The 144,179-nt window shown below is 35.5% G+C and overlaps 1 pseudogene; it reads right to left on the bottom strand.

The window, feature by feature from the left end:
• Positions 1-23,565: 23,565 nt before the first annotated feature.
• On the bottom strand, positions 23,566-119,304 carry LOC116456762 (cathepsin B-like; annotated as a pseudogene).
• Between the last annotated feature and the right edge of the window lie 24,875 nt (positions 119,305-144,179).

Below are 144,179 nucleotides of genomic sequence, written 5' to 3'. Positions count from 1 at the left end.
GATCCCTTTACCATTATGTAATGGCCTTCTTTGTCTCTTTTGATCTTTGTTGGTTTAAAGTCTATTTTTTCAGAGACTAGGATTGCAACCCCTGCCTTTTTTTGTTTTCCATTTGCTTGATAGATCTTCCTCCATCCCTTTATTTTGAGTCTATGTGTGTCTCTGCACATGAGATGGGTTTCCTGAATACAGCACACTGATGGGTCCTGACTCCTTATCCAGTTTGCCAGTCTGTGTCTTTTAATTGGAGCATTTAGCCCATTTACATTTAACATTAATATTGTTAGGTGTGAATCTGATCCTGGAGAGACAGTCTTAAATCGCGAACACCACCACTGGCAGTGGCCGTGAGGCATGGACAGGAAATCTTTGGAGTGAAGTGACTGCAGAATTTTACATTGAACTCATTGTTGCTTTGTCACGATGGAGAATAAAGCCATGCTGGGCTCAGCCAGTGCTCATGTACTCATGGAGGGAGCATTTGGACCAGCCCTAGCCAGAGAGGAATCACTCATCCCAGCAATTAGGACTTGAGTTTCTCAGCATGCCTCCTTACCGTGAACTTAAGTGTTCTGAGGTTCTAGGTAAACTTGATAGGCAGGCTAGGACACAAAGAATACAATTCCTAGACAATTCCTAGGCAATTCCTAGTGTTAGACTGGCCATACAGCCAGTGAACTAGGGTGGCACATGATCTAGGCAGACACCACCTCGTGCAGCTAAGGGACTGCTTGTGCCATCCCTACCCCAGCACCAGGCCGTGTAGCTCATAAAAATGAAAGTGACTCTTTTCTCCTGCTTAAGGAGAGGAGAGGGAAGGGTAAAGAGGACTTTGTTTTGCAGCTTGGATAACAGTTCCACCACAGTAGGATAGGGCATCACCCAGCAGAGTTGTGAGGCCGCCATTGCAGGCCCTAGCTCCCAGACATTTCTAGGTACACCTTGGGCTGAAAGAGAGCCCACTGCCTTAAAGCAAAGGACACAGTCCTGGCAGGATTCATCACCTGGTGTCTGAAGAGCCCTTTGGCCCTGAATAACCATCAACAATACCTAGGGAGTACACCTTGGGCCTAGAGCTCTGAGATGTGCTGGCTTCAGGAGCGACCCAGCATAATCCCAGCTATGGTGGCTGTGGTGAGAGATTCCTTCTGTGTGAGAAAAATAGAGAAAAATAAAGGGGGTTGTTTTTCACCCTAGATACCAGCTAAGCCACAGTGATGTAGAGCAACAAGTAGGTCCTTGGAGTCCTTGAGTCCAGGCCTAGGCTCATGACAGCATGCCTGAACCTGCCATGGGCTAAATGGGAGCCTACTGCCCTGAAGGATGAGTCCCAGGTCTGGCAGCATTCACCACAAGTTGACAGAGGAGCCTCTGTGCTTTAGGTGAATATCAGAGGTTGCCGGGCAGAACCTACCACCACTGCTGTGGATTAGTGGTGGTGGCGGCCACAGGGAGAGGCTCCTCTGCCTTTAAAAAGAGGAGGAAAGAGTGGGAAGGGCTTTGTATTGTGACTTGAGTGCCAGCTTACCTGTAATAGAATATAGAACATATGGTAAACTGCTAATGTTTTTCACTCTAATCCCCAGCTCCCAGATATTTCTGGACATGCACCGGGCCTGGGAGAACTTGTCGCCCTTAAGGCAAGGCCCAGCATTGTGCTGACCTCAGATCTGAACCAATAGGATGAGTGTGCATGTGTGTGTGTGTGTGTGTGTGTGTGTGTGTGTGTGTTCATTATACATATATATGAAAGAGACTACAATGTTATAAGGTAGTGACTTACATAATTATGGAGGCTGAGGAGACCCATAATCTGCCGTCTAAGAGTGGAAGACCTAGGAAAGTCATTTGTATGGGTTAACACCTGAGAGCCAGAGAACTGATGATGTAAATTTCAGTCTGAGTATTAAGTCCTGAAAACTGGGAGTGACTAGGGCAAAAGATGAATCTTCCAGTTTCCATTGTCAGGAGGAGATCAAATTTGACCTTCCTTTGCCTTTTTGTTTTATTCAGGTTCTCAACAGACTGAATGATTCCTACCCACATTGGTGAGAGCAGGTCTTTTCTACTCAGTCTGTGAATTGGAATTCCAATGTCTGCCAGAAACACCCCTGCAGATACATCCTGAAATAATGTTGTGCCAGCTATTTGGGCATCCTGTAGTTCAGTCAAGTTGACACATAAAATTAGCCACCACAGGGAGTCACAAAGGTATCCAGGGAACACAAGGATTTTTCTACTGTGCAGAAAGATATACCTTTAATCGTCACTGAGTATTTCTCCAGTTCCTTGTGGTTTCCTCTCCAAGTTGAATATAATTGACAACACTGGTACCAAAGCTGAACACTGTGTTAGGAGGCTCATGAAAACCATTCAACTCTGAGGGATTTTGTTAATCACATTTAAAAGCTATATATGTTTGTTTATGAAGTCTTCCAGCTTTCTTTTAAACGTCTCAAGCTTTCCTGTTCCAAAAATATTAAATGCCCTCATGGCTATATTGTACAAATGCACCAACCACTTTCTGATTGGATTTTGTTTTCAAGAATATGGCTTACAAAAGCATACATTAATTTTTTAAGATGAATGAAAGAAAACAAATGTTTTAAAAAGATAAAAAGGGGTAAACATTTGCACCTTTTGACAGAGGAAAAAAGTGTCTGGGAGAAAAAATTCACAAAGCCATTAAAAATCTTAGAGAGTGAGCTGGTTCACTCTCAAAGAGGCAATTTCTATGAATGCAATCTCAATCTATTCTGACACCTGGAAAATTTATTGGGTGTGAGAAATGTGAATTTTATCTTTTTATATTCATCTTTCTTGGGTATGACTCAAAACATAGTACAAGGGATCAAGTGAGTCCATGCAGTTATTTACGTACAGATGGCACTAGGCCCAATGAAGCTCCATTTCTACCAAACTGAAAATGACAACCTAAGGTTAGAATAAAGAAGAAAGTGAATGACATAGGGTTACTGCATGTTGAACTTCATACAATTAGGCAGAGTACCATTTTCTGAAATTAGTATTTCTCATACATACTACTTTGTCTAGGTTTCAGACAAAAAAAAGAATATATTTTTACAGCATATAGAAATGAAAGCAAATAGAATATTATTGTTGCTGTCAGTACAACAAAAAATTGAATGCTTTTCATGAGCCTCTTAACACAGTGTTTAGATTCGGTACCAGTGTTGTCAGTTATATTCAACTTGGAGAGGAAACCACGAGGAACTGGATTCTAGAGTCGTGTTCTAGAATTCCTCTGAGGGCCTGAGAAATACTCAGTGAAGTTTAGAGGTATATCCTTCTGTACATAAGGAAAATCTTTGTGTTCCCTGGATACCTCTGTGACTCCCTGTGGTGGCTAATTTTATGTGTCAACTTGACTGAACTACAGGATGCCCGAATAGCTGGCACAACATTATTTCAGGATGTATCTGCAGGAGTGTTTCTGGCAGACATTGGAATTCCAATTGGCAGACTGAGTAGAAAAGACCTGCTCTCACCAATGTGGGTAGGAATCATTCAATCTGTTGAGAACCTGAGTAAAACAAAAGGCAAAGGAAGGTCAAATTTGATCTCCTGACAACGGAAACTGGAAGATTTATCTATTGCCCTAGTCACTCTCGGTTTTCAGGACTTAATACTCAGACTGAAATTTATACTATCAGTTCTCTGGCTCTTGGGTCTTAACTCATACCAATGACTTTCCTAGGTCTTCTACTCTTAGATGGCATATTATGGGTCTCCTCAGCCTCCGTAATTATGTAAGCCACTACCTTATAACATTGTAGTCTCTCTCATATATATGAACACACACACACACACACACACACACACACACACACACATCCTATTGGTTCTATTCCTCTGGCAAACCCTGACTCTGCTTTTTAAAAAACATGGAAAATAGAAAAATCTTATCTACAAATTATACTGTGATCTGTGCTTTAATTGGCTCTCACAATATAATCACAGATAAGATTCCTTGGTATTTGTAATTTTGATCTCAATCTATTAGAGGCTGCTTCATAACATTGTTTGAATGCTCTTTGATGTGTGTGTGTGTTTCTTTCAATTTAAGACTGTAGCAGAATGCTAAGTAACATTTGAAAATTATTTTCCTATAATTTTCTCATATGTATTTTAGCAAAACTTGAATTTCAGAATATTCCAACTTAATTCTAAATAATTTTGAGAATATATTAATTGCTATTCACTTGCCTAAGCTATTTTTCAAATAGAGATCTCTTTTAAAACAATGAGAGCTGCTGAAATATTGACAGTAAATCTAAATTTTAAAATTAATTTACATTTTGAAACAAATTTTTAAAACTTAAATACTATTTTTAGTATTTGACATTGTAAGAATCATTTTATATATATATATATATATATATATATATGTTTTATTCAATATGACCATTGAGGAAATTAATGACTCTTTAAAGAAATTTAGGGATATGATGAAACTCTTTCCAAAGATAAGAAAACAGATACCTTTTCAAATCTATGTTATGATTAATTTCATAAATTGCATGTGATAGTGATCAGCATTGTCTGACAATTTTATTTATATGAGAGAGTGAGTGTTTTCCTTTTTTAAAATGTTTCATAGGCTGGGCAAACTCCTGGACACAAGCAACTTTTTCACCTGAGCCTCCCAAGTGGCTGTGGCTACAGGCATGTGCCACCATTCTCAGCTTAGACAGTGAATATTTTGTTCAAGGGCTGAACCAATAACTAAGCAAGAACTTTGAAAGATATTTCAAAGCTCTCTTCTTTTCCATATATGAGTTACTGTTTTTCATGATTATAATTATGTATAAAGCCTTTAAATTAAATAAAAAGTGGTTAGTAGACATTTGTAAAAAGTATATGAGGATAAATCAACTCTCAAGGGGTAAAGCAGACAACCGAGAATTAGTCTCATACTGTGACGGGACCGTCTTTGATTTTTGAAATTTTCTTAAAGCATGTAATACATGTGTACTACTTTTTTCATTTATTATCTTATTATTACTTGTTATTTTTTCTCAAAGTACTTGATAATATTTGTATTGTACTTTTTTAGCAAGAACAGTAAAGTAAAACACATATGTGTAAAAGCTTATAGGTAACTACATTTTCCTAGAAAGAACCCCGACCAAAAGCTTACTGGACCTTAATTCATCAAATAACAAAGGTCTCTTCTCAGCATGTTTTAGACTAGAACAATAAATTATCTTACCTCCAGCAATTCTAGAATTTATTATTACTGACTTGACCCTTCTAAAACATACAATTTCACCACACACTGGAAATGTGTGGTGTTCAAACAAAACCGTTATCCATCTTGGATCACCAGAAAAGCAGAAAGGAAGAAAGACTTATAAGGAGTGAAAACTTTAATAATAAAAATCTAATATGCGGCTTTGTTTGTCTAAAATTATAATTATACATATCCTACGTAATAGTAATAGTAAACTTGAAAGTATTAGTAGGAAATTGGTATGAGTATATACAAAAAAAAGGGAATGAATAAATGCGAGACAAAGAAAAAAGAGGAAGAGGAAAAGAAGAATTTTTAAGCCTAAGTATGTAAAAAACATATCCCTAGTAGAGTCCATAGAACTGCTGAGCTTAATATTCTCTGATCTGGTCTCAATGGCTTCAACTTAGATTTGACTTTGCATTTTACTGGCTATCTTGGAAAACGGTCTATGGCAGCCCAGCCAAGCAGCAACATGGAAACTAAGATCTCTATTACTTAGAGATCAAATGCAAATTGTATTTTATGCAATATCTTTTATTTGCATCACAAATCTTATGAGCCAATGAATTCCTTTCTGCAGGGTGTCCTGTGTCTTTACGAGTAAGAGGCAGGAGATGAAAAGAAGGGTTGCACAAGTATTGGATTGTTTACCTGATTTTTTTATTTAAACATTACACACACTTGTCAAAATTTGACCCCTTCAGATCAGCAAGAGATAGCTTCTGATAAGACTAAGACATTATTTTATTTAATCTCTATTCAAAATGAGGACATCACAATTATAGCTCCATATTGTGTAGTCCTGATAAAGTTCAGAGAAAAATCAGCACCTTCTGAGGCATAGGTGATACCTAACAGTGGTTTAGACTAAGAGCTTTGGCATCTCTCCAGTGGGCATAAGTAGGCACTAGATGTTTAATGCAAAACATAGGAAGAAATGGACATACCAAAAGTTAAAGGCCATAATTTATAAGGAGAATTTCCAGACTTTCTAGCAAGCCAACTATTCATGAATAGATTTATAAAATGGGTACTGATTCTTTTGGCCTAATGTGATCTAATCTTAGCTTTTTAAGGACAGTCATTTCTTTATTGAAATTCTTTTAATGTAAATTTTATTGCATTAGAAATTTTGTTAAAGTAGCTATCATCTTTGATATAAAAATTACGTATCCTAAGTTGGTTATCTCTGTTTCCTTAAACCATAACTTCATCAAATTTTATATTCTTTCTTTTTATGTGACATCTACATAGATTTCTAGGGAAATTTTTTATACTGCTTTGCAATTATGATTAAATGATTTGCTATACATTGTACTTTATTTTTTGTTTGATGATAATTATGCGATTATCTTCAGATAACCTAAATTTAATCATTTTCTTACTTAAAAGTAAATAACGCTACCTAGACTAATTACCATTTGAAAATAATTCATTGATTTATATAAAAATATATTAATCTCAAATTTTATGTATCATCTTTAATCACTTGGATCTTTCTATACTTAAAAAAATTTAAATTTCTTGATGCCTGAAGATTGTTAAGTGGTCAGTAAAACCATTGTAATATTATCTTGTTTTTCCATTTCCCTTTATAGCCACTAGATTAACTTCTCATTTTTTGTAACAGGTACATGTACTCATAATAATTTTTCCATATTTTTTCCCTTCATAATTAGAATGGAGTCCAGCTCTTTAATTTCAGAGATTGTCATAAAGAAGAAAATGGAAGCAGGTAAAGTCATCAGCTTTCCTTAAAATTTAGGAAAATATAAGACAATTGACAAGAAATTCAATGTTCTGTGAGAGAAATGGGATATTTAAGACAGGTGAGGAATAGAGATGTGAAGGTGAGGGAAAATTTCAGGGAATGGAAAATTGGGAGAATATCTCATAGCAGAGGAAAACTCCACAGTACTTTCTAGCATGGTATTATCTTTAAAAGACTTGCTAAGGGTGAAAATTTGATAAATATTGAAAAACTTTCAATTCAAGATAGCTCATTGGATATATGCACTGCCGTCTTCTCCCTTAGTCATGGAAATTATTAAAAAGATATAGGGTAAGCTGTATTACTAACCAAATATTTACAACAGGAATTCTTGATGGAGTAGAAGATAGGTCTAATCACTAAACAATCCAAAATGAGAAAACTTTAGGCTAAATGTGCTTCAAAATGTGATCAGTGTGGGAACCCCATGCCCACAGGTGGTGGATAATAAAAGCATAAGTGGGTTCTAGATCAAACAAAAAGTTGTTTACTTAGGAAAACAGCACTTAAAGCAACCAGTCAGGTTAAACCTTGTGCCCCTGCTCATCACTCTTGGGATAAGTGACCACAACAGAATTGCCATTCAACAGTGTAGTGAAGTCTCTGGGATTATGGAACCTGTTATTAACCCACATGGCCAGAACACTTTGGAAGGGTAGAATGACTCTGGGCCCGAGAAAATATCTGTATAGAGACTTCAATCAATGAGATGGTTTGACATTTCCTCAATAGTGAGACTAACAATATTTGTATTCAATACAATGTTTTTTCCCTTGAATTACAAATTATAAACATTTTACCATTATCACACATGATTGTATTTTAATCCTTGATTTATATTCATTCTTATGTATTCTTCCTTCTATTCTTGTGCTATAGTTTTCCAAGTATTTCTTCCAGTTTTACCCATATGTTAACATTGATTTTGATGCCCTTCAAGTTAGAAAAACTTTAAATTTTGAAAATATTTCAAACATTTTTTATCATTTTAAGTGTTTTCCATCTGAATTGCACAGACATTTCATGTAATAAGTCTAAAATAAATATCAATTTAAAAATCTCATATTAACTTTCTAAATGATCACTATGAGACCTATGAGACAGGAGAATAGAGAGTAATTTGGGAAAAAAGCTACAAATGTTTAATAGAGAAGTAGCTAAATCATAGCATACTTATGCAGTACAATGTAATGCTTTGATATAAAACAAAAATTTAAATACATGAGTAGTTAAGTGGATAGAGGAATGGACAAATTATAGGTACAGAGAGATGTGTGTGTTTATGTGTGTTTATGTTTATGACATTATCATAAATCCAAGAAATATGAATGATGATTATCTTTCCTTCTTGTTTAGAAAGAGAGTATATTATTTATATAACTAAAACAATTAATGTAAAAAGTTAAGGGAAAAAGGAGTCTGATCATTTGAGGTTGACCCTGCTCTAAAGTGGTGAATGAAATCTCCAAAACCATTTGATCCTTACATTAGGTCTTTCTTTTCCTTTGGCCTAAAGGACACCATTTTCTATGATTTCTACTTTTCATCTTTCCATTTTGAAAATGTTTTTCATTCTTTTGCAGCACTTTTGTATACACCATTTATATGTTAGATTTTATTCTTGATTTTCTTCTCATGAAAAGAAGAGGGGTGTCTTAAGATTATACCTTCACCTTCAAGCACCATTTATAAACTAAAGTTTTTTCAAATTGATATTTCTTGCTGTAATTGGAGTACTCCATAGCTGCCTCAATCACTTCATGAGAATGCTATTTATTGATGTCAAATATTCTGGAACAGGCCCAGCACGGTGGCTCATGCCTACACTCCCAGCACTTCGGAAGGCTGAAGTAGGCAGATCACTTGAGGTCAGGCATTCGACCAGCCTGGCCAACACGGTGAAACCCCTTTTCTACTAAAAATACAAAAAAATTAGCCAGGCTTGGTGGTGGTGCGTACCTGTAGTCCCAACTATTCAGGAGACTGAGGCAGGAGAATCACTCCAACCCCAGAGGTGGAGGTTGCAGTGAGCCAAGATCATGTCACTGCACTCCAGCCTGGGTGACAGAGCGAGACTCTGCCTAAAAATAAAAGATAGATAGATGATAGATAGATGGATGGATAGATAGATAGATAGATGATAGATATAGATATAATTATATATAATTTTATATCTAAATGTATATATAGGAGTATACTTGAGAGAAATACATGGATGAGATGATATTTACCAACAGCCTAAACATTTTCAATGCCCCAGAACTTGTGTAGTATGAACTTCCTTTGTCTTGGGTTGAGGCAGCTGAGAGGATTTTTCAGAGCTTATTGCAAAACTGTTTCAAGGAAAAAGGCTCACTGCCTCCAGGAGATAAAATAAAGCTATATCATTTATGTAGGAGGAAATTACAGGAAGAGACACAATTCCACTTTACCTTACTTCAGAATCTAATAGACAAATTTCTCTTTATAAACTAGGAAGCAAAGAAATACTACTTCTATACAAAGATAGATTCCTTGCAGGTATTTTGAAACTGTTACATGGCTCCTTTTTCATTATAAATAGACATCTTACTTTCTTATAAGAAAGCCATACACCTTGGATGAACTCGATTAAAATAAATAGAAAATGGTATACTTTGCAAACCCTATGAAAATAAAAAGATGTTAAATGGAACTTTATGAAGTTCCATATAGAGATTTCCCTAAGGATTTCAAATTTTTAAAACAGCATTTCAAAAGTCATGTTTATCTGGAATATCAAAAAAATCCATCATCCCCTAAACACTATATACCTAAAATGTCATATTCTAGACATAATTCTAATGCAAAAATTGTACAAAAGTACCATCTCTTGAATGATTGAAATTCATTCTTTGCATATGCAGTTAATAGTTTGTTTCATCCCTAAATAATTTTATCATTGTTTAGTTGAGGTTCTCTGTGTCAAGCTAACTCTGGAGCGATGTTTCCCATGGTCAATTAAGAAGAAAAAGTTGGTAGAAGAGTATTTTAGTGACCCCAAATCTATTCCTAATGGTGGCGAGACATTTCTGAACATGAAGTTATCATTACAAAAATGGGGAAACATACTTTAAGATGCTATCCTTTAACCACAAAGTTCTATGCACTTTGAAGAACAATGTCCAGATAAGGACAGACAGAAATTTTGGTGTAATCAGGATGCAGAGATGCAAAAGCACTATAAATGTTACATGCAATTTGTTATAGAGACTCTAGCTTATGTAATTGTGAGAGCTGGCTAAAACTCTCTTAAGGCAAATTTCTTCATGCCTGTTACTGGAGCTTTAAGTCCTCAAGGTAGATAGTTGGGAAGGGAAGATGTATGTAAAGTGAGAAAGATCAAAAACAAAGTGGAGTCCATAATCGTGGGCTCATACACACAAAAATGAACTGGAACCTATGAATATTAATCTTCTATTGCTGCGCTAACACACTACCACAAATGTATTGCCTTAAAAACCCAAATGTATTATCATACAGTTCTGGAGTCAGCAGTCTGAAATAGGTCTTGATGAAACAATATTGAGTTGTTTACAGGGATTTGCTCCTTTTGGAGGCTCTAGGGGAAAATCTGTTTCCTTGCTTTTTCCGGCACCTAGAGGCTGCCTACATTCCTGGGCTCCTGGTTCCTTCCTCCACTTTAAAAGCCAGCAGCATAGTATCTTCATGATGATACTTGCTTTTACTGCTTTCATTGCCACATTACTTTGTTGGAGTCTGACTGTCCTGTCTCTCTCTCTTCTAAGTTCTCATGTGATTACATTGAGCCCATCCTGATAACCCAAGATAAATTTTCCATTTTAAGATCTTTAGCTTAATCATATCTGCAAAGTTTCTTTAATATTTAAGGTAATATTTGCACAGGTTTGAGGATTAGGACGTGGATACCTTAGTGGGGGGCAATATTTTACCCACCCACAACATGCCTGTTCTTACTACCTCCAACCTTGATGATGTAGTGCCTTTCATGAAAAGCAGTTGCCCATTTTAGGGAGCTAATTCCACATTTGGCCTGGAAGTTGAAAAAGCTAAAGGAAGGGAAGGTGGCAAAGTTGTGGACCCAGCTTCTGCCCACATAAGCGAGGTGATTCAGCACACAAATAACATATGTGAGCTACAAATCTTCTGTTCACCTTGCCCCAATCTTTAGAGCACAAAAAACAATTATGCCACTGCTTCACAAATCACATGCAAAAATGTCTCTTGTAGCACAGCCTAACAAGGGAATTCTGGAAAGGTAATTTATCCTAGTGAAGTTGACACATTAGAAAGTCATAGTTTCTAATGAGTATGCTGCGTTAAACTAAGTTGATGATTATTGCAGCAGTCCAAGTTTTGCTCCTTGGGGGACTGACTACCTTTATAACATAATATCAATCCTAGTCTCTAGTCAGCTTAGTTAGCAAGTCTTTTTAGTTTGCTATAGCCGAACAAACTGTTATTTGTTTCAGGTATTCAATATCATATCTAAGTCCTCCTTATATCCCAATATTAAATTCATAACGTCTTACTAACAGTTGGGCTTCTTTGGTCATATATTAGAAGAAATTCAAGTTCCTTCAAAAATGTGGCTTACACTGCTTAAATGAATAATTGTGATCTAGATACTTGTTAACTCTTATGAGCAGGCAACCTGCCTTATATTTTTAAACATACTCAAGTTATTAAACAATATCCCACTATCTCAAAATAAAATTTATTATTCAACTAATCTTGTTTCATATTATTACGTTAGAAATAATCAACTGCCTTGTTATATATGTTCAAGAATGTAGATTATTTTATATGGATATTTCTCTGAAAGAACCTGACATAGCATTCGTTCTAAGGCTTTCATTTGTTCAGATAGAAGCTTTAGGCTAGAAGAGAAAGTATGTTCAGCTGTGGGACAGCTGAAGGCAGTATCAATAATCAGATAAACCCATTTATCTTGTTGAGTGGGTAGGATATTTGGGTGAGAAAAGCTGAAAGGTTAGAAATAAAAACTGGTAGTAAACAATGAGCCTCAGGTGACTTTTTCAACCTAAATCTAGCTTGACTTGTTCCATTACACCCACAATTATAATGCCTCAGCCAAAATGAATTCATGACTGAATTATAGTTTTCAACTAACTCCCCCTCCTTTGTTATCAGACAAAGTTAGAACTTGCATCGGTTCCAACTTTAAAAAATGCCTTTTTGAAACCTTTCTTCAGCCACATTCCCAAAGATTTAATTGTTCCATATTTTTTCCTAGGACTTTATCCATAAAAATATAATGATTGTATGCCATATTGAAGTAACATTACAATATCCATGTCAATGCACACTTAAATAATGATATAATATTTCATAATGTTTAAGAATATGGACTCTGGAACCAAACCAACCAAGGATGTAATCCTAGCTTTGTTATCTAGCAGCTGAGTTACTTGGACAGTTTAACAAACCTCTCTTAATTTTCTCATCTACACAACATTGTTGTAAGAATATAATGATAAAATGCTTTTCACAGTGCCTAGTATAATGCTTCTTCAATCAACATCAATTATTAATAACAACATTATTAATTTATATGTATTTCATAATTTTTTGCAAAATGTTTTCATGTCATACACCAAATTTTCTTGTTAATATAAAAATATGACATATTATGCTAGTATTAGGGTCATAGATTTATATTATCATTGAATTATTACCATGCAGACCAGGCATGGTGGCACATGCCTGCAATCCTGCCACTTTGGGAGGCTGAGGTAGGAGGATCACTTGAGCTTAGGAGTTCGAGACCAGCCTGGGCATCAGGGTGAAACTCCATCTCTACCAAAAATACAAGTTTTCTGGGCATGGTGGCATTCACCTGTAGTCCCATTTACTCAGGAGGATGAGATGGGAGGGTCATTTGAGCTTGGGAGGTAGAGGTTTCAGTGAGCCAAGATTGCACCACTACACTCCAGCCTGGGCAATGGAGCCAGACCCTGTCTAAAAACAACAACGAAAATTACCAATGTGGCCATATATTACCTATTTAATTAGCTTGTTGACATATGAACCTGAAAATGATATCCTCTGAAACAAATTCCTGATCCTCTGACTGTCATTTATGTAATGTGAGAAAGCACAGGGGAGAGAATGAGGAGACTTCACATAGAGATTTTTCTCAATGGTGCAGAGATCTCCTTCCAATCTTATGAACATTGGTTGGGTGCTCTAATTGCATTTTTTCATTTGTGTTTCTTGGAATAATGAAATAGTTACTGACAGTCACCTGATTTTTCCTGGAATTTTCATTCTAAGTCTTTTATCTTATGTAAACGATTAGCCAGTTTCATAAGCAAGAGGTAGAAACATATCTCACATTTATTGTATTTTATTTTCTCAACATACATTCACATTACCTTCTTCATTATTTTTATCTTTTTTCACCATAGTCAGTTCCAGTATTTACACATGTAGTTAATGTACACAGTAGTTTAATACACTCATGTCACATTGCCAATATTTGCAAGCTGAATGTTCATGATCATACTCATTCGTTGGTTCCCTGAATTTATTTCTTCACCTCTCCTGAAAGACTGAACTGTTGAAGAGCAAGAATCAAGCTGCATTTATTTTTGTAGTCCTACCTCCAGAGACTGTACTCCTCGATTCCATAAATAAACTTTATTTATCTAGCATATTTAAAATATATTAGCCCAATACTGTGCTTTTTTCTGTATCCGTTGAGTGTCTAGCCAACTTTGTAATCACAGATCTTTAGACTAAGGGTCCAATGTAGGCTGACCCAACTAAAGTCTCCCCTAGAAATGTGAGATTGGCATGCAGAGAGAATTAGGTAACTATTTGAGGTTAGCCATAGAATGCTATATAAATTACAGTGCCATGTAAAAAAATACTCTGAAACGTATTGGCTTACAAAAACAACCATAGTATTTGCTCAAAACTTTGTAGTTCGGCTGAGCAGAGCTCAGCTGGATTGGCACATTTCTGATATATTTGGTATAGACTGAATTTGCTCATTGGGCTAAGATTTAATTTGAAAATCCAAGATGGCATCACCCATATGCAATTAGTCCCCCTCTCCCTAGTTGCAATGGCTGGGAAATTAGGGCCTTTCTTTGCATGGTCTTTCATTCTCTAGGACCTCTTGGCTTGTAATGTTTATACCTCCAAACTCTTTCTCTCCATCTATCTACAGTAACAGGATAGTTAGGATATCTTTACTTGGTGACTCAGGGTTCAAAGAGTAAAAGCAAAAAATGCAAAACCCCTTAAGGTCCAAGCATGGAATGTGCAAAATAACAGTTCCACTACATTGTATCCATTTGAATAAGCCGTAACTCCTGCCTGACTCAGTGAAGGAGGACATTGCACACAGATAGGGATTCATGGTGATGTGATTAATTGGTAGGGAGTGATTAACTGTTTGGGAGTAATTGGTGGTCGTGAGTAGCAATTTATCCTGAGTTCTAGTCATCAGATCCTCCCGTGCACATTCTCTCTATCTTACATAAAATGCTATGCAGACTCAATAGCAGATTTCCCATTCTGATGAGAACACTGCCTCTCTAATATTGAAATTCTGACTCTAGGGCTAAATCTGCTATCTTGGTCTATGTATTGTAAAAGTCTATTGCCAGAGACTGGTAGTAGAAGGGAGAAGGTATCCAGAACAAAGCTGAATAGAAACCGTGTGTGTGTGTGTCTATATATCTGTATGTGTGCTGGGGTCAGGAACGATTTGCTGGTGAGACAGAGAGAGACAGAGAAAGATAATCTGCCTAGGTTTCAGATGTCTTTCTAGTCTCTGGTCTTTTGTGAAGTCCAACAGTGATTGCTCACTTGGTTTTCTTGTACTGAACCTAAGACATAACGATAGATGCTATGAGCCTAAATATCTGCAATAAATTTTTGTCTCTGGAAGTAAACACTGTATAAGATATTTGAGTTAATAATGAGGTTTTTGTTAAGATGAAATCTACAAAATTTAACACAAATCCATTATCTTGATCATTATTGTCAATAATAATTCAATTCCATGCCTGTACATTCTACTCTAAAATGTTTCCTGTGTGAACTTAAGTTTTGTTATTCACTTACTTGCTTTAAATTTCCTCTAAATATTACATTGATTGTTTATAATCTGCCACTGCTTTTCTCTCTTGCCTCATGTCTCACCAGTTCCCACCAAGGACTACATGTTTCTGCCCTGCAGCATCACTGAATTTTCTTGCAAAGTGCTATTTCTCCATTATCTTCCAAGTTTTTATTCTTAACTATACTGAGAATACCTTTCTCCACTTCTTCTTTCCCATGACCACTCTTATCTCCCACCCTTTCCAAATATAGTTCCTATTCAATTTTCAAGCCAAAACTCTTCTCCTAAGAGAACCTAGGAGATGGCTAGTATTTATCATCGCACTTTTGTAAATGCTTGTTTACTATCTGTATCTCCAACTGGACTATAAACTCAAGAACAAAATGAGGTTTTTATTTGAGTTATCTTACACACTGCACCTAACAATAAAACTTAATGGAATTAGCTGATATATATCTTATCTGTCTTTTATTTGATAATCTTGATTTACAAGTTAGTTTAAGATTCATCTATGATCTGTTAACAATGTATTTCATTTTGCTTTCAGTCTCACTGATACAGATACTTTATTTGCAAACAGTTGTAGAGAAAATAATCTTCCATCCTTCTTTCACATTTAAATTCAAGAGACCAATACTATGACTTTATACAAGAAAATCAGAGATTATACAAGAAAATCAGAGATTAAAACACATTAAGTAAAATGTCTTTGGATATAGTTGATTCATTCCCCATCTTGCAGTTTTGTGGTCTTTCTTAGTCAACCTATTTACAAGTATTTGCCCCTAATGTTATTTTAAACTGTTTAATTAAATGTTTTCACATTAAAGTACTTCTATAATTTAATTATTAATTATATTTAAATATTATTTTACTGTTAATTTGATCTCTGCTACATTTTCAACCTGATATTCTAACTTAGTTGGTCATTATCAGTTACTATCATTATTAAAATTAATAATAAATGTTATTTTTACATACACATGCAAAGCACACTTTTGCTTTGTGGTTTATTTTACTTATACTTCTTAAGTATGCTTCTTATCCTTTTGCAATTTTAGTCTCACAATCAATTCTTCCTTTCTTTATGCCTAAATTTTTACTTAGGGTAGAGCAGTAGGAAAAAGTAAATAATCTAATTTCTAGACTGAAGTAAATCACTTACTACTTTTCCTCAATACTAGCATTTCGAAAATATTAAGTTACATCTGACATCCACATAAACTGTATGATTCATTAGGATTTTTAAAATTTGAAGGAGATTTAGAATATAGAAATCCAGTTTATCATCAGTACACTAGAAAATTGATAGAGAAATTCTTTTAATGATAAGCTCTTAGTGTGCAAAACCCTTCATGTACAAAAACAAACCTATAACCAATGGAAAACAGATGTCAAAAATAGTGCTCAGTAGTATCTTTGGATTGATAAAAAGAGAAAGATTTATAAGCAGCCTTGCAGAAATGAACTAGTTCATAAGTAGCAGAACTTTGCTTTCTCTCATTATATAGCCTGTAATTTAAACTGCCCATATTACGAGACAAAAAGATTTTCTGGTCTTTCTTTGCAAATGTGAATATAGGGAATAATGGACTATACTTTTGAGCTGGAATTAAACAAATCAGCGTACCAACTGGGTATCTTATTAAACTCACATGGCATCTTAGTTATCTATGGAAGGATGACAAATGACTCTAAACTCAAACACTTTAGACAACAAAGACATAGTACCTCACGTGTGTTATCACAAGTAAACTTACCTAGATACTCTCTTTAATCCTGTAGATTTTTATTTGTATTTCTATTTATTTGTTTATTTATTTACTTATTTTAAGTTATTGGCCCCTGCTTCTCTCTTGGCCTTGAACACTGCATCCCAATTTAATAGCAGCTACCTTGGGGCCATCTTAAACCAAGAGTTTAGCTAAGATAGCAAGCTCCTTAATCCTATTTGGAATAGGAGGCTCGCAGCCTTTATTACGTGGAACACCAGTAACATCCTGCTAAATCTGCAGCTTCATAACAATACTTTTAATTGCTTCAATTTGGGGTATGAAATTAGTGGATATATTAAAGTGCTTCATATGGTGATGCACTGTCAACTCTGATTACAGGACATGGGCAGACAGCTTCTAACTTAGCCAGAATCCATACTTTTCCATATTTGCTTAAATATAGGCTGGCCTAAGACCAAGAATATGTTTCTATAGAACTCAGCTAAAGGTCATAAGAAGAAACCAGTACACATAGATTTTTTTAAAGTTTTTCTACCATTTCTCTTTTAATATAATTGGCAAGAAGTCTGCTCCTACTTCTCAAACTTCATAGCTCTTGACACACCTGGACCAAGGGCTAAAAAATCTATTCTTATTTTCTGCAAGTAAAGTACTTAGCTAAACACCAGTGATTATATTATTAAGAATATAAATATTGAGGGAAATCATATAGTGACTCTTGCAACAGAGAAGATTTTTAGCTGAATGAGACATGCGAATTAAAATCTTAATTAAAACTCGTAACAATTTGTGAATGCTTATCCCCACAAAACTATATGTAAATATAGAAGTAAATAGATAATTTTATAGGCATGATAAAGGTATATAGATACAGATATGTAAATATAGATAGACATAAGCAGTAAGGGGAACAAATTTAATTTGGCAGTGATACCAAAATTTAAATAAAAGCAAATATTTTCTCTCTCTCTTTTTCATATATAGACACTTTCTTAATTTAAATGTCAATTCTTGAGGTCACCTTAAAATGCCTTAGAAGATATTTGAGAAGAGTAAATTGCCTAAAATAATTCTGTATCAGATATTTTTGCTTATATAAATTTTACATTTCCTCTATTTTTCCAATATTTCTTCTATACTGTTAGTGAAATGTCTTGGCTAATATGCCTGTCATTCAAAAAGAAACTCATTTTTGGATTGCTATGATTGCTTATGGGTGGATGCCATGGCTGCAGTACCAGGAACAAGGTAACTAATTAGAGAAATGAGATCCTGTGGACTGCCTGAATCTCAACAGAGATTCTTTGCTGCATATAATTTAATTTAAAGAGACAAGAAAGTAATTTATGCATTTCTGTTTTCTAAGATACAATGGATACGTTCAATCATTCTTAAGCTTCAGTTTTCTTAACCAACTTGTGTCAGAAATCATACGATCTTGTCAAGAACATGTATAAACTGGAAAAGATCACAACATATCTCAAAATAGAAATGCACATAACAATTGGGAATAAAAATTACTTATTATTAATGTGAATTAATGTGTATGTAAATTCCTTCCTTATTAATAATTTCTTTAATTTAATTAATAATTTCTCTAATTTAATTAATAATTTCCTTATTGTTAATAAAGAAATGCACATACCAATTGGGAATAAAGTTTATTTCTGTACCATAGAATTAAAAGACTATCCTGGAGAGCCAGATGTGAAATTCATGAACAAAACAGCCTATGCATATAAAAATCTAATAAAGCATTAAAAGAATAAGGTTCATTTTATACTAAATTTTAAGCCAAAATCAGCTATTAGTTTAAGATATTTTTGTTGTTTCCTTAAGGAAGCAACAATCTAAACATTTTCTACATTGTGGTTGCAAAGATTTTGTGATAAAACTTGAGTTTTAACTTAAATTTTGACTTTTTAATTCATATAGTACATACATGATATTTATTTATAACCAAATGTAGTAATAGTTACAAAGGAGTGCTAAAAGTTAAAATTTCTATAAAATACCCATATATTAAATCTAAATGTAAAACAGAAGATATTTCACAACTCTCCACTTGTCCTATAGGTTTTTTTTTTAATATAATTGAATTTTAAGAAACTGTACTGATTGGCCAAATCTGTGAATTATTTATATATTTTTGACTAAAAAAACTGTGCAAACCCAAAGTGCAAAGTAGGAGAAATTAAAAGTGGTGATTCACCTCTTCTGATAAAGTTTGTGTTTCCAAGTTTGGATCCCTCTATCTTTAGCCATAGGCTTGTGTAACAGCAGTATAAGTTAGCAGAGAAAGAGGAAGCTCTGATTCATGTAATTATTGATTATGGCTTTGGTTTCACAGGAATAGGTGATGACATAACACAATCTCTAGTCAGAGAAGGCAATTTGATAAATATTAAATGGAATAGGCACTGCATGTGTTAACATTTCAAATTCTCTCCCATCCTCTAGCATCAGCTACACCTCAACATAGAAAACTAAAAATTTATATTCCTGTCTCTTTCTTGACATTTCTTGACAAATCATGATCTACCAAAAGAAAAAACTGACTGTAGCAAATCCCATGTTTATAGGCATTTCAAACTCAAGTTGCTCAAGACTATCTCATCACCTTTCCTTATACCTAAAATAAACAAATGTGCTTATTTACTTATGTAATATTTAATTCTCTATCACTATCCCAACTCAACACCTTTTTTTTTAACATAGTATACCAAGCTTTTCTCCTAAAAAAAGAATTTGAGAATTGGTAATGTTTAATAAGAGAATTCCCTTTAAAAAACCATAGAGTTAAAATACAGTTTATATATTTGTTTGGATGCCTATTTGACATTCTACCAATGAAATGCACAAGGACAGAGCCTGTGTATGCATGTATCTGTGTGTGTTTTCTGTTTCTCTAAAGTCTGGTAAGTTGGTGATATAGTTAATCTATCATGAGTTCCACATCTCAGGCTAGTCAGTTTTCATTTCTTCTATCCTCAAGACAAAACTCTGTCAGTATCAAAACAGATGACAATTTCCATAGATTTCTACCTTCATTATATGTCTTGAAAAATTTTTGTCCCAGTTTTCGAGTCCGCATATCCGTGTCCCAAACTGATAGAGACTCTTTCTGTCCTGGACTGTCTCCAAGATCTCTTAAATTAGTTTCCTCCCATTTAATTTTAGCTCTTCTAATTTTTCCCACATAGTAGAGTCATGAATGACTCTACTATAATTTGAACTCCCAGGTTCAAATATTTTATTGGTTACCCATTAAATATAAAAGGAAATATTTATCAATATGCCAAAAAATATAATCCTTTCTCTTTTCCCATCAACTTTAAAATCTACTAGTAATAGAAGTATTAAACAGTGCTACTACTATAACTATTACCACCATCTACTATTCTGACTAGGACTACTGCAAACACACACACACACACACACACACACACACACACACACACACACACACTTCAATCAAAACAGGTTACCCAAGGTTCCCTGCAGTTTTTTTCATAGGTTCTATATTTTAAACTCCTACTCATCCGCCTCCAGACAAATATCTATGTGGCATCAATATCATATCAGATTATCATTTTAACAAAAGTGTTATGATTATTTTCCCAAGTTTTTTTTTAACGTACCCCAACTCTACCACTGATTACTACTATAAATTCACAGTAGCTTTATATTGCCTCGTATCATTGTTTAAATATTTATATGCTTGCTCATTGGATTGAGTCCTTCTTCAGAGTCATCTTTTTTAAAAAAAGAATATGTTACCTAAGAAATACTGTACATAGCCAAGTTTGGAATGGTTTAACTGATTTAAGCTATTTATGCACGTGATTTTTGAAACATAGTTATTTAATTGACACATAGCTTTTTACTTATTCATGGGGTACATGTTATATTTTGTTACATTAGAGTATGTAATCATCAAGTCAGGGTATTTGGGATATTCATTACCTTGAGTATTTCTCATTTGTATGTGTTGGAAACAGTTCAAATCATTTCTTCTTGCTACTTTGAAATATACAATATATTACAGCTAATTTTAGTCCCCCTACTATGCCAGCAAATATTAGAACTTATACCTTCTATCCAACTGTATGTTTGTACCCATTAACTCACCTCTCTTCATCTACCTCTCCCTCTCCCATGCTCTGACTAGCCTCTAGTATCTATAATTCCATTCTCTACATCCATGAAATCAATGTTTTTAGCTCTCATGTAAGAGTGAGAACATGTGATATTTGTATTTGTGTGACTAACTTATTTTACTTAGCATAATGACCTCTAGTTCCATCCATGTTGCTGCAAATAACATGATTTCATTCATTTTTATGGCTGAATTTTGTTTGTTAGGTATATATATAACACATTTTTATTCATTCATCTATTAATGGACACTTACATTGATTCCATATCTTGGCTATTGGGAATAGAGCTGCAATAAGCATGGAAGTGCAGAGTGTCTCTTTGATATATTGATTTCTTTTTCTGTTGATAATTTCCCAGCCTTGGGGTTGCTGGATCACGTGGTAGTTATATTTTTAGGTTTTTCTTTTTCTCTGTGAAAAATTTCTATACTGCTTTCCATAGTGCTAGTACAAGTTTACATTTTCTCCAACAGTGTCTAAGAGTCCCCTTTCTCTGCATCCTTGCCAGCATCTGTTATTTTTTATCTTTTTAATAATATCTATTCTAACTGACATAAGATGATATCTAATTGTAGTTCTGACTTGCATTTCCCTGATAATTAGTGAAGTTGAGGATTTTTCATATACCTATTAAACATTTGTATGTCTTCTTTTGAGAAGTGTCTACTCATGTCCTTTGTCCACTTTGTAATGGAATTATTTGGTATTTTACTATTGAGTTGTGTGAGTTTCTTATATATTCTGCATATTAGCCCCTTGTTGAATGTCTAGTTTGCAAATATTTTCTCCCATTGAACACTTTATCTCTTCACTCTGCTGATTGTTCTCTTTTTTTTTTGCTGTGCATAAAGCTTTAAATTTAATATAATCTCATTTATCTATTTTTGTTTTTGTTATCTGTACTTTTGAGGTCTTAGTCATAAAATATTTGCCTAGACCCATGCCCTGAAGCACTTTTCCTAGGTTTCCTTCTAGTAGTTTTATAGTTTCAGGTCTTACATTTAAGTCTTTAATCAAACGTGGGTTGAATGTTATATATGGTGAGATATAGGGGTCTAGTTTCATTCTTCTGCATATGGGTTTTCAATTTTCCCTGCACCATTTATTGAAAAGAGCATTTTTCCCCAGTGCGTGTCTTTGGTACATTTGTCAAAAATTAGCTGGGTGTAAGTATGTGGCTTTACTTTTGGGTTCTCAATACTGTTCCACTAGTGTATATGTCTTCTTTTATACTAGTATCATGCTGTTTTGGTTACTATAGCTTTGTAATTCATTTTGAAGTCAGGTAGTGTGAAGCCTCCAACATTCTTCTTTTTTTCTCAGAATTACTTTGTCTATTTGGGCTCCTTTATGGTTTCAAACAAATTTTGGGATTTTTTTTTAATATTTCTGTGAAAAATAGCATTGGTAAGTTGATAGGGATTGCACTGAATCTGCAGATTGCATTGAGCAGTATGGTCACTTTAATAATATTAATTATTCTGATCCATGAACATGGGATGTATTTCCATTTGTTTGTGTCATCTTCAACATCTTTCAGTAGGGTTGTGTGGTTTTTCTTACAGATATCTTCACCTCCTTGGTAAATTTACTCCTGGGTATTTTTTTTTTTTTTTTAGCTACTGAAAATGAGATTGCATTCTTTATTTTTTTCTGAAGGAGAAAGATTTTATTGGCACAGACATATATTATTAACTTGACAGAGTAAAGCAGTAATTAAAAAAAAAAAGTAAAAGCTGGTTTCTTGGAAACTAGTTTCATTGTGGTCAGTAGGTCAGCAGGTCAGAAGCAGATTATAACCACTCAATTTTGCTTTAAGCCAAGACATTAGGAGGCAATCTAAAAAACTAGTATAGTTTCTTCAACTGTTAAACTTGTTCATTAACATGATTGGCTGAGGTGCACAAAAATAAAACTCCTATTAAAAAAGAATCATGCCAGGGGCAAGACTAGAGATAGTTTCTGACATTGCAAAGCTCGATAGTTGCAGGGGCCCTAGGAGAATGTGACTTTCTCCAAAGGGCTACCATACCATCATATCTCCTCTGAACTTGTCGCAAATGTGTAAAGCTACTTGCTTAGAGGTACTGCTCACAGGGGGGAGTTTGTCATCTCGTTACAAACTCCACTTTCCATCACTGGGTCTCTGTCTTGCTCTCTGAAGATGCGTAGGTAGGGGAGGTGGAGGGGGAGTGGGGAAATGCAGCCAGAGCCGGGGCAGCAGGCACTACAAACAGCACTAGTCTTTGGGGAAAAAAACACATGGTGCTTGCAGCAGTGGCTTATGTGGTCTAACTGTCTGCACTATGGCTGTCAGTCCACTGAATGGGCTGGGAGGTATCCGGGATTTGGTGTCTGTTATTGGAAGATAGCTCTGATGGGTCATGAATAGATTAGGCCCAATCCAGTTCAGGCCACGTCTAAAACTTATATTTTATGTGAACTCAAAAAATAAAACACACTTCTACCTCCATCTCATCCCCATCCCTGACTATATTCAGGGAAAAACTCCCCCAGGAATGGCCAGCCAGGCCTGCAGCAGATTAGATCTTTTCCCAGTACCGCTCAGTGTGTGGAATTTCAGCCACCACTTCAGATTCGATTCCATAGTGATCTTGTCCTCTGAGGATTTTAAATAAGTTATTGTCACAGATAATGGCCTTCAGCTCCATCCATGTCCCTGCAAAGAACATTATCTTGTCCACTTTTATAGCTGTATGGTATTCCATGGTGTATATGTACCACATTTTGTTTATCCAGTCTATCATTGATAGACATATAAGTGGAAGTTAAATGATGAGAACACGTGGACACATAGAGGGGAAAAACACACACTGGGGCCTGTTGCAGGGAGGAGAGTGGGAGGAGGGAGGAAATCAGGAAAAATAACTAATGAGTATCAGGCTTAATATCTGAGTGATGCAATAATCGGCACAACAAACTCCCATGACCCAAGTGTACCTATGTAACAAACCTGCACATGTACCCCTGAACTTAAAATAAAAGTTAAAAACTAAGGAAGCCATTATTACCCCAGTCCCTATTCCAGGATTTGCAACCAGCCAGTAGGACATGCTGTTCTCCACTTTGCAGCCCAGGATGCAGATGGCATGGCCTCCATCATCTCTCCAGTGACACCTTGGTATTCTTTGAACTTGTACAGCAGGAAGTCCAAATACACAGAGAAGGCTTCCTCCACTGGGTCATTTTTGTAGATCTTGGCCATAATGTCCTTTGTGCTATCGGAGATACCGTAAGAACTCTTTGTCGGTCTGGCCAGGCTTGCAGGTCATGCTGCACTTGGGGGAGCCTCCCTTCCACACGTATGGAGCCATGGATGTGGTGCTCACAGGGAAGGAGGGATGGGAAAAGTCTGCAGCCTATATGAGAGTCATAGAAGCCACCAGAAACCAGGCCTTTTCTTGTCCAAAAGTTCCAACCTTCATTGGGATAACCACCATTGCAGCCGTCCCCACACAAACAGGTGAGCTTGTCCTCCGCGGACACCTCCACATGATTCCTTCCCTGAGCTCCTCCCACATTGGGGTGGATGCAGATCCAGTCAGAGATGGCTTCCAAAGCCCCCAAAGTCCAGCAAAAGCCATAGGAGACCTGGTCCCTGATCTCTCTGAGGTCAGTCTGGCCACTGTTCCTATGGATCAAAGCTTTCAGGCAGATTTATGTCCTAGCAAACTTAACTCTCTGGGGTAGCTTGGATCTGCCCAGGAAGGTACCACACGGCCTCCTCAGGTAGCTCATTCCATTTTGTGGAAGTTGTGCCTGGCCTGTTGCGTGGTGTTTGGTTTGTTGGTATAGTTGACTAGTTCTTTGGACAGGAGGTGCAAATAAGGTCTGCTTCCTGCACTAGCCAGCACCAGCAGGCAGCAGCAGGAGGCCAAGAGCTGCCTCAAGTCTGAAGATGGATCTTGGATCCACCTTTCTGAGTTCATGGATTCATCAAGATGAATGCACCTCAGCTACATTTTCCTCTGACAGGAGGTACTGCGGGATCAGTTTTTCCAGGATACCAAACGGTGCTAGGTCTTCCTTTGAACCCAACAGTGTTTGTTTTTTAGTGGGTGTGGGGGTCTCTGTTAGGTCAGGTAGAGGAATGTGAGGCTTGGGCTATAGACGTTGTCCCAGCACAAGCCTGTTAACTTCCTCAGTCAGTGCAGAAGCCCAGGTGCAGGGCGTGTTCTCCTTCTCCACATGCCCCATCTAATCGCCCATTTTTTATTTATTTCTCAGCCAGTTTATTATGGGTACATAGAAATGCTACTAATTTTTGTATGTTGGTTTTGTATCCTGTAATTTTAATAAATTTATTAATCAGATCTAATAGTTTTATGGTGGAGTCTTTAGGTTTTTCTAGATGGAAGATCATGTCATCAGCAAAGAGGGACAATTTGACTTCATCTTTTCCAATTTGGATGCCATATATATATATATATATATATATATATATGTATGTGTGTATATATATATATATATAGTATGTGTATATGTGTGTGTGTGTGTGTGTGTGTGTTTGCATATTTTTTCCTCCTGCATGGTTGCTGTGCTCTGGCTAGGCCTTCCAGTACTATGTTGAATAGGAGTGATGAAAGCGGGCATTCTTATTTCATCTCTTAGAGAAAAGGCTTTCAACTTTTCCCCATTCAGTTTGATGTCAGCTGTGGTTTTGTCATACATGGTCTTTATTGGATTGAGGTATGTATCTTTAATACCTAGTTTGTTGAGGGTTTTTATCATAAAATGATGTTGAATTTTATCAAGTGCTTTCTCTGCATCTATTGAGATTATTCTAGGTCTTTTGTTCTTCATTCTGTTGATGTGACATATCATATTTATTGATTGACGTAAGTTGAATCATCTTTGCCTCCCTGGGATAAATCCCACATTATGATGGTACAGTATTTTTTTCATGTGCTATTGTATTCTGTTTGCTAGTATTTCACTCTGTAAAGCAAACATTGCCCCAATACTAAAACCAGACAAGGATACAATAAAAATAACGAAAAAAAAAAAAAACCTACAGGCAAGAAAATATCCTGACAAACTTAGGTGCAAAAATGTTCAACAAAATACTAGCAAACAGAATACAAAAGCACATGAAAAAAATACTATACCATCATTTTGTTTTTGCTGTATTTTATAGGTTTTGTATGTTGTGTTTTGATTTTCATTTGTTTCAAGACTTTTTTTTCTTATTCTTCTTAATTTCTTCCTTGACCAAATTGCCATTCAGGAGCATGTTGTCTAATTTCCATGCATTTGTACAACTTCCCAAGTTCTTTTTATTGATTTATAGTTTTATTCCATTGTAGTTTGAGAAGGCACTTGATATGATTTTAATTTTTAAAAATATTTTAAGAACTATTTTCTGTCCTAACATGTTATCTATCTTGGAGAGTGTTCCATGTGCTGATTATGAGAATGTGTATTCTGTAGCTATTGAATAAAGTGTTCTGTAAAAGTCTTTTAGGTCCGTTTGGTTTAGTGTGTAGTTTAATTCTCACATTTCTTTATTAATTTTCTCTCTAGATGGTCTGTCTAATGCTGAAAATGGAGTGCTGAAGTCCCCAACTATTATCGTATTGGAGTCTATGTCTCTCTTTGGATCTAATAATATTTCCTTTATTTATCTGGGTGCTCCTTTGCTGCGTGCATAGATTTTCAGAATGCTCATATCTCTTGCTGAGCTGATCCTTTTATCATCACGTAATATCATCCTTTTCTCATTTTACTGTTTTTGATGTCAAGTCTGTTTTATTTGATATAACTACTCCGGCTCACTTTGAGTTTCCATTAATATGGAATTTTTAAAATATCCCTTTATTTTCAGTCAATGTATATCTTTAAAAGTGATATGAGTTTCTTATAGGCAGCATATAATCCTGTCATTGATATGGTATGGCTCTGTGTCCCCACCCAAATTTCATCTTGAATTTTAATCCCCACATGTCAAGGGAGGAGCCTGGAGGGAGGTGATTGAATGAGGGAGGCAGTTTTCTGCATACTCTTATCATGATAGTGAGTGAGTTCTCACAAGAGCTGATGGTTTTATAAGTGTTGGGCAGTTCCTCCTTCACATGCTCTCTCTCTCTCCTGCTGCCTTATGAAGAAGGTGCCTGCTTCCCCTTCCACCATGATTGTAAGTTCCCTGAGGCTTTTCCAGCCATGCAGAATTCTTTCCTTTATAAATTACCCAGTCTCTGGGAAGTTCTATACAGCAGTGTGAAAACGGAAAAATACAATCATTTTTTTATCCATTCAGCCAGTCTATTTCTGTTAATCAGAAGTTTCATTCATTTATATTCAAGATTGTTATTAATATGTGATTGGCATTGGGTGCCAGGATAGTGTATTTCTCTCATTGTATTAATTAATTTCTGGTTGTTTTGTATATGTTTTTTCTTCTCTTTCTCTCTTATTGTTTATCATTGTTGTTTAGTGGTTTTCTGTAGTGGCAGTATTTCAGTCTTTTCTCTTATTTGTTTGTCTGTTTTCTCTACCAGTTGATTTTACATTTGTGTGTGTTTTCATGATGATAGGTGTCAATCTTTTGCTTCCAGGTATAGGACTCCCTTAAGCACTTATTGTAGTGCTGGTGTAATGGTGATGAATTCTTGGCACTTTTGCTTTTCCAGGAAAGACTTTATTTCTCCTTCATTTATAAAGGATAACTTTGCTAGGTATAATGTCCTTGGCTGACAGTTTTGTTTTGTTTCTTACATCTCTTATATCATCTCATTCTCTCCCAGTCTGTAAAATCTCTGCTGAGAAATCTGCTGTTAGTCTGATGGAGGATTTCTTCTTCATAAGTGACTAGATGCTTTCTCCTGCTGTTTGTAGAAATTTCTCTTTGTCTTTCATATTTGACAGTTTGACTATAATGTGCAATGGAGAAGACTTTTGTGAATTTTATCTATTTGGCTATCATTTAGCCTCCTATATCTGAATATCTAATTATCTTGCTAGACTTGGGAAGTTTTTATCTCTTATTTCATTAAATTGGTTTTCTAACAGTTTTGTTTACTCTTCACCTTCTGGGACTCTGAATATTTGAATATTTTGCCGCTTTATGGTGTCCTACATGTAAATACTCTTCGCTCATTCTCTTTTATTCTTTTGTCTTTACTTTCACCTGAGTGGGTTGTTTCAAAAGAACTGTTTTCACATTCTCTATGATTCTTTTTTTCTGCTTAGTCTATTGTTGATGCTTTTGAATGCATTTTGTATTTTGTTTAATGAATTCTCCAGTTCTATATTTTTAAAAGATATCTATCTCTTTGGTAAATCTCTTGTTCATATCCTGATTTTTTAATAGTTTATTTGTATTGCTTTTAAGCATTCTAATATATCTCACTCTGCTTCTTTAACACCAATATTTCTGATTCTTTTTCCAGGATTTTATAAATTTCTTTTTGATTGGGATCTGTTGGTGGAGAATTATTGTGTTCCTCTAGAAATTATATACCTCCTGTTTTTTCATGTTTCCTGTATACTCACATTGATATCTCTGCATCTGGTTTATCAGTCTTTTGTTCCAATATTTTTTTCTGAATTTGCTTTTGTATGGGAGGACTTTTTCCTGAAGATGAGTCTATGGTGTTGGTTGGGTAGAGAATGTTGGCTTTGATTCTGGGTGTACTTTGTAGTGCAGTCTCTGTATGATTTCTTTGGCTGTAAACAGCATCATATGATGTCTGTGAGTTACTTGGTGGCTTAAGGTTGGTTGGTTGTTAGTAGAGGCTGTGGTGAAGTTGCTGGGAACTAGGATGCCAGGTGGGCCAGTTTTGGGACCCCAGTGGTGGCAGCCATGTGCATGCCTGTCTTTGGGTGTCAGGGTGGTGTATGCTGGCACTTGTGTTAGCAGGTCCAGATAGGCCAATTCTAGGGCAACGAAGTGGCTTGCTCAATTGCCAGGAATAACAGTGGTGGGCCAAGCACCCGAAAGGGTTCTTGGGTCCCTGGGAAGCAGGTGTGGTGTGGGCAATGGCAGTAGCAGTGTTGGGACAACCCTCTGGGACCCAAATTGTCCACGCTGGTGTTGATGATGGTTGTGACAGGCAGGGAAGGCCAGCCCTTAGACCTACTGGTGGTCCATGCAGGTGAGTACCAGATGTGGTGGTAGCAACTGTTTGGGTAAACCCAACTCCAGTCACTGGAAGGAGTATCCAGGTGCTAAGAGTGTATTAGGCTGTGGGTCTCTAGGCCCCCAGCTGTCTTGCTCATGCATTGTGAGGGAGGAGCTAGACAGCTAGATTGAGTGGATCTCTCCTCACCCCTCCCTCCCCACTTCCTAGTGGTGTATGCAGGAGCTGGCTGTAGTAGGCAGGGGCAGAGAAATATCCAGGCCCTTTGGCAGAATGAGCAGTAGCAACACTGAAGCTCTGCCACTGGGGAATGCAGGGTTGCTTTAAGCTATAGGCAGTGGTTTGGTGTGGGGAGAGGGCACATTCTTTGCTTATACTTGAGCTCTCAGTAGCCCACAGTGGTGGCAGCAGCTGTAGGTGTAGAATTTGTCCTAGGGCATATGAAAATCTTTGGCTGCTTCTCTGTTAGGAGAGGCAGGGTCGCTGCCAGTGGTTCCCACCTCACCCCTTGCTGTTGCAGCTGTGGACAGGGAATGTCAGTGAGGCTCCAGAAATGTGGAAGTACTGGGACTGTTGGGCCCCAAGGTAGGATGCAGTCTTGACTCACTACAACCTCTGCCTCCCGGGTTCAAGCAATTCTCCTGCCTCAGCCTCCCGAGTAGCTGGGATTACAGGCACACGCCATTATGCGCAGCTAACTTTTTGTATTTTTTTTAGTAGAGACGGGGTTTCACCATGCTAGCCAGGTCTCGAACTTCTGACCTCGTGATCTGCCTGCCTCGGCCTCCCAAAGTCCTGGGATTACAGGCGTGAGCCACCATGCCCAGCTCATGCTGTAGCTTCTTAAGGCTCAGGGGTTTGTCAGGGGTTTGTTGGACCTGTTGTGAGCACTCTCTGGGGCAGTGTCATTTATGGTCTCCAGGCAACTCCCTATGTTAATCTCAGGTCTCTTGAGGGTCCAGGGCCTCTCTCATTGCTGGAATTGCAGGAGTCCACAGTGAGAATTTGGACCACTGGGGCCTCTCCCTTACCATTTTTCTGCATTCTCTAAAGCAGAGAACCTCTGAACCTGGAACACCTAAACTCTCCAGGATCTCAGCCAATCCCGGCCTTGCAGGATGCCTTGCTTCCCTCTCCTTCTCTGCTTTTGGTATTTCCTGTCACTTCTATGTTAAATTCTAATGTTCTGTGATAAATGATCTATTCAAAGTAAAATTATCTACTCATTATTTTGGTTCTTTATAGAAGAAGCGAGTATTAGATACAGCTAGTCAGTCACCTTGAGGCTCTCCCACCTATAAAACATAGTTAATAAAGGTAAATCAAACAAAAAGAGGAAAAATCTAAACAACACAAAAGCAGACACTAAAGTAAAGGGGAAAATACTAAATCGTCATCGTCATCATGAAATGAAGCAAAACAATCACAAAACTACTTAGAACAGAAATAAGATGGTCAAAATTTATCAGTTATCAAAATAAATGATAATATACATATATGTTAAAGGTAAAAAGGATCATCAGAGTTAATGAATAAACCATATATATACTATTTCAAGACAGATATAAAAACCTAGAAGCACAGAAAGGTTGAACATGTTTTTTAAAAAAGGAAAAAAAAAAACATGCCACCTTTCTCAGTCTTTGCAGACGTGTCCCATGCTAGGGAACTTCTTTACTAAGTAATAGGACATGTTCTGAAACTTTGGAGCAGCTCATGAAAAAAACTTAAGGTCTTCTCAGTTCTTTTCTGAACAATTTGTCTTGTCTGGACATACATGCGGCTTTTCTAATACCTTGTACATATGGTTGCTTTTAATTATCTTGGAACTCCCAAAGAGCCTCATCTGTGCCACTCCTTGTGGCTTTAGATGGTCTAATGTGTATCTCCACCAATGATACCTTTTCCTGCGTATCTGTGGATCTGGTTTTCCCTGTAGCTTTTATGAACAAATCCCATTGCATTCAACCACTTTCTGCTACCTGACCTCTGAGAGAGGCAAAACATAGACCAGTCCTTTAAGCATCCCCAAGACAGACGAGAACTTTGCCAATAATGTCCCCCGTGCTGCCTCCAGTTCAAAGATGGGAACTGGGAACTGGGCTTCTGTGTCTTCCAGACAAAGACCACGCTGTATAGAGAAAGGGGTAGGGCAAAAGTGAGCGAAAATACCATAAATTTCCCTTCTATTTTGAATGTGGCTTTCTCTTCATTGGCCATTCCCTTGGTTACTGTGTATTTCTGACTGTTTTCCAGAGCTCCCACTGGGTGGCTTTACTATGGATCTTTCTTTTTTTTTATACTTTAAGTTCTAGAGTACATGTGCACAACATACAGGTTTGTTACATATGTATATATGTGCCATGTTGGTGTGCTGCACCCATTAACTGTTCATTTACATTAGGTATATCTCCTAATGCTATCCCTCCCCCCACCCCATGACAGGCCCCCGTGTGTGATGTTCCCCACTCTGTGTCCAAGTGTTCTCATTGTTCAGTTCTCACCTATGAGTGAGAACATGCGGTGTTTGGTTTTCTGTCCTTGCGATAGTTTGCTCAGAATGATGGTTTCCAGATTCATCAGTGTCCCTACAAAGGACATGAACCCATCCTTTTTTATGGCTGCATAGTATTCCATGGTGTATATGTGCCACATTTTCTTAATCCAGTCTATCATGCTATGGATCTTGAACTGTCTTCCAGAGTTCCCATAAGGGAGCTCCAACAAGCCAGCTGGCTCATATATTAGCCAGCTTTTGCTTGCTGTTTGATTTCTCTGTTGAGGGGAAAGGGCTTGGAGCTTTCTAGTTTGCCATTTTTAATCTGATCCTTCTAACATATAAGTTTTATAAGTTAAGGGAATTGGATTGTTTTATCACCACTGTACACTCAGTCCCTAGAGTAATGTCTGTAAATAGTGGACATGATATAACTATTAATTGAGCACATTCTCAACTTTCTGCCTTATATCTAATCATAACATCAACTTATTTTATTTACTTTTAATAAACAATTTAAAAAATAACTATCTAATCTATTCTGTCATTAGTTAGTCCTATGAATCAGAAGTTATATATATTTTGATATTGATGGTGTTAAGAGAAATATTTATAAGAAGAGAGTACCACAGCAATAAGCATGGATTGTGCCTTAAAGAATTATGTATAGCATAAAAATTGGTTATATTTTGTTCTGTAAGAGGTGGAAAGCTATCAAATGTTTTTAACCAAAATAATGACATGCTCACACTGCTGGTAGTTTCTGATTGGCATTACCAGGAAAGTATTAAAAATATCAATTTACTCAGAATTTCTGCAGGTATAATATATATGTTACCCATATATCCAGGGAATCTAATAATAAATTTACTTTAGAAAAAAATGTTTCTGCAAGAAGAATTTTAGTTGTACAAAACAAGAGGATTTGAGCTTAATTACAATATACTTCCAAAGATTCAGAAAAAAGAAATAAACTTGATACTCATCTGCTAACTCCAGCTTTCTTGTTATTAATATTTGCGTGGAATATTTTGCCTAATCTTTCAACTTACTGTGTCTTGTATTTAAATTATTTGCATTCCTTCAAATATTTCTGGGCTTTGTTCTGGAATGTAGTTGAGTTACTTAAAAGCAATTTTAACCTTTCAGGGCATATTTTTAAAATAATTTCAAATTTCATTATAGTTTCAGTGGGTACACGTGCAGTTTTGTTACATGGGTATATTGTGTGATGCTGAGGTTTGGGGCATGGATCTAGTCACATAGGTAGTGAGCACAGTGTCCAATAGACAGTTTTTCAGCCCATGCCCTCCTTTTTTCCTCCCCGCTCTAGTAGTCCATAGTATCTACTGTTCCCATATTTATGTTCATGTGTACTCAATGTTTAGTTCTCACTTATAAGTGAGAACATGGAGTATTTGGTTTTCTGTTGCTGCATTAATCCATTTAAAATTATGGCCTCCAGCTGCATCCATGTTGCTATGAAGGACATGAATTTGCAAAGGATATGATCAGACACTTCTCAAAAGAAGACATACAAGCAGCCAACAAATACATGAAAACAATGCTCATTATCAGTAATCATCAGAGAAATGCAAATCAAAACCACAGTAAGATACCATCTTGTACCAGTCAAGACACATTTTTAACCTTTTTTAGGGGAGTTCAGGATAGCTCTCATCTAGAGCTCACATGGCCCCATTAGAGAATCATTAATATTTTGTAGACTCGAGTTGAAACCTTGTGTATTAAGAGCTCTTTTCATTCTGGCTGGTGGGAATGTGAATGATCTTTGATCCTGTATAATTTACAGGGATTATTCTACTTGATATATAAATTCCAGGGATTGTTCTATGTCAAATCTACTCAGCTGTAGATTTGAGGGAAACACTGCATGTCTCCACAGTTCTCTCTTTGCCTCCCACTGTTTGGTCTCTGGCCTGTGAATTCTAGCCCTCTTGATTTCCCTGAGCTCTGAAGTTTCTCAACTAAGAAATACAGCCAGCCTCTATTTAAGTTTCCTTGTATTTTTTTCCTAGAAATTGCCTTTGGTCGGTAAGATGGAGTGATCATATGGTTCCACTTGTGCGTAATTTTTCTCTCAGTTCTCAATGCCATGCCTTGTGTGTGATCCAAAATATGAGAATATTTACTTCATGTATTTTATGTATTTTTTTTAATTCTTTAAGGTGGAAGAGTAAACTCAGTCTCTGACACTTTATCATGGTAAGAGGTGATAAGTTCAGGAAAACTTATAATTGGTAAATGGTATATGGGAAAGATAGAGACTGATTTGAAAATGTTTAAGAAGAAAAATCTATAAAAATCAATTGTTTAATCTGATATAGGTTGTGAGAGCGGGAAAACAACCTAGAACAACCAACTTGTTACACTTTTCATGGTCAATATTTCTTGTCCCTTTCTTTAACTCTATTTCCTATTGCCCAGTAGTCTATTTATTCTCTAGCTTTTATTTGACATGGATGTATAAATGCACTCCACTAATTATTTATTTTACATGTAAGTCTGCCCTCCAACATACACCTCTAGGCCACAATTATATCTAATCAACTTTTGAATATATTTTGATATATTAATATTATAGGCTATTTTCACTGTATATTGTAATAGGAAAAATATCCACTGAGACAGTATATTGACCATATTAATGAACCAGGACATTTTATGTGATAGAAAAATCTCCTACTGTTCTCTATCATTTTCAATATATATATTTGAGAATAAATTTATACTGTTGAGGTGAATTCTGAATATACAAAACAGTCACTTATTGATTTGGGTATGAAACTGTTATTTGGAATCAAATGTTGAGACTTACTGATATTGAAATAAGGAGGACCTTATCTTGTTCTACAAATATAAGTTAAAATTTAAAAGATGCCTTCTATCTATTTAAATAATTGCATTTTTGGATGCCACTATAGGGATACAAAGGAAGCAGAAATAGAAATACATAGAGGAAAAATAATTTTTAATAGATTTATAAAACATTTTTCTCAGTATAAAAATCTTCCTGAAACTGGAATAACACTTTCCCAAATTCTATTCTCCAGGGATGAAATAAATTCCAAGTGGGACTAAGATATGAAAATACAATTGTGAATGATTATTTATTATGAATCAACAAATGTTGATTTGTATTTGTAACAAGAGTTGTTTGTTTTCAAATTTAATTAATCTTAGAAAATTAGTGTCTGATTTTATACTGTACTCTAAATTCATATTTAAATCTTATTCTTCATAAAGAATGATTAGGTAGGGAACAAATATGAGCTTTGCCTCCCAACTTGAAATTCTTGATCTTTTCACGCATGTATTAAAAAAAATGTTAAGTTTTTGTATCAGGTTAACAAATAGATGGAATGGCATCTTATTCAGTGATAATATGTGAGTGTTTTATTGCTAAGGAAATGGAATGCTACCCTGGTTGCCTTCCAAAACCCCAAATTTGGGAGCATTTACTGTGTCCAGTACTGACAAGGTAGAAAATAAGAACACTTGGACTTAGAAACAAGGAAAAAGTAAAAATAAAAATAAAAATAAACTCTCATACTGGTATAGTACTCTAATGAGCTGCAGAACTCCATGTTGACTTCAGATGCCACCAGAATTAGAAACTAGATATTGCTTACCTCTGTTTAAAGAAAAAAAATAGCTGAAGACTGACTGCAACTAAATATGCTTGACTTTCAACCTTTTCTGTAATAAATAGAAAAAGTATCAATTATGCATAACTAGGTAATACAATAATGATTTTGAGATAGGGCTTGCTCAGGTTAGCATTTTCTGAATTGATTATATTATTTACATTTTTGGATAAATTTTCATTGCCATATAAATTATCAAAGTAAACAGCATACAAAAGGTTTCTAAACTTGAAGATAATAAACTGTTAGAACTCGAAGAACTAGCACACTGCTCATTCGCAATTTTTATGTGAAAAACATGTATGTGAAAACATAAATTGAATATAGATTACTTACATGTGAATAGAGAGAATTGTTACAGATTGCATGTATGTGTTCTTCCACATTTAATATGTTGAAATCCTAACCCTCAGTGGAATGGAATTAGGATGGAGATCTTTTGGAAGGTAACTAGGTCATAAGGGTGGAGACTTTACAATGAGATTAGTGCCCTTATAAAAAGCTATTACAGCAAGTAAAGGAGTACTTGTCTCTGATTTCTTCTCTCCATCCTGTGAAGATACAATGAGTATCTGCGGAGAAAGAACAGAGCCCTCACCTGACACTAAATCTGCCAACACTTTGATCTTGAACTTCCCAGCTCCCAATGCTGTGAGAAATAAATCTTTGTGAAGTCACACATGGCAGCCCAAACAGCTGAGTACAATAATTATAGATTTTGAGATAAACGTGTATGTCTATATATGTCTGTCTGTATGTATACAAATGTGTTTATGTATTGATATCACACATTTATTCACACTATGACTTGGATACCCAGCAACAATATAGCTTTTTTATTTTGTCTGTAACTATTTTAGACGCCCTTACCTTCCATATATAGAATGAATAATCTCACAATCTCATCAACTAACATTAGGCTGGCAATAATAACATAAATAGTCACTTTAAGTAATGTTCAGCCACTCTAAGTAAAAATGCTTGATCTTTAATAGTTCTCCTCATGTCCTGCACCTATCTAAGATAGTTCTTTTGCATCTAGTGTTTGGGTGAGGCTCTGTAACTTGGTGGTATTTGAGAAGACTGCTTCGATCCTCTGTGGCGTTTTCTTGTTCCGCTAATCTTTAAGGTAACATTCCTTATTCAGCAGCTCACTATATGTTTTTCTAGCATTTGGTGATGTAGTTAGGAGGTGATATGATCATGTGTTGTTTAGATTTGTCAGAGCCCATGGTTTCTAGTTCACCCACTCTCATTTACGAGGTATTCGGCTTCAAGGACTCTATTATATCTGCTGGTGATTCACATTGGTGCAGAAGGTAGCTCAGGAAAACTGAGTATCTCTGTGACCACGCTGAACTTTCCAGCTTATTTGGAATGACCTCGTACTGGTCCATCCAGAGAAACGTTCATCCCAGTTATAACACATTCCACAGCTGCATATTTTTATAAAGATAAATTCTACTGAGCGAGCGCGGTGGCTCACGCCTGTAACACCAACACTTTGGAAGGCCGAGGCAGGCGGATCACGAAGTCAGGAGATTATGACCATTCTGGCTAACACGGTGAAATCCCGTCTCTACTAAAAATACAAAAAAAATTAGCCAGGCGTGGTGGCGGGCGCCTGTAGTCCCAGCTACTCCGGAGGCTGAAGCAGGAGCATAGCGTGAACCCGAGAGGCAGAGCTTGCAGTGAGCCGAGATCGCTCCACTGCACTCCAGCCTGGGCGACAGAGTGACACTCTGTCTCAAAAAAGTAATAATAATAATAAATAAAAATATTATGTTTTTGCATAAATTTTTACTGCCATCAATTATCACTTTACTCTGATTTAATAATTTGATATCTTTAATGATTAAATTTAGAATTTGACAGTTGTACTATTTTAAAGTTTCATAATACTCCCCTCTTTCTAATTATTAAATATACAATGGAATATACATTAAACTTTCCAGATAATGTAATGTGTGAAACTTTTAGCACTGTTCCTATAATGTAATGCCTCATAACATAAAGCAACAGTAGTCATAGTCTACACTATGGAGAAAATTCTATTATTACAGTTGTACTCATTTTCTAGTGTTTCATAACAAATTACTGCAACTTAGAACCATAACATAATACCCATCTATTATCTCACAGTACTGTAGGTCCAGGCATGGCATGGTTCATTTCTTTCATCAGAGTTTCAAAAGGCTAGAATCAATGTGGCAGAGGGCCTATGTTCTCATCTGCAGCTCAGGGTCTACTTCCAAGTTCACATAGTTTGGTAGGTTCCAGTTCTTTGCAATTGTAAGATTGAAGTTTCTGCAGTTGTAAGACAGTTTTCAACTGTCGATCAGAGGATGTTCTGATCTTCTTGAAGTTGCCTATGTCCTTTATCATATGACCTTCTTCATCATCAAAGCCAGTCTAGGAAAATACCCTTCATGTTGGTCATCTTTCATGCTTCAAATCTCTTTGCTAAGCAGAGCTCAGTCAATTTTAAGGACACACCTGATTAGGTCAGGTCCACTCAAGAGAATCTTCTTTCCTTAAGTCAACTGTGTTAAAATAACCTAATCAAAGGGCTGACTATGCCATTATATATAGTTCATAACCACACTCAAGATACAATGGTAACTGAGGGTCATTATAGAATTTTACTCTGATAGTCAATCATCATGACCTTTAATATGTTTAAACAAAAGTTAAAAGAATTTCGGAAATATATTTTCCTCTCTTAAGAATGGCTGTTTTTCCAATCTATAATCTTGTTGCCTGATCTTATTTTTAATATCAGAAGCTGAATATTAGTAACTTTATTTTTTTTTCTGATATGGTGTTTGTACTTGCTTTTGTCTTTAACTTCTTCTCTCCCAAAATATCTACATGAGTTACTCCCTCACTTGATTCTGGTATCTCATCAATTTCCATCTTATCAGAAATATTCTTTTTCATCTCCTAATATTAACAGCATCATGAACTCAATTCTATATTTCTAACTTTCAAAAAATGTATACTGTTTACATGTTATATAATTTATTTCATATGTATTTGTTTATGTCCTGTATTTCCTATTGAGAGAAAATGACTTGTTTGTTTAATTGCTTAGTATCTCAAGTGCGGAAAAGTTTCTGGCACATAATAAGGTACAATAAACATCTATTCTTCCTGTTGCTTTATGATGTCATGTATTAGAATTAAAACACTTTCTATTTTTTTCTTCACATGGTTGAAGATTGTGCTTACTTTTTCAAAAAGCAATGTTGAGATTTTTACAACACTAAAACCAATGTTTAAGAAACAGAAAAATGTATGTCTTTCTTTAGCAACCAACAAGAAATTTTAGACAATTGATAAAATGAGAAATAAGACTATTTACCAAAAAGATGATAGTTATCTTCTTAAAACAGCTTTGCTAATTAGTTTGTAGAATATAACGCAATCATTTCATTGATTTCTCCACCTTCATAATTATATTAACTATTTTGCATTTATGAAATGGAACGAATTATGTGTGTGTTTTTTAATGAAACAATTACTTAAATAATTAAACAATTCATTATTTAATAATGTTAATTCTTTGAACTCTATTGACAATACACAAAAGAAATTAAAGGCAGGTATGGCATTTTCATTTAGAAAATATAGTGCAACTTTGAATAAAACTCCTTTCTTAGGAAAATTGAGAACACCATAATTATGTTGCAAAATAATTAAATGAAGCAAAGAGATTTAGGTACTAGGTAATTCCTTTAGAAACCAGGTTTGTTTATAAAAACAATCTATTACACATTTATAACCCAATCCCCTCCCCAAAGTGCTCTTTGTATATTGGCAGATAATGGTTTTCTTCCTGAACATTTTACCATGCCTTTTATAATCATTTAAATATTAATGTAATAAAGCATTTTAAAAATATAAAGAAGATTTAAACAATGAGTAATGGATTACCAATCCTCTTTAGAAATTTAGCACACATTTAGTCTTGGTAACTTATCATGGTTTTCCTAAAAGTGAAATGGGTGGGAAGTCCATTATCAGTACCAAAATATGTATTAGTGTATTAATTAGGATTAAGAGAGGTAGAAAGAGAGGAGAAGAGTAAAAGAGAGAGGTGAAGAGAGAAAGAGGTTTTTAGGAATTGGCTTAGATGATTATGGTGACTTGGTAAGTTCAAAATCTGCAGATCAAGTAAGGAAGCTGGAGACTCAGAGAAAAGTTCCAGTTTGCAGCCAAAGGAAGTCTACTGGGAGAAATCCTTCTTGTTCAGGGAAGGTCATTCTTTGTACTATTAGGAACTTCAACTGATTAGCTGAGGCTCACTCACAGAAGAGAGAACCAAAACAGCTTTACTAAAAGTCCATCAATATAAATATCAACCTCATCCCCAAAACATCTTCACAGAATTATCCAGAATAATGTTGGGCCAAATATCTGTATTGTGGCCCAACCAAGTTGACATGTAAAATTAACTGTCACAGGGATCATCAAATATTAATAAAGGAATTGTTGTCAAAGTAGTTAAGCACGTACAGGCAGTTAGTGGAGAAGCTGTGTTTAGAACCCAAGCCAGCTGGTCTTTCTTCCCCCAGGAGAGCTGAATTTCACTACACCTTCCTCTTCCTAAACATGGCATAGATATTACATTTAAAAAATAATGGGGAAATCTATGATTTCTTATTTAGTGAGTTCTAAACTATGTATCTAAAATGACATAAAATGTGAATATACATAAACAAAGGAAAAGTGGCACAAGAACACCTATAATATTCAACAGGTGGCAGAAGAGCTCATGGAAGTTAGATTTTACATGTAGCTGAACTCGCTGAGTATGGAATTTCCAAGGTAAATGCATCTTCTAGCTTAATTTAGTATGAGGGGTTGATGTGGAGGTCAAGTAGAACTCTTGGATATTATCGTGCCAATTTCTTCATCCCATTATTTTAATTACTAAAATCAGGAACTGTAATTCTCAGATAATCCCACAGAATGAATACATGATTGATTCACACCGAATGTTGTAACATGTTCAGTTAGATATGTATACAAGACAGAAGAATGTAAAAATAACAGCACTGGAGGCCAGGCGTGGTGGCTCACACCTGTAATCCCAGCACTTTGGGAGCCTGAGGTGGGTAGATTGACTGAGGTCAGGAGTTCGAGACCAGCCTGGCTAACATGGTGAAACCCTGTCTCTCCTAAAAATACAAAAATTAGCCAGATGTGGTGGCACATGCCTGTAGTCTGAGCTACTCACGACGCTGAGGCAGGAGAATCGCTGGAACCCGGGAGGTGGAGGTTGCAGTGAGATGAGATCACACCACTGCACTCTAGCCTGGGCAACAGACCAAGACTCCATCTTTGAAAAAATAAAAAATAAAAAATAATAATAATAATAATAGCACTGGAGCCATTAGTATGTTGATGTTACTTAAAATGCTGAGTGCACAATATTATCTAAAATAGACTATACAATGACAAGAAAATTAAGAAGAGAAATAATATATATGTAAAACCAATATTTAAGGAACTGGTGGAAACCACTGATCAGGAAAGGAATCTGTAGAAAAAGGATGTATTCTTCATTGTAGAATATTTTAAAAGGTAATTAGAAAGACAAAAATAAGAAGTGGGAGAAAGCTTGGGGTAATTTTGGTCAGAAAGAAAATTAGTTTTAAAAAGAAGTAAAAGTTAGGTGAGTATTAAATCTTCTCTATTTTTGCTATAATTAATTAAATGTATTAAGACAGTTAATTCAGGAGAGGAACAAAAATTGTATGAGAAAGATATAGCAAAGTTTTTATATTTGTTTCATAACAAGAATGAAGTAAATCAGTAATATATTTTTAGTAGAATTAAGAATGAGCTGACAACCAAAACTCCCAGCTGCCTCATTCGGAAGATCTCCACTTTACTTTATAGATGTTGTAATGAGAACATGCTACATGCAAATGAATAAAACATTAATTCCTGAGAAAGCAGCACCTTATGGAATCTTCTGGTGCTCAGTCTGCAGTAATCATTAAATGAGATCATGAGGATTTGGACTGAGGTGGTAATGGAAAGAGCCTGCAAGCTTGCAAATCCTCAGGTTCTACTGATTCATTATATATTATCTCTGGCTTGTTCATAGTCAGTGTTAAGAAAGTAAATATTTATAAATCTGAATTTCCTCAACTACACCTTCCAATTCCATTGTTCCATGGAAGAAAACCTACAAACTGGGGATGAAAAAGTTACCTACTGAAAGCTTTTACGCATTAGCTTTGGTTGCAATCATTTAGCATTTTACAGCCTGGATATGATTCCTTAGATTATGCTGCCAACAAGCAGCTCACATCTCTAAGTAAAAAGGGAGCCAAAACAGGAAGGAAAAAGAGAAAATATCCACAAAAAGCAACTAAAGAAATCACCTGAGGAGAAATAGGACAGTAGAATCATGGGGAAATATTTGAGAGAGGTTTAAAAAGAGAGTGAACAACAGAGCCAACTGCAACAGAGAAAAACATCAAAATTTGCTTTGGATGTAGGGATATGGCCATTACCATTGAATACTTTCAGTTCCAAGAAGAGAATTGAGGGACAGGGACTATCAGGCCATCGAAACCACATTGTGACCCAAAACTAGGAGTAAGAAGTACATGTGCATAAACAAACCAACAAAAAAGCACAGTAAATTAGAACCACTCTCAGCCAGGCACAGTGCTTCACACCTATAATCCCAGCACTTACTGAGACGTAAGCAGGTGGATCACTTGAGGTTAGGAGCTTGGGGCCAGCCTTGCTTGTCAACATGGTGAAACCCTGTCTCTACTAAAAATGCAAATTAGCCAGGCGTGATGATGCGCCCCTGTAATCCTGGCTACTGGGGAGGCTGAGGTGGGAGGATCACTTGAACTCGGGAGGCAGAGGCCTCAGTGAGTCAAGATCGTGCCACCACACTTCAGCCTAGGTGACAGAGTGAGATCACGTCTAAGAAACACAAGTGAGGACAAAAACAAAAGGGCAATAGAAATTCACAAGAGGTACTGGTTTGGAATTAGGTCCTTGTTTAACACTGTTATTTGGTATCTTGACATTTGTTTTGAAAGCACGTACCCAGAGAGTCTATAGGCTCACACCTAATCAATGCTACAATTCAAAGTGATTCAAATGCATAATTAAAAAGGATAATTCCGTATAGAATAGTTTCTATTTTCCAACATCATACATTTATTTGTTAATTTTTGCTACTTATGGAAGTAACATGAGTTAACTTAGAAAAATAGGAAACATAGAAAACCATAAAGGAAAAACCACTGTCAGAAGTCCAAATGAGAATAACATTTATTACCATTATATTTCCCTTAGTTTTTATTATAATTACTTTGGCTATAGGTGTAAAATTATATGAATGTTGGCATATAATTTGCTAAAACTTTAGACTATAGTCTACATACAGTGATGCATAATGCTATTTTACTTGCAATCATACTGTGGGCTCTTTTACCGCAATAGTAAATTTTTAATGGCTACACAATTATAGTCTATTGCATTGCTCTCCTAAAATAGTACTTTAAAATTGTCTTGGTTTTGGTCATTTGGGTTTTTAAGATTTTATTTTTACCTAACTTTGTAATAAACATCAATGTTTACACATACATCACAGTTCCAATTTCTGGTTATCATTTTATATTAAAATCCTAGAACTAAATTATGAAGTCAAGATTAGTAAAAATTTAAGCTTTTGATAGATTTCTATTTCTCAAACCAGTTGTAGTTATTTTTACCTTTGCTATTATATAAGTAAGTTCATTTTTTTCTATATCCAGAAACAATACATATTATTGTGATTTAACTGTAAATCTTGGGGATACCAGGTTCAAAATAGTAATTTTTTTTTCTATTTACAGATCTTAATTACGATTTGAATGTTTATATTTATTTATTTGTGATTTCATATAATAATTTTTTTACGTAACTTTTGGTTCTGTGAAAGCAAAAACCTTCCTCATTTTTTCACCATTGGATCACCACTCAATTAAATTTTTATATTTGACTATATTAATATATTAACACATTGTCTTTAAACTATGCATTAACTGATCCCTTCTCTGTCAGCAGTCAATTTTATTGTGGCTTCTTATGTATAAATGTTTACATTTTTGTAGTTTGTCTCTTTCTTTGCTATATTCGTGTTTTTCTTAAAAGCCTTTCAGATAAGTATTGGTTTCTGTTTTATTACTTTTCTTTAGATTTTAAATTAAACTTCATCAAAATCATATTTTGTTATATGGTCTGAAGAAAGGTTTTTGCTTTATTTTTTCTCAACTATTTTACCATAAATTTATTCTCTTTAGTGATTTTTCTGTAAAAACATTATTTTTGCAAGAAAATGTTCATTACTATTATTACAGTGAGTTAAATGAGTACTCTTCAGTGGTTTCTATATTTCTTAATTTTATTACTAAGAGCCATTAAATTATTCCTTTATGAGCTCAGCCATGAGAATAACGCTTGTTGTAGTGATGGGAACATAGAGCGTGTCTGAGTCATTGTTAGTGAGAGCTTTGCTCTGCTTGAAGTAACTTTTCATCTAGATATGAAGCAAAGATGCAATTGAAAATTATCTTTTGGTTGTGAAAATGCATAAATGTTTTAAAAGTTATACTATTGAGTGTTTCAGAAATACACTCAAAAATTGCATCTTCTTTTCTTTTGTAATAGATTAAGGGAATAAAATAAGGAAATGTCAGAAAATGACTAAGGACTTGTTTCTTATTGCTTCAGAACAAATAGAGGAAACACTGCCATGATAAACAGAACAAAAACAATTTGAAACTGTTTACTGTCAATAAAATTTAAAAATTCCCAAATCAGAAAGAGTCTGAAAAAGAGTTTGAACTCCATGATATTAGCAGTTAAAACTAATGACAACAATAAATTACTAGTCATCCATTATTTATCAGGCACTTAACTCTCACCAAAATCCTAGGATATTATTATCCTTCTCTGCCATAGGGAACTAAACCTCAGAGAGTTGAAGTACCTTGTCCAGGGGATAGGGATAATGGCAGAAACAGCTCTTTTCAAATCCAAGTGTTTTAAGAATCTCAACTGATGACCTTAATCATCCCTTACGCTGAGTCACTCGTGTTAAAACTCATTAGGGATAAAGAACATTTAATCAAGAGACAGCTCTCAATTAATTTTAGCTAACACTTTTATAAATAGTATCAGATGTTATCCAGAAATTGATTTCTTGCAAGTTTGCTCATTTTAAAACATTCCAAAGATTTTTAGAGCTCCATATTCCTATAACAAAATGGTATTTGGTTAAGTTAGAATCTCTACACACTCACACACAAGCACACATACACTGAAAGGCAGCAATTAATCCCCATTATTTGTGTAATTGTATACTTTAAAACACAAAGCAAATAATTTAATAGAGTCAAGGGAGTAATAGTAATAATTATGCTGGGACAGCAATCCTGAACCAAGACTGTCTAGCGCAAAATGGGATATGTGATCACTCTACCACACTCACAACTATCTCTTAAAAAGAAGACAGATAATCCTACAATTTTCAGTTTATATGTACCTGAGGAATAGATATGCTAGGCCAGAAGCTAGAAATCAGGCTTTCTGAACCTACAATAAAGCAGAAGGTGGAGGCCATGCAGGAAGCAGGTTTTCTGCAGGTGGAGGCAGATTTTTAATCAAATGATGATAATACCATGAAAAAAAGTTCAATGTATGTGGGATAAAGTAAAGAGGAAAATTGTTATCTAAATAAATATTTATATCCATAAAAATAAAAGATGAAGGAAAGTGAATTAAATATCTAGCTGAAAAAGTTGGAAAAATAAAGCAAGTACAAAAGAAAACCAATAAATAATTAGAATAAATTTATGCATTACAAAACAGAACTATGTAAAAACAGATAAATAAATAAGCAATGCTTGAAGAAAAAAATTGGCAAACCACTTCCAGTAAGCATCTTCTAAAATGCGCCCCCATGGTCTTCAGCTCCTGACACTCATACCCTTTTATAAATTCCTGTCTCTTCAGTGTGGGCTAGATTTAGTGACTCACTTCTAATGAACGTAGCAGAGGTGATAAGATACCACTTTGGGAGTTAAGTTTGAGCATTATGATGGCTTATATTTTGGGAATACTCTCTCATGCTCTCTTGGATCCCTTGTTCTGAAGGAAGCCAGCTGTCACTTTGTAAGCTGTCCTATGGAGAAGTCCACATGACAACAAACAGGGAAATCTCCAGCCACCATCCAGGGAAAAACTGAATCCTGCCAACAGCCATATGATGAGCTTAGAATTGTAGTTTCTGTAGTCAAGCCTTTTGCTAAGATCATAAACCTTTGCAGTACCCTCATTGCAACCTCATGGGACACCTTTCTGTTGGAAGCTCCCATGCTTGTGATTTCTGATCAGAAAAATTTTAAAGTGATAAATGTTTGCTGTTTTAAGCCACCAAGTTTTGTCTTATAGTTAACATACAATACATAATTAATACACTACTGAGGTAATAGAAACTTTTTAAAGAGTGAAAATAAATTTTAAAAATATACATAGTATGAAATGTCAAGGGGATTATAACTAAAGGAGATAAATTTTTAAAAAGAACATTATAATAAGACTGGTGGGGGGAGAATGAAATACAATTCTGAATGAATATTTGATTCCCAAGTTTAAAAGAAAACTTACTATTAAAGACAGATACTAGGCTTCATCACCAGAACTCAATGATCAAGCCTGGTGTTACCGATGGTGGGACAAGCTCACACATACTTCTTAATATGTTGCAACCAAAAGTAAAGCACCAGTGAAGAAGTAGTTTGCCACATGTGCTTTACATGTGTCTCAGAAAACCTTTAAAGCAAATTCCATATGATATAGAGAGAAGAATGGCACAAACTTCTCTTCTGCCCGCCCCAGCCACCGATAAAACCACTTTGTATCCACAGAGTAAATGTATAGTTGCAATGTCCTTTGGTATATTTCTGCTAGTTGAGTTGAAATTCACAAACTGGAGACTGAAAATTTTTGCATTAATTTTTTTCATGACACCTTAAAGAAGATAAAATTAACAATTTTTCTACCGACGTACCTTCTCAGTTTCCATTTACCTTCTTTGGCAACACTGCAATCTACGTACTAGTACAACATTTTGCCTTAGGTCATTTCTTTACAGGGTGATATTTGACTTCGTTTCAAAATTTGGTGAATTTAGGGCTAGATTTGGGGCAATGTTATCTTTTCTATTAGTTTTTAGTTCTTCAAATCCTGGCACTGAACTAATACATCTTCTGAAATCATGAAGAAAGTCACAATTTCCAGTGAGATACAACTCAGCTGGTAATCCCTGAAAGATTTTTCATTTCATCCAGAACTTCATAATCTCTTCTGCAACAATAGAATTTATAAAGTTGAGAAGTGTTTTTTTTAACCTTTTAGACTATAATTTAATTAAAATTTTGGTATTTCTATTTGTAAAGTAATTTGTGTATTATATTTTTAAAGATTCTCTGACCACCTTTTAGGGGCTTGTGAGGAGCACAAATGTATAATGCCTAACAGTATGTTTAGAAGAATCAACACAGGGAAATAGGGACAGTTTTTGGTAGCAGGCATACTGCCTCATGGAAAGAAGAACTGGCCTATGAGAAAACTTAGCTCCTTCCCTAAAAGCAGCATCCACATCTTTTGTTAAGATGAGGCCTGGTACTTGAGTCCAACTGATTAAGAGAACATAATCCAGTGTAATATTATGGGAGAGGAACTTCTTTTCCTTTGCCTCAGGATTCCACATGGAAGGAATTTCATCATTAATTATACAATTAGACTGCTTTCGCCTCCCTACCGACTTCAGGGAAAAGTGGGTGACCTAACAGCGAAGTCTTAGAGTAATTTCTAGATGTACCTGGCTTGAGCCTTTCCTTTTTCCTTTACCTTTGATATTACAATAGCTTTCCTGCATAGAGTAAGCATCTATTCTTCTGTCTTACAGATATTCTCAGTTTTTTTTTTTTTACATAACCTGATAAGATAACCTCTATTGTCCAGCTCAGCTTGTGACAGGCTGGATACGCCTCTTTCTGGGATGCAATATTAGCAAACCATATTATGTGTCATCCAAGTCAGGTATGTCTGTATAGCTTTGCTGGGGCAAAAAGGCCATCATTGAATTATCATCTGCTGACTCAAGTAAACTGTCAGTTGTTTCTAAATTGAATGAGGAAGAGGATTATACAGAGATCATACTAACGTAATTACGAGCTTATAATGTTTCAATATTTTAGTTTAATATTCCTGGAAAGAAAGTATTCCCTTCCCATAAAAGTTCAAGATAATCCAATGTGAAGTACAAAATAATATTAAAATTTATATTATTTTATCTAAAGTATGATAAATAAACATTATTGTGTTAGTAATTAACATATGCAAGGGCAATTTTACATTTCTGTATACAAGAAATATTTAATGAGCAACTACATAGGCCAGGCACAATACAGATTCTAGAGAGCCAGTGATGACAGAAAGAGGCAAAGACACAACATATAATAGATCTGCTTTATGTCGATGGTTTATAAAACAAGCACCCAAACAAATAAACATGTAACTTAAGTTAAGATAGTGATAAGAATAATGAGAAACTCTAAGGCAGAGTCGGATGCCTGCAGAACATGATGTAGACATGTTGAGATAATACTATCTTTTTTTTCCTCTCTCTTTTTTTTTTTTTTTTTGAGACTTTATTGCCCAGGCTGGGGTGCAGTGGTACGATCTTGCCTCACTGCAACATCCGCCTCCTGGGTTCAAGAGATTCTCCTTCTTCAGCCTCTCGAGTAGCTGGGATTACAGAAACCTGCCACCATGCCCAGCTAATTTTTTTGTATTTTTAGTAGAGACAGGGTTTCACATGTTGGCCAGCCTAGTCTCTTAGTCTTGACCTCAGATGATCAACCCACCTTGGCCTCCCAAAGTGTTGGGATTACAGGCTTGAGCCAATGTGTCCAGCCAATACTATCTTATTTAGGGTGGACCAAATGTACTATTTTAACAGAGATCAAAAGAAAGTAAAGGAGTGACCTATGAGAAAAGGCTCTATGACATAAATGTCATGAAAGAAAAATGCCAAGATATACAAATAGCGCATGGGAGAGTGAATTATGAGGAGGAAATGGGAAGGAGAAAAGCCAGATCATCAAGAACTTTTTTGCCCCAGCAATTTGGATATTAGTCAAAGTGTGATAGGCCATTGGAGAATTTTGAGCAGGTGAGGTAATGGCACAATCTGATTTACCTTTTAAATGGTTTACCTGGCTCCTGTCTAGAAAAAAATAAAAATGCGTCAGTAGAGATACTTCCCTACTTTTTAAAAAATACAAACACATTAAAAAATGTTTGAAGGCCATTGATCCTTAACAGTAATGTTACAATTTTCTACATCTACTCTTAAGGAAACAGAATAAGCAAAGATTTTTTAATGATATTATAAAATTAATATAGGAAATAATATTGTTTAATAGAAATACCATAAGCTTTAGAGTTAGACAAACCTAGAAATGAATTCCAACTTGGTCTCTGCCTAAGGTCGATGTAGCAGTCTGTGACCTTAAGTAAGGTATGTGAGTTATTAGAGTCTATATTTTATTGTCTGCCAAATTAGAATAATAATTATCATCTTGATTGTTTCTGTATGGGTTAGAGCTATGCTCATTGCATTCAATCCAGGGCAGAAAATCCATAATGTTGCTCCTCATTATTACTTATGGCTAGATATGTTGGACAGCAAGAAGGGATATAGCAACAAACCATGAACTTAAGTTTGTATACCTCTGTTGAGAATACCCAGACTTCTATATTTTCCAACTGGTTAATGTAGGAGGGAGAGAGGATAAACAGTTAGAGGTGGGATATACATTGACAGAGATGTGAGAAATAGCCAGGCCCAGGATAATATAACAATGACAACTATATCATCATTAATACACAAGATTTCCCATCAGTTACGTATCATATTTGAAAAAAAAAAATCTGTCCTTTCATATCCAGGAGAAGTCCTTAGAGACAATAAAGTAAATCCTCCTGCCCCTACAACAGATTAATAAATAATTTTATCAGACTATTGAGGGTAATTCAAGTCCAGAATTACTTTCAAGTGAAGCAGTGATTAAATTGAGGCAAAATTGTTTGCTTTTGCTCCAACTATCCAGGTAATTGCCCTCATTTTGCCCTTCACTTTTCATGTGTTTAAATCGGTTCGACCTTCTAATTAATAATTTTGTTTTTGGGTTTTTTTTTTATCCTTTTGTGTAAGTTGGAAAATTAAACCCCATTCCTCTGAAATGTTGTTCTTTGCTATGTCATTGATTTTTCCTTGAGGATCTAATTTAGTTTAAGGTTATGTTCATTTGCTTTCTGTTTGTCACTAGTAACTCTGATGTAGTCTTGTTTCTGAGAATGGAGTGTTTACTAGAGATATTGTTGAAGGGCTAAATTTTAAAAAGGCATGAGGAGAAAGAGAAAGAGAAAAGAGAAAGAAGAAAAGATGGAGATGGGAAGAAAGCCTTCAAATAGAGCTGAACATCCTTTAATTAAGAAAAAAGGAAGAGAATATTTGGCAATAACCTTTTCTTTTCTTTTTTTTTTAACATGAGATTTTTTAAAAGGAAAGTATAGGAGAAAAGAAAGCAAAACAAGATAGGGAATGGCCAATAGACACATTTGGGAAATGAAATAAATTGTGCAAATATTATATTTGCAAATATTATATTTGCAAATATTATAGTTCTTTAAGCAATAATCATGGTAATCAGATAAGTTCCAAAATTCCACACAAAATTGCCATGTGTAAACCATGCATGATGCTCTCAATAAAGCCAATGATTTTTTTCATTTCTGTCTTTCTGTGTGAATATGTCTGTATGTGTGTGTGTGCGTAACATATAGAGAAGAAAATCTAAGCATATACTTCCTATAATGACTCGACATTGTTAAATTAACACTTACATATAATTCATTATTTGTGTAACATGATCCAAACGAGTGTTACTGATAAATGTTCAAATGATAATTTCTGGAAATATATGCTTTAGAATTCTTGTCTTATAAATGTGTCACAAGCCGGGCGCGGTGGCTCACGCTTGTAATCCCAGCACTTTGGGAGGCCGAGGCAGGCGGATCACGAGGTCAGGAGATCGAGACCACGGTGAAACCCCGTCTCTACTAAAAATACAAAAAAATTAGCCGGGCGTGGCGGCGGGCGCCTGTAGTCCCAGCTACTCGGAGAGGCTGAGGCAGGAGAATGGGGTTGAACCCGGGAGGCGGAGCTTGCAGTGAGCCGAGATCGCGCCACCGCACTCCAGCCTGGGTGACAGAGCCAGACTCCGTCTCAAAAAAAAAAAAAAATAAAAATAAAAAAATAAAAAAATAAAAAAAATAAATGTGTCACAAAAAATGTCCCGTGATTGATTGTACTTAAAAGTTAACTGGCTAGTTATTTACTTTAAGTTTCACTTTCACATGATTGGCATGGACATTGGCAAAGATTACAAGATTGAATTCTTCTGATCTTTCTTAGTCATAAAAAAATACAGAAAAATCATTTGTAAGAATTGCATCGTATTAAACAACAAATTTCAACAAATTGAATTTTAAAGATCTAATTGGCTTTTATCAGTAATTCATGAATTAGGCAGTAGTCCATCTACAAAATAGAAGGAGCTACACAAGGCATGGCAGAATGATCAGGTTTTATCAGGCAGTACCAGCAAGAAACAGCCTAGTGCAAAAAGAGAATTGGCTAGCAACAGGTACTCGGGTTACTTTCCTTATATGGGTTAAAGCAGAGGAGACTTCCTTATCATGCTGGCTTGGGTTGACTTAACCTATTTTTTTTTTTTTTTTTTTGAGACAGAGTTCTGGAGCGCAGTGCTGCGATCTCCGCTCACTGCAACCTCCGCCTCCCTGGTTCAAGCAATTCTCCTGTCTCAGCATCCCGAGTAGCCGGGACTACTGGCACATACCACCACACCTGGATAATTTTTGAATTTTTTAGTACAGACAGGGTTTCATCATATTGGTCAGGCTGGTCTCGAACTCCTGACCTCAGGTGATCCACCTGCCTCGGCCTCCCAAAATGCTGAGATTACAGGCATGAGCCACTGTGCCTGGCCGACTTAGCCATTTTTTGATCAGTCGTTGTAAATCTCTTGTTTTTTTAAAAACTGGACCGCTCTTAAGTTCAATTTGAATATATGAGCTTCATATTATTAACATGAGTGACTTCATTCTGGTTTGGTCTGTTGGGTTCTAGTGTAGAATCTCAGTTCAAAACTACAGCCTCTCAAATTTTACTTAAGAATCATGATACATTTGGTACTTTATTACTTTTTGTGAGGGATAGATTTATCCCAGTCCTGTAATTTTTGCCAGTCTTGAAGCTCGTTGATGCCCTGGGCCTCAAAGAGATCACAACCTAGTTGAAGAAAGTATTGTTTATCAATAATTATAATGTGATAGACCTTAACTCAAATGGGATGCTTAAAAAGGGAATGAGTAGGGAGCCAGGCACAGTGGTCCAAAGGATAATTCACTTGATACATGAAATAACTATGTTAGTGTAAAAGATAGATTATTATAAAGTAGGTATCATTGATATTAAAATATGACCTATATTTTCTTCAGCAAACACAAACTGGCAGATTTTCTGTGTTCTAAAAAATGAACTAAACAACAGTGGAGTCATCCTGCTCATTTTCACCATCATAATAAGCGATGCAAATCTCTGCATGGATCAAGTATTTTTAGTCAATGACTACCACGATGGCTGAAGGACTCAAATCGGTCATGCTGTGATCCATTGGAATTTCACTTTCCAGACTAGAGAAAGGACACAGTTGATCTCATTATAGTGCTTTGCTATAGAAAGAAGCTGAATTTTGAAATAAACTCGTGATGACTATAGTCATCTCCCCACGGAGAGATTTGCATCACAAAAACACCTTCATCACGGGTCTTATCATTATTCATTTTGGTGGTGTCAGCAGAGAAAACAAGGGCTGAATATTTCTGAACAATAAACTTCTTGATATACCTTTATTTTTAATAGGAACTGGTGCTGTACTAAATTAGGGGCAAAAAAAAGTTGGGTATACATTTTAATAAAAATTAATTATATTGGAATTTAAACTCCTCAGCTGAGTTTATATGATTTTGTATTTTTGTATATATATACAACCACAAACATATCTTCTTTGCTTATCCTCACTTCCAAATACTATTTTTTAATAAATCCCGTTATTTTCCTCTTATTTACTGTTTCTGTTACACACAAAATTTTAAAAATTAGTCATTTAATTTTGATTTTTCAAAAGATTATTCTTCCTATATTTGAAATGCATTAGAACATGTGCCACTTGGTTTAGCAATCATGTCTCTTATTGACAGCCAAGAAAACAGACACAACTACTGTAACTAACTGTTGGAAAATGTATTATTTCCTTATACTTTTGGAACGGATGTGGCAAGTCTTAAATAAGTATTTTAAAGATGTTTTATTTTGGAATCTACCTGTGTATCTTGACTATTCCCTTCTAGAGTTATACTTTCAGAGAATGCATGCAAAAGCGTGCTACTCCCCACATACAAGAGGAGAAGTGATCAATTATAGAAAAGAACAGTGTCTGGGATGCATGGTCACTGTAATTTACTAGTGATTACCTTGAAAATGAATATGTGACTATTTGACAAGTGATTTCCAAAGGTTGCATTTTCCTAAATGTCAAGGAATTTTTCCCTTTAAGAATAATTTGGCAGTTGTTTTTGCTATCATATTTCTACTAAATTACATGTTTCGTTTGACAACATTTGTTGATCAGAGCAGGTTGAATATTCCACTTAAATTTTTGGCTCTCCAATTATATTTTTATTTAAGTGAATTTTGTATTGCTTATTTTAGAGCATTTGCTTTTTTTTGTAGAAACCATTAGAACAAGGACATGTACATTTCTTGAGTTCATAAAATCAGCAAGTCTCCTTACATAAAGTAATTAGCTATTGCAGCGCTAGGCAAGAGGTAAAGGCAAAACACCATGGGTGTGTTTATACTTCATGTCAATGAAAGGATAACAGAACTTTCAATAATATGATATGATACAGACCAGGTTGTCCTGGACTAGCAGGAAGACTTGGACTTGCATAAGAAAAAAAGAGATAGTTATATTAAAAAGGGCTTTGAAAAAGTGAACAGAAAGAGCAAGCTATACAAAATATTTGCTCTTCTCCAACATGGAGATATTGCAAGATCATTTTCATTTTTTTTCCATTGTGTGAAGAATAAATATTCCATCAACATACAGCTACTTTGGAAGTTCATACATTAAGCAAATAACAATTCATTCTTATTGAGTGTATCATCAGAGTTGTTCCAAAATCAAAGCTAGATGAAAAGTAGGATCCCAGGTATTAGGACCCAAGTGAACAGATTATTATGGAATTTACTTTAATCAAGCAGAACTAGTGTCTTGGTCACACTGGGATAGGATGAGGCTCTTGACATACGTCAGTGCTAAGAATGAAGCTCATTCTCTTTAAGAAAAGAGAAAAAAAGATGAGAAGTTGGAAACACATTTTCCTCCATCATTTAATCCACATGAAACTCACGGAAATATTTAGTATAAGCCTGAATCATTTTTTTTTCTCTCTAAAAACTCTGGCACAAAGCTTTGAAACTGTGTTGTAAAACTGTTCAGTGCTATTACACCAAGCGTAGCAACATGGTGCATTCAGTCTGATTATAAAACTATAATATTCTAAAAAGCCCAAAACATGTTCGATGATTAATTTAACACAAAGTAATAGCAATCATCAGGTTACGTTTGGATATTAAAATGCAAATAAATCTTAGTTTTGCAATATCTGATCGTCTTCTCTAGTCATGCATGAATCCTCAAGGAAGAGGAAAGAAACCTTGCCCAGAAACCACTTATATGATTTGTCTGAGAAATGGATTCTTGTGTTTCAAGTTTTATCACCTAGTGATTGTGAATCAGATTTTTCCCCTCTACTATTAGGACATTCTCATCTAAGTGTGGTTCTCCTTTGACTACTCTCTATCTGTTGCTTGCCCCTGAACAACTTTACAGTCTTGTACCTGAAATGGGTTTGAAATTAAGGGGCATATAAGGAAGGAGTTGGAAAAGAAGAAACAATTTCTTTTTCACAGAGCCACCTATATAATTTGTTTGTTTATTTTTACCTCTAAATTATTCTATGCATTAATGAATACAATCATTCTTGCCTTCGTAAGACAGAGCAGCATTAGGTGACTTAGAAAGATGATAAACGGGCTGGGCATGGTGGCTCACGCCTGTAATCCCACCACTTTGGGAGGGCGAGGTGGGTGGATCATGAGGTCAAGAGATCGAGACCATCCTGGCCAACATGGTGAAACCACATCTCTACTAAAAATACAAAAATTAGCTGGGCGTGGTGGTGCGTGCTTGTAGTCCCAGCTACTTGGGAGGCTGAGGCAGAAGAATCACTTGAACCCAGGAGGCAGACGTTGTGGTGAGCACCGAGATCGTACCACTGCATCCCAGCCTGGTGATCGAGTGATACTCTGTCTCAAAAAAAAAAAAAAAAAGAAAGAAAGATGATAAACAGTCTGCTCCCAGAGACAGGCATAATCTATGTGGAATCTTAAAACCATTCAAATTACAGGATTTGAATAGGACACTACATGCATTTCTATAAGGAGACACAAATTATATCATTAGGTAAAGACACATAAAACAATACATAATTTAGAATCAGATATGTTTATCAGTTTATATCCTGGGTTGATTTTATGGGCATGGAAAATGCTGGTGAGTTATTTCATGTTATTTTAGTATTGTTCTTTATGAAATGGCAAAAATTACCTCAAGCTTGCTGTACCATAGGGAGAATTACATGAAATTATGCATGCAAAGTGTCTAGTATATGGTAAGTTTTCAATAATTCTCACTTTATTTTTTCCTTTAACAAACATGTTTTTAGTCTCCAGGATGGACCAACATCCCCCTAATGGAATGAATCTTTCTTATACTCTTGGCTACAGTGTTTCCTGTTGAAATTGATTTATCCACGCATTTTATGAATTGTAATCTTTCTGTAACAGATATTCATGTATAACAACAAAACAAACATTTATGTAGAACTGTGTGTCCAGCTATATTAGTCCATTTTCACGCTGCTGATAAAGACATACCCGAGACTGGGCAATTCATAAAAGAAAAAAGTCTACTGGACTCACAGTTCCACATGGCTGGGGAGGCCTCACATTCAAGGCAGAAGGCAAGGAGAAGCAAGTCACATCTTATGTGGATGGCAGGAGGCAAAGAGAGCTTGTGCCGAGAAACTCCCCCTTTCTTCACCATCAGAGCTCATGAGACTTACTCACTATCACAAGAACAGCATGGGAAAGACATACGCCTATGATTCAATTACCTCCCACCAGGTCACTCCCACAACATGAGGGAATTCAAGATGAGATTTGGGTGGGGACACAGCCAATCCGTATCATTCTGCCTCTGGCCCCTCCCAAATCTCATGTCCTCACATTTCAAAACCAATCATGCATTCCTAACAGTCCCCCAAAGTCTTAACTCTTTTCAGCATTAACTCAGAAGTCCACAGTCCAAAGTCTCATCTGAGACAAGGCAAGTCCCTCCTGCCTAAGAGCCTGTAAAATCAAAAGCAAGTTAGTTACTTCCTAGATACAATGGGGTACAGGCATTCGGTACAGCCATTCCAAATGGGAGAAATTGGCCAGAACAAAGGGGCTGCAGGCCCCATGCAAGTCTGAAATCCAGTGTGGTAGTCCAGATGATCTCCTTTGACTCCATGTCTCACATCCAGGTCATACTGATGCAAGAGGTGGGTTTACATGGTCTTGGGCAGCTCCACCCCTGTGGATTTGCAGTGTACAGCCTCCCACCTGGCAGCTTTCATGGGCTAGTGTTGAGTGTCTGCAACTTTTCCAGGTTCATGGTAGAAACTGTCAATTGATCTACCATTCTGGGATCTGGAGGATGGTGACTCTCTTTGCCCAGCTACACTAGGTGGTGCCACAATAGGAACTCTGTGTTGGGGCTCTGACCCCACATTTCCCTTCCCCACTTCCCTAGCAGAGGTTCTCCATGAGAGCCCCACCCCTGCAGCAAACTTTTGTCTGGGCATCCAGGTATTTCCATGCTATTGTGGGATCCGGCCAGCAACCCGCAATGCAACAGGGCTCTTTCTTTGTTCCCAGGCGGATCGGCAGGTCAAGAAATAAAAGACACACACAAGATAGTGAAAGCTGGGTCCAGGGGGGTCACTGCCTTCTGGTACTGCGATGCTGCCAATACACTGGATATGCCAGCATTTATTGTTAAGTTTAGTAAGGGTGAGGGTAGGTTAATGAGGGATTTAGGGCAATTTGATTGTGAGGTGAGATGTTTGATTATGAGGTAAGATGGTCATATGGGAATGAAGTAATTCTCTAACATAACATCGGTATACAGAAGTACAATATACAGAGATAGGAGTTTACAACATAGTGTGTGCATCAGCAATTTCTAACAGAGCCTTAAAACAGAAACACAGTCTATCCATAACCTGTGATTAGCAAGATATTAATCAGCAGTAACAGCTGCAGCAAAACCTGGTTGCAAACAATCAATAGAAACAGGACGTGAAGCTAGACAACCGGTTAGACCAAAAATTCTCAGAAGGGAGTAGGCCTTAACCCTAAAGAGACCTAGAAGAGCTGTGGCAAGATAAGTGCGTTTATAGCTCTATCTTATCCATATGAACAGGTGCTCTTCATGTGTCCATTTCTAGGCTCTCCACAAGGGTCACATTCCATTCTCAGAGCTATGAACATCTGCTTTTCTGGGATAGGAATATTGGTGATGTGAAAACTCCCTGACCGCATGTCCATTTATAGGTTCTCTGCAGGGGGAAGCACATCATGTGCTGTTGGCTCATTTTGGCAGCCCAAATTGGCATTGTCTTTACACAATCCTGCACGCAATTTTGTATTTACAATAATCAGGAGCATTTCATCTTTTATTCTGTAGCAATAGTTTCAGGGGGTCTGCCTATATCATGTATTTTCTGAAATCTAGGAGAAGGTTCCCAAACCTCAATTCTTGACTTCCGTGCACTCACAGGCTCAACACCACGTGGCAACTGCCAAGACTTAGGGCTCCTACTCGCGGGAGCCATGACCTGAACTCTATGTTGGCCCCTTTCAGCTATGGCTAGAGTGGTTGGGATGCTGGGCACCAAGTCCCTAGGCTGCACACAGCATGGGGACCCTGGGCCTGGCTCACAAAACCACTTTTTCCTCCTAGGTCTTTGGGTCTATAATGGGAAGGGCTGCCATGAAGACCTCTGACAAGCCCTGGAGACATTTTCCCCATAGTCTTGGGGATTAACATTTGTCTCCTCATTACTTAGGCAAATTTTTGCAGCCAGCTTGAACTTTTCCTCAGAAAATCGGATTTTCTTTCTATCATGTTGTCAGCCTGCAAATTTTCCAAACTTCATGTTGTTTCCCTTTTAAAACTGAATGCCTTTAACAGCACCCAAGTCACGTCCTGAATGCTTTGCTGCTTAGAAAATTCTTCTGCCAGATACCCTAAATCATCTCTCTCAAGTTTAAAGTTCCAAAAATCTCTAGGGCAGGTGCAATCTCTTTGCTAAAACCTAACAAGAGTCACCTTTGCTCCAGTTCCCAATAAGTTCCTCATCTCCATCTGAGACAACCTCAGACTAGATTTCATTGTTCATGGCATCAGCAGCATTTGGGTCAAAGCAATTCAACAAATCTCTAGAAAGTTCCAGTCTTTCCCACATTTTCCTGTCTTCTTGTGTTCCCTCCAAACTGTTCCAACCTCTACCTGTTACCCAGTTCCAAAGTCACTTCCACATTTTCAGGTGTCTTCATCAGCACCCCAGTCCTGGTACCAATTTACTGTGTTAGTCCATTTTCACAATGCTGATAAAGACATACCCAGACTGTGCAATTTATAAAAGACAGAGGTTTATTGGACTTGCAGTTCCACATAGCTGGGGGGGCCTCATAATCATAGCACAAGGCAAGGAGAAGCAAGTCACATCTTATGTGGATGGCAGCAGGCAAAGTGAGCTTGTGCAGGGAAACTCCCCCTTTTTAAAACCAGCAGATCTCATGAGACTTATTCACTATCATGAGAATAGCATGGGAAAGACTTACCCCCATGATTTAATTACCTCCCACTAAGTCCCTCCCACAACATGTGGGAACTGAAGATGAGTTTTGGGTGGGAATACAGTCAAACCATATCATAAGAACTGTTCTAAGAGAATAAATTCATTTTATATTCAAAAAGTTCATGACACATGAATGATTGTTGACTCCATTTCACAGATTAGAAAATAAGAACAAAGTACAGAATTTATGTAAATGACTGAAAATCATTCACCTGAAATTTTACACAAGTATAAAACCTCCGGAGTCTATTCTCATAATCACGAGTTTATATTGCCTTTCATTTCTCCGACTTTTCTGACTTCTTATTGTAACCATTTATATGGATGGTATTACTAAAACATAGTTTACCCCCATGTGAAATATTTGCCAGATGGCAAGGAACCATGACCATTTCATACATGGTATTTACTATGAGGATTCATTAAACAGTTATTCAAAAAATTTGAAATATTTTTCAAGTAATATAAAATCTCTATATAGATCTTTGCCTTTATAGTCTTTTTTTTACCTTAACTTACATAGCATTTAATTAACAAAAGAGTTAATGTAATTAAATAGCATTAGTATAATATGTTAAAACCAAATTTACTCACTAATGACAACTTTTTAAAGTTTACCTCATTTTATCATTTTGGTTTGCCATAGCATTATATATTTAAGGATAAGGTTAAAAATATTTATTTATATAGGAAACAATAAGTGTTAGACATAACATTTGTTCATATTAGGATTACGCAGCATGAAAGAACAAGTATAAATATGAAATTTGTAAGTGTGGCTTCTTACTTTTCTGATAGTCTTATACAAATAGATAAGGAATGAATTAACATATTTCACTTAGAGTGATGCTTTCTTGTAAATCTTTCCAGATTTTTAGTATTGAGAAAGGCTTACAGTATTAAATTATACAAATTGTCCTCTTAAACCATATGGAGATAATTGGTTCATATAGCCATATCAGCGGTGATTCCAAATGCAGCGGGTATTAAAAATCTGTAGTAGGAAAATAAAAAAAAATACTTTTTATCACAATGCTTCTTTTCACCTTTATTTGAGGGCTAAGATTTCATGAAGAATCAGGAAAAATAAATCTTGTTCTCTACTAAAACCTGTGTGTATTTATCTACATTTTGTGACTCCACTTGCTGGGACACTGGAGTCATTCAACTAATGTTGACAGTTGAGTGATCATTTTAGAAGACTTCATAAATTGAGGATGATCTACATCCTCATACAATCTATTATTTTTTAAAAATTAAAGTCTAAATGTATATGTTTATCACTGAAATGTAATGGTATTATACAATTTTACCCATAACATGTGTTCAACCAGTGCAAACTAAGCATAGAAAAGATGTGCGTGTGTCTGAATATCTTCCCACTGTGATACTGCCACAACCCTCTTTTTTTTTTTTTTTTTTTTTGAGACGGAGCTTTTGCTCTTGTTGTCCAGGCTAGAGTGCAATGGCTGTGATCTTGGCTCACTGCAACCTCCGTCTCCCAGGTTCAAGTGATTCTCCTGCCTCAGCCTCCTGAGTAGCTGGGATTACAGGCACCCACCGCCACATCAGCTAATTTTTGTATTTTTAGTAGAGACAGGGTTTCACCATGTTGGTCAGGTGGGTCTCGAACTCCAACTCAGGTGATCCACCTGCCTCAGCCTTCCAAAGTGCTGGTATTACAGGCATGAGCAACTGCGCCTGGCAGTCCTAATTTTTTTATGACTTTGGGACCACTAATATATTACTGAAATAGCAAAATCAAAGCAAATATTGGAATTCTAGTTATAAAAAATTATCAAGTTCTGTCATCTAAAGATATAGATATACAGAAACAAGTTTAATACAAGATCTTCATTTGGCCACAACCACAAGTGTTTAAGGAAAATTATGGGCTTTCCCGTTGGTTAGGTAATTAATTCTCTCATTATTGAGCATGACTTTTCTAGTCCAACAGACTTACATTTATACTCAGGCGTGCCGTCTACTAACTAGATGTATTTAAATACACTTTGTAAATTTTCTTATTTCATATTCCTCATCTACAGAAGGAAATTAACCCTTTCCTTCAGGATTTATATTATATATTATATTATATTATATTATATTATATTATATAAAACATCTGTGAGGATTCCTAGTATGTTGCTTGGCATGACATGTCACTGCTACTTCCCTGGTCCAAGTCACCATAACCACTTGCCTAGAATATTACAATCTCTCTCTGCTTTCCACCCTGTCTACTGACAGTCTGTTATCTACAAAGAAGTCAGGGTGATTCTGTCAAACACAAAGCCCTCCAATGGCCTCTCATTCCAGAGCTCAGAGGAATCACGTGCCCTAATAACTTACCAGATCTTACATGGTTTTTCCTAGTGTACACACACCACTTACCCCTGTGACCTCATTTTCAGAGGTCTCCCTGTTTCTCCACCCCATTTGTGGAATTAAGAATTCTTCGATGTTCCTTAAATATACCACAAGATAGAAGCACCTTTTCCCCAGGTATCTTCATGGTTCATCCTCTCACTTCTTGAATCTTTGCAGTCTCACTGAGGTTTATATTGACAACACCTTTCTCCACATCTTGACCCTCCCTTTTCCATATTCTGTTTACTTTTTCCATAGCTGTCATTACTTCCTGTGAATTTGATTATTCTTGCTATTTATTGTCTATTCACTCCTCTAAGGAAAGCTCCATGATGAGCAATTTTAGTTTCCTCTATTTGCTGATATATTTTCAGCCCCTAGCACTATGCTTGGAACATTCAACAAATATTTATGGAATGAATGAATAAATGAATATTGTTTCCCTTTTCCTCTTCTTTTCTTTCATGGCGGTATAAGGTTGTTTCTTCATTCTGATCATCACCGTTCTTACTTTTGAATGTTATCATCCCTGGCACTTTGCCTATTTCTCTTTCCTACTATTTGTTGCCTTAAATCTGTGGAAATGACTTCTGACTTGAGTTGCTGCCTATTTGAACAAGTCAACGAATTCCTTCTCCCCAGAGATCTCCAGTCATTCTTTCCTTCAGTTTTCTCAGAAATGCTCTCCTAACCTCCCAGTTAGAAATCACTGCTTTCTGTGAGGACTTCTAATGCCAAATAATACAACTGAAGAACAATAACAAAAAGAGTAGCCAGTTGAGTCTAGGATACACTGCCATAACATTGTATTTGACCATCATTTTCCAAGTCTCTTCAACCTGTTTTATTTACTTATTTATTTATTGTCTGTTCTTATTTATTTATTGTCTGGAATGTCCAGCCCCTACTAGACACTTATTTTGTAAATTTTGATAGTGAATGAGTGAGTAAATTATTTCAGTGCAGATTTTCAAGATTTATTTGTTTATTTTTAGAATAATAGTTTCACTTCTAAGTATGTGCTACTCTAGCCCCGTACTCAAACAAGAATTCCTACCCTTATTACAAGCCTATCTTTCTATATTGTCACATGATTAGTCTTTCCCACTTATTTTTGCCACTTCAGTTACTACATCCTTCACCTATTCAGGCATTAGTAGTTTCCTGTTCCTTCCGAAAAGAGTTCCAACACACTTAACTCTGTACATCAAAAAGTTACATTTATGCTTTCTGGTTACGTTGGTTCTTATATCACAGCAGACTGTCAGACTTATTTGGTTATGTCTTACTCCTGATCAAATTCATAGCCTCAATCTGTCCTTTTAATTCTTTACCTTGCATCTTATAGGATATTCTAGGGTCTTGGCCTTAATTTCAAAACACATACAATCTATCATGATTACAGTCTTGTATGAAATATACTCTTTAACTCCACTTTGATAGAATATAAATTATGAATAAACATGGAATTTGCTTAATGTAACCCACAAAATTACATCACATATTCTACATATTTTTTAAAAACATGAAATATAGTAGTATCTTATACTGCATACTAATATGAATAATTTTATTAATTTATATATTTCTTAAAATACTTTTCAGCTGTTATCCTGCCTAGCATGTCTAACGTTGATTATAATTCCTTTTATGGTAGAGTTACCCTTTTTTACACGAAGTATGTTATGCTTTACATGCAGAGATATGATTTGATAAATGTACTGTAATTGTGATTATTTAAACTAGTCAGCATCTTACATTATCTTGACATAAAATAGAAAACAACAGACTGTCTTACCTTAGAAAAATAAGAGCTTTCAAAACAGATAATACATGAGATAATGGTGCATATTATTCATGTTACAAAGAAAGTTTTTTTATTACTAAGAAAAAACTATACTTTCTCTATAAATAGGCAGGTTAAAATGATCACAGGACATCAACAGACACTTATCGAAAGAAGACATACATGTGGCCAACAGCATATGTAAATATGCTCCACACCAATAACAGTTAGAGAAATGTAAATCAGAACTGCAATGGGATACCATCTCACACAAGTCAGAATGGCCATTATCAAAAAGTCAAAAAATAACAGCGGCCAGTGAAGTTGTAGAGAAAAGAGAACGTTGCTGGTGGGAATGTAAACTAGCTCAGCCACTGTGGAAAGCAGTTTGGAAATTTCCAGAGAACTTAAAACAAAACTACCATTTGACCTAGCAATCCCATTATTGGGTATATACCCAAAGCAATATAAATTGTTCTACCAAAAAGACACATATGCTAGTATGCTCATCACAACACTATTCACAATAGTAAAGACACAGAATCAAGCTAGATGCGCATCAGCAGTAGACTGGATAAAGAAAATGTGGTACATACACACTGTAGAATACTATGCAGCCATAAAAACAATGAAATCATGTCCTTTGCAACAACATGGATACAGCTGGAGGCCTTTATCCTAGTGAACAAATACAGGAGCAGTAAACAAAATTCTTTATGTTCTTACATATACGTGGGAGAAAAACACTAAGTGAATGTGGACGCAAATCAGAGAACAAAAGCCACTGGGCCTACTTGAAGGGGGAAGATGAAAGGAGAGTGGGAGTTGAAAAACCATGCATAGGATATACTATTCTCACTACCTGGGTGATGGAAAATTCTATACACCTAATCCCAACGAGACACAATTTACTCATGTAACAAACCTGTATATGTACTTCCTGAACCTAAGTGTTGGAAATAAATAATAAAAATTTAAAAATAAAATTTGAAGTCCAATAAATAAATAAATATGACAAGATTTGCTACTACTATGTTACTATTATTTTCTGTGTTTTTTACATCTGTCGTTTATTTAGCTTGACATATTTAAATTCCATCCTTTTTCTCCTATAATAACTTAGAAGTCATAGATCTTTGCTTTATTTGTTTTATTATAGCTACTAAAATATCACTTCCTGTGTGTAAGACCTTGCAAATTCATTTCCCTTACCAATTTTTGTGCTACTTTTCTGGTACATTTCACTATTAGGTATTTTACAAATCAAAAAAAGATGGGGATTCTAGAATTAGGCTTCCACTTATGCAAATTGATGTTCAAACTCTATGACTTAAAAATATGTTACTTGAGGCCGGGCGCACTGGCTCATGCCTGTAATTCCAACACTTCGGAAGCTGAGGCAGGTGAATCACCTGAGATCAGGTATTGGAGACCAACCTGGCCAACATGGTGAAACTCCGTCTTTACTAAAAATACAAAAATTAGCCAGGCATGGTGGAACGCGCCTGTAATCCCAGTTTCTGGGGAGGCTGAGGCAGGAGAATATCTTGAACCTGGGAGGCAGAGGTTTTAGTGAGCCGAGATTGCACCACTGCACTCCAGCCTGGGCAACAGAGTGAGACTCTGTCTCAAAAATAAATATATATATATATATGTATGTTACTTGACTAAGCATTAATTTTTGTGTGATCCATATTTTTTTTATAGAAACGATAGTAGTAATGCCTACCTACTTGAGTCGCTATAAGAATTAAGTTACTTAACACAGTCATAGTGCTTAGAATAGTGTCCAGGACGTGATAAGTTTTCAATATTATTATTATTGTTGTTATTGTTATTATTCATGTAATTAGTATTACTTAAATAAGACTTATTCTTCTACTATTATTTGTTAGAAGCCCTAGACCAATCTCTCTGCTTCCCATACCAATTTATCCCAGAATATCATGTTCATAAGTATAAATATAACATAATATAGATATAAACATATTTATATAATACAATATAAAAATATTTATAAATATTATAAAAATATTTATATTGTATTATATATAAACATAATATAAACATAAACATATTATATTTAATATAAAAATATCTTTAAAATATAACAAATATTTATATTTCAAATATAAATATAATACATATTGAAAATATAAAAAGTTTATGATTCTAAGTTATTAGAGGAGAAAAAGGATAAAATTTAAATATGCCAAATTACATCATCAAACAGCGTATGTACAAATACAGACAATAATAGCAATATAGTATTAGCAAAACTTATTATATGTATTTATATTTTGGAACTTCAAATTTTATTTATTTTTAATTTATATTTATTTATTTATTTTCAACCTTTAGGTTCAAGGTGGACATGTGCAGGTTTGTTACATGAGTAACAATTAATGTGTCTTGTTGGTGTTTAGTGTATAGATAATTTCATCACCCAGGTAGTGAGGCTAGTACCTTACCTGTAGTTTTTTAACTCTCCTCCTCCTCTGACCTTCCCCATCAGGTAGGCCCACAATATTTTGTTCATGTATATAATCATGATATACATATAAACATAATATTCTGAGATAAATTGGGGCAGAATAAATTAAATAGTTGAATATGTTTAATTTATCCCAGATATTATATTTATTAAATGTTCCCCATTATTTAATAAGTGAATCAGGTCAAGATATAATAGTAAACATATATTGCCTAAAATTATCTCTTTTTAAACAGCTCTTAAACTTTAGACAGCTTTCTTTAATCTAAATTCTGATAGCTGCTATTTACTAATTTTGAAGGAATTCCCTATCTTTCTCATTAACTTTTCCCAGTAATTCAATTAAGTCACATATTCTTCCCACATTTTGGCCCATTAAATTAATCTATAGGTCACAAAAACTTAAGCTATTTCTAGTTAAAGAAACTAGAGGCTCACATTGTACATCTTTAAAAGAAGTAATTTTTGATGAAGGCTTTCTTTTAAAAACAATTATTTAATTAGTAAAACAATCTGTTCTGTGCTGGTAGTGACATGGGAGGGTGGCCTTGACTCTGAGGAAAGCATGGTAACTTTTAGGAAATGAACAGTCCAGCTGTGAGAAAATGAGAGATAAATATTCTATTTGTATATGTGTCTTGCTTCAATATAAATTAATTTGAGTGAATGCCAAAGCTACATGATGGCCAAGAAAAGAAAACATTGAAAGAAAGGGAATCAAGAGACAATTTGAAAATAGGAAAAAAAAAAAAACCTAGGTAAGATTGGTAATCAAAACATCTGTGAAAATATTTGCTGTGAGGTGTATTTTGTCTTCTGCTCCATGGTAGCCAAAGCAAAAAGGGAAATAGAATCAGTTTTTAAAAAATTGAAACCAGTATCACAGGCAAAGCATAAGTATCAAGATAAAAATGTTAATTAATCGTGAATGATCACTTCAATTTTTTTACATGTAGAATAAATATAATATGTTTTAAAATGGCTAAAAATGTAATTTAATCTAGCCATTGTGGAAAATGGCATAGAGGTTCCCAAAATAGCTGAAAATAGAACTACTATGATATCCAGTAATTCTACTTCTGGTATATATTCAAAGGAATTGAAAATCAGTGTGTTGAAAAGATATCTGCATGCTTATGCTTATTGTAGCATTATTTGTAATAGCCAAGATATGGAAACAACCTGCATTTATTAACAGATGAATCAACACAGAAATATTATATTACATTACATAATAAGTATTAAATATATCAGTGTATATTTAGAGATATATACACAGTAAAACACCATCCAACCTTAAAAAAGGAGTATATTTGGCCAATTGTAACAACATGAATGAACCTGGAGGATATTATGCTAAATGCAATAATGAGACTATTTCTCATACCATGTTCTCAATGTAAATCAATGACTGAATGCTTCAGGACAATTCAATGCATGCAAATCTATAAAGTTCAACAAATGTCATCACAAATGAAGCATTCTCAAGATTAGGCTTATGAAGTGTGAAAACTTAGATTATTCAGTATATTAAATTTTAAGTGAATTTTTCTTGTAACCTTTGGGTATTTTCATCAAATGTCTTTGACAAGCACCCAAGATGCACTTATACTAGCTTGCTAAGTAAAACATGTCAGTAGTCAAGTGTGGTATAGCAATGATTGATAAGTTCTTTGAGATAACAAAAGGATAACCAGGACATAGGCCTACATAGAAGTTGTTCTCACTTATGAATAGTATAGTGGGGCAGCGAGTGCTCTAGAAGTACAGGGCTAAATTTATTCACAAAACAACTTTGTACAATTCTCAATCAAAGAAATATGTTAAGAAAAACCTATATGTTTTCTTGTTTCAGATTCAGAAGAATATGAATTTGCATATGGGTCCAGTCTGAAATCAGAAAAGTCTTTGTTCACTGCAAAGTTAATTCAATGAATTTAAAATATTCAAGTAAGATAGTAAACAGCACACTGGATACTCAAGAAAATCAAGTCCTGAAATAAAAAAGTGATCCCACAATTGTCCCAGAGCTCAGAAACAAAACAAGTAAGATGTAAAGATGATCAGCAAACATAATAACAGTGTATTGAGTAAATGAAATATAAATATTGTAAATCTTCCAGAAAGTGCAAATTGAACAGAGAAGAAATGTGTATTAAATAGAAGAAATTTCTGAATTGATTAAAATTACAGTCTTCAAAGGTTAATTTCATAGATAACAGTAGAGCTTTGATAGCTGCATTTTTTAGGTGGCTTAAAAAATTCTGATGCCTAGTCAGGTTTTAAAGCCATTGGTCTGAGATATCTATTAATGTAAGTAAAAATTACATAAGACATGTTGGGAAGAATTTCCTTCTGAACAGTGAAACATAGACAAAAATAAAATACAGAATTATTTTTGGGAGGGCTATTCTACTTGTGTCCTAGATCGTATCCATATATAAATATGATATATATAATTACAACAATACTCTCATTCAAAAATAATATGACTCAAATGTCATTTCTCTGGGGATTTCAACTGACAAAATTATTCTCAAATATTTGTTGAAGAATAAAATACTTACCTAAAGTCACCTTCTTGTTGAGGCCTTCTTGGTTAAGAGTTAGCATCTACTGTTCTATACTGACTTTGTTCCCTGTGGTAACATCCTCTGATATATCTGACTGCAATTTTTAACAATGTACATGCCCAGTGGGGGACATTACTTAACAAATATGCTGTGACCATCATAGTCACTTTATCTTACAAATCTATATCATAAATTCATTCCAAAACCTAAGCTATATACAAGAAGATTGAAAAAAAACAAAATAATTGCTACAGGTTTAAAGAAAGACCATGTTAAAGTGAAGAAATTTTTCTTGAACAACTCAATCAAAATTCTGTATTGATGTGGAATTATCTGACTTACTGATTTGTTATGTCGCACTGCTGCTTTACTTCACACAAGATGTGGAAATCATAGTCCATTTGCCCTCTCACTCTGTGTATTTTGAAATCTACAGCACCCAACATGGTTTCTTTGACCCCTTTTGAATAATTATCTTAAATCCCTATTAATAAAAGCAAAATCATACTAAAAATGAAAGTGTGATCCAGTGATAGAATTAGTTTTCAAAAACACTTATCATCTCTAAAATGTATACATTTACTTTGCCCTTCATTCAATCCAACCTCTGTTCCTGGTTTTTTATTTCTAACCATAATTAGATCATTTTTAAAATTGAGCTAATATTAATACCTATGCATTATAATCTAATATTAATATCTAGGCATTGTTATCTGAATATAGAGAAAATAAAATTTTAAGACTATCTGCAAAATTGGCTGAATACCAGTGTTTTTGCAATGTTTAATGGGGAAAGACCACACACATATAACCTCAAGGTGATTTAGTTCAGGGTACAGGCAGTGCTAAAATGTTATAGCCACAAAGTATTTTAAATAATTATATTTAAAATACTTTATATATTCATTTATATGATTATTAGTATGCACTCTATCAAACATACATTTCTTACAGTTTACCTAGGGGAGAAAGTGAGACCACACTGGGAATAGGTTAAGATATTCTATCTCTGATTTTTAAAAAAAATCTGTGATGATAGAACCCCTAAAAAGAACTCAGATGGGTTATGGAAAGTCTATGATTTCATAAAATATTTAGCAAAATTTTCTGTGCATGTAAGTGTATTTTAAGGACATAGCTGCCATGAGGTTTGAAATACATTTTCTTCCAAAAAAAAAAATTCTCTGAAAAGTCCTACAGAAAAGTCAACTGATGATAACGTAGTATACTTAAATGGAAAATGTCATCATTCACTGCCTTGGACTTTGTAGTAAAATGAGCACATATCCATTCTAAAGACACAATATTTAAAGATACGAACTCGGAAACATTGTTTAAGTAGACTCTTCATCAGGCGTTCTTAACAATTTCTGAGGTTGATTTTACTAACACAAAAGACCTGACAGACTTAGGTTCTTAATCTGTAAGAATACCAAGCACCAGGCACTGGTAAGGGGGTAGAGGGCCTATTGTTCACCATTTACAACTCAATCATTGTGTAATTGTGAAGGTCTGGTTTCATAGTTTGGCTGGATAATGTCAACAAAGCAAGAGCGTGCGTCCTAGACAATAAGCCAATGGCATTCAAGTTATGAGCTCATTTAACTCACCTACAACGAAACAATAGCAACAATCACAAACAAATAAAAACCTGAGTAATAAATCACCACTAGTGTGAGTTGAGGGTAAAGCAGGCATCTGCTCAGTTATGGAGTCAATAATTGATGCAGATATTTAAGGTGATGCATAGTGTGACCATCTAGGCAATAAAGATTTTATATGCATTCCATCATAAGGACGAAGACAGAGCTGTCATTTGCTGAAAGACTGAATCAGTCTTAATGTTGTCTCCTTAACAGCTCAATGACACATGGCTTTCTGGTAAAATGTCCCACTCCCATTCAGAGTGATCTTTGACAAATTTACTTTACCCTAGCAAATATTTGAGGTTTTGAAAAATATAAAATCACATAAGAATAATAATTACTGTTTATGGTAATGATAGAATCAGCATTCCACCGTGTGTATAAACATAGCCCCTGGAGCAGTTTCTTCCATTACAATGCAATCTTCCTAATGCTATCATAACCCACATAGGTGGAGGGGAAGCATTACACTTAATTTTGTGGGAAAACTGAGCACCACCAAATCTAGTACCATTATCTGTGATATAAATAATTTTATGTGCTATATAAAGATTATTGCCCTAATATGCAGTTCAGATGGCTTTCTGATAACAGAGTCCATGCTGTATAGACTTGATAACAATGTTTCCAAGTGGACTTCCTCTCCATGAGACAGGCCTGGCAGAGAGCAATGGAGAACAAGTGTTGGCTGGCACATGTTTGATTACCTTCCTCACTAAACCCGTGAAGGAGAGGCACAAGGTGTGAGGTGGCCAAAAAGGTTCACAGCCATTTTCTTTTTACTTTTATAATTAAAATTTAATTTTAATAAATGCTTAAAGTAGAGTTGCTCTGTCCCTCACCTACCAGCTCTGAGGCACTTCCACATTAAGTCCTGGTTTATGAGTTTACAGCATTTAGAAAGCCTGGGGACAGGAGGCAATCCTTTTCCTAACTATCTATGTTCAATAAGACAGATGGACATAGGGGAGGCAGCTAGAGGTACATCAGGCCATCAATTTTGTCAACTATGAAATCTGCAAATGGTAGTCTCCGCAACAATCTTATGAAAATATGTTTGCTGTGGGAAATAAAAAAGCCAGCAAGATCGTTGCTTCATTGCTTTGCATCTTCCTTGCATTCAGTTACCAAGTGAACAAAAGAATACATCCAGCTCAGGAACATTCATGAAGAATGAGTCCCAAATTTGATAGAACACAGTAGTGTATCAGTGTTTTTTTGTGAATTTGTTTCAGAATCGGCAGGAGTATCAGTAGCATTACTAGGTATTTGGATGGGATGTTAGTACTAGGCTTAGCAACAATTCTCTTGCTTTTAGCAACTGAGCTCTTTAAACAACTGTCAATTGCAGTATTTAACAAAATAATAAGACATACGACCATTTTATTGTCTATTTCATCCTGGATAGGTGCTTTGGAGGCAAAAGATATTTTAATTTACCCGGATAGAATGTCCAGTGAAATAGTCTAGTTGTGGCAATTGCCCCCTAATCAATGTTGCACACCTGAACTTAAGGGGAGACAAAACTAAAGGTTAGAATTGAATATTTAAGAGATAATTAGGAATGGAAGATCCAGAGAGAAAAAGACTCTGACATGTCAGAAAATAAAGAAGATGCAGATCTGAATGGGGTGAAAATTCAGAAAATTGAGGAGTCCAGAAGATAAAGCAACTATTTGGCAAGACTTTTCAAAGGGAAAGACACATACAGCACTTTCCAAGACCAAGGCAGGAGGATCCCTTGACCCAGGAGTCTGAGGCTGCAGTGAGCTATGATCTCACCACTGCACTCCAGTCTGGGTGACAGGCGAGATTCTGTCTCATTTTTTTTTTTGTTTGTTTTAAATAGGGACAAAAACAGGGCAGACCTTCCCCTTGAGGCTACGGGGATGCAAAACTCTAGGAAAGTGAAGAGAATGATGTACTCCAAAAAAAAAAAAAAAAAAAAAATCCACAGCAAGGCAGACGATCCCACCCACCTCTGGCACTGGTAGCTTGGCAGGCAACATCTCTAGAGCTCTTGCAGTGTAGCAATCTTAAATTTGTATAAATAGAATGACTTAAACATATATTTTCAAAATACCCTCTGGCCAGACATGGTGGCTCACGCCTGTAATCCCAGCACTTTGGGAGGCCGAGGCGGGCAGATCACCAGGTGGGGAGATTGAGACCATCCTGGCTAACACGGTGAAGCCCCGTCTCTACTAAATATACAAAAACTTAGCTGGGCATGGTGGCGGGCGCCTGTAGTCCCAGCTACTCGGGAGGCTGAGGCGGGAGAATGGTGTGAACTCGGGAGGCAGAGCTTGCAGTGAGGCGAGATCGCACCACTGCACTCCAGCCTGGGCGACAGAGCGAGACTCACTCTCAAAAAAAAAAAAAAAAAAAAAAAAACCTTTTAAAATACACACACACACACACAAATTCAATGCTTTATTTGTAATGTTTGTTTGAGAGCATATACGAGATAAGTTTAACCTCTTCTAGCCTGGCTCTCAACATGTTTGAGCAACTTTATATCCATCTACTCACCTCCATAATCCTCAACTTTCTTCAAATTAATAAGCATGCCCATTTCTATACTACTGTTCATACTTTTCCTTCTGAAAATGACTATTTTCTTCTTCTTTCCTTTTCTTTGCCTGCTGCTTCTTTCCCTTTCTGTTTAAGAACCTACCCAAATCTCACTTTTTCTGTAGACCCAAACATGTTTTTAGAGGAAAAAACTTCTCTCAGGTTTCTAGGTCAAGTTTGACCCAAGAAGAATAGGATATGTCTATGAAATAAATTGGGTCCTTTATATATCAGATGGTAGTTATGTGAGGTTATATAAATGAGACAAATAAAACCTAACTATCATACAAGACTAGAGTAGCCAGAGAAATGTGTACTGGTAGGAGAATGTGGACTTCTGCTAAGGGATATTGACAATATAAGTTGTAATGGATTTTTTAAACCAGTTTCTGAATATATATGAATATGGATGATAATTATTCTTTACCTATATACCACATATTAACAAAATAAATGTCAAGCAGTGTGTCACATTGCATTCTTTGTTTTCATCATTTCATTAACCCTTGAACATATTTTGAAGGAAACAGTAAGAAATTAGAATCAAATATGAATTATCAGACTATTAGGGATCTGTTTTCATTTAGACAAGCACCTCAGGTTGCCCATACTAATTTACAATAAATAAAATAATCTAAGAAAGACCTAGTTGTAAACAAATGCATAAAAAGAAAGAGCAATGCTAATAATAACAAAAGAACAAAAAGGAAAGGGCTTCAGTTAAAATTTTATTAAAGGATAAGACCGTGGATATAGAAACATAAAAATATCAAACACTTTTTCAGCAATCTTAGAAAAATGGAAAAGAAAAAATTGGGCACGGTTGAACTTCATTCTCCAAGAAAAGTTAGAAGGTAGGTATGTTACACATTCATTTGAATATTTATTAGTGTAAAGGAAATAAATATGATAAGGCAAGTATAAAACAATTTAAATGCTTACAATCCTATAAAATGATGAGTGTAAAGTACAAACAAGCATATATATTAAATAATACCAGATGTCATAACTCAAAATAGCTCAAAATGGGTAATGATGAGAGATGGCAGTGGAGGGTTGCAAGGGAGAGAGACAGATTTAAAAGTAATTATAAGTAAGGAATAAAAAAAAATTAAGGTCACTAGTAAAGAGCAGAAAACAGCTTTAATCATACAGATAGAAGAAAAAAATTGCACGCACAAAAATGGTAAGTCAGAGGTCCAAAAATATGGCTCTAAGCCCACATTCTGCAAGATAAATAGTAAGAAAAAGAAAAATACAAAAAACATAGCACCATAACAATTCCTTTCTGCTGTATGTCCAATATGGCACTCTGATAACTGATTTTCTTTTATGATTTCATTTAATTCTCATGCATCTCTGTTAGGTACACATTTGCCAGGTAAGTATCCTAAAGATTAGAACATTCTAGAGATCCAAGAATTGATTAGGGCCTACTCAATTCTAAAGATCCTATTCATAACTGAAATATTGTACTAAACTAGAGTTTAAAAGTAGTGAAAAAAGACACCATAGTTGAAAATGCACAGTGACAGCAGGGCATTGGATAGAAAAAAGACTTCAGTAAGCCCAATTGTTTTTCTATTGACTTTGGTTGTCATTGCAGTAAATGCTGAATATGATCAGTAAACTAGACAGACAGACAGAGAGAAACGGACATATAAATCACATATTCCAATATTTCTGTCATACTCATAATCAATAGCACATTGATGAACTGTGTTGCCAGCTTCCAGCAGGCTTTGATGGCTTTGTCTTTCAATAGCTGGATAACAATGTTCATAAAATAGAAATTAATTATGTTTATATAAAAGTATTGATACCTCCTATTCTCATTCATTTCACTAGTGTTTGAAGTCTGAACTAATTTACATTCTTCATAATTGAGTATTGTTTGGATTGAATGCTTGTGCCCCTGCTCCCATATTTCTGTGCTGAAATCCAAACCTCCAAAGTGACGGTATTAAGAGGTAGGGTCTTTGGGATGTAATTAGATGATGAGGTTCCCATCCTCAAGAATGAGATTAGTGCCTTTACCTTCCTGTTTAAATCACTTCCTTGAAGACATGTTTCCTAACCTTAAAGTCAATCTATCTCTGCTTCCATTGAAATGAGGTAGCACCTAAAGCACTCATTTTACTTGAGTATTTAATGTGCTCGGATTTTATGCTCTAACACCAGAGCATAAATTCCTTCAAGTTGAAAACATGTTTTACTCCTTTCTTCTAATATCTGCTCAGTAGATGGCATATACTAGATATTCGATGTATTCATGAATAAAAATCTTTTAAGACTGTATAAATTTGGTAGTTTGTGATGTTACCAGATGAAAATGATGTGTCCCTTTTCTTAGTTTAAAATAACAAACAGAACTGAATCAAATTGCTCACCTCCCAAGAAGAAAATAGGAGTTTGAAATGAGATACATTCTAAAAAAATCAGCCTTCTCTCATTCATTAACCAAACACCTTTGTGCATGACAAAGTAAGCCATTAAGAATCTTAGATTATGGAAATAAAGACTTGAGAGTTGAGAGCATAGCTCATTATAGAACACATAAATATGTGAAGGAAGAAACAGTAAAGGATTTTGAAATAGACAAGTACATGGAGAGGGAACTCTCAAGAGTAGAAGAAAAAGATTATCAAAACATTTGCACTCATGTCTAGATACTCGTCTTCAGATATTTACACATTCTTTTCTCCACATGCTCAACCTGCTTTCTTTATGTAGCCTAATATTTCATGAGAGGATAGCAGCAGCAGAAGAGTATATAGGTAAGATGTATGTAAATGTTTACTTGAAAAAAACTGTGACATATCTTTTACCCACTCTACACATCTTTACCTGCAATTTAAAAGAGTATCCACCTCATTTTAAAGTATATATTTTGGAATATTAAAATATAGTTTTTGATGAAAATTAATGTGAAAATTCTTTAAATTTCTAAATGTGATACTGTAAAAAATGTCAAGAATCTTATTAACAAATGTTTTTTGAAGCTTACTGATTTGAAAATGTCAGGTAGTATGTATTATTTCTTATATTTTGGATTATACTGCTCACAGAATTATTTATTTAATAAATCAGTTGGATTTTTAAGTGGATATTTATGTGTGTGTACAATGTACACATACAACATAATATTAAGTTTAAGACTTGCAAATTGAAATTTAAAATGACTTATTTTGAATATATTTAGTGCTATTATTTCAAATAAGGCAGCATTTTAAAGTAGGTATTCTTACAGAATTTGGCTTTCATTTAAAGAAACTTTCATTAAAAAAAAACATAAATATATCACCTTAAATTTCCTTGTGTGCTGGTGAATAAAGACAGACATTTTCTCTCAGCATTACATTCATTTATTAATAAGAAGACTGTAACTATATGTTATGGGAGGGGCCTGTCCCAAACTTACATGACAGTTTTCCAGGGCATTTGCCACATCATTTTATCATAAAGGCAGATTGAGTCCAGAAAAACTTTCTGTAGATATGTAAAGCAACCTTCTGTCTCTTATAAATCATAATTTGTGCTCCTTATGTGTGAACAGAAGGTGTAGGTAAACAAAGCGATTTGTGGAAGTTAGCTATTTTTCTCTAAATTTCCAATCTCCTCAGAATCTCCTTATTTTAGCTTTTATTGATCTCTCCTTCAATCTCAAATTCTTTTTTCTCCCAGATAGAATAACCTCATTGATAATGGTATCTAAATGATTCATCATTGCTTCCATTTCTTACTATCCTCTATTTTTCAGTTTCTGGGGGATTATACATATTATTCATGATGGGGATTATACATATTATTCATAATATACATATTATTCATTATTCATGAAACGTTCTCTTGATATGTGTTTCAGTTCTCTATTGTTGCACTAAAAAGCACTCCAAAACCTGACATTTCCAAATCAGTAAACTTTAAAAAATATTCATTAATAAGATTCTTGAAGTTTTTTCAAGTATCACCATATAGAAATTCAAAGATCTTTCACATTAATTTTTGTCAAAAACTAGATTTTAATATTCCAAAATATGTACTTTAAAGTGAGGTGGATGTTCTTTTAAATTGTAGGTAAGTAAAAGAGAAAGAAGAAAGAAAAGAAAGGAAGACAGGAAGAAAGAAAGAAAGAAAGAAAAAAGAAAGAAAGAAAGAAAGAAAAAGAAAGAGAGAAAGAGAAGAAATAATTTTTTTGCTTGCAGTTTTGCAGTTGGAGCAAGTGTTACTGGGGATAACCTGCTTCTGCTCTCTGTCATCAGCTGGGGAAGTTCAAATAGATCTCGGGCCTTCATTTCCAAAATAGCTCACACACGTCTGGCAATTTGGTCCTGGGTAGCAGTTGGAAGTAAAGCTGGAGGCTGTTGACTGGGGGACTGAGTTCCCCTCTATGTAGATTTCTCCACATGGTGGCTTGTGCTTCCTTGCAACGTTGTGTCCGGAATTGGTGGGTTCTTGGTCTCACTGACTTCAAGAATGAAGCCGCGGACTCTCGCGCTGAGTGTTACAGTTCCAAAGGCGGCGTGTCCGGAGTTTTTTCCTTCTGATGGTCGGATGTGTTCGGAGTTTCTTCCTTCTGGTGGGTTCGTGGTCTCGCTGGCTCAGGAGTGAAGCTGCAGACCTTCGCGGTGAGTGTTACAGCTCTTCAGGCAGCGCGTCTGGAGTTGTTTGTTCCTCCCAGTGGGCTCGTGGTCTCTCTGGCTTCAAGAGTGAAGCTGCAGACCCTCGTGGTGAGTGTTACAGCTCATAAAAGCAGTGTGGACCCAAAGAGTGAGCAGTAGCAAGATTTATTGCAAAGAGCGAAAGAACAAAGCTTCCACAGTGTGGAAGGGGACCCGAGAGGGTTGCTGCTGCTGGCTTGGGCAGCCTGCTTTTATTCTCTTATCTGGCCCCACCCACGTCCTGCTGATTGGTAGAGCCCAGTGGTCTGTTTTGACAGGGCGCTGATCCGTGCGTTTACCATTCCTGAGCTAGACATAAAAGTTCTCCACATCCCCATCAGATCAGTTAGATACAGAGTATCGACACGAAGACATAAAGGTTCTCCAAGGCCCCACCAGAGCAGCTAGATACAGAGTGTCGATTGGTGCATTCACAGACCCTGAGCTAGACACAGGGTGCTGATTGGTGTATTTACAATCCCTGAGCTAGACATCTCCACCAGACTCAGGAGCCCAGCTGGCTTCACCCAGTGGATCCCACACCGGGGCTGCAGGTGGAGCTGCCTGCCAGTCCCGCGCCGTGCGCTCGCACTCCTCAGCCCTTGGGTGGTTGATGGGACTGGGCGCCGTAGAGCAGGCGGTCGGCACTCGTCGGGGAGGCTCGGGCCGCACAGGAGCCCGTGGAGGGGATGGGAGGCTCAGGCATGGCGGGCTGCAGGTCCCGAGCCCTGCCCGGCGGGAAGACAGCCAAGGTCCGGTGAGAAATCGAGCGCAGCGCTGGTGGGTCGGCACTGCTGGGGGACCCAGCACACCCTCCGCAGCCGCCGGCCTGGGTGCTAAGCCCCTCATTGCCCGGGGCCGGCAGGGCCGGCCGGCTGCTCCGAGTGAGGGGCCTGTCAAGCCCACGCCCACCCGGAACTCCAGCCGGCCTGCAAGCGCCGCGCACAGCCCCGCTTCCGGCTCCGGCCTCTCCCTCCACACCTCCCTGCAAGCTGAGGAAGCCGGCTCCCGCCTTGGCCAGCCCAGAAAGGGCTCCCACAGTGCAGCGGTGGGCTGAAGGCCTCCTCAAGTGCCACCGAAGTGGGAGCCCAGGCAGAGGAGGTGCCGAGAGCAACCGAGGGCTGTGAGGACTGCCAGCAGGCTGTCACCTCTCAATATGACAGTGAGTATTCCAAGAAGCAGAAAGCAGATACCAGTCCTTTTACAGGATAGGTGTAGGACTGAAATAATGTCACTTTTGATGAATTCTGATGCTAAAATAGTCACAGGAGCAGCGTGAACTCAAGGGGATGAAAAATAAACTCCATCTCTGAATGGAAGAGTGACAGGTTCTGGTCATCTCTACTCCATCTCACTATCCAAGTTGGAAATCACAAGTCCCCTCCCTCACTCTCAACAGATGATTTGCTTCCTACAGAAGTGTTCCCTGAGTCTTCACTTTTGGAGTCCACACCTATCCTCATCTGTAGATATTATACTTCTTTTTGCTACACTTTTTTCTTGTTTTCTCAGCAATTATCACTTTCTTTTTTATCACTAATGGGAGATATTATTCCTCCTTATCTACCTTAAATGTGCAATTTGACCTCCTCCATCATTTCTTTGAATAATTTGTCAAATTGATAATTTCTTCATTTTTCAGCATCAGCCATATCTTTGGCTTTTCTGCTTCACTCCCTAGCTTGCTTGTTTCTTCTAAATCATAACCTTTAAAATAACAACTTCCCTTTTATTTTTCTTAATAGTTTATACATTTCTATGCAAAGATTTTACATTTTCATTAGATGTATTCCTAGATATTTAATGTTTTTACTGCTATTATAATGGTATTATATTAAATTTAATTATCTAATGACTCCATGCTAATATATAAAATATGTATTTTTGTTTAGTGATATGATTTATTGAATCAAATAATATTACTTACATTCTTTTGAAAGTACTAGGTATAAGTCACATTAAAAAATACTTGGTTTTGCCCACAATAATAGTATTAATATTTTGCTTTTCTAATCCTTCCTTTTAAAATTGATTTATCTCTCTTTTGCTAAGACTTACAGGAGAATTCTATATACAAGTAGTGATACAGGGCTATAGCCTGACCAATGGAAAAGCATGCAATATTTTATCAGTAAATATAAAGCATGCTTTTTTTATTAGATTTTCTTTATCAGATTAAATCACTTTCTCCATTTTACTAAATACCTTTATTTAAAATAGATTTTTAATTTTATCAAGTGCTTTTACTGCATTTTTTTTTTTTTTTTTTTTTTTTTTTTTGAGACAGAGTCTTGCTCTGTCACCCAGGCTGGAGTGCAGTGGTGCAATCTCGGCTCACTGCAAGCTCCACCTCCTGAGTTCACACCATTCTCCTGCCTCAGCCTCCCAAGTAGCTGGGACTACAGGCGCCCATCGCCACACCTGGCTAATTTTTTCACATTTTTAGTAGAGACGGAGTTTCACCGTGTTAGCCAGGATGGTCTCAATCTCCTGACCTCGTGATCCGCCCGCCTCGGCTTCCCAAAGTGCTGGGATTATAGGCGTGAGCCACTGCACCCAGCCTACTGCATCTTTTAAGGTGATCATATTTCTTTTCTTTGTATTATTATTACAGTTATTTTCATTGTTTGATTTTCATAGATTAAACAAACTTTGCAAGTTTTTAAGACATATATTATTATTATCCTTTTTACACATTGCTGAGTTTGACTTGCTGCTATTTTGTTTTGTATTTTGCATCCACATTCAGAAAAGGAATATCCTGCAATGTTATTCTCAATTTTGTTGTTACCAGGGATATACTGCTTTAATAAAACAAGCATGGAAATGTTCCAATTTATTATGTCCAGTAAAAATCTGTGTTCAGTGTATGCTCTTCTTCAAATATGTGTAAATGAAGTCACATTGAAAATTACTTGGTTTTGCTCATAATAATAATATTAATGTTTTACTTTTCCAGTCATTCCTTTTCATCATACCACCTGATTTTGGAATTTTCTTTAAAAAATAAATTATAAATTAAAAGTGTAACAGATATTTTACCATTAAAGTATTTTTCTTTTACTTCTCTCAAAATATATTGCATACTATTTTACAGACATTTGTTCATTTAATCAAAATTAGCAAATATAAGAAAAATAATTTTTACTGTATTTTTTAATGTATGGGTGATCTATGGTGCTGTCATTTTATTCTTGATGCTGGTAATTTTTGCTTTATCGCTTTCTCTTTAAAGGTGCTTGTCAATTGTATTAGTCTTCCTAAATTTTCAAAATTTTCTGTATTGATTTTATGTAGAGTATAACATTGATGGCTATTCTTATTTATTTATGACATATCTTTAATTTTTTGTTTAACTTATTTTTTTGGGGAGGATACTTAGGTATTTGATTTCATCAATTTTTCTCTTTTATTTGCATTTGCTGATTAACATTTGTTAATACGTCATATTTTTATTTTAATTTATTAATGTAACATTCATTTCTTCTTTATGGCTTTTAAAAATTATATTGATTCATTTACAAACATTTTTTAATATGTGTTTTTATTAAAAATGTTTGGCTTGTTGTAACTTCACTGTGATCAAAGAACATACTTTGATTTTAATACTTTGAAATACGTTGAGAACTTATAGTATTGACAACTTTGGTAAATATTTCATATTCTGTCAGTTTTAGGTGAAATTTTTCTTTATGTGTCTACTAGGTTAATTTGGTTGATTGTGTTGTTTACTCTTTTATACCTTAACTGATTTTTAAGGTCTTGGAAGATGTATGTTAATGCCTCCCCATTATGATGGTAGATTTTCAATTATTCCTTTTTAGAGCTTTCATTTTTGCTTTCAATATTTGCATCTAAGTTATTCGGTACACACAAATTTATAGTTGATATATCATCATCCAAATGGCTTGAACATTTTATCATTTTAGAATACACTATTCCATGACTATTTTTGCCTTAAGGTTTATATCATATGATATTACGATGACTAAATTAGCTTTCTCTTGAAAACTACCCCTAATATACTTAAAGTGTCCAATTTTTTTGGCAATAACATCATCCTGAATTTTTCTTGCTCTAAAGTATTCAATGAATTTCCTTCTAAAATACTGTTTTCTTTCAGAAAAGAATATTAGACTCAAATATCTGATCATGTAGTATGCAAAAGATGTTGCTGTTGCTTCTGGCTCCCCAACAAAAAAAAATCTTTGGGTCTTTTAAAATATAATGCAAGTAGATAATTTTTTGAAAAAATTATCATAGCAGTTTGTTTTATCATAATTTTCTAATAATATGAGATTCAATTTATTAACAAAACTTATAATACGAATGTTCCCCACTTCAGTGGTTTGTGTGTTATTGGTTTCTAAAAATTTATGTATTAGCCAATTCTAATAGCTCTTTTAGAAATTTTTTTAAATGCTTTATATAACACTGTTGATGGACAGTGCCAAAAAATCTCTCTTTTTGATTCAATAATATCCCAGTATATTGATTTGCAGTTTCCTCTTTTACCTCTCTTATCTTTCTACACTTTCTGTCAACTATACTAACCTTTTACTGTGATTTGCCCTAATCTCTCTTTTCTTCTCACTCCATATCCTTTCTGTTCTAGTTAATTAGTATAGCTTGAACTCTCTTTTTCATATAAATTATTCTCAACTAATATATCCCCTGTCTTGATCTCTCATCAGCTACTTCACTTTAAATCGACATCTAGACATTACACATGGATGTAAATTCTAGAAGAACTTTTGTCAGTTTCCATTTATAGAGCTAAAGACCTTTTTAAATACTTTCTCTCTCTCTCTCTTTTTAATCTCTAGGGGAAAATGCATATAAATTACAACTATTACTTATGGTTTCTAAATAATATGTTTGAAGAACTGAATGTGCATTTCTCAGAAATATGAATTCATGTTATTGGAACATACGGAACATATGATGCTTTTAGAGAAGATTTTCCAATAAGAAATGTAGCTTACCAAAATATGTCAGTATGCTTGTTAATGTTGACACTATAGAATAGAGAAGTGGCACTAACAGCTTCCTTAAATAAGGTCATGGGGTTATGATTTGATGTTTTCATGGCCAACTATGTCTGTATCAGAGAGTGTATAAAAATTATGGAAATCTCCCTTTATAAACAATGATGTTTGCAGACAAAAACATCAATGTCCATATGGGAAATATTGTGAGACCCAGAATTACTAAAATATATGAAAATAACGTGAATGTAGGAGAAGCAACATAAGCTCTTAGTGCAGTACAATTCTTCCCACATTATTTTTCTAACTAGAATTAAAATTAGAATAAATTTAGAAAAAGGAGTAACCTCTCACTTCAGAAAATACTATGATCGATATAGGAAGTTAGCATATTCAGCAGATATAAAAGTACCTTCTCCAGTTCGATTCTTCCTACTGTTTTCCCCATGACTGTCAGTAATTTCTCAATTATTACTACTGGGAAAGGCAGTCAAGCAGTCCACTCTCCATTCTAACTCACCCAGATAAAGAGCCCTCATAGCCCTGTGCTAGGCTTCTTACCTAGTAAGGAAATGTCTTTCCTTGCTCTGAACCTATTGTACATTCCTTTGTTCTGCTTTGGCACCTGCATCAGTGGTCCCCAGGCATGTCCACAGCTTTCTGTGTTTCAGACAGCACGCGGGAACGAGAGGGGATCCTTCCATGCAGCAGAAAGCGGGTTGCTTACAGGCATAGGGATTATGTTGGTTGCATAATGGATCTGCTGACCACAGGGATCTGACACATTGCCAGAAGTTGGCTCTTGTGTGCCCTTCTCTCCCCTCTTGCTGGAAGTAAAATCTCTACCACTTAAGCCAGGCATATGTGTTGTCCATCTTCAGAGACCTCAAATCAGAAACTAGTCTCTTCCCTGAGTGGTACTTACCTGCCTTTTTACCATCACCACACAGTCTGGCCACCCAGTGAATAGTGAAAGAATTACATCACATATTTAAAAACACTCTTAGGTACAATATATTAAGTTTGTATCAATATTTTCTTTTCAGTACATATCATATTTTATCCTTTATTTCCTTCCTACTTACATAGTTTCTTTGTTCTTTATGACCGGGGAAATGCAGTAGCTTGTCAGTGGGTATTAAGGACTCTAACTTTGGGAATACAGTCATGTTTCCCTTAACCATGGGCTATGTACTGAGAATAAGCAACACATTCTGAGAAATGTGTCATTAGGCAATTTTATTGTTGTGCAAACATCATAGAGTATACTTATATAAACCTAGATGGCATAGCCTACTGCACACCTAGGCTATATGTTACAGCCTATTACTCCTAGACTTCACACCTGTACAGCACATTACTGTATTGGAAACTGTAGGCAGTTGTAACACAATGGCAAGTATTTGTGTATCTAAACAAAGAAAAAGATACAGTAAAAATAAAGTATAATTTTACGGGACTACCTTTGTATATGTGGTTGGTGGGTGACTAAAATGTCGTTATTGGGGGCACAAGACTATCTTCATTTCAATATATTCTACATTTTCCTATTGCATCACTCTTTCTAAAGCAAACTTTTTATCATGTTACTCTTCTCCTTAAAATCTTTACTGCTTATTCTTGGCTTATCTTTTTTCCGAAAAATGGGAAGAAAAAAAAGAAATTAACCTCTTTGGATGCATATGATAAATGACTCTTCTCTACATTTACACTATTTGCAAGCCACATCTATACATTGTGCATGTATGTGTACAAGTGTGTGTTCATTTGTACCATATTCAGACCGTATACACGTTTGAACATAATGTATCTTTTACCTTTATTCATTCACTGAACTCAGTAAATATAAAATGAAAACTCAAGCCAGCAGATCTCTGCTCAGATGACTTAACAGACTTACCTAAGGAGTCTTTACCACTCATCTGTCTGCAAGCACTACCCTACAGATTCTGCTACAGTTGGGCTGAGGTATATTCTGACATAGAAATTTTTAACGTTTTCTTCTTTCTAACATGCAAGTAGGGCTGGAAATCCCTGGCTGAGGAAGTACAATCACTATAATAATTGTAAAGAATATGCAAATACAGAAAAGAGAATATCCTACAGATATTTGCTGTCAGTTGTGAGGGTCACCATTTTCAGGCTTTGGAGCAAGATCACGTTGACGCTAACCTTACACAAGGTGCTTAACGTTAATTAAGTCTTTTTTTTAATTTTCACAATAGATATAAAATAGTATTTGTCCGATTAAATTAGTTCAGGCTTTCAAAGCATTTAGCAGATTTCTTGGTCCTTATTAAACACTTAATATAGCTGTATTGTTATTCATGATGATACAAACTCACAGACACCTGTTATACACAGTGGCATTACAGTATTATGAAAGAAACAGGAAAAAAAAATTTGTATTTTTCTGAAGCCCAATCATTATTTTACAAAGAAATTCAGAGATATGTCAGGTAATCCAACTTGACAGAAAGGTAAAATTTGTTCTATGTGAGCAATAGAATGATAGACATTTCCAGTAAAAAGAACAATAAACAGAGGCAAATACATGAAATTGGAAAGCACAGGTTTTGTTTGATGACTATTAAATAGATTAGTAAGAACATGATATGAGGTTTTTAAATAGATGGAGTATGAATTATAAATTTTTTAAAAAGTAGTTTGAGTACAGCTTTAATGTACTTTTAATACAAAACCAAATACTGTATTTTGTTCATAGTAGAGCTATGTGTTTTCAGTGAAGAGCTGACATCAAGAAAGAATGTTCTGGAAAGGCTCAGTTTTCAGTGGCACTCTGAGTAGGCTGGATAAAATTTACCACAATCAGCAACAACAAAAAATGAGAATCTGGTCCATGGACTTATGTAGGTTAAATATATGATCACTCATTAGTGCTTCAACAGGAAAAATACATTCAATTTCACATGTTATCACCATAGTCTTCAGCTTTTAGAGATCATTTCTCTTCCACAGGCCTTTATCCTCGTGGCAGAACCCTAAATTCTATCTCAACATGCTCCAGCCTGGTGGAGAAAGCAATATAAAAACAAAATCTATAAAACTATAGAATTCAGTTCTGAGATGTCCTCTATTCTAATGTCAAGTATTTATCATTGCATTATTACATATTTTTCTTCCTGTAATATTCGTAATTTTTCTGTCAAGAATTTTGGTTTAAATTATTCAGCCAAGGTTTACTTAAAACCATTTTACTTTGCCACACAGCCCAAAACAAAAAAGATTTTACCCTTAAGTTTTAATTGTTTTTAGCTTGGAAACTGATCTTTTGAAAATAAAGTCTTTTTTTTTTTTTTTTTGAGATTCTAAAGATTTCAAAGTAATTAATTAGAAATAATTTAAGGACAATGTGGCTGGATATACCACTCGAACATAGAAAACATTCCTAAAAGAAGATATCATGGCGTAATTAGAAGCATAAGGTAAAAAAAATATATTGTAGACAAGCAATCTGTTCGTTCCATTGTAAGCTTCAATGATAAGCCTTCTTCACAATTGATATTCAATAAAAATACTTTGTAAAATCACAAGAACTCAGTCAAAATAAATACAGTAAAATAACATAAGGACACACAAAGAAATCAGTGGTAATGTTTAGCAGGATAAAATAGGAAGAACCAGATGTTACATGAAGAAGTACAGAAAAGCTTTCTTTTAGGTGTGGTCTGGTTTAAATGGTAATCTCCTATTAAATTTGCCATGAATATAATGCTCAGCAAGTCATCAAATAACAATGTTTTAACCAAATATTTGCTGAACAATTATGATACTCAAAGTTACGACGTACAAAGTACAAGTGTACAAAGTTTAAACATTTTATTGAGTTTAAAATAAAACGATTTATTCCTTAAAAAGTACTACCACTAAATCAGATTTTGTAACTGCATCTCCTGTACCAGAATTTTGATTTGAGCTTTCATTTCATTTTACCTCATAATTTTTATTTGGTATATCTCCGTTAATGATCTGGATTGATGGAAGAACAATTGTGTTAAAAACAAGCACTAGAGTCAAAGTATTGCAAGGATTCAGCAAAATTAAATTAGAAGACAATGAGAGACTTGGATTAGTAAATATGAACCAGAACTTAGAAAAGGGGCAGGAAATACATATTCAGGGGTTTATAGCAGTTCTGAACGTGAAAGGATGCAAATATTTTTGGTTTCCCATCTGGGAAGAAAGTTTCATAGGTACTTTGCTGCCTCATCTATGTTTGGTGACAAAAGCTATTTCATGTTATTTTATTCCTCAAATACTGTCTTTTCATCAGCAAAATAATTATCCTTAAATATGCTGATGATAAGTTAGACATTTTAGCTGCAAAGCTTCATCTAGTGACAGAGAGCATTTGAGGATCTTTGCTTCTTTACACATAGCTTAGGGTAGGTAGGTCAGTCAATGCCTGGTTTCTGTTTATAGGGGTTTAATATCAAGTCATTTCATTGCAGTTTGGTCACAGGTTCTCTCAAGACTAATTGTATGCTCTCCAGCATCTTTGCTTCAAGGCACATACTTTTGAGATGCTTGTCTCTTTAAGAAGTTTATTTTTTCTCCTGTTTACTTGATTTTAAAATCTAAGCTTAAACTCAGATCAGGAAGAAAGGAAGTCTGAGTCTGTGGTAGTGTTCATGCTCTTTCTACTGATATTGTCAATCATGGTGAAGTAAAACATGTCTGAACATTTATCTTAAGGCCTGTAAACATGGGAGCAACATAAAATCCAGCAGCATCTATAGCAGGTGGTGAGAGCCACTCTGATGACAGAAAAATCCAGAATTAGTTAATCACTTATATATTACTAGGGAGGATGGAGAAAAGTATGAAGAATCTATTACATAGTTTTCAACTTAATGTGTATAGAAAGATAACAAACCAGAGGTTATATCTTAAAAACACCAAATGAACTGATTATTTCACTGAGTCAAACTAAAATTAGCTTAATAAGTCCTATGTGGCATCATTAGCCTTAATTAGACCACACACACACACACACACACACACACACACACACACACAGAGAAACGAACATACACACGTACACGCAGAGAAACACACACAGAGAGAAACACAGACACATGTACACACACCCACATACACAGAAACACACACATGTACACCCAGAGAAACACACACAGAAACACAGACACATGTACACACACCCACATACACACAGAAACACACATGTACAGCCAGATAAACAAGTGCATACACACACACAGAGAAGCACAGACACATGTGTACACACACACACAGAGAGAGAGAGAGAGAGAGAAGCATGTCACTATTTTTTTCTTTTCAGTTACGTTTTCCTAGCAAATTTGGCCACATTCGGACAGTTTTCTTTGGAAGATGGAGGAGGGGCAATGAGGACAAAGAAAATGCCTGAAATATCAAGTTAACTGAAATTGTTAAACGATCATTTTATAGAATTTATGTATGTTTCACAATTACGACCTTTAGTAATGAGCTGATGTCTCAACAACATTTTTTTAAGAGGAACTCTTACACAGTTAAAAGGATGGACTAGAGGGCAACATAAATTGTGATGGATTATTGTCTTGAGTACTTCTCAGGATGTCTGCAACTTATTGAAATGAAAGCTTTCCAGGACAATTTATAGACTATCCTGATATAAAGTTCTAAATTGTTTATAAAGACTTTAAACTACAAATCCATTTGTGGAATTTTATAATCCAATGTATTGCTCAATCCCATACTACTCCAATACTGAGGGCTAATGGCTTAGACACAATGTGGCAATAATATCTACAGTAGCATGAAGTCAGTTTTAAACTGCATAATGACTTGTTAGTTTACTGGCTGCCAGAACTCAAGCTCAAAAATAATAGTATATTGGTGAAAAAATTCTGTAGAAAGCTTAATGTTTTCTGTTATAATAACAAATAATAGCTCAGCATACAAATGGTGATATCTTTGTAATTGAGCTATAAAATATAGCCTCAACAGGCACAAATCTTACCTATACAGCTTCATAAATTTTTACATGCATACATATATATACACACACCCAGGTAGCTACCATTCACATCAACCTCTTTTTTTTCTTCTCTTTTTTTCCACTTTTTAAATGTTTGATTTTTTGTTTTTGAACTGTTTTAAGTTCAGGGGTACAGGTGCAGTTTTGTTATATAGGTAAACTTGTTTCATGAGGAGTTGTTGTACAGAATATTCTGTCATACAGGTATTAAGCCTAGTAGCCATTAGTTATTTTTCCTGACCCTCACCCTTCTCCCACCCTCCACTCTCTGATAGGCCCCAATGTCTCTTGTTCCCCTCTATGTGTCCATGCGTTCTCATCATTTAGCTCCCACTTATAAATGAAGACATTTGATATTTGGTTTTCTGTTTCTGTGTTAGTTTGCTAAGAATAATGGCCTCCAGCTCCATCCATGTTCCTGCAAAGGACATGATTTTGTTCTTTTTTATGACTGCATAGTATCCCATGGTGTATATGCACCATATTTTCTTTATCCAGTCTACCATTGATGAGAATTTAGGTTGATTCCATGTCTTTGATATTGTGAATAGTGCTGCAATAAACATAGGCATGCATGTGCTTTTATGACAGAATTATTTGTATTCCTTTGGGTATATACTCAGTAATGGGATTGCTGGGTTGAGTGGTATTTCTGCCTTTTGGTATTTCAGGAATCACCATACTGTTTTCCACAGTGGAACAGTATGGAACTGTAAATTAATTCACAATGGTTGAATTAATTTTGACTCCCACCGACAATGTATAAGCATTCTTTTTTTTTTCTCTGAAACCTTGTCAGCATTTGTTTTTTGACCTTTTAATTATAGGCATTCTGACTGGTGTGAGATTGGTATCTCATTGTGGTTTTGATTTGCATTTCCCTAATGACAAGTGATGTTGAACTTTTTTTCAGATGCTTGTTGGCTACATGTATGTCTTCTTTTGAGAAGTGTCTGTTCGTGTTCTTTGCCCACTTCTTAAGAAGGTTGTTTGTTTTTTGTCTGTAAATTTGTTTAAGTTCCCTATGCTGAGCATTAGACCTTTGTCAGATGCATACTTTGCAAAAATTTTATCCTATTCTGTAGGTTTTCTGTTCATTCTGTTGATAGTTTCTTTTGCTGTGCAGAGGCTCTTTAGTTTAATTAGATCCCACTTGTCAATGTTTGCTTTTGTTGCAATTGCTTTTGGCATTTTCATCACGAAATCTTTGCTTGTTCCTAAGTCTAGAATAGTATCGCCAAGGTTGTGTTCCAGGGATTTTATAGTTTTAGGTTACTTATTTAAGTCTTTAATCCATCTTAAGTTAATTTTTGTGAATGGTGTAAGGAAGGCATCCAGTTTCAATCTTTTGCATATGGTTGGCCAGTTATCCAGGCACCATTTATTGAATAGGGAATCCTTTCCCCATTGCGTGTTTCTTGTCAGGTTTGTCGAAGATCAGATAGTTGTAGGTGAGCAGTCTTATTTCTGGGATCTCTATTCTGTTCCATTGGGCTATGTGTCTATGCTTGTACCAGTACTATGCTGTTTTGGTTACTGTAGCCCTGTAGTATAGTTTGAAGTCAGATGGTGTGATGCCTCTAGCTTTGTTCATTTTACTTAGAATTGCCTTGACTATTTGGGCTCTTTTTGGGTTTCATACGAATTTTAAAATAGATTTCTATAGTTCTATAAAGAATGTTTTTGGTAGTTTAACAGAAATAGCATTGAATCTATAAATTGCTTTGGGCAGTAAGACCATTTTAATGATACTGAGTCTTCTTATCCATGAGCATGGAATGTTTTCCCATTTTTTGTGTGTCATCTCTGATTTCTTTGAGCAGTGTTTTGTGTTTTTCACAATAGAGACCTTTACCTCTCTGGTTAACTGTATTCTTAAGTGTTTTATTCTTTTGTAGTAATAGGATTGTGTCCTTGATATGGCTCTCAGCTTGCCTATTGTTGGTGTATAGGAACGTTGGTGATTTTTGTGCATTGATTTTGTATCATGAGACATTTCTAAAGTTGTTTATCAGCCTAAGAAGCTTTAGGGCAAACACTATGGAATTTTCTAGATATAGGATCATGTTGTCTGCAAATAGGGATAGTTTGACTTCCTCTTTTACTATTTGAGTGTCTTTTATTTCTTTCTCTTGCCCGATTGCTCTGGCCAGAACTTCCGATACTACGTTGAGTAGGAGTGGTGAGAGAGGGCATCCTTGTGCTAGTTTTCCAGAGGAATGCTTCTAGCTTTTGCCCATTTAGTATAATATTAGCTGTGGGTTTGTCATAAATAGCTCCTATTATTTTGAGGTATGGGTTTTCAATAACTAGTTTATTGAGAGCTTTTAACATAAAAGGGTACTGAATTTTATTGAAAGACTTTTCTGCAGCAATTGAGATAGTCATGTGGCTTTTGTCTTTAGCTCTGTTTATGTGATAAATCACATTAATTTGTCTATGTTGAACCAACCCTGCATCCCAGGGATAAAGCCTACTTTGGATCATGGTGAATAAACTTTTTGATGTGCTACTGGATTTGGTTTGCAAGTATTTTGTTTAGAATTTTTGCATTGATGTTTATCAAAGATATGAACCTGAAGTTTTCTTTTTTGTTGTGTTTCTGCCAGGTTTTGGTATCAGCATGATACTGGTCTCATGGGATAAGATAAAGAGGAGTCCCTCCTCCTCAGTTTTATGGAATAATTTCAGTAGGAATGGTACCAGCTCTTCTTTGTACATCTGGTAGAATGGCTGTGACTGTGTCCTGTCCTGGGCTTTTTTTGATTGGTAGAGTATTTATTACTGTCTCAATTTCAGAGCTCATTATTGGTCTGTTAAGAGATTTAATTTCTTCTGGTTCAGTCTTGGGAGGGTGTATGTGTCCTGGAATTTGTCCATTTCTTCTAGATTTTCTAGTTTGTGTGCATGGAGGTGTTCATGATATTCTTTGATGGTTACTTGTATTTTAGTAGAGTCAGTGGTAATATCCCCTTTTTAATATCTAATTGTGTCTATTTGAAACTTTTCTATTTTCTTCTTTATTTATCTATCTAGTGGTCTATCCTTGCTTTTTTTTTTCTTTTTTCAAAAAGACTCCTGGATTTGTTGATCTTTTGAATGATTCTTGCGGTGTCTCTCAGTTTTCTTTAGTTCAGCTCTGATTTTGTCTTCTGCTAGGTTTGAGGTTGGTTTGCTCTTGGTTATCTAGTTCTTTTAGTTGTGACATTATGTTTTTAAATTGAGATCTTTCTAACTTTTTGACGTGGGCATTTAGTGTTACAAATTTCCCTCTTAACACTGCCTTTACTATGCCCCAGAGATTCTGACATGTTGTATCTTTGTTTTCATTAGTTTCAAAAATTTCCTGATATCTGCCTTAATTTCATTATTTACCCAAAAGTCTTTCAGGAGTGGGTTATTCAATTTCCATGTAATCGTATGGATTCGAGCAATTTTCTTAGTGTTGATCACTAATTGTTTTAAGCTGTGTTCTGACAAAGTGGTTTGTATGATTTCAGTATTTTTGCATTCACTGAGGAGTGTTTTGTGTCTGATTGTGTGATTGATTTTAGAGTATGTGACGTGGTGATAAAAAGAATGTATATTCTGATCTTTTTGGGTGGAGAGTTCTGTAAATGTCTGTCAGTTCCATGTGATCCAGTGCTGAGTTCAGGTCCTGAATATCTTTGTTAATTTCTGTCATGATGATCTGTCTAATACTTTCAGTGGAATGTTGAAGTCTCCCACCATTATTGTCTGGGAGTCTTAATCTCTTTCAAGATCTCTAAGAATGTGCTTTATGAATCTAGGTGTTCCTATGTTGGGTGCGTATATATTTAGAATAGTTAGATCTTCTTGTTGAATTAAACCCTTTACCATTATGTAAGGCCTTTCTTTGTCTTTCTTTTATCTTTGTTGGTTTAAAGCCTCTTTTGTCTGAAATTAGAATTGCAATCCCAACTTTTTTCTGCTTTCCATTTGCTTGGTAGATTTTTCTGCATCCATTTGTTTTGCATCTATTGGCATCATTGCATATGAGATAGGTCACTTGAAGACAACATACCAATGGGCCTCTGTTCTTTATTAAGCTTAACACTCTGTGCTTTTTAATTCAGGCATTTAGCCCACTTACATACATTGATATGTGTATATTTGAGCCTGTCATCATGATGTTAGCTGGTTATGATGCAGACTTGTTTATGCGGTTGGTTTATAATGTCACTGCTCTGTGTACTTAAGTGTGTTTTTGTAGTAGCTAGTAATATTCTTTTGTTTCCACATTTAGTGCTTCCTTCAGGAGCTCTTGTAAGACAGGTTTGGTGGTAATAAATTTCTTCAGCATTTGCTTGTCTGAAAAGGGTCTTATTTCTCTGCTTATTAAGCCTAGTTTGGTCAAACATGACATTCTGGGTTAAAATTTATTTCCTTTAAAATTGTTGAGTATTGATTCCAATTTCTTCTGACTTGCAGGGTTTCTGCTGAGAGGTCTGCTGTTAGCCTGATGGGTGTCCCTTTGCACGTGATCTGACCTTTCTCTCTAGGTGCCTTTACCATTTTTTCTTTCATTTCATCCTTGGAGAATCTGAAGATTATGTATCTTAAAGATGATCTTCTTGTGAAGCATCTTTCTGGGGTTCTTCAGCCCAGCTTCTGTCTTCATTCTATCCACACTCAGTGCCTTTCCTCCAAAGACCTGTTAGGCGCACACCATCATCTTGGTCACTCTGTAGCAGCTGTACCACCTGACTACATTTCATTGGCCATCTTGCCCAACACCACCCTCTGAGTTATGTTAATGGCTCTTTTCACATACTATACTTCAATACTGAAAAAAAAGTATCAGTTGGGTTCTCTGAGTAACAGATGCCCACCTAAAATTAGAAGCGCAAGATATTTATTAGGGGAAACAAACACATGTGAAAGAGAAAAATAAAAGAGAGAAGAAATAATCAGGGAAAACCTTCTTCCCCAGATATAGATCTGACACCTGGGGAAAGAATAGGGGAAAGAAGGAGAATTAGACGTGAAGAGCTTCAGGGGGCCATAGCAACTCTGACAAAGTCTTGGCCAGGCCTGTGGGGTTTGACAGCAAAGATTGCCTGTTAGGAAAATTCTATATTACGTAAGATATAGACTGGCTCAACTGTCCCTGCTGTGTTCACTCACTGGTTGGGAGTGATCCAAGGAGAGCCTGGCCTTGGTGTGAACTTGCAGATCCCAAAGTTATAGGGCTGTCAAGTAACTATTAAAACATTCCTTACAGCAAGTTCTCCTTTGATACAGGATCTGAGTGGATCACCTCCATTACTGCCACAAATATTTACGTCAATAACACTATTAAAATGAATTTAATTTTATAATCTATAAAAACAGCTATTGATGCTGAAATCACAAACCTATAATGACATATAGAACACATATGTAAAAGGGAAGCTTTAAGTTATTAGGGTGGTAAAGACATATAAATGAAAATGCATGTACAGTTCTCAGAACAATGAGAAAAACTAAAAAATAGAGTCCACTCTTCAGAAAGAATTTCAAGTTGTGCTTGTCATTAAAGTGTTTTGTTGCCATCAAATATCCAATTATTAAATGGTAATTGTTATAGAAGATGCTAGGAACTCTATCAGTAATTGTGAGAAGCAGGTTTTGGGCGAGTTGAAACTGTGCTATTCAAGGAGAAAAGGGAGCTGTATGTCTTCTCAAGGACATTAAAAGTTACGTTAAATACACTTGTTTAAAATTCTAAAGTAACGACATGAAATTATGTTTGATTTGTCAGATCTGGCAAAATCCTATAGACAAATACATAGAATATTTTAAGATAAAAATCTGCAACATATTTAACCACAAACTATGAGCATAGTTGATGTTTTTCTATGCAAAATAAACATCTTGAATTCTCATGCCACTTTATCAGCTTTCCTCATGATCATATCGTTTCACCTCAAGGATAGCTTACTTTCAAACCGTAATACTCTGCTCTTCTATTGAATATAATCTTACCTTTTAATTATAGCTGTCCTTTTCAAAAGTTATTATTCATTCATATTACAAATATTTATGAAGCTTCTGCATTTTGCCTGAAGCTGATATAGACATTACAGATACAGCAATTCGCAAAACAGACAAAATGATGGCCTTCTTGAGGTTCAAATTCTAGTGAGGTGGAGAAAGTCAAGAAGCAAATGATTTAGTACAATGTACAGTGTTTTAAATAGTGCTTTTGAAAACAATAAGCCAGAGAACACATTACCTGAAAGGGAGATTACAAAGGTCAATAAAGTGGCCATCGATTCTCATTTTAAAAGTGACATTTGGCAAAAAAATGAAGGAAGTGAGTAAGTGAATTATGTGTATATCTGAGGGAAGAATATTTCAAGTATATCAATTGCAAGTGAAATGGAAATAAAATCATAATATAAATGGAATCGCAAAGAAAATAGGAAGAGTATTCAATCATGTAGAACAAAAGCCAGGGAGGATGTTTTTCTGAAGCTAAATGAAGAAGGAAAGAATAGTCAACTTGCTCAATGGTTGCTGATAGTCAAAATAATGACAGAACTCAGGATTTGTTATCAAATTTAGCAATAAAAAGGTTATTTGTGACCTTCAGAAAATGTTTCAATAAAATGGTTTTGATAACATGGATGAATAGGATTCTAAGGAAAATAGAATCCTATTTGTGGAAGTGGAAAGGATGAGTATAGAAAACACTCTAGCACCCTTGCAAAAGGAGGAGCAAAAAATGAGATCTAGAGGTGAATGTGGGCAAATTATACATAGATTTTATATATATACACACATATACATGTATACACACACATATACACACATGTATGTACTTATAATTAAAATAGATTATTCACATATATTTATATATGAAATTACAATGGGAGTGATCCAATAGAAAAAATACATTAATGAGAGGAAAATGATGATATGTGAGAAAGAAAATAAAATTTATGAATCAACGTTCTAGAGCAGGCAGCAGGGATGGGTTCTGGGTGGAAGAGACAAACAGTTCATACACAACAGGAATAATGCAGAAAGTACGGGAACCAAAGCATGCAGGATTGGTTGGAATTCACCTTTGATTTCCCTTATTTTCTAAATGAAAGACTATCCAGTGAGCTTGACTTTAGGGATAGAGATACTGAAGACAGGAGGAAAGATGAAAACAACAACAACAACAACAAAAAAAAAACAAAACACACACACACACAAAAAAAAACACTCGTAATTGCCAGCAGTTTTATGACCCTACTTAAAGTGAGTGGTCTTATAGTTAAAGTGAGTTCCCACGGGATGTTCATGTGCTTTCTCCAGCCACCTTCATCAGCTCAGCTGATGAAAGAGAAAAACTGGAGGAGGGTTGAACTAGACAAGGAGTTGGTGTTTTTACAATGAAGTATAAGAAACTGGGAGAGGGGTAAGGGTGAGGGTACATCCGAGGAAAGTAACTGTGATAAAGCATGATGAAAGTCAATTTAAAAATGGAGAATTCAGAGGAACAGGGAAAGATGAATTAATATTATAAACATATAGGTTAGGAGAAAAATACACTTTAAAGCAGGCGTAAAATTAAGAATTTTCTGTTTTAAAAGGGCTTACAATAAATCTTTGCAAAGATAATAAAAAGGATGAAGTGAAATCATCTCTATGTTTTGTCATTGGTCTGTTTATCTATCATTGAGAAAATTGCTACATTTCCGTATCTTTGGCAAAATCATTATACATTCAAAACTGTTCAATGTTTTTGTATATCCTTAGTCCACAAGGAAATGCCCAAGTTATTCTTCAGCTTTTACATCTCAATTAAACCTTTGCATATTTATGATCTAAATGCTTTGGTCTATATGTGGCAGTACACCCATGTGAATTAAGTTTGCAGTTTACGTTAGTACCAATATCGAAGTGTGCCAAGTGGCTACAACAATTAAATAGCTAGAACTATCGTAGGGTGCATCTATGGACATAAGTGAAAGTCAGGGAAAGCTTCTTCTCATATGCTGTACTTGGCATGTGTCAGACAATTATGCTTGTCATACATTAAAATACATTGGCAAACCAGACAGTATATAAAAAGACCACCAGTGTGGTGAGAGATCTTAAATGCATGCCATTTAAGAAATCTGGAAATAATTTTGGAATATTTTTATTTGCACTAAAGAGGAAAAAAAAAGACTTGGAGGACTGCATTTTGGGCAGTTTCAAATATACAAAAGCTCAAGTAAGGGGCAAATTAGAAATCTGTTTTGCTTTAAAGAATAGAACTAAGGCCAATGTTAATATTAAAGAGGAAGAGCTGATTATTTTATTATTCATTTGTTCACTAAATATTTATTGAGCGGCTGCTGTATGCCAAACAGTGTTCTGGGTACTAAAAATACAGCAAACACACAAAAAAGCAAATAAAACAATGAACCAACCAAATAGGAATCACTTCCTATGTGGAGTTCACATTCTGTTGAGGGAGAATTTGAACTAATGGGTGTCTAATTATTAAAACTGTTTAGGAATTGGTGTTGATCATCAAATTTAAGTATATTGCAGAAGCAGTTTTATACTTGAGTAGAAGTTCACATTCAATAATATGTCTAACTCTAAAAGTCTTTATATTTATTTAGCTACAATAGTACTTATTTCTGATGCAGTTAATTATTCCCTCATGCTAGTATTGTTTTTTGAAACACATTTACGTGTGGTAATTTTATCTATTTTAAATCCACGTTTCTCAGTGGGCTAAGAGGACATTCATCTAAATTGTTTGTAGAGCACCCCCTATATCATGCATGACAAAAGCTAATATAAATTGTTTATTGTTGATAATAATATTATTGATAATAATTTAAAATAGTATTCACAGAATTCAGATATTATAAAAAGCAAGAAGTCTGTAAAAATTGAAACATTTAATGTTTCAAATATCTCAGTAGAGTTAAAATATCTCACTTCATTACTTTTCAAGTATGTATGCTAGAGGAGTATAGTACTTTTCAGGATTGAGATAGGAAGAGAGCTAAAACCTATAACATGAGTTGTAAATAACTAGTAGATTGACCCAAGTCTTCTGTTATAACTGCTTAGAAAAACATTCCAACATGTTGTAAAGCTGTGAAGGGGAAAACTGCACACCTCATAACACAGTAATTCCGCTGTGGGATTGTACCTTTAGATAAATTCTTTCATATGGCCATCAGAAAAAATTAGCAATAAATATTTATAGCAAAACTTTTGAAATAACAAGGGGAATCCCAACCCAGGTTTTCATCTACAGGAAAGGCAAAAAACATTATAGTATAGTTGTACAAAGAAATGCCAGTTAGTCTGAAAATGAATAACTATAGTGATATATATCAATATAATACAATATTAAAAAGAGATTTGATTGAAAAAGCAAGTAAGAGTATAAGACCAGTTAAACAAAATATATTAAAAATTGAAAAAAGGAAGATATAGATATGACTGGTGAGAAGTGATGTGTCTCTTTCCTAAAAAAAACTAAAGGAGCTCCCAAAATATTCAAATATTTATTATCAGTTATATAATATCCTTTTTGAAAAATATGCTTAAAATATACACAATATACATATTGCTTTATACTAGTCTGTATATTAGAATAATTTATAATATATATACTAGTCTATATATTAGAATATATGACACATACAAAATTTTTTATATTATTTTTATTTGAATGCAATATTTAATAATAACAAATTTAATCAATCAGAGTCTTTGAAAGTGATGCCTAGCATCAATAATTTTAATAAGCTTCCCAGGTATTTCTTCTGCATAAAAAGTTTAAGACCTCTTAGAAGTATATGATTATCAAACTTGCAAATTAGAAGGATCATTTTGGGAGGCACTTAATTGATAAATTTGAGGCAGATAAAACAAATCGTAAGATAATCTGGAAGGATACTATTTCAGCTTTACTAAAGAAGTGATGAGTTCCTAAACTGAGTCACCGACAAGAAAATGGAAAGAATGTGTATTTTCTTTTCTTTTTTTTTTTTTTTGAGACGGAGTCTTGCTCCGTCACCCAGGCTGGAGTGCAGTGGCGCGATCTCGGCTCACTGCAAGCTCCGCCTCCCGGGTTCCCGCCATTCTCCTGCCTCAGCCTCTCCGAGTAGCTGGGACTACAGGCGCCCGCCACCAAGCCCGGCTAATTTTTTGTATTTTTAGTAGAGACGGGGTTTCACCATGGTCTCGATCTCCTGACCTCGTGATCCGCCCGCCTCGGCCTCCCAAAGTGCTGGGATTACAGGCATGAGCCACCGCGCCTGGCCGAGAATGTGTATTTTCAATTTGCAAAATTTCCTGAATAATTGATTAGGTGTGGGGATTATGACTATGGGAGAATGAGAAATCCAGGAAGTGTAACACATTTCTAGATTATATCACCAATTGGTTCACCAGTTACCAAGTAGAGAAGACTGAAATGGAAGTCCTAGGGAAAGAAAACAAGTATGCTCTGGAATTTGTTCAGTGAAGTGCCTGGGGTAGATCAGACCCAGATAGTAAAATGTGAGACTCATGGGCACATAATTTTGGCAACAAGAGTGATCCAGAGATTTCATAGTTAATGACAGAATTTTTCTAGAAAGCTAGTGTAATATTAGAATAGGAAAACATGGAGGACTAAACATTTTAAGCACTGTATCATTTCAACATTGGTCCAAAACGAAGGAAACTGAGAATTGGAGACCGGATTGTTAGACCAAGAGCCAAAATGAAGGGGGTAAGGAGGAAATACTTTTCAAAGAAAACACATGGGTCAACTGATCCAGAAAATTTAGGAAAAAAGATGCTGGGACTCAGTTATGAATATAAACAGGGTCGAAAGACTGTGAACTGGCTAAAATTCATAGATTGAAAATATTTATTTTAAAAAAAGCAGATTTAATCAATGTTAAAAATAGTCTAAAGATCTAAGAATGCACATGTGGAATTAAGTAAATTGTGTGTGTGTGTGTGTCTGTGTCTGTGGGTCTGTGTGTATAATTGTATTCAGGTTTAAATTATAAGTCATTAAAATTATGTCATCAAAGAATGTGCAATTAGGGAAAGGATTTGTTTGTGATTGTTCCTTCTATGTCAACTTGGGTGGCCATGGGGTTCCCAGATTAAACATCATCTCTCAGTGTGTCTGTGAGGGTGTTTTGGGATGAGATTAGTGTTTGAATGAGTGGAAAGTATATTTACTGACCACTCCTATGTGGGTGGGCCTTATCCAATCCCTTGAGGGCCTGAATAGAACAAAATACCCAGGAAGAAGGAATTTGCCCCTTTTTGTTTTGTTCCTGCCTGCTTTAGCAGAGACAGCTCATCTCATCTTCTCTGGCCTTCAGAATGGAATTTATACCTGGACTCCCCTAGTATTCAGACTTTCAGACTGCATTAACCCACAGGTTTTTCCATCAGCTTGTAGATAGAAGTTCCTTGGATTTCCTTTTATTTTTCCTTTTTGTTAGAGGAGTTTTTGCTCTTGTTGCCCAGTCTGGAGTGCAATGGTACTATCTTGGTTCACTGCCACCTCCGCCTGCTGGGTTCAAGCGATTCTCCTACCTCAGCCTCCTGAGCAGCTGGGATTACAAGCACATGCCACTACACCAGGCTATTTTTTGTGTTTTTAGTAGAGATGAGGTTTCACCATGTTGACCAGCTGGCCTGGAACTCCTGACCTCAGGTGATCAGCCTGCCTTGGCCTCCTAAAGTGCTGGAACTACAGGTATGAGTCACTGCGCCCAGCCACCTTGAATTTCTTATAATGGCATGAGTCAACTACTCACAATAAATCTATCTATCTGTCTATCAATTATCTATCAGTTATCTATCTATCGATCAATCTGTCTATCTATCTATCTTTATCTTACTGGTTCTGTTTCTCTGCAGAACCCTAATAGAGTATTTATGATATAGGATTAAATGCTAAATCAATCTCAAAACATCCAGTAGAGTGCAATTTCACTCCTATTATATAACTGCAACAAAATATAATACAAGATTAACAATGTGTTGTCCTAGAATTAGCAATTCCACATTACTGCATCTCCAAATTTTGTAATGATCATATCTTATTTGTATAATAAGAAAAAACTCACTTGAATTATAGGCATATCTTGGAGCTATTGTGGATTTTTTTCCAGAACACAATAATAAAGTCAATATCCCAATAAAGTAAGTCACACAAACTTTTTGGTTTCTTAGTGCGTGTAAAAGTTATTTTTAGGCTGGGCACGATGGCTCATGGTTGTAATCTTAGCACTTTGGGAGGCCGAGGAGGGCAGATCACAGGTCAGGAGATCAAGACCATCCTGGCTAACATGGTGAAACCCCATATCTACCAAAAATACAAAAAATTAGCCGGGCATTGTGGTGGGTGCCTGTAGTCCCAGCTACTTGGGAGGCTGAGGCAGAAGAATGAAGTGAAACTGGGAGGCAGAGGTTGCAGTGAGTCGAGATCGCGCCACTGCACCACTCCAGCCTGGGTGACAGAGCGAGACTCCGTCTCAAAAAAAAAAAAAAAAAAGTTATTTTTATACTATCCTGCAGTTTTAAGTGTGTAATAGCATTATGTCTAAAAAAAATGTATAACCTCAATTTTAAAATATGTTATTGCTAAAAAATGCTAACAATTATCTGAGCCTTCAGTGTGTCATAATTCTTTTGCTGGTGGAGAGTGTTGCCTGGATGTTGATGGCTGATAACTAGTTAGGGTGGTGATAGCTGAAGGCTGGGTGAACTGTAGCAATTTCTTAAAGTAAGATAATAATAAAATTTGCCTCAGTGATTGACTCTTCCTTCCTGAAATATGTCTCTGTAACACATGATGCTATTCCTTTACCCACACTAGAACTTTCAAAATTAGAGTCAATCCTCTCAAATCCCGCAGCTGCTTTATCAACTATGTTTAGGTAATACTGTAAATTCTTTGCTGTCACTTCAACAGTGTTCACAGCATCTTCACCAAGAGTAAATTTCATCTTAAGAAACCACTTTTTTTTTGCACATGCATAAGAAGCAGCTCGTCATCCGTTCAAGTTTGATCATGAGATTGCAGCCTCAGTCACATCTTCACGCTCCGCTTCTAATTCTAGTTCTCTTGCTATTTCTACTACATCTGCAGTTACTTCCTTCACTGAAATATTGAACCCCTTAAAGTCATCTATGAAAGTTGGAATCAACTTTTTCCAAATTCTTGTTAATGTTGATATTTTGTTGACTTCCTCATATGACATCACTAGTGTTTTTAATGACATCTAGAATAGTGAATCCTTTCCAAAACATTTTCAATTTACTTTGCTCAGATCTATCAGAGGCATCACTAAATATGGCAGCAGTAGCCTTATGAAATGTATTAATATTTCTTAAGTAATAAGACTTGAAATTCAAAATGACTACTTGGTCCAGCTGTGGAATGGATGTTGTATTAGCAGGCATGAAAATAACATTAATCTACTTGTACATCTCCATCAGAGCTCTCGGGCAAAAAGCTGCATCGTCAATGAGCAGAGATATTTTGAAAGGAACCTTTTTTTCTGAGTGGCAAGTCTCAACAGTGGGCTAAAAATACTTATTAACCCATGCTCTAAACAGATGTGCTGCCATCCCAGGTTTGTGGTTTCATGTATAGACCACGTAGTAGATTTTGCATCTTAAGTTCCCTAGAATTTTCAGAATGGCAAGTGAGCATGGGCTTCAATTTATGATCTCCAATTGTGTTATTTAAAAAAACAGAGTCAGCCTGTCCTTTGAAGCTTTGAAATCAGGCATTGAATTATCCTCTCTAGCTGAGAAAGTCCTGGATGGGAATCGTCCCTCAAATACAGCCATTCCAGCTACCTCGAAAAAATCTGTTGTTTAGTGTATCAACCTTCATCATTATTTTAGCTAAGTCTCCTAGGTAACTTCCGTTTCTGTCTCAGCACTTGTCCTTCACCTTGCACTTTTATGTTATGGACATGGCTTCTTTTCTTAAGCCTTATGAAACAACTTCTGCTACATTCCCACTTTTCTTCCTCAAATCTTCCTCACCTCTCTCAGCCTTCAGAGACTTGGAGAGAGTGAGGACTTTGCTCTGGATTAGACTTTCTCCGTATCACCAATAAGGCTGTTTCACTTTCTTATCATTCACATGTTCACTTGAGTAGCTCTTTTAATTTTCTTCAAAAATGTTTCCTTTGCATTCACTGCTTGGCTTACCATTTGCAACAAGAGGCCTAGTTTTAGGGCTATCTCAGCTTTTTACTTTCCTGCCTCATTACACTTAATTATTACTAGCTTTTGATTTCCAGTGAGATGTGTACAACTCTTCCTTTCACTTGAACACCTGCAGGTCTCTGTAGAAATATTAATTGATCAGATTTCAATATTTTTGTGTCTCATGGAATAGGAAGGCCCAGAGAGAGAGAGAGAGAGAGACAGATTACGGAACAGCAAATCAGTGGAGGAGTTAGAACATGCACAATATTTATAAAGTTCGTTGTCTCATATGGGCATGGTTTTTGGCACCCCAAAACAATTACAGTAGTAACATCAACGAGCACTGATCATAGATCAACTACACCAGATATGATAGTCATAAAAAAGTTTGAAATATTGCAAGAATTGCCAAAACGTGACACAGAGACAGGAAGTGAGCACATGCCGTTGGAAAAGTGGTGCTGATAAACTTGCTTGATGCAGGCTTGCCACGAACCTAAAATTTGTAAAAAAATACAATATCTGTGAAGTGCAATAAAGCAAAGCACAATAAAACAAGGTATGTCTATATTATTTTCATTTCTTACATTATCAAAGAAAGTTAAATTTTTATCCATGTGAGTTAAATGTTCAACATCGTTTAACTCTGATTTTGAAGGCAAATGGTTTACTTGCTCACTGTGTGGTATTCTCTTGGAAAAAAAATGGTATTTCTTAGTGTGTACATTCAGATTTTCCTATTGTTTATGGGGAGCTTATTTGTAGTTTATGTCTCTGTCTTTTTCATGTTAGTCTTCCCTTCTCAGCAAAGCCAACTGTGCATCTTTTAGATCACTTTTGACCTCTATATTTTTCCTCTTCTCTTTCATTCTTTTATTTCTGTCCTTTTTCCATTTTACTTATACTTTTTTCCTCCTTATTTTTCACATATGAAGTTTTTTTTTTCTCCTCTTTTTTTTTTTTTTTTTTTTTTTTTGATTTAGAGTTTCACTGTGTCACCCAGGCAGGAGTGTGGTGGTGTGATCTCAGCTCACTGCAACCTCTGCCTCCCAGGTTCAAGCGATTCTCCTGCCTCAGTCTCCTGAGTAGCTGGGATTACAGGCACCTGCTACCACACTTGGCTAATTTTTGTATTTTTAGTAGAGACGGGGTTTCGCCATGTTGGCCAGGCTGGTCTCAACCTCCTGACCTCAGGCAATCTGCCCACCTCAGCCTCGCAAAGTGCTGGTATTACAGGCATGAGCCACTGCTCCCGGCCCCATATGAAGTTTTTTTATAGCACTCTCTTGCTTATTTGTTTTTGAGTCTCATGGAATTTTATTTCCATGTGATTTTTGTTTACTTTCTTTCTTTAGCTCCCCTAATCCCAGCCATTTAAAAAGTGTATGTCCTATTCTCTTACCGTTATTTGTATTCTAATGTTTGAAGTGTGTATTTAATTACTTACAACAGCTATGCTTTTCAATATTTGTGAACAGAATAAATTAATCTATACAATTTTATTATTCTGGAATTATTTTTGTGCAATGTATTTTGTTTATTTTTTAGTGGCTGAATATATGCTATGGCATCAATGGTTTGCATATCTAAATGTGTTTTTGTGGTTGCCAGTAATGGTTTTTCCTTCTCATATTTAGCACTCCCATAAGGACCTCTTGTAAGGCAGGTCTAGTGATAACAAGTTCCCTTTGCATTTGCTTTTTTGAAAATGACCTTATTTCTCTTTCACTTATGAAGCTTAGTTTGGCTGGATATGAAATTCATGGTTAGATTTATTTGCTTTAAAAATGCTAAATATAGGACCCCATTATCTCCTGGCTTGTAGGGTTTCTGCTGAAAGGCCTGCTGTTAGCTTGATGGAGCTCTCATTGTAGGTAACCTGCCCTTTCTCTCTAGCTATCTTTAAATTTTTTCCTTTGATTTCAACCTTGGATAATCTGATGACTCCATGTCTTGAGGATGTTCATCTTGAATTGTATCTTGCAGAGGTTCTCTGCCTTTCTGGATTTGAATGTTGGCTTCTCTAGCAAGGTTGGGACAATTTTCATGGATTATATCCTCAAATATGTTTTCCAAGTTGCTTGCTTTCTCTATTTCAGGGACACCAATAAGTTTTAGGTTTGCTCTATTTAGCTAATCCCATATTCTCATAGGTTTGGTTCATTCTCCTTTATTGTTTGTTTTACTGAATTATTTCAGAGAACTGATCTTGAGCCCTAAGATTGTTTCTTCAGCTTGGTTAATTCTGCTATTAATATTTGCAATTGTATTACCAAATTCTTGACATAAGTTTTTCAGCTCTATCAGTTCAGTTTGGTTCTTTTATGAAATAGCCATTTTCTCTTTTATCTCCGGTATCATTTTATTGCATTATCAACAGAATAAACAGACAACCTATGGAAGGGGAGAAACTATTTGTAAACTATGCATCCAACAAAGGTCTCATATTCAGAACCTATAAGGAACTTAAACAAATTAACTAGCTAAGACAAACAATCCTATTAAAAAGTGGACAAAGGACATGAACAGACACTTTTCCAAAGAAGACACACATGGCCAACAATCGTATGAAAAAGTGCTCAACATCACTAATTATTAGAGAAATGCAAATCAGAACTATAATGAGGTATCATCTCAGGCCAGTCAGAATGGCTATTACTAAAAAGTCAAAAAAGAAAAAAAAAAGAAAAGAAAAGAAACTGTTGCTGGTGAGGTTGCAGAGAAAAGGTTACATTTATATGCTGATGGTGGGAATGTAAATGACTTCAGCACTTGTGAAAATCAGTGTGGCAATTTCTCAAAGAACTTAAAATGGAAGTCCCATTAAACCCAGAAATCTCACTATTGGGTATATACTCAAAGGAGTATAAATTATTCTGCCATAAAGACACATACATATGTTCATCACAGCACCATTCACAATAGCAAGGTCATGGAATCAACCTAAATGCCCACCAACAGTAGACTGGAAAATGAAAATGTGGTACAAATACACCATAGAATAATATGCAGCCATAAAAAAGAACAAGATGATGTCCTTTGCAACAACATGGATGGAGCTGGAGGCCATAATCCTAAGTGAGCTAACATAGGAATGGAAAACCAAATATCACATGTTCTCACTTTTACGTGGGAGCTAAACACTGAATACACATGGACACAAAGAAGAGAACAACAGACACTGGGCCAAACTTGAGAGTGGAGGATGGCAGGAGGGAGAGGAATTGAAAAACTACGTATTGACTATTATGCTTACTATCTGAGTGACAAAATAATCTGCACACCAAACAACCCATGACAAGCAATTTGTCTATATAACAAACCTTCACCTGTACTCCTGAACCTAAAATAAAAGTTTAAAAAAAACTCCGATTTCAAATTTTAAAATCATTTTATGACAGATTACTAAATGTATCCTTGCTAAAAAATAAACAAAATACATGTATATGCAATGGGATGTATAAATATTACAAACATAATGTTGCATAAAATAAATGATTAAACAGTAATATATATATATGTGATATATGCTATGTGTTTTTCCTTCTTTTTTTAAAGAGTGTTTATGTTCGAATTCTATATATAATGAAGTAAGGTTATTACTCTTCTTGAAATGAGGTTTATTAGCATTTGTTACTTTTCCATAAAGAGTTTGCAGAGGGAAAGATGGCAGAGTATAAGGGATTTCTTTCAAGTGATTTGGTACTTCAATTAATACATACTTTCTAGGAAAAACTTCATTGTATCTTATTTTTTTCTTGAGGCCTCTCCTCTGAACTACATGCCTTTCTTCTAGGGAAAGGAGGAAAGCTTTTTACCTAGGGAAAAGATCAGTGTGGCATTCATTAAAATTTCTATATCTAAAGATAAAAATGTATAGCAGTAGAACAAATTCTCACTAAAAATACCTAACCTTCTATAATAGACAGGAGCAGAGCACCCTAAGACTTTGTATGTTTTGTCTCTCCAGGTATATACCCACTTAGAGTTAGCAATGATCACATGACATATTTTAGCCAATGCAATGTGATCAGAAGTGTCATGTGTCACTCTCATGCAAAGGCACAAAAAACTAACAGCTCATGTGTTATGTACCCTCCTGCTGTCAAAAGGAACCCAACTACTTTTGTGTTAATGGCAGTGAGATAAGAAGTAAAACTGTCATCCTAGGATGTCTGTACATTAATCTATTATAAAATGCTTCCTCTATATAAAAAATGAATTAACATGTCTATGTTTTTTCATTCCCTAAAGCAAGTGATCATCTATTTAGCCTTTTAGATACATTTTAAATGTTTTTGCATATTAATTAAAATAAAAGTAATAAATATATTATTGAGAAACATGGTTTTAACTGAGATAGTCAAATGGTTTCACCTAAGTAAAATTGTTCGAAAATTCTATTTTAGAATTTTTTAATTTATATAAGATCTTAAAAAATAAGAAAGAATCAGGAATATGTAAGGTCTTTATATATTTCCTATACCTAGCTACCTGTTTGAAAAGAATTAGAAATTTACCCCTTTTTAGCATTTGATTAAAGGTAATGAGTAAAGAATATACTTCTAAAATTATCAGTTCACAAGATTCTACTGAAAGCTAGAATAGATATGCAGGATTTTATACGCCTACTATTACAAAACGTTATGCTCAATTCTAAGAATATTGTCTACTTTTCCTCTATCACTGTCTGTTATAAAGTTGCTTTCTTGTCTGAGATACCAGTTCCTCCAACATACTTTTCCTTTGTAGAACTTTTGTTTGAGGTCTCATGCTCTAACCTAATGCAAGCTCTCTCATGAAATCTGCTGTCAGTTATAACTGATCTCCACATGGCAGGAACTCTTTTAGAAACTTATTCCAATCTCAAAATAGAAATTTTGTGATTATTTTTTCAATTTCTAAATATGTTGTTATTTTAAGTTCTGTTTGCACATTTCAAGCTTCTTGAGGGTTTATATTTATTTACCACATTATAGAATGCTTTCTTGAAAAATAACAATGCCTAAAACATATTTGTGAAAAAGAAAAGAAATTAAAGGGAGAGGAAAGGAAAGAAAAAAGAAAAAATGGAAGGGAGGATGGGAAGCCTAGATGAAGGAGGGAAGGAAGGAAGGAAGGAGAGAGGGAGGGAAGGAAGGAAGCAGAGAGGGAGGGAAGGAGGGAGGGAAAGAAGGAAGGAAGGAGAGAGGGCGGGAAGGAGAGGAGGGAAGGAAGGAAGGAAAGAAGAGAGGAAGTAAGAGAGGAAGGAAGGGAGGGAGGAAGGAAGAGAGGAAGGAAAGAAGGAAGAGAGGACGGAAGAGAGGAAGAAAGAGGGAGGGAGAGAGGAAGGGAGGAAGGAAGGGAGGGAGGAAGAGTGGAAGGGAGGGAGGAAGGAAGGGAGGAAAGGAAGGAAGGGAGGAAAGGAGGGAGGAAGGGAGGCAAGAAGGCAGGAAGTGAAGGGAGGGAGGGAGGGAAGAAGGAAGGAAGGAAGGAAGAAAGGAAGGAAGGAAGAGGAGAAGCATATCTCAGGGAGTTAGAAAGGAGAAAAGGGAAGAATGAAAGAGAACATTTACTAACATCATGAAATTTTGATTGAGAAGATATTTCAATGTGTTTATTTCTAACATATCTGTATACTACATCTAATGAACAAGAAGGACAACTATAACTTGCTATGATTTTCAAATATAAGGTGATCATTATCAAAACATTCATTCTTTTTTATATTCTTCTTTCTCTCTAGAATATGTTTCTTTTCTGTTTTTGTTTTCCTGTCATTCTACATGTTTTCCGAAGAAGATAATAGCAATTCTTATTCCGTATTAGTACAATCTAATTCCAGATAGTTAGCCTGGACTTCGTGTTATGATGGTAGCCTTGGTAGTGCATTTGTATGAATTGCACTACTTCAGAAAAAAAAAAAAAAAAAAAAAAAACATATATATATATATACATATTTCTTATAAGCAAATGACTTTATTTCAGATTTATGGGAATCTATTGACAACCAGTGATTTCCCCATTTCTATGTAAATACCTGTTTATATGTAATACTGTCAAGAAAGTAAAAATAAAGACGACTAAGTATTAGCAAACAGTGGCACGTGTGTCAAGAATGGTGAGATAGAATATGATTTATGTTCCCTCAGTTTCTATCTGAGGATCAGTCACAAATATTCCGTCATCACTTCCAGTCAACTTTACTTGTACCTCAAATTCTTTCAAGAGGATAACATAACTAAAACTAGACAATCACTGATGCAATCTACAGTAGTAACACGGAGCACACACACTGTGTCCTTCACATGTAGCTAATTATCATCTTCCATCATTTAGACACAATTCTTCCAGAATGGTGAAAACTAACATTATAATAAAAAAGAACAAATTATCTAGGGTTGGTCAATTATTTTATACAAAATAATTGGACAGTCATTAAGAAAATATCTCCCAAGTTTTAGTAATCTACTTACCACATTGATAATGTTTTGACAAACATTTATGTCAACTTCTAGCTTTAACTTTTTTTTCATATTTAAATATTTAAAAGGAAACTTTGTATGACTGCCATAGGTCACTGATGATAAGTGAAATAATTTATGAAAATTCTTAAAACCACGCCTAAAAAATCTTCTGTTGCTTGGCCAAAGGTGGTGGCTTACGCCTGTAATCTCAGCACTTTAGGAGGCTGAGGTGGGCAGATCACCTGAGGTCACGAGTTCAAGACCATCCTGGCCAACATGGTGAAACCCGATCTTTACTAAAAATACAAAAATTAGCCAGGCTTGGTGTTGGGCACCTGTAATCCCAGCTACTTGGGAGGCTGAGGCAGGAGAATCACTTGAACCCAGGAGGCGGAGGTTACAGTTAGCCAAGGTCCTGCCATTGTGCTCCAGCCTAGGTGACAAGAATGAAACTCTGTCTGAAAAAAAAAAAAATCTTCTGGTGCTTAATAACCAAAAATGCAAATAACATGATCAAAAACAATATTATGAAACAAGAAATTTATTAAATTATAGATAGATAATCTTTGAAGGCTTCGAGCCTGAGGTCTAGTTTCACTTAGTTAAAACTGAATTTTTAAGATGATAAAGATATAGTAACACCAAACTGTCTCTCCTTTTATCTAATCAGAATTGATGGATATAAAATTTAAAATATCTTTAGATAACAATGCATGAGTTGATATATTATTTAATTTGGACTGTGCGAATAACACTTTAGAAAACATTACTTGAATGAATGCTATAAACAAGCTTCAGAATGTCTGTGGCCCTTCTGGAGTTGAATGCAATATATATCAAGATTGTCTATAGTTTTGTTTATTTCATATGCTCTGTGGAGATTGTAACTCAACAAAGATTAAGTACTGCCTACATAAATATTCAAATACCAAAGGATAATTTTATTTATCTATGTTTGTTTTATTTTATTTTTGCCAAGTTGGAGGGAGCTCAAGCAATATTTTTTGAGAAAAATATTTCAGTGGCCTTTCTTAGTGGAACTGGAACAGGGAGAATTTTGTAATAGACAGCAACCAGTCTGGACTTTTAAAAAGACATCAAATATCCAATTTAGAGCATGTCATTAAGTATTAGAGGACACTAGTTAAGTATTAGAGGACACTGATTAACTACCAAAAGTTATGGGATGGGCCAGTCCTGGTTTCCAATATTGGCTCAGTCACATAGAGTTCTATCAATATGGTCATAGCCATGAATTCTAAGTCTCAGTTTTTTTTGTTGCTTTTATAGAAATTGTTGTCAGTATTAAATAAAATAAAAAATATAAGAGAGTCAGAGCATATTACATAGTGCCTTTGGCATACCAATCATGCTAAACATAGTAGCTATTAAGACCTGCTGGGTACTATATGCTGGATACAAATTGTCACAAGATAGAATGGAGTAAAGAAAAAAATAGAAGAAAATCAATTAACATAATTCAAGGTGGCTTGTTGAAAACTGAAGTCAACAGTAATAGTTATTAATAGGTAGGTCAATATGACCCAGAGAGGTGATTCCCTATATAGGTAAACATGCCTTCTGAGGTTTGTATTTCCTGATAAGCAGCATATGATTTTTATCTTTACCAAACATACATGTGCTATTATACATAGAGGTTTAGCTTTCCAGTTTTAGAAAATAACATTTAAATCAGGGTTTAAATAGATAAATTGTGCATATTAGGGCTCAGTACTGTTATGGAGAAACACATACGTATAATTCTTTCCAACAGAAAAATAGGGATTGATGAATTATGAAGTTTCACAGACTGATTGAGACAGGCTCTGTGCTAAATTTAATTAAATTCAGAATATAAAATATAATCCTTTTCCTTAATGTCCTTTTGACCTTTTTTTTTCCACTTATTTTTCATAAGCACCCTTCCCCCACCCCATCCCCCACACTAAATTGTAAGCTTTGAGATCATGGAGTTCATACAGGATGTCTTCAGAGGACAGGAAAAAGTGTAGTATGTAGATGTTCAACAAATATGAGGCCTATGCAGCAGTAATTTAAATAAAAATATTTTATTTCCTTTAATATTCACTGTCAAACAATGAACAATTGGCCAGGTGTGGTGGCCCACACCTATAATTCCAGCACTTTGGGAGGCTGAGGCTGGTGGATCACCTGAGGTAGGGAGTTCGAGACCAGCCTGACCCACATGGAGAAACCCTGTCGCTACTAAAAATACAAAATTAGCCGGGCGTGGTGGTGCATGCCTGTAATCTCAGCTACTCAGGAGGCTGAGGCAGGAGAAAGGCTTGAACCCGGGAGGCTGAGGTTGCAGTGAGTCATGATTGGCCATTGCACTCCAGCCCAGGCAACAAGAGCAAAACTCCATCTCAAAAAAACAAACAAAAATGATAATCATAATGAAAAACAAAACAATGAACCATTAAACAATGTACAAAATAAAAATTTTATAGAATTCAATTTTTTTTTTTTGAGATGGAGTCTTGCTCTGTTGCCCAGGCTGGAGTGCAGTGGTGTGATCTAGGCTCACTGCAAGCTTCGCCTCCCGGGTAGTTGGTCGGACTACAGGCGCCCGCCACCACGCCCGGCTAAATTTTTATATTTTTAGTAGAGATGGGGTTTCACCATGTTAGCCAAGATGGTCTCGATCTCCTGACTTCATGATCTGCCCGCCTCAGCCTCCCGAAGTGCTGAGATTACAGGCGTGAGCCACTGCGCCTGAACAGAAATTAATATTTTTAAGAGAAAACTCTTCTCTTCCACTCTTGCATTTTCCTTCTACATTTGGATTATGGTCATATTTGGTTAAGCCCATTTACTTTAGCATATGTGGCTTTTCTCTGACACTACTTATTCCATATAGGGTAAAGTAGTGTGACTTACCTGATTGTAATTTGTTACAAATAAACCTGGCATGTGAGGATCACTTGGTAGATCATACTTCTAAAAACTGCCACAATCTTATCTCTCACATCACAAACTAGTTTGCAGTTTGTTCATATCATACCCTCAACAAGAGGTAGGGTCTGTTTTCCCTCCCATTGCATTTAGTTTGGCTCTATGCCTATTGTAATTAAAACAAACAAACAAAAACAGTAGAAATACCATTCTAAAACTTTGAAGTCCAGATACTAAGCAAGCCTAGCAGCTTCTACTTTTGTACTCTGGAGGAAGCAATCCACCAGCTAATAAGTCAGAATAAACTGAGACTTCCACACTGGCAAGAAACCAGAACTAGATACACAAAGAGACTGTGTAGATGGAGACAGTCAAATGCCTGACCAGTCATCATTACTGCTAGGCTTCATCCATTTTAGGAAAGGAGTCATCTTGGATGTTTTAGTCCTAGCTGATGCCACTGGGATTCCAGGTAATCTTTCTCCAGTGAACTCCACCCCAAAAGAATATTCCTGAGCAAATAAGTGAGTGTTGTCTTAATCCAGTACATGTTGAAATAATTTATTATGCTATAAGAAGTTGTCAAGGTGGCTCAACTCCATATATTTTTGTTTTCCATCTCTTCAGTATTAGATTCACATAAAGTTCAAGCATTCTATTCTCCTTCAAGAGAAAAATCTAACTCTACTACTTTGAGTGATTGGGGTGTGTCTGCCCTGGGCAAGCACTGTTCTGAGAATGTAAGTAGCATCATGAATTCTGGGATGCATTTAGCAAGCCCATTTCTTTCCACTAAACTACATTCTCTAGATAGCTTTTAATCATAATAGAGATGATATTTTGGGATCCATGTGCCATTACTTTTTTTAACCTTATTTTTTCAATATTTAGAACATGAGTTTGAAAGACATGTGTTTATTATTGGTCTATCGCAAATCCCTGATATTTAGAAACACACGATTTATACACATTGCTTTCGTGGCTTTTGTTTCTCATCTGTAAAACAGTGGACTATCTCTAAATTTCCAAGCTTCCATGAAACTTTAACCTTGAGCTTAATCATTGATGATGTGCCATGTTAAATACATATGCTTCTAAGAAAAAGTGTGTATTCCTGTGAATGGCAGTGCAAACCAAACCAGTTCGTATTACTAGTTTGTCTACTAAGATCACCCTAACAAAATAACACAGACTGGGTGGCTTAAACAAACAAGCAAAAATGTATTTTATCATAGATCTGAAGGCTGGAAGTCCAATATCAAGGTGTAGGCAGGTTTTATTTTTACTAAAGCCTCTCATTAGCTTGAAGATGACTTCATTCTTGCTGTGTCTCCTGTTAAAAGAAAAAAAAATAGCCAAAATAAATTTAACAGAATTTAGTTGAGCAAAGAAGAATTCATGTATCAGGAAGCACTCAGAATCAGAAGAGATTCAGAATGCTCCACTATTGCAGCATAAGCAGCAAGCTTTTACATCAAAGGAAGACAAAGAAAATGTATCTAATCATTTTAGTGTGGAAAGACCCTAGATAGAGGTTAGATGGAGCTTTTGATTGCTAAAGTCTGTAGTTTCACTTTACTGTTACTTTGGGCTCCATTCTGCTTATGGAGGAACCTAAAACCCTGGGACTGTCTCAGTCTAATGACCTCCCAATTATTTGCATGCACCATCCCCATTGTCTCTGATTCTTCTTATAAGAACACCAAGTATATTGGATTAATTTCCCACCCTAAAAGCCTCACTTTAATTTAATTGCCTCTTTAAAGACCTTACCTCAAAATACAGTTACATGTTGAGACACTGAGGGGTTGATACTTCAACGTATGAATATGGGGGAGGGTACAAAATTCTTCCCATAACCAATTCCATCTGAGTTTCCTGTAGCACAAGCCCAACTAGATGCCTTCCAAGTATCTTACATCAGAAACACAAAGAGCAGAATTGCCAAATCGCATTTACAGAAATTATAGTTCCTCTGATTATACTGTTAATTCAAAAGGTAGATGCAATATCGAAACATGTTAAAAATAGAGAAATTTGAGATTGTCAGTGCAGTTCTGAGTGCTTTACCTTAACATTGGGTTGCATTTCTTGTTTACATTTTACATTTCTAAGTGAAATTACTAGCTCAAATGTAATCATTTTCTTTATGAAATGGCTCCATATTACACTTATTTAGTTCCACAGCTGTTCAGATGTTCTACAACTAGAAATGCCCATATAAATCCATACATTGAAGATTTATTTTCAATAAGCAATGTAGTCAGACAAGATAAATATCACTGAAGGAATTCTATAGATACAGACTCCTTCTGCCAGGAAATAAAATTTATGTGTTTGCTATGAGGGCTCATTAAATGATTATAAGGGGATTTGAATGGGTCATTTCTTTTCTTTCTTGGGCATAAAAGGGGAGAGTGGATTGCAGCCTCCTTGTAACTCATTCTTTTTCATCTCCAAATTCCTGTGAGTTATGATATGCTTCAGTGTAGCAACAATGTAATAAAGACTTCATGTAATTACTGGTCTCCTAGGGCTACACTAATGTTTATGAAGTCATTGTTGTCGAATTGCTCACCTCTACTCTGTTTTTACGCAGATTTTTAAAGAAGACTAAAACATTCTAAATTTAGTGTTTTAACATTGACACTCATCCATTCTTCCATCCATTCTTTCTCTATAGTACTACCACTCAATCATTTTGTCTCCCAGTATCAGGAAATACTCTTCCCAGGTCAGAAGAAAGTGAGACCACCAATGAAAAGCAACACTTGTCTCAAAAAAGAAGAGAGTACCACTCACTGAATGAGAGAATTCACAATATGATGCATTCACTGACATTGTTCAGCTGTGTCCATTAGGCAATGTTTGCTGGCTCTCATTGGCTGAGGACATATGTTAGTTCTCAGATCGTGAGAAAATATAGTCATGACTGGTTTGTCAGCCATGCAGGTGCATATATAGATGAATATTTTAGAGAGAATAGCATTATAAATTAGGAATTCTGTTGTGTACTTAATAAAAAGGTGTTAAAAACGGGCAAGTATGTATACCTATACACATATAAATAGGTAATAAATAAATCTGTTTTACAGCATTCTCTAACCTTGATAAAGAGAACCAATATGATCATTTTTCTTTGTGTAAATTACAGATCCATTGCTAGGTTGCATGTAGATACTAGTTTTACACATATTTGAACCAACATAATATAAAATAATTAAAGAGAACAATTAGTAAATAAGACTAAAAGAAAGATAAGGATTAATGACTTAAAAGGAAAACTTTTAAAAAATTAACAGAATTTATTTGAACAAAGAATAATTCATGAATCAGGCAGCACTTAAAACCGAAAGAGGTTCAGAGAGCTCTACTCCAGTATCCTAGGAAGTGAGCTTTTATAGAATACATGAGGAAGTAAAGTAAATAAATTACTTGTTTGGCTATGCCTAGGTGTTGGCCTTATTTGGGTATGATCTGATGGGAAGTCACTAATAATATAACCAAATGGTTGGTAGGCCATCTGTGATTTGTTGAAACTTAATTCCAAATTAATCATTAACAGGAATGCTTCTAAGTCATGTTTTGATTTGCTTGCATGAGGCTTCTGGGTACAGAAATAACCCCAGAATAATAGCCTTCTGCTTATTTTGCTTTAGCAGTCTGAATACAGCAATGGATTGGTTTGAAATAAAAGAAACACTCATGATTTCATTAATAATTTACATATGACAGGCTGATGTAAGGGGTGCAAATGATGTGGGAGAAAAAAAAATCGTTCATAAAATAGTTGTAGGTTTTATACGCCCAAGCACAGGCCATAGGTTAGGATCTTATTATAAACTGAATATACCCAGTATCTGCTCTTCCACAAATTACAATCTAATGGAATAAATAGATTTGCAGAAAAAAGTTATATAGATATTTTTCATTTTAATAGTGCATTATAATACAGAAGTGTAAAATCAAAGCATATACCAGGCACTCTAACTTTATTAATCTGTGTTATCAGCTCTCAATTCTTTATTTGAAAATAATGACAATTTAGTTGACAATACAAGAAAAGCCTTTGAGAAAAAAATAAGATAATTAAAATGTAAAAATAAGGTATGAAAGGTACATGTTACTATATGATTTCTGCCATTCCATCCATTAATTTTATAGTGAACTCAAACCTAAGACTGCATAGACATTGCACCTGTGGCAAGGTAGACATGGATGTGGCATGATTATCGTGGAGGATTCTGCAAAACACAGCAGTGTCCACAGCCTGGGGAGGTTCGTTTCCATAAAAAGCAGGTCAGTAAGATATTTTTGAATTGACAAATAAATACAAATGGTAATGAGAAAGGCAATATTTTGGAAAACATTCTGAAGTTTTTCAGTAAAGATGAAGTAAATTTGAGGTTTTCTGAAGCTATTAAGAAATTGTCACAAAAATAATTTAACCATCTAGTCTGTATTTAATTACATCCACTGCACTGTACCAAACATAGAAATATTCCTAGATTAATCTCTTTAGGTAAGAATTATCCCCATTCCTGCAGATGAGGAAACTGGGACTCAGTGCAGATGTTTAGCCTTTGAGTGGCTTAGTTTTGTTATCTGTAAAATCAGGCAAACATATAAAAGAATATTTGAACCTCCACTATGCTACATTAAGTAAAAACTATAGAGTAAAATTAAAAGGTATGGATAGTAAAAGGGTAAAAGGGATGGAGTTTATTCCCCTAAAATTCTAGATTAAAACCTAAAAAGTTATCAACAGTCAGAGAAACAGGCAACAAAACATATGAATATTCACAGGGAAAGAGTTTAATTTGACAGTTACTACAAAAGATGCTCAGTTGTCTTTTCCCCAGAAACTGAGATTGGAATCAGAAAAGTTTAGCTTCTGAGAATATTCCTGAAGGAACTACAACATGGTGTGATAAATACAGCAATGGAATTATAATAGTGGTGCTGTGGTATCTTAGGATAGGATTTGTACTGTTGAAATGAGAAAAATGAAGACTTCAATAAAGAATGAGTTGACAGCTGATCTATATATTGAAGAATAAATAATAAGAAAATCAAAGAATAAAATTAAGATTCATGTCTTCCAGGTTTTCACTGCTCACACCTTGGGGTCCTTTACAATATGTAAAAGAAATTACTGAAGGAAATTCAGGAAGTTAAGAACATCCTAGTATGATTTATTTATCTGACTGAAATTCTCTGAAAGCAACAGGCTCCATCATGATATTAATAGAGGGAGAAAAGATACCTTTAAAGAGATTGCTGGAGAGGTCAGAACAATTGCACTTTTCTGTCATCTGTTTCCTAAACAAATGGCTACAGGATATGATTCAAAATCAGTGACTAATTCAGTCTTTACTTGCATGCTTCCTCTCTATTTGCATGCCAATGTTTTCTGCAAATGATAGTAAAACATTTTAGGTTTTCTTCTTTTTTGGTATCTGAATTCATAAAGCTAGCATTGCAAGAATTGATAGCTTGTGTCTCATGATGCCAAAATCCTCCTGAAAAAGCAAACTTCACTTTCTTAACCATCTATATAAAATAATCACATTATGGGAATGGTATTTGAAAGCTTTCTTGTCAGGTAAATCATATTTTAAAAAAATTATCCATATATTCTACTATGAAATAATAAAATTCACTGGCCTACATACCAGTTTGTATACAGTTAATATTTCTCTTGACACCTGTGAGCTCAGTTCAATTACATTAACTCTATGAATTGAAAATCAGAGTGACAAACTAATTTCTAAATTATGTGATAACTGGGCCCATAGAAAGAAAAATCTATGAATTTTACTGCCCAAGTGAATACAATTCTGTTTATTATCTTACATACCAACTGTCAGCAGCCTGTGATGTGGAACAGTTTAGATTACTGCTGACATTTGGAAAAGTAAATGGATTTGAATGAACTTGAACAAGTTAAGCAACATGGCAACTTGATATTGTTGAGAATAAATTGTTTATTTGTTAATAAACTGTTACAAATACTATAGAAATTTTTGTAAGCTCTTGCTTCTTAGTTTACATATATCTCTGTAGAATAAGCATAACTAGGATGACTTTGACATAAAAATACTGAATAAAACATATTAACATTCCTAACAGGAGTTAAATATAGGGAAATATTCATTGGTGTCTATGAACTCTGCCATTAGGTAAGACTGAGTTAAATTGATATTTCTTATTGGATGCTCTGTATTCTATATCTTGAAGCATTATTTAAAAAATAAAAATTTAATTTTCAACAGGGAAAATATTAAGAAACATGTTTGAGAGAGATATTAATTAAGGTTGGGAATATAATCATTTTTGCTAAATGGATAGTAACCTAAATATAACTATTTAAATTCCTACATTAGTCTGTTCTCACGTTGCTATAAAGAAATACCCGAGACTGGGTAATTTATAAAGAAAAGAGATTTAATTGACTCACAGTTCTGCGTGGGTGGGAAGGCCTCAGGAAACTTACAGTCATGGGGGAAGGCACCTCTTCATGGTGCAGCAACAAAGAGAATGAGTGTAAGCAGGGGAAATGCCAGATGCTTACAAAACCATCAGATCTCCTGAGACTCACTCATTATCATGAAAACAGCATGGGGGAAGCAGCCTCATTATCCAATTACCTACACCTGGTCCTGCCCCCACATGACACATAGAAATTATTGCAATTCAAGATGAGATTTGGGTGGGGACACAAAGCCAAACCATATCATTTTGCATCTGGCCCTCCCAAAAATAATGCCTTCACATTACAAAACACAATCATGCCTTTTTAACAGTCCCTCGAAGTCTTAACTCATTTTAGCATTAACCCCAAAATTCAAGTCCAAAGTCACATCTGAGAAAAGGTAAGTCCTTTCTGCCTATAAGCCTGTAAAATAGCAAGTTAGTTATTTTTAGATACAATGGAGGTACAGGTATTAGGTAAATATACCAGTTCCAAATGGGAGAAATTAGCCAAAACAAAGGGGTTACAGGCCCCATGCAAATCCAATAGGTCAGTCATTAAATCTTAAAGTTCCAAAATGATCTACTTTGACTCCATGTCTCACATCCAAGTCATGCTGATGCAAGAGCAGGGATCTCACAGGTTTTGGCAGTTCTGTCCCTGTGGATTTGCAGGATACAGCCCCCCTCCCAGCTGCTTTCATGGGCTGACATTGAGTGTCTGCATCTTTCCTGGGTGCACAGTGCAAGGTGTCAGTGGATCTACCATTCTGGAGTCTGGAGGATGCTGGCCCTCTTCTCACAGCTCCACTAGGCAGTGCCTCTGTGTGGGGATTCTGTGTGGGGGCTTCAATCTCACATTTCCCTTCTGCCCTGCCCCAGCAGAAGTTCTCCAGGAGGGTTCTACCTCTGCAGCAGACTTCTGCCTGGACATCCAGACATTTCCATACAGTTTTTGAAATCTAGGTGGAGGTTCCCAAACCTTACTTCTTGTCTTCTGTGCACCCACAGGCCCAACACCACGTGTAAGCCACTAAGGCTTGGGGCTTGCACCCTCTGAAGCAATGGCCTGAGCTGTATGTTGGCTCCTTTTAGCCAGAATTGGAGCTGAAGCAGCTGGGATGCAGGGCACCACGTCCTGAGGCTACATAGAGTAGGAGGCCCATGAAACCATTTTTCCCTCCTGGGTCCCCAGATCTGTGATAAGAGTGGGTGCCGTGAAGTTCTCTGACATGCCCTGGAGGGATTTTCTCCATTGTCTTGGTGATTAACATTTGGCTCTTCATTACGTGTGTAAATTTCTCCAGCAGGCTTAAATTTCTCTCCATAAAATGGGTTTTTCTTTTTTATTATGTGATCAGGCTGCAAAGTTTCCAAACTTTTACACTCTGCTTTCTCTTGAATGCTTCGCTGCTTAGAAATTTCTTCCACCAGATACCTTAAATGATCTCTCTCAAGTTCAAAGTCCACAGATCTCTAGGGCAGGGGCAAAATGCCACCAGTCTCTTTGCTAAAGCATAGTAAGAATTACCTTTGCTCCAATTCCCAATAGGTTCTTCATCTCCCTCTGAGACCACTTCAGTCTGAACTTCATTGTCCATATCACTATTAGCATTTTGTTCAAAACCATTCAACAAGTTCCTAGGAAGTTCCAAACTCCCAACTATTTCTGTTTTCTTCTGAGCCCTCCAAACTATTTCAATCACTGCCTGTTACCCAGTTCTAAAGTTGATTCCACATTTTCAGGAATCTTTATAGCAGCACCCCACTACCTCAGCACCAATTTACTGTGTTAGTCTGTTCTCATTCTGCTATAAAGAAATATGCAAAACTGGGTAATTTGTAAAGAAAAGAGGAAATTGACTCAAAATTAAATTGACTCAAAGTTCTGCATGACAGGGAAGGCCTCAGGAAACATACAATCATGGTGGGAGGCACTCCTTCACAGGGTGGCAGGAGAAAGAATGAGTGCCAATTAAAGGGGTAAGCCTCTCATAAAACCTTTAAATCTCATGAGAGCTCACTCATTATTATGAGAACAGCATGAGGGAAAATACCCATATGATTTAATTATCTCTACCTCATCCCACCCTTAACACATGGTGATTATTACAATTCAAGGAGAGATTTGGGTGGGAACACAGAGCCAAACCATATCAATTCCTAATAAATATGCATATGTTTCTTTGATTGTTAGGAAATATTTATGAATCACACATTCATGTTGTCTAAGGAGAATCAGGCTTTTAAAGTCATCAGGCCTTCCAAATATTAGATAAACCCTATATAGCTTGATTTTTCATTTTAGATTCTTTGTCATAATAGTGTTCCAATAAATATTGCAGTTGACAATAGGAAATTGTCTAGATAAATATGTTAAGGTCATTCAAGATTCTGAAAGAGACAGTTACAGTGAGATTATAGCACAAATGTTCAGCAGGGTTCAGACATACAAGATAGGCAGTTAAAAGGACAATAGTAAACTTCAAATTTTTATTATTTTCATCTAGAAGAGATTATGTTATTTTTTATGCCACTTCCCGTGATAAAAAATCAATATGTTGAACCTTGGTCATCAATGCAATCATCAATAAATTTCACAATTATTAAAATGCTAGTGAGGGTTTTACCAGATAGACAATGCAGATACAGAAAATCCAATTTTATTTTTAATAAAATTATTTTCCAAAATCTTCTCCCTGCCCCCATAATCTAACATATGTAGGATACTAATTTGTATATTCTAGACATTCAATACATAATCTTTAATTAAAAAATAAGGAAATTTACTAATAGTACCAATTTAAATGCGTTTTTCTTTTTCCCCCTTTTTTTTTTTTTTTTTTGAGACGGAGTCTCGCTCTGTTGCCCAGGCTGCAGTGCAGTGGTGCGATCTCAGCTCTCTGCAACTTCCACCTCCCGGGTTCACACCATTCTCCTGCCTCAGCATCTGGGACCACAGGTGCCAGCCACCACGCCGGGCTAACTTTTTGTATTTTTAGTAGAGATGGGGTTTCACTGTGTCAGGCAGGATGGTCTCGATCTCCTGTCTTCGTGATTCGCCCACCTCGGCCTCCCAAAGTGCTGGGATTACAGGCATGAGTCACTGTGCCCGGCCTTAAATGTGTTTTTCTATAGAAAAACTCCATTCGTATTGCCAAAAATCAGTAATGATTAATCAGTGAGATATAGAGTCTGGAACATGGGAAGGGAACTATTTTATGCAAAGGGCCTCTCGAGTCACACTGCATAGAAGACTGTGTTGGTGGCTCATGTTGTGAACTCCAAATATCTTAAAGAAAACCAAGTTTAAATTTTTTAGGAATGGGTGGCATAAGTACAAAGTATTTATTGAATAACTACTGTTTCCTAAGTGATGAACATACATTGAGAGCTTATTATACGTCCCTCCATGCTCAAAATACCTTACTTATATTCATTTACATCCTCACATCAATACTAGGTAAGCAGGTACTATGATTTTCACCATTTTACAGAAGACAAGAGTCACAGACTGAACTATTTATCCAAGCTTAACAAGTTTCAAATTCAGGATTTGAATTCAGACTTTTGGTGCCTGATAATGTGCTCTTAGCCAATAATCAAGTTGCTGCTTATTTGTATAGTCTCATATAAATAAATCTCCAAGACACTGTGTGCAGTTTGAAGAAAGTGACTGATTTATTCTATATATATTATTTATTTGTATTGAGGCATAATTTACATGAAGTATAATTACACATTTTACTATGTAGCTCAATAAAATTCTGCGTATATATCCATGTAACTATCATCAAAAGACAATAATAGAACATTTTCCACAGTGCCGGAATTTTCTCAGTAAACTAGTACAAGCATAACCACACTAATTTCAATCATACATAAATTAGTTTGCCTATTTGAAGTTCATATAAATAATATTACCTATAAATAATTTTTACAGCAATTCAATATTTACAAAACTATTAAGCAGAAAGTATGTGAAATTCCTATAAAATCCCTCTTCTCTCACCCTCTGTTTCCTGTATTATTAATATCTTTCTTTGGTGTGGTAAATATATTGCAATTGAGGAACCAGTATCAATATGTTATTATTAAATAAAGTCCATACTTTCCATTAGGGTTCACTGTGTTGTACAATTCTATGGGTTTATTTCTCCTTACAGTTGACTACATTTCTGTGGAAATATTTTGGGACTCTATTTTGTTCCGTCAATTTACACGTCCATTCTTTCATCAATACCACATTGTCTTAATTACTATAAGTTTACAGCAAGACTTGAAGTAGGGTAGTGTTTATCTTCTGTCTTTGTTCCTCTTCTTCAATATTGTGTTGATTTTTCTGAGTTTTTGCCTTTCCATATTAACTTTAGAATCAATTTGTCAATATAAACAAACTGACTTGCTGGAGTTTTTATTAGAATTTTATTTAATCCATACATCAATTTGTGAAGAATTGACATCCTATAAACATCAGATTTTCCTCTCCATGAACATGGTTTTTGTATTAGGGTACTGCTGTCCTAAAAAAACTGAGTTAGGAAGTGTTCCTTCTGCTCCTGCTTCTGGAATGGATGGATGGTAGATACTTGATATCATTTTTCCTTAAATGTTTGGTAGAATTAACCAGTGAGACCATGTGGGGATGCCGATTTCTGTTTTAAAAAGTTATTAGTATTTTTTCAATTTCTTTAACAAATACAGGCCTATTCAGATTATCCATGTGAGTTTTGATAGACTGTGTCTTTCAAGGAATTGTTTTATTTTATCTAAGTTATCAAATTTGTGGGCATAGAATTGTTCATAATTTTCTTTTCTTATTCTTTTTAATGTCCTGGGATCACTAATATTACCCTTTCTTTTTTCTTGGATAGCCGTGTAAGGTTTAAACAATTTCACCATCTTCTTCAAAAACAGGGTTTTTTTGTTTTTGTTTTTTTGGTTTTGCTGATTTTCTCAATTTCTTTCCTGTTTCAAATTGCATCAATTTCTGCTGTGCATTTTATCATTTTTTCTACCTTCATTCTTTGAATTTGTTAATCTTTTTATAGTTCCATAGAATAGAATCTTATTTATAGAATTTTGATCTTTTCATTTTATTAATATGTGCATGCAATACTATAAATTTCCAAGTAATTACTGCTTTCAATTCATCTCACAAAATCTCATATGCTGTATTTTAATTTATTTAAAATATTTTTAATTTTTCTTAAGACTTCTTTGATTCATGTGTTACTTAGAAGTAACTTGGTTAAACTCCAAATAATTTGTGAATTTCCAGCTGTATTTCTGTTTTTGATTTCTAATATAATTCCATTGTGTTCTGACTAGTATATTTTGTATAATGTTCATTATTTTAAATTTACTAAGGTGTTCTTTATGGCCCAGAATGCAGTCTCTATCTTGGTGAATGTTCCATGTGAGCCTGAGAAGAATGTTCATTCTGCTGTTGTTTGATAATATATAATTGATTTCTGGTGTTGTACGATTCAACTATATTCTTACTCAGCATTCTGCCTGCTGGAACTGTCAATTACTTATAAATGAATGGTGACATCTTCAACCATGGGTGAATTTATCTATTTAACCTTATAGTTCTATCAATTTTGTTTCACACATTTTGATGTTCGGTTGATAGGTACATCCAAATCTTTATTAGACATATACCTACATATGTACAAATGTAAGAATTATATTATACTTCTCTTCAGAAACTATGTAAGCTAGGACAGAATGAAGTGAAATATTTAAAGAGTAAAAGGAAAAAAAACTATCAACCTATAATTTTCTATCCAGTGAAATTAGTCTTCAAAAATGAAGAAGAAATAAAAAGTGCCTAGATAAACAAAAATGAAGTATACCTGCCTTATAAGAAATATTAAAATAAGTTATTCAAAGAGAATGAAAATAATATGGGTGAGAAACTTGAAACTACATAAAGAAAAGAACATTGGGTAAGAAATTTGTTGTTCTTGTCTCACCTGTGAAAATGTATAGTGTTATTTTAAAGAGAACTTGGATTAATATCTAAATTATTATTCCAAATTTTATGGCAAGCACTAAAACAAATTAATTAAAAATAATTGATCAGAGAGAAAAGAAAATAATATTATGTGCTATGTCCAGTTAAAACCAAAGAAAGATTAAAAAATAATGAAAACCAAAATGTAAAGAAAGGACAAGAATAATACAAAGTAAATAATTACATACATGGTAGATATTAATCTAACTACATTAATAGTTACTTTAAATGTGAATGTCTAAATATAAAATTAAAAAACAGACTGTCAGAGTAGATAAGAACAACAAGACAGAACTATATGTTGTCCATAAGAATCCTACTTTAAATATAAAGACACAAATGGATTAAAAGTGAAGGGGGAAGCAAAAAGAACAAAACTGGAAGGATCACATTACCTCACTTCAAATCATACTATAGGGCTGTAGTAACCAAAACAGTAGGGTACTAGCATAAAAACAGACACATAGACCAATGAAACAGAATAGAAAGCCCAGAAAGAAATCTATACCTCTATAGTGAACTCATTTTTGACAGACTCGCCAATAATATATATTGGGAAAAGGACAATCACTTCAATAAACGGTGCTGGGAAAAACTGTATATCCATATGCAGAAGAATGAAACTAGAACCCTGTCTCTCACCATATACAAAAATCAAATCAAAATGGATTAAAGTCAAATCGAAGAGTCGAACTATGAAGCTACTGCAAGAAAATATTGGGAAAACTCTTGAGGGCATTGGTCTGGGAAATGATTTCTTCAGTATACCTTATAAACACAAGCAACCAAATAAAAAATGGACAAATCGGATTACATCAAGTTAAAAGCTTTTGCACAGCAAAAGCAACAATCAAAAAGGGAAGAAACAACCCACAGAATGGGAGAAGATCTTTGCAAACTATCTATCTGACAAGAAATTAATAGTTGGAATATATAAGGAGCTCAAACAACTCTATAGGAATAAAATCTAATAATCTAATTAAAATGGGAAAAAGATCTGAGTAAATATTTTTCAAAAGAAGACAATCAAATAGCAAACAGGTGTATGAAAATTTCTCAACATCATTGATCATCAGAGAAATGAAAATCAAAATGTCATTATTTCACCCAGTTTAAATGGTTTTTATCCAAAAGACAGGAAAAAAACAAATACTGCCAAGAATGTTGAAAAATGGGAATGCTCATACAGTGTTAGAGAGAGAGTGTAAATTAGTACCACTATGGGGAACCGTTTGGACATTCCTTGAAATACTAAAAATAGACATATCATATGCTCCAGCCACTGCTAGGTGTCAGTGTATCAATGATATATCTCCCCTCTCATGTGTATTGCAGCACTATTCACAATAGCCAAGATTTGGAAGCAACCTGTGTTTGTCAACAAATAGATGAAGAAAAGGTGGTACATATACACAATGGAGTACTATTCAGCCATAAAAAATAATGAGACCATGTCATTTTGCAACAACATCATTGAAAATTGAGGACATTATGTTAAGTGAAATAAGCCAGGCACAGAAGGAAAAACTTCACATGTTCTCAATTATTTTGGGGAAATAAAAATTAAAACAATTTAATCTCATGGAGATAGAAAGTCGAATGATGGTTGCCAGGAGCTAGCACGGGTAACTGGGGGGTGGGGTGGGAATAGTTAATGGGTACAGACAATAAAGCTAGATAGAATAAATAAGATTTAGTATTTGAAAACACAACAGGGTGACTACAGTCAACAATAATTTGTTGTATATTAAAAATAATTAGAAGAGTATAATTGGATTGTTGGTAACACAATGAAAAGGTAAATGTTTGAAGTGATAAGATACTCATTTCCTGACATGCATGATTACCATTTATTGTATGCCTGTATCAAAATATCTCATATATCCACATAAATATATACACCTATTATGTACCTACAAGTTTTTTTTTAAATGAAGGGGTGAAAAAAGATGTAACATGCTAACACTAATTAAAAGAAAACTGGAGTAGCTTTGTTAATTCTAGACAAAGAAGGATTCAGAGTAATGAAAATTACCAAGAATAAAGAAGGACACTACATAATGATAATGAGATCAATTATCCCATATTTACTTTTAACCAACAGAATATGGTAAAGATAATCAGATATGGCTTTCTTGATTATGCTATATTACTCCATTTTGCTGGCAAATTTTGTTTTCTGGCTTTATAAACTAAGTCACCCATCATAGCCACTTCAGGCTATGTATTAGCGCATTTTCACACTACTATAAAAAATATCCAAGACTGGGGTATTTATAAAAAAAAAGAGGCTTCATGGACTCACAGTTCTACATGGCTGAGGAGGCCCCAGGAAACTTACAATCATGGCAGAAGGGGAAGCAGGTACGTCTTACATGGCTGCAGGAGAGAGAGAGTGTGTATGAAGAAATAATAGTCTAACACTTAGAAAATCATCAGATCTCATGAGAACTCACTCACTATCATGAGAACAGCATGGGGGAAACTGCCCCCATGATCTAATCACCTCCCACTCATTCTGTCCCTCAACACACGGAAATTATGGGGATTACAATTTAAGATGAGATTTGGGTGGGGACACAGTGTCAAACCATATCAGGCTGCTATAACAAATTACCATAGACTGGGTGGCTTAAACAAGAAACATTTATTTCTCTGAGTTCTGGAGGCTGGGAAATTCAAGAACAAAATGCCAGTAGCTACAGTGTCTGGTGAAGACTCCCTTCCTGGTTTGCAAATGGACATCTTCTCATTGTATTCTCATATAGAGGAGAGCAGGGAGAGCAGAACGAGCTTCTGCCTGTCTCTTTTTTTTAATAAGGAAATAATCTCATCATAAGGGATCCACTTTTGTGACCCAAATACCTCTGAAGAACCCATCTCCAAACACCATCACATTGATCATTATGGTTTCAACAGATAAATTTTGAAAGAAAACAGACTACAGACTGTTTTTGAGACTAAAGAGCCCTGCGACACCACCATATTGGGAAGACCATATGACAAAGAACTGCATGCAATCACTAGAAACTTTGGGTGGCCACATGAGCTGAGCAGGAAAAACTAAGCTCTCACATCAATAATTACAAAAATTGAATGTTATCAACAACCAAGTGAGTGCTGAAGAGAATCCTGAGGCTTAGGTGAAAACTTAGCCTGGCCAACACCCTAATTGCTGCTTTTTCATGACATAAGCAGAGGAACTAGTTAAGTAGTGCCACTCTTTTGACAGACAGAAATTGCGAGATAACAAACAAGTATTGTTTTAAGCCACTAAACCTGTAGTAATTTGTTACACACCAAGACAAAACAAATACAGATAGTTTTCGGTTCGGTGATATTATGAATAAACTGCAATAAATGTTTTTATTTATGCTTTTTAGTCAACATATGCAGGTATTTTCTTGGGTAAATATCCTTGAATGGAATTTCCAGATCACAGGAAATATTTACATTTAAGAGTTATAGTCCCATATTTTTCTGAAGAGGTTGTACCAATTGACAAGCAATGAAACAGACATTCAGTTATTTTCCAAAGTTGCCAACACTTGACATTGGTAATCCTTTTAATTTTAGCCATTCTGGTATATATGTACTGGTATATTATTGTAGTCACGAGTTACCTTTTTAGTAAGAATATAAAATGATACGGACCACCCAAAGCATGTATCAATGACTTTGTTGATATTTATAAATCAGAAAATACAATCTGTACATGCTACAAACATAGTTCCCATGCATTTTCTTCTCATTTTAAGATCACAGTATTGTGATAATAAAGAGAAAAGCAAAAATCTCTGGTCAGGCAGTGGCGCACGCCTGTAATCCCAGCACTTTGGGAGGCCGAGGCAAGCAGATCACAAGGTCAAGAGATCCAGACCATCCTGGCCAACATGGTGAAACCCCATCTCTACTAAAAATACAAAAATTAGCTGGGCATGGTGGCGTGTGCCTGTAGTCCCAGCTACTTGGGAGGCTGAGGCAGGAGAATCGATTGAACCCTGGAGGAAGAGGTTGCAGTGAGCCGAGATCATGCCACTGCACTCCAGCCTGGTGACAGAGTGAGACTGTGTCTCAAAAAAAAAAAGAAGAAAAAAATCTGTTGATACATTGATATAAAGATTTTATTTTTTCTTCTTCTTTTCTTTCTTTCTTCCTTTTCTTTTTTTTTTTTTTTTTGATAGTACTGGGGTCTTGCTATGTTACCCAGGCTGGTCTTGAACTCTAAGAGCTCAAACAATCCTCCTGCCTCAGCCTCCCAAAGTGCTAGGATTATAGGCATGAGCCACCATGCCCAGCCAAATATGAACATTTTAAAGAAAGAAAATGTAAAAGAAAAAAAGATGAGTAATAATCTGAAAAAAATATTGAAGTAATAAAGTTTGTAAAACAGCTCACAACAGCATCACGAAAGTTTTGTAATACACTAAAGGGCCTTTAGGACACTGCTTTAATCATGTACATTGGAATTAAGATGTCATTATGCATAAGTGACTAGAACAAAACCTTATTAAAACATTATGCAAACTGGCATAATACTAAATGCTGTAGTTGTAACTTGCACAACATATATTCTTGCTTATCTTATTTTACTGTTATAGGCTTTGGAGGTTTCAAGATAAAGAGAAATTAAAAATCTTCCTGCAATAAGCAAGTTTTCTCCTTCTGAAAATGTAGCTTAGCAACTGACCACACCCCATTTAAAAAGAGCAAGGAAGTGAGAGAGAGAGAGAGAGAGAGAGAGAGGACAACAAATAGAAAAATGGAAAAGTTTTTTGATATAAAATATAAAAAAGGGAAATATAAATGTACAATACATATTTTATTACATGATGAATCTTAGCAGTATTCAGGTAAATTATGTTACATTTTATCCATCAGATTGATAACATTTATTTACTTATGTTTTTGCTGAATAATTTATATAAAGTGTTATATTTGTAGATGCACAAAGCCTATTAACCCAATGTAATTTCATTTCACATATTTAGGGCCGAAAAGCATATGTACATACAAGAAAACATGTATACTCATTGCCTGTATCTATTTTTATTGATAATAAGACTAATTTGGAAAAAATACAATGTCAAATAAAAAAAGAATAATTTCCTTCGTTATAAAATAAATAGACCTAAGCATTTCATACGTATCTCCATGCTTTATAAAATGTCCCACTGCTATCACAATTCATTATTCCCAGTTCCTCTCTTCAGAGTGCTTTTGGAAAGTAAAATGCCCAGAGAGATATGCTACTAATCACCAAGCAGAAGCAAGACAAAAAAAAAAAAAAAAAAATCACAAGAGCTGACTATTTATCATAATAATAGGTGGAACTTACATTTACGTAGTGCCTAATATGTGCTAGGCATTGTTCTAAACTCTGTGTGTGTGTGTGTGTGTGTGTGTGTGTGTGTGTGTTTTCATTGAATTCTCAACACAACCAGATACGGTAAGTACTGTTTTTATCTCTATACTCTCCATTGATAAGAAAACAGAAGTCTAATATTTCGTTAAAAGTCGCAGAGGTAGAAGATAGTGGAGTCACGCTTACTAAATCTGGCAGCCATGCTCTCAACCACTGTTTTCCTTCTTCTTAACTTGATTTGCTATTCATCTATTAATACTATTGTGGCATTTTTAACTGTGTTCTAAACTGAATAGCCTGAGTTTACATTTGTTCTAATTCCCAATGTGTATTGAAAACAACCTCTAATGAAAAGGCACAGATTCTCAAACATGAATAATATATGAACTATTAGTGCATATGAACCAGTATAGGTTAAAAATAAGTGCAATGACCAAGAAATCTCCCAAGATTAACAAGTACTTAATTGAATAATTTGTATTGTTTGTTTCAAAAGTATGTGACTATTGAAAAAAACACTTTACAATTTCTTATGCTTATAGAATGTTATTTTTAAAACAAAACTGATTAAATAAAAACTGGGAAAGACTGATGATGTTAACTGTTCTGAGTTTTTAAGACAACCTCTATTCACACTCTTTGCCATGTGATGTTTTTGCTCCTCTTAATTAAAGAAACCTGTCCGTATGACTTTTTCTGGCAGTGGAATATGGCAAAAGTGGCACAACGGTAGTCCTTAACATAGGCCTCAAGATTACTCATATATTCCCCTCTTACATCTTCGCCCTATGAAAAGTATCCATCTATTCTAACCTCGTGGATAGAAATAGAGAAACATGAAGCTGAACTAAATCGCTTCGGCCAAAAGACAATTGATTTGCAAATGTTTGAATTCCCAGCATCCAGTAGCCAATTCCCAAATGAAAGCTAAAATCAAATCCAAAGCTACCCTTAGCTAAAACAGACTTGTAGAATCAGAAGCTAAATAATTGTGTATTGTTTTATGCCTCCATATTTTGGGATGGGTAATCATGTAGCATGACCATGGCACTGTGTAATTAATTCAGAAATTGATGCCTATACTTGGTGTGCCATCATATAAATAAAACATAAAGTATGTGAATTCGTGTACTGTACTACAAGTGAGCCGAGGCTGAAAAAATGATTAAGAAATTGGAGAGGATGGAAAACTGGCAAAGTGTGTTATGGATTGATAACTTATACTGGCAGTAACTGGGAAGATATAAAATTTACCTAATGAATATTACTTGTGATGGTCTGATATTGGACCTAAGTCACCAATCTTAGGTTTAAGAGAGGAAGATTTAGACTGATGTATGGCTCCATATTTATCGTTTATGAATTTGATTCCAACAACACAAATGCAAAGAACAATACTTTAAACAAGTATGTACAGGATACATTAATAATTTTGACAGTACTGTAGTAGAAAAATCTGACCCCCATCTTTAGTAAAATGAGAGTGTAGAATGCTTAAATGGCAATTTTAATGGGGCTTCATTGAATAACACTATAATGTTCTCACGTATTTGACAACAATTTACCATTCCAGTGCTGTTCATATCTGTATTAAATGGCTATCCATTGCATTTATTGTTAGATTCTGAAAGAAGACTATCATTTCTCATTATACATTTATTCCTGATCAATTGTGTAGTACTAATTGTTGTGACTATGTAATTATAGGGATAGAATCATTTTAGACTGACAATAATGAACTCCTCTCTTTGGAACAGATCCTTTTGTGTCTGACAACTTTCAGTAGAGTGTGCCACCTGATGACTCATGAGTCATACCACTCTTGTCCATTCAATCTACAAAACCTTTCATACTGAAACTTTGTTATCAACACATTCATTTAACAACAAAAAAAAATTAAAGTGTTTCCGTCACCATCATTGTGCTATGATAGACTGACTAATTGGCAGTAATAGTTATTCCCTCACCATGCCCTGTTTGTAAATGTTCAGTCACTTTCACTGAGGTTTAAGGCACATCCATGACCCTTGATTTCCAACTTGACCATGCAACTAGCTTTGGACAAAGGGATGTTAGCAGAGATAGCATAAGCAGGGTCTTAAAAGTTGCTTTTAAGATTGTACTTTCTCTCTTATGTTTCTGCATTGCATTGATCAGCAGCTGCTCCTTCACCTTGGAACCCAGAGTTAACACAGGTAGAACAAATTTACTTTAGCTTACCCACAGACATATAAGAATTATACGCTTAGTTTTGAATGCCACTGAGTTATTATGGCATTATCATCTGTTACCCGCGAATTGCCTATTAATATAGTAGTAAGCCAGACAACCCAGAAAATACTTATGCTAATTTTTGTTGCTTGTCTTTAAGCTTGAACTGAAAGTGTAGCAATCATTCCCCACCGCAAGTATAGAGATTGTTGATGGCGATGAGATAGCCAGGTGGGAGGGGGTCCCTGGCAAAACTCCACCTGGCCTGCGCACTGCGAATAAGCACTGGGGTAGAGCCACAGAAGTTCGCGTTGCTCACAGCAGGGAGGAGCCTGGCCCCTCTTCTATCCCTATGGAACCTGGGATTCAAGCTATGAGGCTGGAAGCACTCTAGCAGGGATTCTGGCCTTGTGGAGAGTCCGTTTCCCCCTTTTCTTCCTTTTCACCCAATAAAACCTTATCTTACCATTCAAATTGTCCACGAGCCTGAATTTTCATGGCCGTGGGATAACAACCCTGTCTTTAGCTGAACTAAGGAAAAGTCCTGCAACAGCCAAGAGGCGGGTGTAGCTCTTTACAGGCATCATTGTAAGGGTTCCTGACTTAAGTTCATCCAAGCATATTTTTGACTTTTTCAACCTGAAAAAGTTTAATAAATTTAGTGTTAGTGTTGGGGAAAAAGCCTTGTCCTGGATGTGTGGATGGATGGATGGATGGATGGATGGATGGATGGATGGATGGATGAATGATACTAATGAACTAGTGTGGCTATTCATTTTTTTATTATTATTGCCAGAGGGCAATTTAAAGAAAAGACAAATTTGACTACAAAGTATACTGGGGGCATGAGACCAATACACTGGTAAGAAATACATTTACACCTTTTTACATGTTTTTTGTTAGGTTCCCCAAGAAGCTTTTTGGAGTCTATTCCCCTTGCCCTTGGATTATCTTTATCAAATAAAGTCAACCTTTAAAATATGTATTTATGTATTCTCCAGAAGTTTATTGAATGACCTGTGGTACGTTTTGAAACTTAGTCTTCTATCATATTGTATATGTTTAACCTCTTAAACCCCTATCTCCTCTTCACCTAGAGCACAAGAAGTATATCTTACTTTTGGAACTTAGTGGTGCTCAGGAAATGTGGGATGACTTAAGTTAAACAGAGTTAAATAATTGAATTGAAAATTTTGGAGCAGTTGCTATACCAGTATGGCTAACAGTTGAGGACTGATATTGAATAGGAATGAAAAGGGGAATTGGAAAGTATTTTGGTATATTATCATAGAGACAAAAACACTCAGTAAATATTTTGAAAGTTGTAATACATAAGTTTAAAAACAAACAAAAATAACAGGAAAGTAGCACAGTCATTAGTCTGGTGACAATATGCATAATTATTGAGGGAGTTGAGAGATTGGTTGCAGGGACACTAAGTAGGAATTTATAATAGCTGTTTAGATATAATGTGACTATTGGCCAGGGACAGTGGCTCACACCTGTAATCCCAGCACTTTGGGATTCAGAGGCGGGCAGATCACCTGAGGTCAGGAGTTTGAGACCAGCCTTACCAACATGGTGAAACCCCATCTCCACTAAAAATACGAAAATGATCCAGGCATGGTGGTGCATCTCTGTAATCCCAGCTACTTGGGAGGCTGAGGCAGGAGAATCACTTGAACTCAGGTGGCAGAGATTGCACTGAGCTGAGATTGTGCCACTACACTCCAGCCTGGGAGACAAGAGCGAAACTTCGTCTCAAAAAAAAAAAAAAAAAGATGTAACTATCAACAATACTCAAGATTTCTGCAGCAAGTCTATGACATATTTAACCCAACTTAAGAAGAGTAATAAGAGGATTATATACACATTTTTGGAAATGATCCAAAGAAACCAATAACTAATAGTGCTACCCCTAGCAGCCAGTCGCAGTGCAGGTAGTGATGATTACTATGTCTAGATATGAAGGGACAGAGCAAAGTAGGATTTGTAGGGACCCAAACCTAAATAGGGCAGCTATATGAGGAATAAGCTATGCCCTCCAAGGGGCACAGTCAATCCTTAGCAACCTGACACTGTCCTCCCACCCTGTGATCTCTGCAGGTAATTCCCATCTGCTAAGCAGAACAGAACCTAAATTGAATGAGACCCACAGTCACAATGCACAGTGGACTAGGATTAAAGCAAGGTGGAAAAGAGTGAGAGTGGTTCGGAAGGAGCAAAGGAAAAATGTCTAGCACATTCTCTTGAAACAAAATGTGCTTTAGATACGAGATACTAGGAAATACCCAGGAGGGAGTGGGAAATGTATTCATGTTGCTCTTTCCTCAACCAAGTAACAGTAACTGAAATCTGAGTTTCCCTTAGGCGAGCTGTGCTTAAAAATAAACAAACAACACCCGCCCCACACAAATGTTTGGACTAGCATTTACTTCTCTCATGCCATTCTACCCAGCCTGTTTGTGGAACCAGTGGTCCTAGCCATAAGGTCTAGACCATAATTGGAAATATGACAGACTAGTTTAGAAACTTTCTGTAACCATTTTCTCCATACCTCTGAAAACAAAGTCTTGCTGTAAGTTACTAATTTGAACTCTGACTTATTATTATAAAGATTACATCAAAGGCTTTTAATTGTCTCAGCAAAGAATTTGATACATTAAAAAAACTTGATAGAGACAATAGGGAAAAATATTACCTTTAAATTTATAACTAGTTTTAGACTAAGTTCAAACTTGCATCATTATCGCATCCTTGCTTTAGACAGAATGAACATCCTGCAAGTAAATATGGTATTTTAACTCAGAGTCTGGGAATCTTCAGTTTGGGAAAAGTAGAAGCCTGAGGTCATTCGCAGTCTTCTAAGGACAGAAAAAAATTCCATTCTTTTCCAAGTATATCAGCAGTTTAACTGAAAACGCACATTCTTTCTTTCTAACTATATCATTTGTTGCTTTAGGGATGTGATTGATGTGTTGATTTAGAGGTGTGCTTTAGAGATTGCTAGATCTAGCAATTAAACTTCTACTAATTAGATGTATCATTTTTGTTAAGCCAGTAAACTCTCAAAGTATCAAAGAGCAATATGGTAGCATGGTTAGTGGTAAAGAATATGGAGCTGGGTGGATCAGGGTATAAATTCCTCTTTTCCACTTACCAGTTGGTTAACCTACAATAGTTTACTTAAGCTGTCTTATCTCAGTTCTTCATCCATAAAAATGAAGGAAATGATAGTGATGGCTCCATGACAGATTAAATAAAACATGCCAAATGCTTAATACAGTATCTAACTAATACATTTTACTCAATAAATATGAACTGAGTGGCTAAAATATGATACAGAACACCTCTTATACTTTCATAACTTTCGTTTTGTAAAATAAATACTTTCCCACTGAGAAATGTTGATGTGACCATATGTATGGGTATATTGAACCCTGTATTTTGTTACTTACACATCACCTATCAAAATATTGTGACTAACCACATGTTTTTGTTGCTAATTTCTGACCCCTAAATTAGTAGTTATTATTTTTAAAAAGCTGTACTATATTTTACATACCATAATATTCACCTATTTTAAGTGTATGCAGTCTGATAACTCTTAAGGTTTTACAATCATGTAACCACGGTAATTTCATGTTATAATATCTCTGGCATTCTAGAAAGTGTTGTTGTGCTCCTTTGCAGTCAATCCCCTTCTCATCCCTGACATCTTGAAAGAAATGTCTGGTCTCTATAGTTTTTTATTTTCTTTCTTTCTTTTTTTTTTTTTTTTTTTTTTTTTTTGAGACAGAGTCTTGCTCGGTCGCCAGGCTGGAGTGCAGTGGCACTACCTCGGCTTATTGCAACCCCCACCTCCCGGGTTCAAGCGATTCTCCTACCTCAGCCTCCCAAGTAGCTTGGAGTACAGGTGAGTGCCACCACGCCCAGCTAATTTTGTATTTTTAGTAGAGACGGGTCTTCACTGTGTTAGCCAGGATGGTCTCTATTTCCTGACCTCGTGATCTGTCCGCCTCAGTCTCCCAAAGTGCTGGGATTAGAGGCATGAGCCACTGCACTTGGCTATTTTTTTTTTGAGACGGATGCTCGCTCTGTCGCCCAGGCTGGAGTGCAGTGGCACTATCTCGGCTCACTGCAAGCTCCGCCTCCCAAGTTCACACCATTCTCCTGTCTCAGCCTCCCAAGTAGCTGGGACTACAGGTGCCCACCACCACACCCGGCTAATTTTTTGTATTTTTAGTAGAGATGGGGTTTCATCGTGTTAGCTAGGATGGTCTCAATCTCTTGACCCTGTGATCCTCCCACCTCGGCCTCCCAAAGTGCTGGGATTACAGGCATGAGCCACTGTGCCCAGCCGGCTAGTTTTGTATTTTTTTCCTATGAATTTTATGTAAATTGAGTAACCTTATAATCACCTAATGATTTTGGCAGTGGTTGTATTCATACACTTCAAACCCATGAGGTTTTTAAGCAGTATTGATCAAGTTGTGGATCCACTGAAAAAAACACTTGTAATTGTAGCCAGTATTCAGTTTTTTCTTTTTAAAATTTTTTTCACAATACATTCTCATATTTTTTTCATGCATGCGGATTTCAATAGTAATCTAAGCATATGAGGAGAGTTTATGTCAGACCTTTAACTTTACAGTCTATCTGTTAAATTTTTGGTTAATATGCTTTGCCTCGTGAACTGGAATACAATGTTGAGCTAATAAAACTTTTTATTTTCTCTGTTGATTCTGAGCCAAGATCACCACTTTTAGTTGGCCACACTCCCATCTCCCTACCACTGACGCTAGTCTAGGAGAGCTGTAATTTTGGCTGACCATGCCAAGGAGGTACATGAGAGGAAGGCGAACTCTCAATATTTTCCTCAAAGCTATAGCCTTTAAAAAAAAAAAAAAAAGAATACATGCTTCTCAATTTATCTGACTTTGATCCAATTCAAGGACACTAAACTGGTTGTTTTTTGGCAGTTATATGCAATTTTATAATTGTTTTATTCACAGGGATATTGCTTTACTTATTCATGCTACCATTTTCAGAATTCCAGTCTGTTGGAGGAGGTGTTTCCTTAGGTGGTGGTTACAGATTGTGGAAAAGTCTTTATAATATTAGTCCTTTGAGAAGTTGCCTTCCCAATTTTTCTCTGATCCAGGAATGTTTGACCATTTGCACTTATTTCATGAATTTTGCTGTTCAATACAAGAATGAAGGGATGTGTTTAAAATATATGAAACAATGGGACATGTTTTTGTGTGTCTTTTTCTGTTTAAAAGTGTTTATAAGACTTTTTGAAGGTTTGCTAGGTCTATTACCACATACAATTTTCAAGTCTTGTTCATTTAAAAAATTCTTCTAACAAGCATTTTGCCACCTTTCTTGGCCTGATGTTTTATAGTATTTTCACCTGCTTTAGGGGAATTAATATAAATAAACAAAATGAAGCTAACAAATGAAGCTACAATTGCATCCTGAGTAGCAATAAATTACATATTATTTTTTCACCATACTTAATTACAGAAATGATAAGAATTTTACAGATATTTTCCTTTTTTGCTTTTTATATTAAACTCTTGTCACCTGGGATAAACTGAATATATCTGAATGTACTTCAATCAATTTTAATTTATAAGAAAAAAATTTAGATTCAGGAAATAGAAGGAGAAATAGAGTAAGAAACTAGAAGAGAGAAAAATGGAAAGAACCTCATGTATGATAAGGGGAGTCATGGTTTTAGTTAATGCTATGGCAGTCAAAAGCCTTTATGAAGACATATGTATGGAAAGGTAAGAGAAGACATAAAAAGAAGGCTGAAAGTTTTAAAGGAATATGGAGCGTGTTTTGCAGGTTATTGAGGACTGCTGGTGACAACAACCTTAAAGTTGCTCACACACTTAATCTATATTGAAAGTGTTTATTATATCCCGAAAACCAAAAAATATGATGTGTGATGTGAGTGCATCGTACAACCTTTCCCTCCTGCCTTTGATTTGACTTGTTTTTTTCATGTATATAGGTGAGATAATATATGTCTTTACTGTGGAAACCTCTTCATTATAAAAAATTTCACAAGCATATTAAAGTAGAGAGTAGTTCAACAAAACTTAATAAATCCATTACACAATTTTAACTGGTTTAACTCAGGGCCAATCTCATTTTATCTGCACTCCCATCTACTTCTTCTCCCTCTTCCTGGATTAGTTTAAGACAAAGCCAAGGGAGAAGGAACTTTATGTTTTATTCATTATTATTTAAGTATGTATGTTTTAATATGACTCATATATAATTTAATTTTAATTATTAAGTCTAAAAATTTTACATTATCTTAGTATTATCTGATATCCAGCAGTTGTTGTATTTATGTGGACACTTTACCAAGTCCTTTAAAAATAATTCACAAAGCCATCCCTACATGACTTAGAGGAGTCAAAAAGATAATGTAGAGGCTTTGTGATAACATATTTAATATATTGTTATTGATGATAAATTCAATTGCTTGTAGAAGTTTCTATTATCACTGGTTCAATTTACATTCTAGATTTATATGTTCCCCATTTAAATGAAAAATCAAACATCAAAAAATTTTAAGGGATTATTTTTCTGTATCATCCAAGCTCCACCAAAATCTGTAAGTGTAGACCTTACTCAGCATGTTTACTAAATTATTTTATATTTACATTGAGCAATGATTTTTATGCTTATCATGCACTATGAGTTGCATGCATTCTTTGGCTTCCTTGTGTTTTGCCAAACACTCCATTTGACCAATGAGCCAAAGTGCACTGTAACTGATGAACTGCAAATGTATTCAATATATTTCTGGTAAAATCTGAGTCAGCAAGAAGAGCCTACTGGAGTGCAAAAATTAGCATGACATAATGCAGAGTACAGTCTCTTACAAGTTAAAGATATGGATAACAAAAGTTAAGCCATGATTTTCTAGAATTAATAAATTAGATAAACCCATTTTAGCTTTAATAAGTTTGTAACACAAAGATCATTTACTTGAAATAACACATAATGAATTTAAGTTCTTGGAAATTATAATTTACTTCAGTCTTTCTGCATGGAACTCTGCTGTAATGGGGAAAGTTTGTATATATGTGAGTATATATTCATGTCAGTGTGTGTGTGTATCTATGTGTGTATATAACCCCTATCAATTAAATAAACAAGATGCAGCAAGATGTCAGCCACTTTTACATAATTTTAGCAAGGCTCTAAAGGAGAGAACACAAGTTATCTTGTCTTGATAAATAATAATTTCTGTGAATAATCAAGGCTTACTAATTGCTTTTTCAAATTCTCCAGCTCTGATTTTTACTTCACATGTTCAATATATATTTTTCTTCTGTACTTCTAAAATATTCTCCTGCTGGCTACTTACTAATTTCTTTGATAGTCTTTGATTTCATCAACTTATTTTATTCTATAAAAGTAACATTCCAAAGTCACTTTGTGCAATTTGTAAAAAAAGAGATTTAAGGTTATGATTAAAAGTGGAAAATTCAAATTCTTTAAAATAATTTTAAATAAAATCAGCTCGGTTTTTAAAACAACATTCATAAAAGTCTTGATTCTATCATTTGAATTTTTAAAAAGCCATGTTTATTAAAATGACTTTGCTCTAAATCCAGTAAAAGAAGATTCAGCTAGTATTTATGATAAAAATTACTGTATTTGGAAATGTATTTCTTGGTTTTTACAATAATCAGAAGTCACTTTTTAAATGTCATATTACACACATATAGATACACACACACACACACGTACTTGTTAGCTCTGGAGGACTAAAAATGTGTTTACATGAGGTTTTTTTTTTTTTTTATACTTTAGGTTTTAGGGTACATGTGCACAATGTGCAGGTTTGTTACATATGTATCCATGTGCCATGTTGATTTCCTGCACCCATTAACTCCTCATTTAGCATTAGGTATATCTCTTAATGCTGTCCCTCCCGCCTCCCCCAACCCCACAACAGTCCCCGGAGTGTGATGTTCCCCTTCCTGTGTCCATGAGTTCTCATTGTTCAATTCCCACCTATGAGTGAGAACATGCAGTGTTTGGTTTTTTGTCCTTGCGATAGTTTACTGAGAATGATGTTTTCCAGTTTCATCCATGTCCCTACAAAGGACATGAACTCATCATTTTTTATGGCTGCATAGTATTCCATGGTGTATATGTGCCACATTTTCTTAATCCAGTCTATCGTTGTTGGACATTTGGGTTGGTTCCAACTCTTTGCTATTGTGAATAGTGCCGCAATAAACATACGTGTGCATGTGTCTTTATAGCAGCATGATTTATAGTCCTTTGGGTATATACCCAGTAATGGGATGGCTGGGTCAAATGGTATTTCTAGTTCGAGATCCCTGAGGAATCGCCACACTGACTTCCACAATGGTTGAACTAGTTTACAGTCCCACCAACAGTGTAAAAGTGTTCCTATTTCTCCACATCCTCTCCAGCACCTGTTGTTTCCTGATTTTTTAATGATGGCCATTCTAACTGGTGTGAGATGGTATCTCACTGTGGTTTTGATTTGCATTTCTCTGATGGCCAGTGATGATGAGCATTTCTTCATGTGTTTTTTGGCTGCATAAATGTCTTCTTTTGAGAAGTGTCTGTTCATGTCCTTTGCCCAGTTTTTGATGGGGTTGTTTGTTTTTTTCTTGTAAATTTGTTTGAGTTCATTATAGATTCTGGATATTAGCCCTTTGTCAGATGAGTAGGTTGCAAAACTTTTCTCCCATTCTGTAGGTTGCCTGTTCACTCTGATGGTAGTTTCTTTTGCTGTGCAGAAGCTCTTTAGTTTAATGAGATCCCATTTGTCAATTTTGGCTTTTGTTGCCATTGCTTTTGGTGTTTTAGACATGAAGTCCTTGCCCACGCCTATGTCCTGAATGGTATTGCCTAGGTTTTCTTGTAGGATTTTAATGGTTTTAGGTCTAACATTTAAGTCTTTAATCCATCTTGAATTAATTTTTGTATAAGGTGTAAGGAAGGGATCCAGTTTCAGCTTTCTACATATGGCTAGCCAGTTTTCCCAGCACCATTTATTAAATAGGTAATCCTTTCCCCACTGCTTGTTTTTGTCAGGTTTGTCAAAGATCAGATAGTTGTAGATAGGCGGCATCATTTCTGAGGGCTCTGTTCTGTTCCATTGATCTATGTCTCTGTTGTGGTACCAGTACCATGCTGTTTTGGTTACTGTAGCCTTGTAGTATAGTTTGAAGTCAGGTAGCGTGATGCCTCCAGCTTTGTTCTTTTGGCTTAGGATTGACTTGGTGATGCGGGCTCTTTTTTGGTTCCATATGAACTTTAAAGTAGTTTTTTCCAATTCTGTGAAGAAAGTCATTGTGTTTACATGAGATTCTTAAAGAAAAAAAAAAAAACTAGTTCATGTTTTAAATTAAATCCTTTTAGGGAATTAGATTTTAGCCAGTAGCAGTAAAGAGCAGGTTTGTAATTTTGAAATTAATGTTAAAATAAATGATATATTACTTGAGAAACTACATTATGTTTTTGGCTCAGAGAACATACTTTAAAAACCTGCCAACATCAAGAATATTTGTCCTGTAAACAGCGGGAAAAATGCAGATAGTCGGGAAAAATGCAGATAGTTCATTATGTCTTATGTTTTCTTTTCTTTTAATTTTATCGCTATTGTTTAGATTCTGAGCATGATTGATTTCAAACAAAAGCTTAAGAAATGTCAAACGTATCATATCATTATGAAAATAATGAGAGCACATCTAAAATTCTCATGCTAATTTTTAAAAGTTATGCATAGTATATACATATAATGGGCATATGGAATACTATTGCACATAATGAAATCTAAAACTGCAGCAAATCCAACTTTCTAAAATTCAGTTCCTTTTTAAAAATATAATACAAAATAAAAAAGATATCTCCAAGTCATCTTATAATTATGGTGGCCTTGTAATTTATCATCCAAACTGATCTCTTAAGAGTGAAAGAGGGCATTATTAATCATTACTCTGAAAAAAGAAGTTTAACCTGGGACTGTTCCAGTGCCCATAATTATGACTTTTTTTCCACAAGCTTCTTGTGATTTTAGGTACAGTTATTAATTCTTTCATTCAGGAGCTTAGTGCTGTAAGTGCATATAACACTGCTAGAGTGGTCTCAATGCATTGATGGGCCAAACTCAGTTTAAGATAATAATTTATATTCACAACCAGGCACTATGAGAACAAGTATTTATATGGGCTTGCTACTTATTGCATCTTGATGTCTGAATTATTTCCTTCAAGTATGAGACTTTTTTATTTCTCTAGATGCCTGAGAATTCCAACAGATGGTCTAATTAGGTAAATAGAATGAGGATAACTGGACATAGAGTTTCCTCCATTCATAAGGCAGGAAATGACATCCGCCACTTACTACTTATGGGCTCCCACTTCCCACTCATGCAATATTATTCACTGACTTTAAAACATGAAGCTGATTCTCGTCTAGCTTTGTTTGTTCACTTCTTTAGAATGGAGACTCTTCCAGAAGTTTCACTACTAACACTGAAAGTCAAGAAATTCTAATTCCAAGAACTTGTGATTAATATTCATGAGAGAAATTTGTAAGTTAAACAACTTCATATTACCTATCTCTGCTGCATTCTTATGGCCACGTTTGGTTAGAAAAGGGCCGGAAGCTAAATAATTCCTCTGTGCAAGGACACTCTTTGTCTTGTGTGTTTTGTATTCAAGACACATAAACACTACATATAGTATTTGGGTATATGGTTAAATTGTCTATGGGTTTCTGAGAGACAGAAAATGTTATTGAAAGGCTATATTGAGTCAGAAACATCAAAGGTAGTCAATAATTTAGAAATGCATTTATTGATTAGATACTCGATGATAATGCCCAACGTTTATTGTCACTGTGACATTTCTCCTGCCATGAATCAAAGGGTTCAGGTGCTTCTAAATGGAGGTCAGTAGAATAACGGTGCCCTGTTAGCATAGTTTTGATAGTACCTAAATATCCCACTTGACAACTTAAGTCCAACCTGAAACAATAAAAGCTTATCCTAATAAGTTCTCTAGTGCTGCTAAAGTGGTTGATTTGCCAGTGACTATTAACCTCACTGTTACCCCAGGGTTGAAGTCTGCTGAACTCTTGGCAACCTATGTGCCAGGAGGCTGCTGCTCTGTATTTTATCCTCATCTTGAGGATCGACCTAAGGCTCCAGCATCAAATTCAAGCATTTGCTTATCTTCAAAGTCTCATTGTACAAACAAAAGTTATGGATGGCACTTTGCAAAGCAGGACTTCTATATTTTTATTTTTGGAAGGCTACCCAGGTATAAAAACTCTCTGTGTTTTTGAAAAGTTTCTATTGGCTCTTTCCATGGAATATATTGCTGCAAAATTATCCTATAAAAGCAAGGTAAAATTCAGTACTTAGTATTATATCAAACATCAAGATCCAATCTCCAATAAGAAAAATGTCTTAAATTTTTATTTTGCAGTATTAAATAATATGACTCATTATATAAGTATCTATAATTATTTGTTTGCAAACAGAAAAGAATTGTTGAATGCTAGTTTAAAAAATTTACAACAGCCCTCTGGGAGAATATTTAAATGGAGAATAATTTATTGTGAAATACTTTATAAGAGGATTTTTACCCATTTTCCCATGTAGTTGATTACTTTATTACAACACTTATTCTATTTAATTTTTTAAATAATTTAACTATGCATTTCAAGAATACATTATTAGGCATGAGAAACCTTTTTTCATGCGTACTTCAGTATGAGTGTATGGATGTGTATGTGTATTTGAGAAATACACTGACTGGTTGAAGAACTGATTGGTTGAAGAAGAAAGACAGCAACCTTATGTTGTAGTGCTAAAATAAGCATTTATCACTCTGAGATGGGCTTTTGCACTCTTTTGAGTTCAGCTAAAATAAAATTCTGTGTTACCAAGAAGGAAAGGTGTAGTGAATAAATTTCTTTTCAACAGGAAGTGGGATAAGAGCAAGAACACAGAGCTTGACGTTGGACAATCAGGAACTCAATCCTAGCTCAGCAATTACATGTCCTTTCATGCTAGACAACTTATTTTACACTCTAAGAATCCATTCACCTCCTAATATGGTTTTCATCTGTGTCCCCACCAAATCTCCTGTCAAATTGTAATCCCTAATGTTGGAGGTGAGGCCTGGTGAGAGGTAATTGGATCGTGGAACAGAGTTCTCATGAATTGGCTAGCACGATCTCCTTGGTGCTGTTCTCCTGATAGTGAGTCAGTTATGAGATGTGGTTGTTTAAAAGTGTATAGCATCTCCACCCTCTCTTTCTCCCTCCTGCTCTCACCATGTAAGATGTGCCCGCTTCTCCTTCACCTTCAGCCATAACTGTAAGTTTCCTGAGGCCTCCTCAGAAGCAGATGCTACCATGTGTCCTGTACAGCCTGTGGAACCGTGAGCCAAATAATCCTCTTTTCTTTATAAATTACCCGGTCTCAGGTATTTCTTTATAACAATGTGAGAATGGACTAATACACCTCCTTTGTGAGATGAGGATGTGCTGCGGTTATTCACTTATCTGTTCATTCTACTCCCCATATTCCTCCACTCTAATCTGTGCCTCTGGAGATTGATATTTATGAAATCAATCAATCAATAAACTTTGCCTTCTGACTTTCAGTTGAGTTCAGTGAATAGGAGGCACCAGCAGGAGAGTAATTGTTTTTCTCTGTTCCAGGCTGAAGACTGATGCTGCTGCTGTTTTCTCTAGGATATACCCTTTGCAGGTCTAGGTCTTGTGGGGTGCTGGTAATTTTCAGGCCTTTTGGTATAAATGATCTGGATTCCTGTGCTATCTCATGTGGG

This window comes from Hylobates moloch, unplaced genomic scaffold (assembly GCF_009828535.3).
Source record: "Hylobates moloch isolate HMO894 unplaced genomic scaffold, HMol_V3 SCAFFOLD_17, whole genome shotgun sequence".
In the NCBI taxonomy this organism is placed as follows: domain Eukaryota; kingdom Metazoa; phylum Chordata; class Mammalia; order Primates; family Hylobatidae; genus Hylobates; species Hylobates moloch.
This window is presented reverse-complemented; position numbering and strand designations above follow the sequence as displayed.